The sequence below is a fragment of the Typopeltis vanoorti genome, chromosome 7, assembly GCF_054136105.1.
Source record: "Typopeltis vanoorti isolate ZY-2024b chromosome 7, IOZ_Tvanoo_1.0, whole genome shotgun sequence".
Classification (NCBI taxonomy): domain Eukaryota; kingdom Metazoa; phylum Arthropoda; class Arachnida; order Uropygi; family Thelyphonidae; genus Typopeltis; species Typopeltis vanoorti.
The window spans coordinates 99,432,228-99,569,688 of record NC_143555.1 but is presented as its reverse complement, the minus strand read 5'-3'; the positions used below and the strand labels follow the sequence as shown (position 1 = coordinate 99,569,688).

Below are 137,461 nucleotides of genomic sequence, written 5' to 3'. Positions count from 1 at the left end.
ATATATATATATATATATATATATTAAAAAAGCCAGATATAGCCGATTACAATGAGTGCTTAATTATAATCGTTAATTTATAACAGAAAGCATTTTAGGATTTTTGATAATAATTCCCTTCTTATGAGAGATGGAATGAGGGGAATAAATCAAAAGTTTACTGTTCCAATTCTGGCTGTGTTAGTTAGGTTAGTTGAAATTACAGCTGAAGCAAAGACTCTGTGGCCAACGTATTATGTCTTGAAAACTGCGTGTTTTCAACTCAGTGTGCTGGCTTGCTTTGGTGGGGGGGGATGAAACCGAATTTTTTGGAAGAAAATCCTACCACAATCGTATGACACAGATAGCTCATTCTTATTTGAAAAGTTCGTATAAAAAATCGCTTTATAAGAATCGAAACTAGATAACTGGGAGAAGACTTCCACATAGTCTAAGGAATACAAGCTGACCATGGCTTCCTACCCAGTGTTCAATCCTCACCTTCTCATGGTATTTCAGGCTGTTCTAATGAACGAGCGAGAATTAGTTAGCATTTAGAATTTAATGGGAAATACTGTATGCTGTAGCGACTTAAAAGAAAGCCGCTAATGCATTTTATTCTCCAAAGGGAGTAGGCGAGGCCGATTAGCTTAACTAACACTTTGGAAACTTGGAGGCTAATCTTCACCTCTAACATAATCATAATATAATAGCTTGCCCGACACTATACCAGTAATTTAACTGTCATCCGGGAAAGAGAGTGCAACAGACAACTGCTGCCACCTCGTTCCCCAAAACCTAACTCTGTATATTATTTTCTGGAATAGTGATGTGAATGATTGATTTTCTTGAATTTGGGGATTAAAAAAAATGTTTACAGGGTAAAAAAAATAAAATAAAATAATTTTTTTGCCTGTACCAGATATCGACTAAACTTGGGATCCACTCGAAGAAAGGCTTAGAAAAAGTTCTTCCAGTCGGCGACTAAAATCGAACTTACAGTTCGATCAGGGTTCTTCAACTCAGGCGGCCTAGTACTATCGATACAAACGCCATTTTCGCAGGTTATACTGGCCATCTGAAATACTTTCAAGTAGCAGGTATATAACAATTATAAGATGTTATATTCAGACAACAGTGATCAAGAATTCAACAAGAAAGATCGATAGATTTCTTGAATGTCAGGCAATTTGAAGTAGGGTGCTGTAGACAAATTTTTCAACATAGAAAATTGGACAGTGACACTTATTTGTGCCGACAATTAACATTATATTCTAGTGGATGAAATGTAGAGGGATATTTTGACTGATTAAAGAGGGCAGTTGACATAATGAAAAAAGGAAAATCTAGTTTCTTATTGGAGACCTAAACAACGGAGAAGAAATTAATTTCTAACATTTCAAAACAAACGTTTTGAAGAAGGAAAAAAATGGGGAAAAGAACGAAGTTAATAATAATGACGGGTACCTACTGGATTTATGTTCAGGTCATAGACTGACAATTGCAAATTTATGTGAATTTATAAATAAATTAAAATGCATTCATCCACATAAAAATCCTCCAATGCCTTTTATTCAACAAAAAGAGTAGGAAGAACTTTTTTGTCCTAAATAATTTTCGGAAATTAATAGACAGATGGACAGTAGGCAATGCCTATTAGTCTCACTAATAGTCTGGAAATTGAGAGGCACCTAACTCCACCCTTAGCCCAATCATAATAGCTCACCCAAACTGTGCTCTCAGGTTTTTCTGTCATAAATATACACGTATAACATATATAGTCTTCTCAGTCTCCAGAATAAGGTATGGTTTTTTATACTCAAGACAGTACTAATCGGTACTAGCGTTAACACTATGTAAATCCAAAAACCTACCCTCCATGATTAGAAAAAATCAGAAACAGTGAGGCCTTTTCTTGATTTTTCTGATGGATGAGATGGGATTCTTTTTCTGATATGACCTGTTTCATGCAATAGTTTTAGAGCCTATTTCTATCTCCCTAACAAATATAGTATTAGTGTTAATTTTTAGTAATATTTCCAATTGTTCTCCCATTATCTATTATCCCATGCAATAATTTCTTCATATCCTTATCCGATTGCCTCTTTCCACCAACTTATATATCTCAGTCATCAAATGTTCTTCTTCTGGTAACCAAACTCTTCAGATCATATTCCCTTGATTTGTCTTCATATTCAGCATTTCAGAACAGGAGATAATTATTTATTTGACTCTGCACTCTCTCAAATGTTTCCTTATCGCTCATATAACCAGTTGACCAGATCTATGCGCAGAAATCCAGATGTAGCCTAATTAGTGCCTCATACAGTGGCACATCACTTCCTTATCTTTTTCAGGGTTCTTTGTATTACAGTAGAGTAACCAAGATCCCCAGATCCTCCATTTCCTAGAGCAAAGTTCCTCTAAGTCTTAATATGATACAACTCTTCCCACTTTTTTTGGTGCTTGGATTTATGGTTAGCAACATTGACGTGGCATCCCATTCTTCCTCCCAGAGCTCCAACCTGTTCAAATCGTCTTGCAACAACATGGCGTTAGAAATTCCTAACATTACTCTTCCTAATTTAACATCATCATGAGCTTGTTAAGGGTATATCTTAGTTTAGTTATCCTATTATAAAATGTAACCAAGTTAGCGAAGCAGGATATACTCTGAATAAACCCATATTGCTCTCTCTCGCTCCCTCTCTTGAAAGATGTCCATTCTTATCATTCAGGTTTATTCTCATATATCTCTAACTAGCCTTTCTAACACCTTCACCATTACATCAGTATGCATTCTGGTCTATAGCTGGGTACAACTGACTTGCAGTGGCGCCAATTTTCCTTCTTTCACTCTTCTGGGACTGTACCTGTTGTCAGACTGTTGTTGAACAACCAAGCCAAGGGCGTTGCCAACTCTTTTTTTCACATTCCCTTAAGATACGTTGTGCATCCCATCCAGTTCTACAATTAGTATTAAGGTTACTTAAAATTTTACGCATCTCTGTCCTCCATCCTATTATTATTAAGCAATGCCTCTTACTGAGCTATGTGAAATATGCTAATAAAATACTCACAGAATGCTGAAGATATGTGGAACTCTTTGTTTTTTAGCAATAGCTTAATGCAAGTTTTCACCTACTGCCAAACCTCACCATCCTCCATGCAGGAATGCATACCTTCCCTAGTTGGATAAAATGCCAACTAGGTCTCTAGGCAGATGACATTAATTGCTTCGTTAATCATTGCCACCTTGCTTAATATAACTGAAGCAGCTTTTGCAATACTTAATCTCCAGAGCAAGATTTTTCGTTTCTATCCCTGAACCTCTCTTCTTATGTAATCGTTTCTGTGATACCATTCAAGGTTATATCAAACGGTATGATTTGAACTTGCCTCGACTGGAGGAGGTTCTGTAACTCCCAAAGTTCCCATTCGAGAACACAGTCGTATAGTATTTCCATATACTATCCTTATATGTTTATTACACCTAACTCAATGGTAACAAAATAGGAATACTTAATTTGAAATACTTTATTAGAAATAAAACAAAAAATTATTTAAAGCAAAAATATTACCAAAAATATAACAAAAATGCATACAAAACACTTCTTCTTCCTATTACCTTGCGGTGTCGAGGGTTTTCTGTTCATTTAACCGCAACCGTACACATGGATAAAGGGGTTAGCCCTATGCCTCCCCGGTGAATCCTATGTCTGTAGAAGTGTAGAGTTCTCAAGGCCGGTTTGCCTGCTTGCAAGATGTAAAACCCCAGATAAACTGGGGAGAAAAACCCTGTAGTCCACGTCCAAGACCGGCTAACTTGGCTATGTCTGAGAAAGATCCTAAGCTTCTCACTTCGGCGATGGGAATCTAACCCAGGACACTCCTTCCCAGACATACGGCTGCGAAACGCATAGCCACTCGGCTAACCGAGCGAACAAAACCCATCCATACAATACAAAACACTTCCATATAAACTTCATCAATGTGCACAATCACTTTTAGACATTTAAACCAGACCTGTGAGTTCTAATACAGCTTCAACTGGCAGCCATAACAACTTTCTACTACAACTATACTAAAGATACATAACATGATTCTTATCGCTACGAGTGTGGTATGTTTTCATTCCTCTAATTGGATATTCTGTGTAGCTCAGTGGAAGCGGCATGTGCCTCCACAGCGGTAGGCCAACCGGAGAATGGCGATCTAATCTAGTTGTCGATTAGAGAAACTTTTAGGACATGAAAAAATTACTGAAAGTAGCAAAAGAAAAGAGTGAGAGAGTTAAGGTAGTCAGTCTGTTGCCGCGGTATAACAGAATTGAGATGAGAAGGAGAGCAAGAAGAGCGAATGAGCCAATGCGTAGGTTATGCAGGGGAAAATAATGTGGAATTTGTGGATGTGGAGTGAATTTGAAAGATGAAAGGACTTATAGAAGAAGGATCTTATAGAAGAAGGTTTGCATCTGAATGGATTTAGTGTGTAGAGTCTAGAAAAAAGTATTGTTGAATGAAGTGAAAGTGGATGTGCAAAATAGAGAAATTAGACCTTTTACAGGGATGGGAGTGTTGAGTGGGTGCACAGATACTAGTAAGGCAGCTGAGTATAAAAATGTACATAAAACATCTAAGTTAGTACCACTCATAACAAACCAGAATGGGATAGTTAGCATAAAGTATCTGGTGAGCCTAAGGAGTTTTTGCACTTTATGTACACGAATGTCATGAGCATTAGGAACAAGGAGTTTTTGGCATTGGTTAGCTCATTCATGACCGACAGAAGATGATATAGTTAATAGGATAGAATGTGAAGGATGTAGCGTGTTCTGGGAAGATAGAGAGAAAAGAATGGGGAAGAGTATTATTGATGATAGCCGATGAACTGCAACTAAAGAGAAGTTCAACTGCAAGCTAGTGAAAATAGCACGTTTGAAGCCATCTGGTGTGAGATAGTGGCCAGCAGAACAAAATATAGAGTTCAATGTTTCTATAGACCAGAGGAAGTAAAGGATAATGGGGATAGTATGCATTAGCAGATAAGCTCAATGAGTGGAGGGTGGGTAATTATTATGGGGGACTTGAACTATGGGAGCATAGATTGGAAAGAGGAGAAAACACATGGGAGGAAGGAAATGGAATTTATGCAGTTACTAAGGAATTATTACCTGAGACTGTGATGAAATGCACTAGAGGTTTGAGAGAGATAGATCTAGTAATTATAGACAAATAATTAATTTGTCTATAACCAATATCATCATGTTGCCACCAGCTGGCACGAGTGATCATATGGCCTTGACCTGAGAAGTGGCCTAAATCTGTAAAAGTTTCATTTAAGAGGAGTATGGGTGGAATTACATTGGTGGTAAGTATGACAAGGTCGGAGATTGCTTGGATCAGAGCAATCTCCAACCTTGGAGATTGGAGATTGCTTGGATCAGAGCTGTGGCATGTGAAACTGCAAGGACCGGATGTTGATAGTGCATGGGAAGTGGTAAAGGGGTGTTTGAGGAAAATAATAACTGACTGCATACATAGAGTCAGAATATTAAATCAAGTAGGAGTTAAATAGATGAATATCATCGTTAAGCTGGATCTACAGCTTCAAAGAGAAAAATGATCAGCAGGCACATGAGCAGTACAAAGCACAAGGTAAAAGCAGAATACGAAAGCAAATTTGCAGTGCAGGACAAAGATAATCCCAAAGAGTATTTTCGGTATGTTGCAAATAAAAAGAAGAATGTTCATGGCAGAATGATTTTAATGAATGCCGATGGTAGGGAGATAACTGAATCAGAAGAAATAGTAGTATCACTAAGTGAACACTTTGCAAGAGTATATCATTCAGGTGAAGATATTGCAGTGAGAAAAGAGGCAAATACGTGTATGGAAACTGAGTTAAATGAACTGGAGGTGCATAGCATATTACAGAAATTTGATGTGAATACAGCTATGGAATTGAATGGTATACCAGCTCGAGTTTTACCAAAAGATGCTAGGGAATTGACAGTACCCTTGACTATGTTGTTTAATCTACGTCTTGGCTCTGGGTTAGTCCCAAGGAAGTGAGAAAAGGGGGAAATAGTCCCATTGCATAAAGGAGGCTCCAAAACTGATGTGGCAAATTACCGACCAATCAGCATATCAGGAGTTATTATCGGATACTGGAGAAGTTGGTCAAGAGCAAAATACAGGAATGGAAAGAAATAAATGGGATACTGTATGTGGGACAACATGGTTTTGTTAAAGGTAGATCATGATTCAGTAACTTGCTCACGTTTTATAATACAGTGACAGCTGTGCTAGATAAAGGTAACAGGTTTACAGTGATACTGCTGGACTTCGCAAAAGCTTTTGACAGGATACTGCATGGAATTCTAGTCAATAAATTGCTGTACATGGAGATGGATGTATATAAAGTTTATGAAGTAGATAAGAGAATGTTTGATGGAGAGATAGAAGAGAGTAGTTTATTCATGAGTAGAGTTACTTAGAAGTCTTGTAACTAGCTGCGTGCTACAGGGCTCTGTTCTTGGGCCGCTAATGTTTGATTTGTCATTAACGATATATGAAAGAATCGAGAGGAGCTATTCAATTGTTTCCCGATGATGCAAAATTGGATAGAGCAATAGTTAATACAGATTATGTTAAAATATTGCAGGATGATTTGGATGACTGGCAGTCGGGTATAAAAGAAAGGATATTAGTTTAATGTGGCAACGTGTAAGGCTATGCATGTTGGAGTGAAAAGATTACCAGCTGTGTACCAATTTGATGGAACTATACTCAAGGAAGTGGCTAAAGCAGCTCATCGGATTACTTGGTTACTGCAAAATACCCTGACGAGCAGAGACAATAAGGTTATTATTTTTATAGAGGCTGTTTATAGAGCATTGGTAAGAGCCTATTTGAACTACTGCCTGAAGATCTGGTCACGTGGGTTTGAGTCAAACTCATGCCATAAATATATGTGTGACACGATTTTAAGCGGTGGGTCCGCTATAAGATCGATCTGTAGAAATAGAAACTAAGAAAGTGGGATCTTGTGAAATTTTCATTTTTTGTATTAAAATAAATTAAAAAATGAACGAAATAAGCATAATATTAGAGTGTTTTTGGAGTGGAAAGTGAACATTCCATGTACACATGAATTAGTCAGCTGAGAAATGGAAAGTGGGATTTATGGATGGCTGAAAAGCTCACCCAGTTGTAGCTTAGAGGACAAATACAAACGCATACCCTGAATCTGATACAAGAAACAAGTGTGATGTAACAACTTTATTTCGTAATTTAATTTTTAAAAGAATTAAATCTTTTTTAATGAAATTTGATTTATCAAATATTGCTTGTTTACTGATTTTCTTAACACTTATCATAATGTCGATAAGTGTTTTTCCATCATTTATCCAGTTTTAGTGCATGAGTCTTATATCGACAATCTTGTTGGTCGAGTGAATAAGGTATCTCTCTCTTCAATGTGCAAGTTTTGGGTTATAATCATACAGTGACTTTACATAGTACAATTGCCGATTTGGAAAGAGCTGCTTTCGAATCCCGTCTTAGATGCGATATAGCTTTATGAAAGACTTCAATTGAAGGTGTTAGCCATTCTCGTGCAGAGATGGTATTATTTTCCTCCTGGGATTTGTTTCATTTTATTCTACAAAACAGGAAAACCTGTCAGAAAAAACACAGCTAATAGACATAATACACTAGCTTTATAGCTTTACTCGAAATATTTTTATAATTATTTCCTCCCACTATTCTTCGTAATTTCAACCATTTTGCCTTAAGTAAATGCTTGAAACCGTTAGGAAGTATATATATTTTTCTTTTCTTTTTGGTAGTGGAGGCGACCACCCTGATTACCGGAAGTCGTCTGTGAGTTGAAAAAGGTCTGTTTCCTTAGAGCAATGTTTCCAGATTATCTAATTCTTGGCTAATCCTGGGTACTTTTATAACAGGTTTAGAGATTCTCGTGAGTAGCACAGTCATTTAAAATATATCATTCTTTGTAAAATCTATATAATAAAATTTTATGTTTTGTTTGCTAGTTTAAGACCTGATGAAACCTGACCATTTCATGTGTCTATGGCAATAACTATGTTACATCGCCATAGTGAAATAGATTGAACATGTTTTTTTTTTTTTTAATGATAACATGATCTACTTCAAGTCTAATGTCCCAGCCACAAATATGTATTTAGTGCATTCAAAATGCTGACATTCTCTAAGAACAACTAATGGAAATAGAAAGTGAGAATATGAACGGTGTGTGTGATATTTCAATTCTCTGTATAAAAAAAACTAACAAAATGAACGAAAACATCACGAGTTATTGTTGACAAAAAGTTTTTTCATAGGTAACAATTATTATTATTATTATTATTATTATTATTATTATTATTATTATTATTATTATTATTACTGCCGACTCCAGGGAGTCCTTAGACTCATCGAGGGAGGCCCTAGACATCATGTCCACACAACTATTCGACATTCTCACAGTATCTATCCTACCTAGCCTTGAACTCACTCATTGTCATAGCACCCACAATAGACTCTGGCAACTTATTCCACTCATTTACCACTCTAAAAGTAAAGAACCCAGCTCTAACACCCTTGCTAACCACACTCTTGCCCAGCTTACATAGATGTCCCCTAGTTCTCCCACCACCAGTCTTGATCTCAAAAATATCCCTGAATTAATTCTATAGAAACCCTTTAGCAATTTGAATGTCGCAATCATATCTCCCCTTTTCCGCCTATCAACCAATTTCTGCAACCCACAAATCTTCAACTTGTTCTCATAAGGTTCATTCCATAGACCTGCTACCATCTTGGTCACTCGCCTCTGGATCCCATCCACCTCCTCCCCACCTAGGTGACCAAATCTGGGCACAGTAGTCGAAATGAGGTCTTATCAATGCTCAGTACAGAGGAACAATAACTTGCTTGTCTCTGCTCGTCAAAGTATTTTTCAACAACCAAGTGAGTTGATGAGTTGATTTAGCCACTTTTGCAATGTGCCCCTTAAACTTCATCTCCCTATCCATCAATACTCCCAAGTCCCTGGCCTTATCAACCTCATGGAATACAGTTCCACCAATGTGGTATACTGCTGCTAATCTTTTCACCCCAAAATGCATAACCTTACATTTTGTCACATTAAATTGACATTCATTCTCCTTAGCCCAGAACTCCAATCTATCCAAATCATCCTGCAAGATTTTGACATCTTCTGCATTCACTATTGCCCTACCCGACTTTGCATCATCAGCGAACAAATGAACAGTTCCACTTAGATCCTTCCCTATATCGTTAATGAACAAATTAAACAGCAGTGGTCCAAGAACAGAACCCTGCGGCACACCACTAATCACAGGCCGTCTTTTGGACTCTACTCCTGAATAAACTACTTCCTGATATCTCTCTATCAACCACCCACCTATCCATCTCACCAACCCTATATCCATTCCCATATGTTGCAGTTTACAGATTAGAATTCCATGTGGTATCCTGTCAAATGCCTTAGCCAGATCCAGCAGTATCATTGTAAACCCATTACCCTTGTCCAGTTCAGCCGTCGCTGTGTTATAAAACTTGAGCAAGTTACTGAGGCATGATCTACCCTTCACAAAGCCATGCTGTCCCCCGTACAGTATCTCATTTTCATCAATGTTAAGCTTAAGTTTATGTTTTTCCTATTGAATGAATAGCATGAAATTCTCAAATGAAATTCTTTTCTAGAACGACCGATTACATCCTGAGTTACTGTACCAGACATAACTTCATTTCTTACTTTCAGATTTTCCTATTTTTACTCCTAAAATATTCAATTCTTCCATTATTAAGCTAGCTTTCTAATAAACATTTCCCATTTGAAAAGGTACGATAATTTCCAATTGTCTCTGGAGTTATCTATTCTCCGAAGAGCCTCCTTTCACACTTTTTTCTGATGCTATCTATTCATCTTCATACTTAATTCAAATCTGTATGCTACCAAATTTTCAAAACCATTCAGTTTTCCAAATGGTAGCTGGTCATTTGAAGCCAGTAGTTATATCGTCATAAAAATACGTAAACCGGATGTAGAATACACGCATTTGAGTATGTTATATACACCTAATCTTTGAAGTAACAATAAATAGCAACAACAGCGACATCTAATCCAAAATTCCTAAGTCAGTTAAAATATTCTGTAGATTTCAGAAATCTACCTACATTTATTTTGCACATTCGGAAATTCAAACATCCACAAGTTCCTTGGTTGTAAAGCAAACTCTCAATCAGAAAACATCCTACAAAATGCTATAATTCTATATATATATATATATATATATATACTTTTTTTATGGACAATTATTAAAGCTTAAATGCTACATACAGTTATGTTTTGAAATGAAAAATTCCAACGCGTTTGAAGTCTTCAGGAGACGTTAGTTAGCAATCACATTTTAATAATAATCACATGTGCACGCTGTTCTTGACTCCAACGGACATTTAGAAATAAGAAATGGCTACATGCTTAGAACAATATATGAAATAATAAAACTTTCTCTATACTATGTTCACTTTATTTAACCGAGTAGTAGAATACAAGCTTCAGTTTCATGCGTCACACTTTTTTTTCTTCTTTGATGAAAAAAAAAAAAAAACTGAACGCAACATAGGAGTAACAAAATAGTAACCAGCCACCAGGTGACAAAATAAAGAAAAGAATGAAATATTCTTACCTGAAAATTGAATTGGCATTGCTGCTCATGACAGCTTGATATTCCCGTTTGGCACAAAGCTAAAGTAAAATATTATCTGCAGTAAAAGTTTCCATGAGAAAGAAATCGTAATTGAGAATGATACAGTTTTCATTCAGATGGAAATGACCGCATTAATCTACACGAATGCAATATTTTCAAGTCTTCTCTCATTAAAAAATATTTCATGTCATCACACTTTATTTTGAATCTGCTTTTTTGAATTTGAATCTATTAGTATTCCAAACTATTCACCAGCTGAGATTTTTTAACTACTCTTTCCTTTGGACTGAATGCTTATATCATCATCATCATCATTATTATTATTATTACCACATGTTTATCTTCATCATTCAAGAGAACCAAGGTCCCAGGTGAATGCTTTATATGTTCTACTTCATCAAACTAAGTTTTCCTGCTAAGTTTATCACTATTTCTCTCTGACTTTGTACATATCCTGATATGTGTGAAAAACTCCTTAAAATAATCAGATTACTGTTCATTCAATTTATTTTTAAAAGATCTGCCTAGTTATTCCCTGTTTTGCTCTCTTTTATATCTAGAACGCATTTCCGACCATCTTAGTGCTATAAATATCCTCAATGTTTATGAAAGAGAGCAGGATGTCCCTGTGATAAGACAATGAAAAAAATATATATATCAGAGGGAAGGGGATTCATCAGTTTTCTTCTACCATATCAAAATAATCCCAACGAATTTTGTTTCAATACTCACCGATAAAAAAATAAAAAAATTAAAAAAATTATAAAAAAAAGTGAAAATAGCATTTAATATCAAACAGAAGAGTTCTTCACGTAAGTGAATAATTCCCCGATATTAACTCGATTTATAATTTCTTACGAACCTGCCATAAATGTCTTTATATGGTTATGAACTCAAGACAGTTCTATTTTTTTTTTTTTTACTTTAAAGGTGTTCCAACTATTGCCTTGTCCCCTTTCTCAATCTTTATCCCGGGAGTCTTCTTGAAACTTTTTGTCCCGCATCGCCACCAAAACTCCTAATCCAAGATATGCGTAAATGGAAACCCTAAGCAGAAGTTCCTTAAGTACATAGTACAATTACTTAAATTCCGTTTCAGAAGTATGATGCAAGAATGAATTAGAGAGCTTTATTATTATTATTATTATTATTATTATTATTATTATTATTATTATTATTATTATCTATGTACGAAGATGGCTTACGGAGAAAGACAAAACATTTAAACAAACTGAAATATTTAATATTCAAAAAATGAGATCTGAAATCACATCATTCGAAGCTTAAAAAAAGTACTAAATTCCCAAAAATGACACAGGAGACGCTGCATATATATAAATGCATTTTTTTATATATTTTAAATGCTACAGGAAATTGCACATTTCTTGCCTGATGTTGAATACGAGTCAGTGTCAATAAAAATTTAAAAATCATAGCAGAAGTAGATTTTTTGGTTACTTTGCTTTCTTCAGTGAACAAGGGATGATAGCTGAATGTACTAATTCCACATGAATGGTTATTTACTATAAATATAATGAAAGTAGACTACATGCGTGGTCTGCTTTCATTATTATACTTAGCTGACCATTGGCGATCATGAGTTTATACGAGTCGAATTAGAATTATGAAGCATTTAAGGCAATGGGTTCCAGTGTATTGTCTGTTTACTACGTGTGTTCTCACGGCCGGTTTGCCTGTTTCGGGGAGATGAAAAAAAAACTCATAGTTTTCGGAAGAAAAAAAAATGTAGTCTTAGTGTGAGATCTGTTAGCTTCTCGGTGGAAAAGCCCCTCTAAAGATTCCTCGTAGACTAGACGGGAATTCGAATATCCCGTCTGGTTCACGAGAAAATCGACTGAAAAAATGTCATGATATCCTAGAGATTGCGCAACGGGGATACTATGTGATATCAACACATCACATTCATTTACTGTATCTTTCATTGCATTCAAATTAATATTTTACAAGGGTAATGCCACGGCTTCAAATGAGTTCCCCGGAAATCTGCAACACAAATCGCAATTTACATTTGATTACTTCTCAATAACGCCAGCTGCAACTTCGAAATACGTAAACAGCGAATGACCTAACAGGTTCTACTCTACCTACATCAGGCAAAGGAGTTTGTGCTGCAGTAGCGTCATCTAGCGGTTAAGTACCAAAATCGTTTAACCACACCTCACATAAGGACGCAAGAATTCTATAATCATATTCTTGATATGTGATAAAGGTCGTCTTCCCGATTAATTTGAATTATAATCGATAATCTCATCAACGAAAAAAAAAACTGTAATAAAGTTAATAATAAAGCTGTCGACATTCTGTCAGGTGTGTCTCATGTAGATTTACCTGTTAATAGTACAACTTTTTTAATTTGGTAATTATAATTACATTTACACAGTCTCGGACGTAACAAATGTGGGTCTCCAATTGAGATTTGTTGAGTCTCTTAATTGAAGATAATTTTGTATCGGAAATATGTGCTATTTGGCTCAATTGGTCCAATCAGCTCGGCCCTACATTTATACTAATGGACGAAATATAAAGCATGAAATTCCATAATCTGACCCCTCCCACACACAAGTATACGTACATTGATTGATACATTACACACTGTTTCGTAACTCCGTATATTGAAATCGGTCTAATGAAAATCATCAGCTGCCGTGTACAACGCTTATTTGGATTTTTGGGTTATTAGTTAAAAATTGCGAACTTATTTGACGACACCCTGCACTACTCCAATGCCCTTCAATATCACAGACGCCTTCTAATACATCTACTTTTTTGCAATAATCATTAACAAATTGCAGGGCAAAACGTTGAACTTTGTATAGATCTTTATCTTCTTCAGATGTGTTTCCACTCATGAATAATTTATAGATAGGTATAATTTGATGTTGCAATATCAAGTTCGGAATAAAAGTTGTAGCCGACAGTGAATTGTGCTGGTACGGCTGTGCTGCTTGATACCATTGCAACAGACTTAGAGTTTTGAAAGTGGTTATAAATCAAAGTATAAATTAACTTTTATTCATGAAATGCATTCGAATATTAAACTGGAAGAAAAGTATAAATAGGAGGGGAGGAGAAGAGAATAAAAGTCTATTAATATGTCGATGACCCATACGAATTCGGATTTTTCGGTATTAAAAGGTTTGCGAAACTGCCATAATGTAATATATGATTTTAAGACAATACATTTAAACGGATGTGACGTAGTGCTCAGTGAAATGTACAAGTAAAGTCATGATTTAAAGTATACAAGTCAAGGAAATAAGTAAATGACATCGTTAAGACCGAAATAGGGAACCAGAGATGGATCACTAGCCTTTCTATCTTCATGTCATAATGGTTATGGGTTATCTTTGGAGAAAGAAATACCAGGTTGAAGGGATATAATTGAAGGAAGGAAACTCCTGAATTGCGGCTCAGGTAACCAACATCGGTATGCTAATATGGAGGTGAAACTTGTATGAAACTTGCCAGTATGATGGATATTTTGAATAAAAAAAATAATAAGGTATGATTTTATTATTTAATGATTTAAATAATAAGAGTTTTGAAAATGTATTACTCTTAAATGCATAGTTTTGTTCATGTATTTGTACTGATGTATTTAGGCTTTTGATTTTTTTTTTATTGGATCAGAGCATTTGCTTTTATATAATAACCGAAGTTATTCTATGATGAGTATCTTTATTTCCCATTCCATTCCAAATACTCGACTCTTATCCAAGTCTTGATTTTCCAACAAATGGACCAAAGCATTCCAAGCTAAAAATGCAGCAAACACTCAATAGCTCAAGCTTCAAACTTCAGCTGCTCAACTGACAATCGATCCTTTTGTTCCCTGGACAATGGACAAAACTTTTACTGTACTATGTTTCCACTTCTCACTCATCTTGATGGAACAATGACATTTTCTAAAAATAAAACAGACCTCTTGGCTTCAGTCTTTTCCTCTCACTATCGTTTAGCCTTGATACTAATAAGCCCCCTCTGGCCCCGATGGTATCTCTTCAGTTGTACTAAGAGCTAGTGCTCCAGAATCTTGTATCGCCTTTTAAAAGCTGTTCTACTCATTGTTCAAAGCCTTTATCTACTTGTGCCTAAAAGTCAGCCATCAAACTATTGTTCCATTGCCAAAAACTAAATAATCTCAAAATGAATGAAGAAGGTAGTCGACAACCAGTTTCTTTACTACCTATATCATTAGTGATGACTAATTAATCGATGGGTCTATCGCTTAATTAGTGACTGCAATACGGATTCTAAAGGCCATGGAAATTTGAAGTATCCTCCCATGTAGTCGCTCTTGATATTTTCAAGACATTTAATCGAGTCTGGCAAAAAAAAAAAATTTTTTAATTATTTGGGAATTAATTATATATATATATATATATATATATAGAATATCAGGAAAAACATTTAAAGGACCAACTCGAAGCCGTCCCAAATTCGAAGTATTTAGCAACATTACAGTTATCCTATATCTCTTATGTATAATAAGATGAGTATGGCGTAATGTTTCCATAACAACAGGCAGGTACAGCTTTGGTAGTTTGTACATCTTCACAAAACAACAACAACAAAAAAAAACAAAAAAACAGTAAATGCGTGATCCTCGTAGCCGATGTTCGCAACTATTTCCAACTGTTCCACCTTCCTGTCTCACTTAAGCCAGAAATAAGCGAAATGTGCTTTTAACTAGAAAGAGTGCTGAAATAGGGCTGGTGACAATAGAAACTGAAAACATACTGAATTCCTCTAATATTTCTATGCTTTTCAATTAAAAATGAAGTAATGAAGTGTTGATATAGTAATATGATCTTTCTTTTATTAGTCCTGAATATATCTAACAATCATATTGTCGGATGGTGATAAATAGAGTTTAAATAATCTATACGTTTACTGGTGTCTATTCGCATTTAATTTCGATATTTGCATAGCATTTATCGAAATCTAAAGAACACAATGTTTTGCATTATTCAGTTGTGCCAAAGCGGATTTCTATTCATATAGTTAGACATGCTTCGCAAGAGTAACGCCACTTAGCCTTGTTGCTGTCTGTACACGTCAACATCACTTTTCCTGAATATATTTTGATATGATCAGTGGTGGCTCGTGGCTTGAAATCGTGGGGTTGCTGCAACTTTCGAAATATACACACACACACTGTAAGTACAGTGTATACATGTTTGAATAAAATATTAAAATTATGGTAAAAATTTTAAAAAAATGTTAAACATGAAAAAGTATTGTTTATTATCGATAAAATTATACAGTTTAGTATAATTCAAGATTACTTAAAAATAAAATACATTCTTCTTGTTTTGTTTCGAGCGAAAAGGTCAATAACTTTTTCCTTGATGTTTGTGTGACTGTTGAAGAATTTGTAGTTCACTTACAGAACTTATTTCTTGAGGTTGCATTTCTGAGGTCATAATTGTCAATAGCCCCAATAATGTGATAAAATAAAAACTATAACAAATGTTATGTCTTTAATTGTAATGTCTAAATATTTAAAGAGACGGAGTAAGCACGATAAGCACTATGAACACTCTACTGGCGCAAACTGCATATAAACAACAGTGGAACTGCCCGACGGACAGTGCCGCATTACGCTAATAGCTCGCATCTCACTATGACATGCATATGCTTGCGCGCGTAGCAATATGACACTGTGGTAAACACAGTGCTGCTAGCGTCCTTCGCCTTTCTAAGTGCTACAAGATGGATTTTTATTATTTTTTATACAAAATAAGAGAATTGTATAGGATTGTTGATGATAAAATTAAATATTACAAGAAAATATAAATAAATTAATAAATATATTTATATATCGAGAAAAATTAGGGGTGCTGCAGTTCCGTAGTGCCTATGCACGAGCCGCTCCTGGATATGATATATATTGAAAATTCTGAAAAATAAAAATCATAATTTAGTTAGTTTGTTTTTTTAACAATTTAGAAAAACTGACCCAATCAAATTATACAATTTCACTTTACGCGTACACCATATTTATGAAACACACCTGTGGGATGCAGATCAAAAAATGTTCATACCGCATTGTCCGTCGCGCGGGTTACCAAGGGACGCGTTCGGGTTTTAGGCAGAGGGACCCGCTCGAAAAATAAGTTACAGTCTCCCTTAGACACCACTCCTCAGCACTCTGCTAGAAGAAACTTCATCAATGGGCCCGCTACCCGTTTGGGGAGGTGTTTAGGGGCAGCGCAAAGAAATGGTTCTGCAAAAGGACGGAAATGGCATCGACAACGGTACCAGACTATGGTTTTAGGTAACTGGAACATCTCTCTGACAGGGAAGGAGTTGGAACTGGTTGAGGAAGCCAAGCGCTACCGGCTAGACTTAGTCGGGCTTTCTTCAACCAAGAGGATAGGCTCTGGAACTGTCGACCTGGATAAGGGGTGGAAGCTCTACTACTCTGGTGTGAGCCCGACAATGTCTGCTCAGGCGGGTGTGGGGATACTCACAAGCCCCCAGCTGTCAGACTGTGTTGCTGAGTGGATCCCATTTGGGGGACGGGTATCTGTATTAAGACTTCAGATGAAAAACCATAATTTGGCTGTGGTGCAAGCCTATGCACCTAATCTGAAGTCAGAATACTCTGCCTTCCTAGAGGAAATGGATGCTGCTTTTGACAGGGTGGCAGACATGGAATCAGTCCTGCTAATGGGCGACTTCAATGCACATGTTGGAACAGATGACCAGACATGGAGGGGTGTGGTTGGGAGGAACGGTGCCTCTGACCTTAACGCGAATAGGTTGAAATTATTGGACTTCTGCTGTACTAATAGCTTGCCCATAATGAATACCTTCTTCCAGCACCGAGAGGTCCATGAGTATACCTGGTACAGGAATACACTAGAACAAAGGTCTCTGATTGACTTCTTTATAGTCTCAGCAGACCTATTTTCCTCGGTGTTGGACGTTCGTGTGAAAAGAGGGGCAGAATTGTCAACTGACCACCACCTTGTTCTGTGCACCCTATGGCTTCAGAAACCAGATGCTACCATCAACGCTGGTAGGCCTAAGCAGCTATACCGCGTGAAATGGGAGACATTGGAAAATGAGGCTGTGAGGAAGAATTTTGCAGATGACATTTCCTCCAGGTTCAAAGAGATTCCCAAGCATACTGCAGATGTTGAGGAGGAATGGAAGCTGTTCAGAACAGCTGTCACTGCCTCTGCACTCTCATGGTGTGGCAGAAAGCGGCTCGGCGTGGCAACGGGCAGTGAGAAAAGGACATGTTGGTGGAACCAAGAAGTCCAAAAAACTGTCCTGGCAAAAAAGGAGTCCTACCTTACATGGCTTAGAGTCAGGTCACCTGAGATGCGTTTGCAGTATGCTGAGGCACGAAAAGCTGCTGCTAAAGCAGTAAAGACAGCAAAGCAGAAGGCTTGGGAATCCTTTGGAGAAAGATTAGATTCATCCTATGCAAATGCAAACAAAGTATTCTGGCAGACCATCCGCCGCCTTCGAGGGAGGAAATCGTGCACAGCAAGGGTAATTAAGGCCTCTGATGGAGCACTTTTAACAACCGAGAAGGATATCCTCCACAGATGGAGGAAATACTTTGAGAGCCTTCTTAACCCGGGTGGTTCAGCCGCTATGGACATTCCAGAGGTGCAGATCGGGGCAATGACTAGTCTCACAGCAGAAGAGGTCCATTTAGCAATAAAATCGCTAAAATCGGGCAAGGCTGCTGGCGATGATGAAATTCGGCCCGAAATGCTAAAAGCCTTAAATCGAGACGGCGTTCTCTGGCTGACTCGAGTGTGTCAGGCTGCTTGGATATCTGGGCGAGCACCAAAGCAATGGTAGACAGGCATAATAATACCAGTCTTTAAGAAGGGAGACCAGAAGGATTGCAGTAACTATCGTGGTATCTCTCTGCTCAGCCTGCCTGGGAAAGTGTATGCAGAGTGCTTGGAAAGATGGTGCAAGAGCATAGTTGAGTCAAAGTTCCAGGAAGAACAATGTGGCTTTCGTCCTGGTAGAAGCACAACTAACCAAATCTTCACTTTAAGGCAAGTCTTTGAGAAATCTTTGGAATATGCCAAGAATGTCTACACATGTTTAGTGGACTTGGAGAAGGCATATGATCGGGTTCCTAGGGATATGCTTTGGCAAGTAGTACAGGAGTATGGAGTGGATGGTCAACTATTAGCTGCCATCAAGTCCCTGTATGAATGCCCAGAGTTTTGTGTCGGGGTAAATAGCACAAAGTCTGAACCTTTCACAGTCTCCGTTGGCCTCCACAAAGGATGTGTTCTGTCACCCCTCCTTTTCATAATATTTATGGACTGGATTTATAGGCACAGCCGAGGCAGTGAGTGTGTCAGAATTGGAAAATGTAGCATTGGACACCTGCTTTTTGCAGATGACCTAGTTCTGCTTAGCTCTTCCACAGATGACCTCCAGCGGACCCTGGATAGGTTTGTAGCTGTTTGTGCAGATGCCAGAATGAAGATCAGTGTGGCCAAAACTGAAACATTTGTGGTCTCAAGACAACCATCCCAGTGCACTCTAAATGTAAGTGGAGTCCCAATGAGACAGGTGGAGAAGTTTAAATATGGACCCAAGGTCCATATTCTCGAATGATGGAAAATGGGATGTAGAGCTAGATACTCGAATTGGCTTAGCAAGCTCAATATTGCGGGAGCTTGGCCGTTCAGTAGTATTGAAGTGGGAGTTAAGCCAGAAGGCAAAGCTGGCTGTCTTCAATACAGTCTATGTCCCCATCCTCACTTATGGTCATGAGAGTTGGGTAATGACCGAAAGAATGCGGACACGAATCCAAGCGGCTGAAATGAGGTTCCTTCGAGGGTTGCGGGACTGACAAAACTCGACAGAGTCAGAAGCTCTGCAATTCGGGAAACCCTCAAATATTCAACCGCTGCTTCTCCGTGTTGAGAGATCACAGTTACGTTGGTATGGGCACCTGGTCAGAATGCAACAAGAGAGGCTCCCTCAGCAGGCCCTCTTTGCCAAGCCAGAGGGTGGGAGGCCACGTGGAAGGCCAAGGACTCGCTGGATAGATTATACCCAAAACCTTGGGTGGATACGTTTGGGAATCCCACCAGAACACCTGAACTTGGTGGCAGAGGATCGTGACCATTGGAAGTTCCTCTTGCAGCTTTTGCCCCCACAAATTAGGAAGACTGGGCCTTGAAGATGTGTGTATGTATGTATGTACCTGTAGGATGTGACTTCTTTTCCATTATTTTGATATATTTGTGGAGAAATAGAAGTAGTGAATTAGGATTTTAGCAATACTTTGAATGAAGTAAATTTTACTGTTATATAAAGAAAATATAATAATATCGAAAAAAAAAGGAAAATAAATAGAGTACGCCATTCTGTTACAGTACTAATAATGTATGTATTACGCGTTGCACGCCAACATCGCATTGCATCAGCTGCACAGTGAACACCTACACAACAGATAACGTCAGGCTTAACCGTCTTTATCTGTCATGCGCAAAGAAGTTGAAATCAGTGGTCATGCGCCAGAGCACATAGTTACTGAATTATCTTGTAATTGAAATAAACATTTCTATTATTATTAATTTTCTTGTTATTCATGTACCTATTTTCATTTTTTTTCTTTTCAAAATAACTGCTATGAAATCATATCGAAGGTGCAATTTTCTATTCTTGCCTCATGCTCAAAAAGAGCTCGTTACATCGGTTTGCGATGCATTGCTGTATTCAGTGAATTCCACATTCTGAACCTAGTGGTTTTTGTCATTCATTGGAGGCATAACCTTGCTGAAATTGATATACAGTAAAACCCCGTTTTTACGTTCCCGCAAATTACGTTTTCCTGCCATTTACGTCATTTTCTGTTGGTCCCGTCTTAAGACCTATTCTCACGATGTATTATTTTCCTGCCATTAACAACTTGACGTGGACGTTATTTCCCGTGATTTGCGTTTTTTTTTCTCGGTGGCAATACCGATTTTCTAATCGATTTCAGCGGAAATCTGCACATTTCTGTTCTCAGGTGGCGTTGCTTTCAGCTGTAGTTACGTTTCCGCCAGCACGGTGACTTGCGCGCATGCAGCAGTACTGTAGTGATGAGCGATACCGTGATTTTTCAATCACAGTACGAATTGATATTGCAGAATTTCTGCTACGTAATTTAGCGTGTGAAAGTTGCTTTGCGGTGGTGGATTATCCATGTTAGTAACATGGAGAAAAAAGACAGAAAATGTATTTCGGTAGAAGAAAAGATGGCAATTCTCCGACGTGTAAATTGACATGCCAGAACACATGTGCATTTAGCATAAGATCTTGGACTCTCCGTGTCCACTTTGAAAACGATAGTAAAAAACAGGGCAAGCATTGAACTCAATGCAAAGCAATCTGGCGCTAAGTCAAAAAAAAAAAAAACGAAAAGCAAAAACAATCAGCAATTAAAGATTTTTTTAAATAGATAAATGTAAGTACATTGTAAATTCATTTATTTTCAGTTATTAAATTTTGTAATCTAGTATGTAGACTCACATAATAGCAGTAAGTCATCTTTTAGCCTTTTTTTAATGTTTTTTTTACATTTCCTGCTATTTACACTTTCCTGCTATTTTCACTTTTTTTTCATCAGTCCCCTGAAAAGTGTAAAAAAGAGGTTTTACTGTATTTTGTTCACTGACAATGTACGGTTAATTCACGGTGGTTTCGACAAACTTAAGAGAATTCTTCTGCGAACACATATACAGCCAAAGAGAAGGAGTATTGCCCACCTTTCACTAGATCTGATACTTAGCAAATGAATGAGAAATTTTCTGATACCATCATGGATCACCTCGTTTTTTTTCATCCCGTACTGAGTTATCAAGTCTCTGGACGGAGGTCAGTTCGCCAAATTTCGGTCTAGAAATTCTATGCTTGGATTACATGACATAAATATGATGAATTCATTCATGCAAATGCCGAACATCTGAATTTCAGAGAATCTTCGATGTTGTCCGACAGGCTAATGATACCAGAGATCCTCATATGAGCACATTTTTTAGAGTCGAACAAGTTCAAGCTGATGCTAGCAGATGTTTTGAACATTTATTAAGCTAAAATGTACAATGTAATTTCCATCCCCCAAAAGTGGAGTCAATTTACATATCAAATACCCGTAAATCTCGGATAGGATCAACGTTTATGTGACAACACTGACTAAAAATAGCTCTGGAAAATTTTAAGTATTGACATGAAGTCACCAGGTGCATTCTTGTATTGGGTGTTTCTAGTTATTATAGTAGGTTAGTAAGAAATCATAAGATTTTCTTACCTTTAAAAGAAACTACAGCAGTAGACCAACCACTAGTGACAAGATCAAGATAAGATAAGGAATCGTGACGTGATTGGTTGTTGAGATGATGACGTCATGATTTTGGAATGTTTGGTATTTTTCTGGGGACCATCTGTGTGCATGACGTCCCGTTGTTTGTTTTGTTCGCGTATGGAAATATGGGTGATGATTAGAGATAAGATTCGTGTCGTGATTGGTGGGACATTTCTGACAAGATCAAGATCAAGATAAGATAAGGAATCGTGTCGTGGGTGTGTGTTGTTTTCAGATGTAGATAAGTGACGTAATTTGTTATTTGTAAATAAGTGACGTTATTGTTTTGAATGTCAAGGGGAGATATATTAGTGGATAAGAATTCGTGTCGTGATTGGTGGGATACGCTGAACCAAATAGGGGTTGGGTGAAAGGGGAAGCGATGTCAGTGTCCTGGATGTGTGTTGTTATGAGTTGTAGATAAGTAAATGGTTTGTGTATGGTATTATGGGTGATGGATAGTGATAAGATAAAGTTTGGAATTTCGCTGGGGCCCTCATCTGTGAGGGTAATCATGTGGTGTTTTTGGTTCGCTTAAAGCATTGTGTGTGATGTTTGAGATAACGAATCGAAATGATTATCAATATCGTACTTTTTTTGTGAAAATCTCTCAGCTTCTCACAAGTAATAGAAAAAACTGGTGACCGGATAAGAGATAGATAAGAGAGATATCTTTAAGATAAGACTTAATGAGAAATCTACAGTGTTGGAAAATAAATTCACATATATTTTATTTATTTATTAATTTTGCTCAGTTATTCTATTAGAATATATAGTTAAACTGAATTTTAAAAGTAAAATAGAAAAAATAACCAATCAATTTGAAAAAAAAAAAATAATTTCACTTGTCAGAATTCCAGCACTCTGAGTTCGAAACCGGAAATAACACTCACCCTAAACAAAACGGCGCATAGACTTTCCCACCAAGCTTGGTAAAACATTGCATGAGTAATGGGAAAGAATTAATACAGAGAACCAATTGGATAGTAATCTAAATTAAGTAGTCAACTAGCCTTTCTGATTATTTACAGAAATATCTTTCAACTCCTATGTTTTGTGTGTTTTCGTGCTATGAATATATGTTAGCCCCAGTAACCTATAATGAAAAAGTCAACTGCATTTTCAGACTTGTGTTTGTATTCTGTGCTGTGAATATATGTTAAATATCAACAATTTGGAATATTCAGAAAACCTAGATAGTACCAACATGTTCCCATTCCGGAAAGAAATGTAAGTTATTTTTTTTAACTTAAACATAATAATTGATAATTGTAATTTCGATAATCACTGCTCGTATGTTTTGGTAAGCATAATTCTAATACTGAATTTTTTTTTCATAAGAATAATCATTAGGGCACATATTAGAGTATCAACATGGATACATTAGCGACTTTTCATGTCTAATGTGTGTGTGTGTTTGTGTGTTTGAGGGATACCAGCATATAATTAAATTATTCAGAAAAGACTAAACCCTGCCATCATCACGAATCTACTCTGAGAATTCCCACCCTTTAACAGGAAAGAAATATCCCAAAATGTAATGGAAAATTAGTACATCCATCTATAGATAACCAAAGACAAAACATGATGACAATGAAGGATGTGTGTGTCACCCTGGGAAAATTCCAATATATCTTATCTCAAACACACCCGCCCACAATTCCATAGGCAAACCAAACACACCATATGATGTCCCTGACAGATGAGGGCCCCAGCGAAATTCCAAACATTTCCAAACTTTATCTTATCACTATCCATCACCCATAATACCATACGCAAACCATTTACTTAACTACAACTCATAACAGCACACATCCAGGATACTGACATCGCTTCCCCTTTCACCCTACCCCTATTTGGTTCATCGTATCCCACCAATCACGACACGAATGCTTATCCACTAATATATCTCCCTTTTCCATTCAAAACAATAACATCACTTATTTATGACTAACAATTACATCACTTATTTACAACTAACAAATTACGTCACTTATATTCATCTGATAACAACACATCCACGTCAGGATTCCTTATCTTATCTTGATCTTGATCTTGTCAGAAGTGTCCCACCGATCACGACACGAATTCTTATCTACTAATATATCTCCCTTTTCCATTGAAAACAATAACCTCACTTATTTACAAATAACAAATGAGGTCACTTATCTACATTTGAAAACAACACGATTCCATATCTTATTTTGAGCTTGTTCGAAGTGTCCCACCAATCACGACACGAATCTTATCTCTAATCATCACCCGTATTTTCATATGCGAACAAAACAAACAACGTGACGTCACACACACAGATGGTCCCCAGAAAAATACCAAACATTCCAAAATCATGACGTCAAACACACAATGACGTCATCATCTCAACAACCAATCACGTCACGATTCCTTATCTTATCTTGATCATGTCGCTAGTTGCAGGTCTACTACTAACGACTACTGTTATGCATATTTTTTTGAATTTTTGAATTCAAATCTTGAATACGATTTTTGAATTTTTATAAAAAAAATTAAGACTTCTAATTCTGGATGATAATTTTAAGTATAGTTTGATCTTTTTACTACGTGCTAAACGTGTGTATGTGTCTTAGCTACTCACACACACACAGACACACATAAAATAAACAAATAAATAAATAAAAATACTGAAATAAGATGTTATCCCATATAAGATAGTAGTTTCAATTAGTGTCAATTTCCTGGAAGCTGATATGAATCGAGTTGGAATAGTTGACAAAGAAAGAATGGTTTCTTCTTACGGCACCTCTTAATTTGATCAGAGATTTTATGGACCTTCTTCTGATGGGCTGGGAATAGTGGGGAGAGAAACGTGACGAGAGAAGTAAGTAGAATCATAACAAAAACGCTTCTGTTTGGAAAACAAGTAATCAAATTACATAAAAACAAAGACGATTTTCAGAGTTGATTATCGGTAGTGCTTTATACACAGCAAACGTACTGTTATTTTATGTCAAGTAAATCATACAGTGGAAAAAAAACAATGATGTAGAGTGATGCCGTCTAAATCAGCGAGCATTTTTTATCGCTTTACTGATAAAGAACGTGATAAAACTGAGCTAGAATATGATTTGAAATGAATTGTGTGTGTGTGTGTGTGTGTGTGTGTGTGTGTGTGTGTGTGTGTGTGTGTGTGTGTGTGTGTGTGTGTGTGTGTGTGTGTGTGTGTGTGTGTGTGTGTGTGTGTGTGTGTGTGTGTGTGTGTTCGAAATACTTCACACGTAAAGAAAATAGTTCTATTCACAACTCTGTTCATTTCTTATCTTCGCTTTGGCACCTTCCGTAGTAATCGGAAGAACGATGGGAGACTGCATGCTTGAAGATAAGGAAGCTAATTTCATTCGGGGAAAAAAAAAAAATAGCAAGATTTTTACTTTATTTTTGTTTTACTTATTTGACTTTATTATAAGGGGTAAACCGAGTATGAAAACGGAATCGAATACAGTGTGGCTAAAAGAATGTGAAACAGTCTTTTATAGTTGTTATGATGCTTCTGCACTCAATATTTACTACAGAGAGAATGCATGCTATAATATAATGGCTAACACATACTATTTTAATCAATGCCCAAACGGATTTGTGAGTTTAGCCATATACTCACAAATGATATGGCTAAACTCACAAATCCGAGGAAGCTTTATAAAGATTTTCAACTGAAAGCGAATTAAAAGGGTAAAAGAGAGAGAGAGAGAGAGAGAGAGAGAGAGAGAGAGAGAGCGCACACAAAGTAAAAGAAGAATTTGCTTTACTTGATCCGATTTTACTCTTACTGGTGTTTTATTACTTATTTCTCTTATTCTTGGTATAGTTAATTTCTTTGTATGAAATGGGTGGCAATATTCTAGGAACTTGAAAGGTGCCTGCGTATGTATTCACTCCCCCACGCCCCTTTACTGTAACAGTAACGTGATTCACGTTTATTCAACTTGACTCATAAACTTCGTCATAACATCGTTCTTACATGATTTCACAGACTGCTGACCTACAAATGTCAATCTCAGATGTTCGTGCGGTAAAGGCAGGATCGATATCGCTCATTTTAAGCGAACCACCACAATTCCAACCGATTCGTAGTCTCGACTCAGTGCATGCAACATTTTTATTTTTAAAAATTAAGTTTAATCATATATTTATCAATTTACCAATGGCTTACGTTTATTGCAATGAAATTTAAATGGTAAGTTAACAAAAAATGTAATCAAATATAAAAAATCGATTAAAAAAGTAAATAACGTAAGCAAATTGAGGGAACAGTCATGGGCAGTCCGATCTCATCAGCTTTGTCGACTGTTTTATGAAATATATAGAAAGGCAACTCTCTAGTACCATTTCCCCTGAAACTTGTACCTGGATTTGCTTCGCAAATGATATCTTCGTAGTTTGTTCTCACTCGGAGATAAAACTACTATAATTTCTGGGTAAAATAAACTCTGTGCACTCCTATATCAAGTTCCTATGCACTATCTTTTTTTTTCTTTCTGAAATTGTCCTTTTTTTTTACCATCACCCTCCCACGATGAAGTACTACCTCTCTCCTTGCATAGTATTTATGGAAGCTTGTTCCTATTAACTTTATTATTCGAATTTCTGTAATCTGATAAGTCGAACCTTGCTTATTATATTATCGATACTACAGTTCTTCAGAATTTAATCATGATTCTGCATTCAAATAGACTGAAATTTGATCTGATCGTTGGTACTTGTGACTCTCGACGACACCTTCGTAGAATCAACAGGTCTGATTACCCTATCTTTTTGGGAAGTAATCACAATTCATTGTTCATAGTATTTTAATGAATTGTGTACCGGTGTTTGGAATTACAAAGTGCTGCGATTGTTTTCTTTGAACTCTTGGTATGTTCTCCTCTTTACTCAGCTGTGACCGAGACAAGTGTAAGTAAACTCATGCTACGTGACTCAAGTCAGTTTTGAGTGTTGACAAACGATCTTACTTTCTCTCTGTGATTTCCTTGCAACAAGGAAGAAATATATAGCATTTCATAAAAATTCTATAATTTTTTGCACGTGTTAACCGTTATTTAATTCATAGCAATGCCTACTACACGTGTTTTCTTAAAATGGCTGATCTCATACAAATGAAACCATAAAAATTCTGTAGAATAAAACTGAAATACATCAGAAAGACCGAATACAAATCTTATAACGATTTATCTTTGGAAAGTCTCATGTTTCATCATTTACGTTTTGTTCATCAATAGATAGTTTTGTTTATTTATATAGGGTAACAAAAATGGTGGAAACCCTCCTTCCAAGTAAGAAATGTTACTTGCATTAATTCATGTTTTTCGATAGCAGTGTTATCACTTTTAATCTACATATGCTGAAAGTAATACAATGAGCTCTTGTTTACACAAGCGGAACCTGGTACAAACACGTGACTGCACTACCGGAAATGTAGATCAGGAAGACAGAGTCAAGTGTCCAGTCAACCACAGAAGCGAGAGTTATCGTTGGCAGACTGCCAAGAAGAGTCAATTCATGTTGAAGGGGAGAAAGGAATAAAACGATGTACGAATTGGTCACCAACACGCGAAATCACGTGCTCCATACGTAAAATTTTCCAACTGCTATACAAGCAAAATAATTACCACTTTAAAAACTACCATGATTATAAAAGAGAAGTTGATTTTCCGAATAAACACTCATCCCACAATACGGATTGATTACCCTATTATCGGAATGGATTCTCCTTCTTTTGACATGCGCACAAGTGTCGAAGGGTCTCGTATCTGTGGGCGTACTACAGAGGTTATTATCACTATCCTCTTAATATTATCGTATCATTTTAGTAAGCATATTCCGAATTAAGAAAAACTAACACTTCAATGCAAAATAAATAAATAAATAAAACATTTCCCCATCTGTAATTCTCATTTAATGAGAAACTAAATACATTTTTAATGAGAAACTAAACCAGACAACTATCGTATTTTTGCTGTAAAACCAGACTTCCTTCAATCAATTTTCTTGTATATATTATTGATTTACATGTAGTATAGTGTAATATAGTGAAGAACTCAGAAATCAGTCAGGAAGTTTTTAAACTTTTTTTTATTTTAAATTTGTACATTGTGCAATCTTAAACTTTTGTACATCTTTTAACGAGGAGCATACAATAGGTAAACTTCGATGGATATATCGCACTCACCAAGAATATTCTCCTAAATTCTTTTGTTCCTTTGATTAGAAATTTATCAATTAAATATTCCAAGTGGTCTCTATGTATCAGAGCATGATTAATATAATTCAACAGAGAAAACTTATGTACTTAATTTAATTTTGTTGCTTATTCATAATTAATTCTTCGCATAATCTTTACAACCATTTTTGGATAAAATTCCTAGGGGGAAAAATGCAGTAATTATGACAGTAAATATAGTATATCCATTGGTGACTTTTGGACAAAGTAATGTTGTTTACTTTCTGTGCAAAACTCAATGGTATATCACACAGCCGCCAAAATGGGATACAAACAACAGGAATATGAAGAGAAAGTAGGACTTTCATGATTTCTACTTTTGATTAGAGAATATGACACAATCATTCAATTGCAGGTCGCTGTTAGATGAGGAATGACCTATGTATTCCGATAGTCGATATCTTTACATAACCAGCCTGATTGTCATAAATAAATATTTGTTCAAGAAATTAGACTAGTCTTAATGCACTTCGGCTCTCTTCTTATTAGCATTACTGTTTAATGATAAAACTTTTCTTTTTGAACTTTGTTCAACTTATGAGGAATTTCCTAGTCTTTCAAACTGTGTAATTCGAAAACAGATCTTGGTACAACTTACAATATCATTCATATTTTGTACTGAAATGGACTCTGCAGTTGCAAAGAGCAATCTACTCTTGTATTCATCACTGTTGGAAATTAAATAGGATGTGCGTACCAGACAATAGATAGAAATGAATGAGTTTAATCATTCCCAATTTGTTATCTGAACTCAATACACAAGATATCAATGAAGCATTTCGGAGTTTCAGTTATTAATTATGTCTTATGTATTCACACCATATATATATATATATATATATATATATATATATATATATATATATATATATATATATATAATGGCCTGGAGTTGTTGCTCCCAGTATAGTTTCGGGACAGTCGTTGTAGATACACACCAACGCATGAATTAATTCTGGATAGTGCAATATGTCATACACTGAGACATGGCTTGAGGGATATTATGTAGTAAAGCTTCACTGGCGTCCACAGATACGATTTCGACTCAAAAACGAGCTATGGAACTAACTGGAACATTGTTGGCCAAACTAATGCATTCAACAATGTCACAGACTTCTAGTCATGATGACAGAAAAAAAAGCATTCGAAAGGTCCAAATTAGTTTCATTTTATCATGAACTAGTGTCTAAAATGGTGGAGTGTGATCAAAGTCAAAGAAGAGTCCATACATATTTGTTTTAAACTTCGGCAGAAGATTTCTTAAGCTTCGTTATAATTTATTCCAACCTGCTTTGACTACCATTTAAAATTCTGGAGACGCGAAATAAAAATATTCAATGCTTCATTACAGTAGTGACTGGAGATCAACTTCAATCTACAATCACTGCCTCTTTTTATGTACACTGTCCAGAATGAAATCCATTGAAGTTAAAATAGGACCACGTGCCGAAGACGAAATTTATCGCCAATCACAAAGCTGAGTAGTGGACCAGTCATTCACACACCAATATGAATTAAAGTTGAAAATAAAATTTTCAAATAAGCCTTTGGAATTAAGATCTAAAGCAACCAAGGAAATAAGGATCTTTATAAGGATTTTTCAACTGAAGGTGAGTTAACGTCTTTTTCATATAGAGACAGCAGGATATTTTCCTCCGTAAACTCGTTTTTTTTGTTTCGTTTTTTTCATGCTGCAAAACAAGCAAACGGGACAAAAGAACGTATGTAGTTAACAGACATAATACACTAGCCTTAACTGTTCCAGCAACTCCAAATAGCTATGAGGATTATGGATGTTAAATGTGTATTTTCCGGCCAATGTGTCTTTTTCTGCTTTAATTAGCAGGCTACATGAACTAGTTATAAACTAGTGACATCATTATAAACTGATAAGAACAGCTAAATCCTCGAACCGTGCCAGAAAACGAAAATGGACCAATTTAAATAAAATAAAACACCTTCAATTATTAATAACTGAAACTCCGACTTTGTTACCAACGATGAATTTTTACACAACTATGTAGTGGCTGAAATCGTAAAAATCTGTCGAAATCAATGCAAAACACCTCTTACTTATTTAACCAATCGTTACAGTCAATTAACATAAAACAACCTTCGGATCCTGTAACTCTTCACGCATCAATGGTTCAGGAGTGTTGGCTGGTGTGGAGGCTTCGTGGAAACCGTGTACAAACAAAACGCAGCTTTCCCTATTCGCTCTATTGAACAGCGAAAATGATGAATTATTTGCAAACGATGGTATTACGAAGGCTCGTTTAAGTGAAGGTAATGTCTGGTACCAGCTATGTCCTAACACAAATGTCACCAAACGACGCCAAACTGTTGAAGAACGCACAGCGCCGAGCCGACGTGAAAACTCTGTTGTCAATCGATGCGCGTGATGTCACATAGTGAAAGTTCTCGTTTGGTTTTCCGGACAGTTGTTACGAGTGGAATTAAAGCGAGGTTTACGCCACCAGTTGGTTAGAGTGGAATTTCCGGCACTGTTCCTTCTCGGGTTTTGAGTTTTTCCATTAACTGTAAGGAACATGGGGTTGTTACGCCTTTGTTCTTTCACCTGAATTACCTGCAAAATGAAAGAATACATATGTTAAATTTTATTTATTTATATTTAATTTGGGTGCTGCAAAGCTCTAAATTTACTAAGTGTTTTTTTTTTTCAATTTTAATGTGCATTTCCTCTTCCCCCCCCCCCCAAAAAAAAGAGGGTCAGGTCTATTATATATTATACCGTGGACGGCTTAAAGTTTTTTTCAAGCCACTTCACACTAGAAAAGTAAAGTTCAAAAAAATAGCCTATCCAACCGGCTAATCAGGCCATATGACTCGCAAAAAATAACTGGTCATTAAGAAGAAACAACGTGTATTAAATATATATTTAATGTTTCAATTTTTTGGGATCTGAAAATTTATATTTAATAGATTTATTTTGCCTGCTATATAAGTCTATATCAAGTGATCCCTGATCCCACAGAGAACACATATATCAAGTAATCCCTGATTCCACAGAGAACATATGTAGGTCCTTAAGTCCTTAAAAGGACTGGCTTAAAGGGGCGAAGCAAGAATGCTTTCATATTCCCCGTTATCTGTAGAGGACAGTGTAAGGATAAGGTGTTATTCAGCTATATAAAGCTCTGATCATGGCAGGAAGGTAACAGCAATAGCCGAGCCTCAGTTAGAACTTCATTGGCTACTAACTATTATAATAACGGAATTAACTCACTTAAATTATTCTTTATTCGTAGAATTTTCACCTGAGTATCACAGGCATCATCAGTACAGGTACAAGGCTAATTAAACAATAACTGTCATATTCACAAAGCGCCACCTAAGTAGCTAAGGTTAAATTTCCTAAATTTATTTAATTATTATTATTTTTTATTTTTTTTTATTTTTTTTTAAATTATTTAAATTTAATTATTTAGTTATTTAATTATTAAATAATAAATATTTAATTATAATAATTAAAAAAAAAGTTTATATATGTGTGTGTGTGTGTGTGTACAATTATATGTTACGAAAGATTTGCTGCTTTATAAAGTACTATCTCCCACAAGGGGGGGAAAGACGTAGACCATCGGATCTGTTTAGGTTAGGGAGTGAAGTAATATTTCACATGTTTCTTTGTATAGCCGTTCCATTAGGAACCGACTTTTGTCTTGTTCCACTTAACTCTATGTCTGGTGTTGATGGCATGTTCTGCAATTCCAGACTGTTCGGGTTCAAGGTACTGGATGTACGGCTGGTGTTCTTCTAACCGGACCTCAGCAGATCATCCTGTTTGTCCGAAATATGACAATCCACACGAACGGGGAATCTGGTAGACACCTGGATAGCTGAGATGTGGGAACTTGTCCTTTGGAGACATTAGGAATGTGGATATTTTTCTGATGGGTCGAAAAGTCATACAGATATTTATTGGTTTTAGCACCTTTCTAGACCTCTTGATTCTTCGCCAACCAGATGGTTATCTATAATTCACAGGCTATAGGAAAGAGACTCATACAGGCCAGTACATCCACGCTGAATCGCATCAGCATCCAAGCCAAAAGGCAGGTACTATAAAAACACTAGTTCATAGAGCCAACTCCTTTTGTTCTTCAGAAGAACTTTTACAAAAAGAATTGATGATGATGAACAGCCTATTTTTCTACCCACTGTAGGGTGAAAACCTCTCCCATTGCAGGAGGTTTTGGGTCTACTACTCCCATGGTGACCCAGTCCATATTGGGAGAGTATATCTATACTTGGGTGAAGGAACGTATGAAGGTGGAAGACAATGACAAACATCCATGCCTATGAGGGATTCGAACCAGCAGCCTATTGGCTGGAGAGCGGATACGCTAACCACTCGGCCAACAAGGCCGGCATACATAAAGAATTACAGTATATTAATTCCTCCTTCATATCCAATGGCTATAAGAAGTCCTTCATAAAAAGAGCTTTAAGTAGTCGTGCTCCAGCATCCTCTTCAAGTACAGAAGGACCTACACGTATACCTATCCCCTATGTACATGGGGTTAGTGAACGCATAGCTAAGGTGCTAAAACCACTAAATATCTGTGTGGCTTTTCGACATATCAGAAAAATCTCCACATTCCTAATGTCTCCAAAAGGCAAGCTCCCACATCTCAGCTATCCAGGTATCTACCAGATTCCCTGCTCACGTGGATTATCATATTTCGGACAAACAGTAAGATCTGCTGAGGTCCGGTTAGAAGAACATCAGTCGTACATCCAGTACCTTGAACCCGAACAGCCTGGAATTGCAGAACATGCCATCAGCACCAGACATAGACTTAAGTGGAACAAGACAAAAGTAATTCACAAAAGTCGGTTCCTAATGGAACGGCTATACAAAGAAACATGTGAAACATTACTTCACTCCCCTAACCTAAACAGATCAGATGGTCTAAGTCTTTCCCTCTTGTGGGAGATAGTACTTTATAAAGCCGCAAATCTTTCCTAACATATAATTGTTAGGTTAGGTTATTTTTTTTTAATTGTTTTTTTTTTGTTGGTTTTTCCTGAAATGAGTCTATTATTGTTTGGCAGAAGTGGAATAATTGATGTGTTGTCGAATGACGGGTTCTATAGGCAGTTTGGTAGTAGTTGATTTTCTTATTTTTTGTCAGCCAGTGCATAAGCCTGGAGTGTATGATTCTTTCAGTAATTTTACAAAGTATGCTAGTTAATGTAATAGGTCTATAATTTGGACTTTCTGCAGCATTTCTGTCAGGTTTCAAGATGAGTACAATAACTGATTTTTTCCATTCTTGGAAGTTTGCCTGTCCAGAAGTTGTTCTTTGGCATTTTTGCCAGCCAAGGTGTTTGACTATATGACCAAAGATAAGATCATTACCAGGAGGTTTATTAGGTGCAGTTTTCTCGATTGATGAATTTAGTTCACTTAGTGTAAATTTTTCGGAGAAGATGTCATTAGTTTGGTATGTTCTTGCTTGTTTTAGTATTTTACTTGTGAGTTTATTGAGGGTTTTGTCCTTCTGTTATACTGAAGTTTGAAGTTGTTTGAATAGGTTTTTGCCAGTGTGTTTGCAATTTCTTGATCTGTAATAGCTTGTTTCCCAGCATTTATGATGAAGTTTGTTTTCTGTCGGTTCTCTTTTTTGATATTGTTGTCTAAGATTCTAATAATGTTCCAGTGTTGGCTGTCTTTTCTTGGATCCAGGTTACTGCAAAGCTCCGCCCATTTCTCTTGTTTGCACTTCCAAGTTTCCTGCTCTATTTTGTGTATGTCCATTAATTTCTTTCTGTGTTCATCAGTTTTATTAATTCTGAATTGTTCATTGATAGTGTCTCTTTCTGTAATCATTGAATCAATACTGTGATATTTCCAGTATGGTATCGGGTATTTTTTGGCTTGCCTCTTGGTATTGTTGCTTTGGCAGCTTTACTGATGTGTGAAGTAAGGATTTGTAATTTCCTGTCGAGGTTTCCAGAGACAGATTCATCTTTACAGAGGCTCTCTAAGGTTGGAGTAAACCTTGTCCAGTAGGCTTTTCTGAAGTTCCATGTCCTTTTGATTTGCTGTTCATGATTAATCTTGAAGTTTAGTGTTGTTATTATGGGTCTGTGGTCACTGATGGCATTTCCCAATTGTGCACTTGATGCAATGCTATAATTAATAGCTGTGATGTCAATAGCAGATTCAGTTCCCGTAGTTTTAGAGAGATAGGTGCTCTGTCCATTGTTAATTGTTGTGAGTTTCAAATCTGTAAAGAGGTCTTCCAATTGTTGACCTTTATGGTCTAAATTGGGGTAGCCCCAGTTGGGCTTTTTGCATTTAGGTCACCAAGTATAATGGTTGCATCAGTTGGAGATTCGCTTAGCTTTTCAATGATGTCTGTATCAATATTTGTATTATCAGAATGGTAGACGTTTGTGATTGAAATAGAATGGTTTGGTAGATGTATTTCAACAGCTTGGGCTTCCGTCGAACTATTATTATATAAATATTGATTTAGGGTGATTTCTTTGAATTTGATTTCTGGGGTCTTCAAAAGGATAGCAAGCCCACAATCTGCTCTTTCCTTCCTAAGAACTGTGTATCCTTTGATGCTGAAGTTCAGATTTTTGTTTAGTTTTGTTTCTTGTAGACAAGCTATATGGATATTGTTTTTGTAATGCATGTATTTAAGTTCATCCATTTTTCTCTGAGTACTGTTGATATTGAGTTGCAAAATGTTAATATGAGTCCTCGTAGCATATTTATCATCAGGAGCCCGGACTGCAGCCCCAAACGCGTCGGCTGCCCCGGACGCAGTAGCATTGGTTGATAACTTTTTATGACTCTTCCTTAGAAAATGGATGCCGTTGCCACGTTAGTCACCTTGAAATCGGACCATAGGAAATTTGGTCAAGAGCTTCAAGGGTCCAGGGGGTCCGCGAGGAGGTGTGGTAGGACTTCTCCCCCCCTTTTTATTTTCATTAAAAGCGTCGATAAAACAAATGAAATTCTTATTGTCTTCGACTTTTGATGGGATGAGGTTATATCTTGAACAGAAATTGTTGATGGTATGATTTATAGATCACACAAAAGCAGTGGCTACGTGTTTTTATTTTAATTTAATTTTTATACCAGAAAATTCCCTCTACAGAGCAGTGCAATGTGGAAATTAGAAATGAATCTATCTGCAAGTATTTCTGTGTACATGGCATTAGCATAAATAATGCTTCAACAACATTCGTTACATTTCTATGATGACGTATTTGTTTTATCGTTAGCATTTGTTTAGTAACATAATGAAGCAGTTATTATTAATTGCCTTAATAATAGGGTTGTTGGAAGAAAGACTATATTATTGTTTGATTATTTTCGCTTCGCATAACTGAACTTTGCAAATTACTGAATAATTATTTTTTATGACTTCCGCCAATATCTTAAAAGATCTTACTACAGCAATCCCTCGATTAGTGCGGCTAATGGGTTCCTTAAAACAGGCGCATTAATCGAAAACGCACTAATCGAATATAGTACCCTATGGGATAATATATAATTCGTTCCTCAGATTTCATTTTTGACCCTTATTTTTTTTTATAAAAGAATTATGGTATGTCTCGGGGCCTAGTTAAAGGAAAGCCGTGCAGCTGAAAGACGATAAAACATTCAGAATATAAATTTATTATTCTGCTCTTCTTAACAAAGAATTGAACTAACATAGTTTGGCGGCATTTTGTTTCTTTTTTTTCATACAACTGATGGTATGGCCCTATTGCCTCTTCTGCAAATTTTACTGGTTCTCTCTTCACCAGGATCAGTCTTTAAGCATTGCTATGCTTAAAAACTTCGATTGTACGAAAACTATTTTCAAATTGTTTCTGTGAAACCTCTGGGCTTGTCAGTGATTAAATTTTCTTCATATTCTTCGGGATCTTCCCGCTGTGCATCTAAATTTAGCAGATCGGAAAGCCTCTAAAATCATTTGTACAATGTGGAAGAATGTGCTTCCAAACGGCTCGCATATTGCTAGCAGTAATTTTATTCGACTTTGCGACTTTATAACCAGGCTGAGATTTCTTTGATTTGGCTAGAAAAGTTTTGGAAGGCATTCACTTCCAAAAAAAAAAAAAAAAAAAAGACCGGTTTCATCGACATTAAATATTTGTTGATCACAATAGTCCCCTTCTTACACAATTTTCTTCAAAACTCTGGATATCTCTCTTTTTAGGCTATTTCTCTTTTTGAAACGCTCAAATCACCAGCACTAACGTGGAATTCCTCTTCTTTTCCATCATTGATAGCCCTTTCTTTCCCGGTTACAAAGAGACTTTTGATTTAATAAGGCCAGTGTTTAGCGGGATCCGTTTTTGGTTACAATCTTCGATATCCATGTAAAAAGAAATCTCTCTAATTCAATCATTACAATACTTTGATTTCGAGTGCATGCATGATGAACTTGAAGCAGCCTTACCCTTTCTCTATGTATTCAGCAGTTGATTCATCCATTTTTGTGTTCTTGTCCTATCTTTGCTCTGGACTCGCCTTGTTCATTTTTTATTATTTCAAGTTTTTCTTCCGATCAGATTACTTTTCGAATCATTTCACACCTCTATTTTTTGCTCACTAATTCTTTTACTCCTGATTAAAGGTTAGGAAAATAATTTAAAATAAAAAAGTAAAGAAAACAATTGCACGAGATATGATCAGCAAAATGCTATGTAAAGCACACGACATTAATTTTGGCGGTAAATTTGGAACATAGTGTACATAGAAATAGTGTAGTATGCCATTAAAAAATAACTTTGTAAAATGTTTCAAATCGGTAACTAATTTATTTCAGCGAGTGATTTTTTAAAATAGTTAGCCATAAAAAGTGTATAGATCGAAAATTTTTAAAATCGGTAACATTTATTTTTAAGAAGTATATAGGCGCACTAATCGAATTTGGGTATCAAAAAAAAAAAAAAAATGACGCACTAATCGAAAACGCACTAATCGGGGGCGCATTAATCGAGGAATTGCTGTACTAGAAATTAAGTGGATGATGAAGGAGAAATGTTATCATCAACCAGTTTAGGTATCGATACTGAACTTCTTCTTGGGAGTTTATTCATTTATTTATTTACCTCAACTCAGAAAGGCATCCTTTAAGTAGAAGATTTTAAACCCATTCTTATTTGAGTTTTTAGAATATGCTGAGAATTCTTTCATTCATACTATTTTTCTTGACACTGTTCGTCCCTATCTTATAAACATAGGTTTCTTAGAGGATTTCTGACAAACTACATCTACTTTTAAAAGAAATACCAACTTTCTCCTTTCTCTTTTTTTATCTATCCATTTCCTTTCTATCTGGCCATTCAACCCATACTGTGCATATAGGTTTTTAACCTTTCATGGGCGAGGTTGCAATATATAAACAATGTAAAAAAAAAAAAAAAAAGAAGCTTGGTACAATGTTTTTCACTTTTATGAGATGCAGCCAAGCATGTTGTAATAAAAAGTTTGGTTACTAACCTCATGTAGCAAGCAAACAAACATCTTATTATATTATCTCATTGATTTTGGAATACAGCTTGTTTTATCTTCGTTGAACTTTAATAGAGTTGACAAAACAGCACAAAGAAACAAATTAAACACAGGCTTACTGGCTACGATATTACGATGCATCATTGGGGATACAATATCAGAATTGTAAATGACGCAAGCGGAAGATAGACTGTAAGCATGTAAGTCCTAAGAGTGGCATTCTCCCTCTGTGGCCCCAAGGTAAGCGGCGTTTGCTGTTGGGCAGGGGATTTAAGAATTACTGTTATACAAACCTTGGTAAAGTTTATGCAACAATATTTATTAAGACTTAGTTTTTTTGTTTTTTTTTTAATCCACTGCTCGTTCAAAAAAAGAGGTCTGTCATGTTTGCCTTTGCTTTTGTGTAGCATAGCAATCTTTTCTATTTGATACTGTGCAAGGTTCAAGCCATGATCAGCTAGAACTAACTGACTGTAATTGTGGCGGAGGATATATTTCTTGTATTTTTCAAGACGGATGTTATCAGTTCTTCTATTCGACCATAATAGGATAAGTTGCAAGAACAAGAAATCTTGTATAGATCTGGAAGTGAGGGGGTTCATTTTTAGCAGAGTGGATGAGGGCCGTTAACTTTAGAGTTGAAATCAATACAGAGATTACAAATCCTTTTTTCAGATGTGCCCGGATATAGAAAATAGTAATGATATTACGGTAATCTCTATTTTAACAGATATGTGAGGTGCATGGAGGAAAAAAGTAAGCTGTCAGTTTTATTGGTTTTGTAGCCATTGGATAGGAAGGTGCGACGAATAAAGATGAATTCAGATGAAAGCGGACTGGTTGGGACAGAGGTTGGTGGCTCTGTTAATTAGGGTGCAGCACCATTCTATATGACCAACTTCCAAATTCAAATGATTACATAGGTTTTTATGATCTAAGAAGAGGGGGGGGGGATCAAAATGTGAAATATTCTGTTTTGTAGGATGACTAACGTGCATTTACTTTATTATATAGAATTTGCAACAGCATTCTTTGGCAAGGTAAAACAGATAGGGACAAATTAATATATAGCAAATCTTATTATTTAAATTATTGTGGAGGAATCCATTTGCAGCACATCCCTACAAACATCTTGCTTCATCATATCGAAAAATACTCAATGGGAATAAGTAACTGAGTAGTCAATCCTTCAAGTCAATATCATGTTCTTGTAAATATTTCTAGATGGCACAATCCCTACGGAGTGTCGTTATTCTTATGGAAGTATCCATCACATGCAAGGTAACTGGTCAGCACTAATGGACATACTTACTTGAGTAAGCAAAGAAGTTCGAGTATGCAGCACCATTCTGTCATTGTATTGCTGTATCAAGGACATAACGAATGCGAGGAATCCGTATGATCAACCGACACTGTTCTGCATTGTTCTGACGAGAATGACGGATCAATGTCTTCGCGCTGTTGTCACTACTATGTGCTTCATGGTGTTATCATATTGTATCTTCATTATAGACTGAAGACACCGTTCATCAGTCTACATAAAATAACAGGAAGTAGAATTCGGCACTCTGTGCGATGTTTCTTCTGTCCACAAATGTCCAACGCTATTCCTTCGCTCACCTTGGTCGTAGCTGCTTATTTTTGTTGGATAGCTGCAGTGTCCTCAATGGTCACTGCTGTAATGTCCTGGCGGTTAGCCTAGTGGCTTTGCGCTTCGCAACCATACGCCTGGGGAAGGAGTTCTGGGTTCGATTCCCGTCGCCGACGTGAGGAGCTTAAGGATCTTCCTCAGCCATAGCCAAGTTAGCCGGTCTTGGGCGTGGACAGCAGGTTTTTTTCCCCAGTTTATCTGGGGTTTTTCATCTCGCGAGCAGGCAAATCGGCCCCGTGAACACACACGGATCTACAGCCATTAATACTCAACTCCCCATGAGGGGGCTCAACTCGCCCCAATAGGGACGGGGGAGAAAAGGGAGGAATCTCCATATGAATAAATAAATAAAACTGCTGGAATAGCCCATTTGGAACAGTGACACATGATGCTCTAGAATACACTTCCGGTTTATACTATGCCAACCGTAGCACATCCGTCGTCTGCCTGTAACATCGATCCGAACTTTCCAGAGTTTAACAAAGACACTACAGGACGTGGCCATCTTAAAAAGAAGGCCACAGTTTCCTAGGAACTCTTACTAGCCCGTCTGACAGCCACTCTCATTCTATTCCATTCAAAACCATGCAGATCACGACTTTTCCTGTTATCACATATTCTTCAACGCAGATACAAATGCCGTTCCCTGAGGAAATATAATTTTTGTTGAAGAAGAAGAAGAAGAAGGAACTTAATCCAGTTAATTGTGCGTATTCTCTGGATGGTTTGATGGGGGGAGGGGGGGAGCTGTTTTTTTTTTATATTTTTTTTTATACATTTTTTAGTGTCCACGATGAGGTTTGCATCCAGGTCTTTCTAACTACATAACATCATTGTTATCGACTGCGCTATTCAGGCTCTTGTTGAGTATATATAATCTAATATACATGTAAGGCAATATCGTGTTCCATATTTATTACTATAACTGTGTCTGAGCATTAACTGCGTAGTGGTCAAGCAACGCAAGTAGCACTTTAAAATTAAAATTTTTTTAATGTATTTAATTATTATTCATTATTTAATATGGCTTGTGATTCAATAAAGATTCTCAACCCCTGTTCAGAAATAATGATAATACTGAGAAAAAATTTTTCTATTATTTTTATCAGTTATCGATTTAATCACATTTTAATTTAATTAATTTTTTTTATCCTAATGGATATATATAAAGGAGCAATTACTCACATTTTAATGTATACTTCTGTCAAGAAATATACGATAAAATCTTATATTCTTAAATAAATTGAGATGCTGAATATTTATAATTTAGATTAATTCCTACATATCGGGGGTGGGGGGGAACATTCCTCAAAGAGCAGTGGTTGGATTCCCGATCGTATTTTCATAGACAGCTGATGATTTCAGTCGAACTCAAGAATCTCTTGTCAAGAAAAAAAAAATCCCTTCGTGTCGACGAAAACGTCTCCCTGTGATATTTAGGAGCAATTTTTTTTTTTTTTTTTACTCCCAAATATCACAGATTTAAACGAATTTCGAGTTAATGCAGATTCATGTGAATAGAAAGGTATTCTAAACTTGCAGATGTAACTTGTTTTTAGTGAAGACGAATAAAGGATAAAAATATTTGTCTAACACAAAAAATAGGATTTGCAAAGGATCGATATAAAGGTAATCGGATTACGTTATTTTTTTCAAGTACATTTCATACAAGACTACGAAAACCAAAGAAATTATAAAATAGCTGAAAATAAATAAAAAAAATCTAATAGGACGCGAGTAACATTTTTTAAAGACAGTTTCAACTATGAAGATGGAAGAGGAGAACTTTTCTCATCTGCATGAGATTAACACTGATGATAGCTGTGAACTAGCTACTAATCTCACCAAACCATCCTAAACAATAAATAATATAATAATTGCTTCAATTTTATTTTTAAATGGTGTATTTTGTTTAATTACGTAATTATTTAATAAATGAAACTTTTAAATAAAAATTTTAATAATAAAAAGTCGACAATAAAGAATAAAATACGATGATAGCTGTTAACTAGCTACTAATAGTCCTTATAAGGACTGGCTTAAAGGGGTGAAGCAAGAATGCTTTTCATCCTCCGCATTATCTGTAGAGGACAGTGTAGGTATAAGGTGTTATTGAGCTATTAAGGTTCTGATCATGGCAAGAGGGTAACAGCAATAGCCGAGCCTCAGTTAGAACTTCATTGGCTACAGCATTGCCATCCATTACCCACCAAGGGTATATATCTCACCCAACTAATCTCACTAATCTCATCCAATAATAAATAATTGCCTGAATTTTATTTTAAATGGTGTATCTGTTTAATTATGTAATTATTTAATAAATGAAACTTTTAAATAAAAATTTTAATAATAAAAAAGTAATTGAAGATTAAATAGTTTTGTATAGAAAATCTTAGAAAATATTTAAATATTCATTTCCGTTGATAATATTACTACTATCGTAAAATAATTTTGAGTCACGTGATTTCTAAGTGCCAATCATCGAAATGCCATCGTGCATGTCATATTGGACACATTTCATTTTATTTTTATTTTTAAATTTAAAAAGTAACTTATCAAGTCGTAGAGTAATAATGTTCAAATATTTATGAATTTATTTTTATTTTTATTATAAAAAAAGCATTTTTTCAATTAATGCGTAATTTTTACGTAACGTTTTTTAGAAGTAGCAGAAGATTTATTAGAATAAAACTTTTGTTTCTAATTGAAGATTTTTTTTTTTTTTTTGGTAAAGATATACAACAATGATATCATGTATTCATTTTGTTCGTGTTTATGCTCATAAAAGTCAACTTATTCAAGAGTCGATGTTCACAAGCAAAATATTTAAAAAAAAAAAAAAAAACTGTGAAAAGTTTTTTCTTTTATCTGTTAAAGAGAAACTATATAACATGCTACAACAGTATCTACTTCTTGTGACCTAGTTTTCTTAGATCATCGCTTGCTGATAAGAAATAAAAAAATAAATAATAAATAAAATAAAATAAATGATACATTTAAAGTTCTTACTTGACGAAGAAAGTCTTGAAATGCTGTTCGAACATTATCAGCTTCTCTTGCTGCTGAACATTCATGGAATGTGCACCGTGGATATATAAGTCCAACACAATGACCTTCTTTTGTGTTTACCGCCCTTGAAAATTAATATAAAATATTTGTTAAATGTGCTATTTAAATATTATTTCAATTGTCATTTGTTTTTCTTCACACAAACATCAGTATTCCAAATTAATCATTTCATGTCAGATTTCACAGAGGAAATTTGCGTGTTTTTTTTTTTTTTTGTATACTAAAGTAGAATTTATTATCATAGAATAAGCAACGGAAATAATTACTGAGTTCAGAAACATAACAGCTAAAAAATGAGCTACACCGATTATATTTTATATTACAATAAAAGATAAGAAATGATATATTACATTAAAATATAGCAATAGTCAACATAAATATAATGATCTCATCTCAGAGCAAGAAGAATGATGAAAGCTCGAATTTCGAATTAGGCTTACAATGCATGTGTTACAAATACGCTAGTTACAGACCCGATGTCTACAACTAGCGCATTTGTAACACATGCATTGTAAGCTTAAATTTCAAGACTTTTATTCAATTTTTATTTTTTTTTCAAGACTTTTCTGAAATAAAATAGCCATCGTTATTAACGTAAACTCACTTTAGAAGAATAATTTCTGTAAGAATAATAGCAATTTCAATAACAGCAAGCAATAAAAGGAAAATAAATAAATTATAATGGATGCTACTATGAGTTTTTTTAGCGAGTTTACACAACTGCGAAAAGAGAGAAATGAATTTTAAAAAAATGCTAAATACTAATAAAGCAATTTTTTAAAAAGATATAAATTCGCTTGAAATGTTTCTATGCAATAAAAAAAATAGTAGGAGCTCTTTCGAAGTTAATTCGTGATGATATCTCAATGTTTATATCGAAATTAGTCCTCGACTGACGACCACTCGTAAGTCGAATACGTCGACAGGAAATTAATAACAAAAAATAACCTGTTAATTTAATTATAAGCAAATCTTGATTAAAAGCATTTTAAAATTAACATGATGTTAATTTTCACATGTGACATACGGACCGGAAATTTTGTCCGTTAAATCAAGGGTTTACTGTATAGTCAAATCTACAGTATTAGTCTGTTATAACATATATTTTCTCATTCCAGACCCACTCTATTATACTGGATTTCCTAATAATGGATTTCTAAGTAATTTCATATTAATCAAAACGTGAGCAGTTAGCAAACAATAATTGGACAGATAACTTACTTGAAAAGAGATAAGTAACCCATTCTGATTATTTTCTTTGTCAGAATAATTTTACCAGCAAATAGAAGGGATTATAGCAAATTCTCTATCCTACGCTGACTAATTATTTCATGAGGCGTTTTGAATAAAGTGTCCTCCATAATATTAATTATGGAGACATAATTGTATACATATGCGGACTACATATATAGTTGTATACATATGTCGATAAAATCATTCTCAATCTTTCTGGGGGGGGGGGGAAGTCGCTATACCAAAGCTCAGTCTCACCATTCTTATTCTTGTCAAAAATCTGGCACTATTAGAACCCGAATTCATGGAATTTGGTCTTTGTGCTTCAAAAATTACAACATACATAATCTGCCTTCTTGTGTAATGGTTTCAGCGAATCCTTCATCAATAAAACCATAAAGAACTAGGCATCCTCATCCTCTTCTATTCCAACCCTCGTATAGTCATCATTTATATGTGAATTTATTGCAAATATACTTAGGCTTCTTTGTATGCAAGTAACCTTTACCAAGATTTTCTCATTTCTTAGTTCTGACTAAGGAACAAACTTCCCCAGTTAGCTTTTTATCGTCGTCTAGAGAAACATCGAAAATACATCAAATGGAGAAAAAAAAAAAATATATATATATATATATATTAAAGAGTGACACAAGGGCAAAATCCTTACGGGGGGGGGGGGAAACGGACAAAGAGAGCTGTGAGGCATTGTGACAACCTGCAAAACTTGATAGATCTGATGGATTACGTTTTACACTTTGTAGACAGGATATTAGTATTATCTGAACCTTTATTACTTTTCCGAACCCATGAGCCATATAAGGAAGGCACACATATATAAGTTAAAGTTGTAATATTCATTGACATTTAAATCAGTGTATCAAAGTAGTAACTAAATTTCTTTTCTTTTTCTTTTTTAAACACGTGTTAGAATTAATCTTGGACTCAAAGTTACTAGCACAAACCAACTATCGGGGCAGTAAACAAATACCGAGGTCGCTCAATCGGTATCTACGATTTCTTTCTAGTTGACAAGCTTGGATTACAGGGGAAGATACGAGAGAAGGGCTTCTTAACTTATTATATCTCATTATCAAACTAACAGCATTTTTATCAAACCCCTCTTGGAATGCAGAGTTTCATGACATTTGTTATACTGTACAGTACCAAATATCTTCTCTCTCTCTTTTTTTTTCTCTCTTTTAAACAGTATGAATAAATTAAATTTATTCAGTTGACAAAAGAATAAGCTTTGCTTATTCCGAAATATTTAATTTCTTAATGGTAAAGGTTTTCCATTAGGATGCAACTAGTGAAAGTAACGTTCCTGCCTATTTTCATACCAAATTTGTTACAGCAGTTATTCAATTTAATCAAGATCCGGTGGACTTTATAACATCATCTGCGTAAAAAAGAGGTGAGTTTAATATTCAATTTTTTCTATCAGTGAGATAATCTGATTTCACATCAAACTTGGACTTTTTCTGAGCTTAAGTTCTTTGTAAGCCCGAGTAACCCCTTCCGATGTTATTGGTCTACCTTGAAGTGCACATCAGTGTTCAGGGGTACTTATGTTCCAGGCGTTAAAGTCGCCTGTCATCGGAATAGGCTCTCGAATAATGATTAAAAAATTGCTGCAGGATATCTCCCGTGGTCTTGAAAGTTTCACCGTTAACTTGGATTTGCTGAATTGTTTTATCGTCATATGCCCTACCTGTTGTAAATCGCGGCCGAGAGTGTTTCCGCATAACGGAGAAACAACTTAGCGGGGAAATCGAGCTCGGTGACTTTTTTTCGTTGATATGCCTCTAACTCGATTTCCAAGTCTTTAATTAGAGAATCACTGGGAATACCGTTTCTCTGGTTCGTACGGTACCACCCTAATTCTCTGTACAGATCTCTCTTTGTTTTCCTTTGTGTGTAAGTCCTTTCTCTTGAGCAATTCCAAAAGAACTGCCTTACCTCGTTTTTAAATGTGGCCCATGCGTCCCAGTCCTGGTGAGTGTTCTTCCATTTGTCGCATAACAGTCCTCTTCCCTTGGAAACTTCCTCCAAACTTCCCGTTATTCATTTTCTGGAAGTTTGGAGGAAGTTTCCGAGGTCGCTGACACATCCAAGGATGTGTCAGCGACCTCAGATACTTCGATAGTTAACACAACCATTTTATGGTCTGTTATTGAACTGCCAACCGCTATATGCCTTGCTGTAACAACGTGGCTCTAATTGCTGGAAATGTAAACGTGGTCGAGTCTCTTTGAGACTCCTTGCGACCATGTGGTACCGACTGTGCCTGGATTATGGTCCCTTTAGATGTCAATGAGGTTGACATTACCACAGCACTGTTGCAGTTCCCTAGAGCCACCGGTACCAGCATTGTTGTTATTGCCTACCTTGTCATATCGTGCGTCTGCTATACAGTTCCAGTCTTCCCCCGCTATGATATACTGAACCCTGTAAAAATAGGGTGCCAGAGACAAGAACCTACATCGCTGTGGGTATTATTAGGGCACAGATAGTGAGGAAACGGATGGTTCTACCCCCAACCCTCCAGTTTATAGAGACTAGAAGCCCTGCATCTTTTATGCATTGAAAAATCCACCTAGAATCGGCTGACGAACAAGGATTCCCACACCCTTCGCCAGGGCTCTTCAGAACACCAGAAGCCTTGCAAAGGAAAGTTCTGGTAAAGTTTTCAATGTCCCAGAACTGATAAAAATGCGTCTCCTGCAGAAATAGTACATGAACCTGATGAAGTAAAAATAGTCTCCAAACAGCGCTTTGTGCGAAGATAGATCGCAAACCGTTGATATTCAGAGTGGTTACGCGAAAATGGGAATTGTTAGTCATGTTTAAAAAAAAAAAATATTAGTATGGTAACCCCCCCCCCTTTACTATTTCAATTAATGTCTCATGTAAGTGGGTTATGTCCTCATCCCTGTTTATGTGCGGGGGACGTCTTCAAACACTTCTAATCTCTCAGATCGCCCAAACAATGAGCGGCCTGAACGATCATTTAACTCAACGGTGGTCCTGCTCAGTGAGGCTCACCCTATTACTAAGCAGAACCGCTCATATTCCAGGGAAAAGCAACCTCGTTAAATGCTACCCCAACGGACCCAAAATTCCCGGGTACTTAACAGCACTCTCAAGACACTATCAGCCCACATGTTTGAAGCTGAGATAGAGAGAGAGAGAGTTCTTAAATGAGTCTGATAAGACCGTATATCGGTTTCGGAGAGAGTGGACCATTCCACATTGACAGGGATCGACCGAACCTTCCTTGTTGCAAATAAAATACTGTTCCGCCGAATGCACCAGATGTTTCACGGAAGGAGCGAATTATGTTGCGCCCCCCCCCCCCCCCCATTGATTGTGCTCGGAACTGAAGGGGTGTTTCTTTCTTTTTTCTGGATTAGAGGAGATGGACGGATTTTGTAAATGATCACACTTTTCTTCTGCAGACAATGTAACTCTGGTGTGTGTGTGGGGGGGGGGGGGGGAGACAGCTCTTCCTAGTAGGTAGATTGTTTCGGCTGGTTGTCGTTTTGATATATATTTGATATGATTTTATATTTTCTTCTCTGTCGTTTAGTTGTTACTTCCATTTCCTCTATCCCCCCCCCCCACATACACACTTGGGCAGATGATGTTGATAATGTTGCCGGTTCTTCAACTGCTGTGTCAATTTTTGTGGAGGAAGTCTCCGATTCTATTTTACGGGTTTGGTTTTTCCAAGTGACTTTGTAAATTCTGTCCATTTCACCTCCTCAGCATCAGCTGTCTTTGTTGATAGCAATGGATATACAGGAACCGTGTTTGTGTGCTCTGACCTGTCCGCGCTATCTGAATTAGCCGATGGGGGGGAGTTGAAAGTACTTCGATAGTCCCCCACACACACACACACCCACACCAGCCTTTCTGCCGCTGTTCGATACGGACACGTGTTGATCTTGTGGTCTTGTTGCTGACATTTTCTGCAAGGGATATTACAGCGCTCTATAGTGTGTTCAGATTCGTTGCAGTTACGACATTTGGCTCATGCATTCCGCTCCCAGATGATCATAGGAGCCACACCTAAAGCACTGCCTCCTGACACCCGAGTAACTAACCATAACTCTTGCAAAGCCAATTAGTACGAACTTGTGAACAGAGCTCTTCATTTCCATAGTAAAACTAATCTCTTCAGATTTCCACTCAGGTTTATCGTTGTCAGTACCTTTCTTGATATCTTGAACAGTTTCCCGTTTCGAAAAAGATCTTATGAATGACATCGTCGCTGTTCTCAATATGTATTCTAAAAGAAATCTATATTTTAATTGTTCTCAGCAGGCTTCCAATCATGAATGGTGTTATTTTGTTCCCTGCGCATTTAAACCATGCAGTAACTTGTTTTTCGTTTCTACATTCTAGATCCTACTGCCTCACATAAAGCTTGGCATACTACTCTTTTTTCTAGCTTAGGGTCTATTTCAAAGCCTAATATTCTTACCCTATGCAAGAGCGAAGCCATAACTAATTTTAAACTGTTATAAGAAAGAAAAAAAAAAGGGGGGGGGGGGGAGGAAGAAACCACTAGAGTGTATCCCGTAGGACTACCAGTAAAAAATCTTGTATATCCCAAAGTCTACTAGCAAAAGTTAAAAAAAAAATAGCGTACATGAGAAACTAGTACGACCTTATCTCACGAGAAACGTTCTTACCTATGCCATACTGTATTGTAGAAAATGTAACGGAGTCGATATAGAGATATTGATAACATATTACTAATATTAGTCAAATTCACGAAATTAATAAAAATACACGCAGAGATATTCCGATTATAGAGCATTTATATTTGTACCCAACATGAAATATTTATAAACATCTAATGAGTAATATCAAAAATCCAAAATTTTTTTTTTTTTTTTTTTTTTTTTTTGCTAGATGGGTGAAGCAAGAATGCTTTTCATATTCCCCGTTATCTGTAGACGACAATGTATGGATAGGGTAATATAGAGCAATAAGCTCTGATTATGGTAGGAGGGTAACAGCAATAGCCGAGCCTCAGTTAAAACTTCATTCGCTACATCGTTGCATCCCTTACCCTCCCTGGGTACCCATTTTAGCTGCCTCGTACGACATGCATGGGCTACAGTGGGGCCAGTATGTAAGTAAAGCCCTTTCTAAAAATTAAGACAATCCCCGGACCACTCCTCACGAGTGGTCGAAAGTTCGTCCAACTCAGCGTTGCTTCCACTCAGTGAGGGACCCTCCCCCACCACTGAGCAGAACCGCTCATATTTCAGGGAAAAGCATCCACCGACAAGCCCCCCTCCCCCTAACGGGCCATGCCACGCCTCCCCAGAGACTCAAAATACTCTCTCAAGGCAAACCCCTCGAAATCTAAGCCCCCCCCCCTCACCGGGAGAAAAATTCCGGAAGAAACCTAAGAGAGTGAAACTCTTGAAACTCTGCGTCCCATTTTAGTCGCCTCTTATGACATGCATGAGTTACAGTGACGATTTTTAACTAAAACCCTTTCCAAAAATTAAGACGATCCCCCGGACCACTCCCTACGAGTGGTCGAAAGATCCTCCAACGCTCAGTTGGACAGCCCCCCCCACCCCCCATCACCACCACTGAGCAGAACCGCTCATATTCCAGCGAAAAGCATCCACCAACAAGGTTGCTCCCGGGCCACGACGGAGAACACCCTTCCCCAAAGACTGAAAATGCTCTCTCGGAACAACCCCCCCCCCCCTTCACCGGGAGCAAAATTCCGGAAGAAGCCTAAGAGAGCGAAACTCGAAACTCTGCGTTCATTTTAGTCGCCTCCTATGACATGCATGGGCTACAGTGACGCCATTCTTAGCCCGGTCACCACACGAGGAATCCAAAATTTCAACTAAATTCAAAATATATATTTCTAGTTGAAGTGGGTTAAAACATGGTGTGATATATAAATGCATTTTTTTTATATTTTTCTGAAGAAATAACTAAACTCATCCAATGATTAAACTGAGAGTCAACTATGAAAAAGTGTACTTAACACAAGTAAATAATTATATTGCATAATTATTTGCATAATTGTGCAATACTTGAATTGAGTATCTCACTGCCATGTCCATTCATTCCAAAAGAATCTACAAAACGGATATCACACATATAACATGACGTCACCACTTTACGTCACTGACTTTTTTTTTAGGCTGTTTCAAGTTGACATATGTGCATTTCGTTGCACGGTGCTTGAAGCAGTAGTTTAAAATTTCCTTACCATCAGGAAAATAAAATGAAATAAAATACGTGCATAGATACAGGAGAGAGGAATTGGCAATAGCTGTTTCGTTCCCAGATGTTAATTTAATGGCCAATATAAAGTCATAAATGTCACTCATTCATATTTTTCAATGTTACGTAGTTGTCATGGGATCTGCTAGCTTTTAAGTAGGGTGTTACAGGAAATATATATTCTAGGTCACTAAGAGGAAGTTCCAGCAATTCATCCGGGACGTTGGCAAAGTTCCAATAATAACTTTGTTTTTACCCTAATACGCACCACTTCCGGTATTTTCCTTCTTGCGATACTCATATAACACACACGGGTTCTTTTTACGTGAAAGCAGACACAATCTCGGTTGAAGTACTGTTTTTTTTTTTTAGTTTTTTTATCTCCCGCAATGCTTAATCATTATCACTAAATAGTAACCGCTCAGCTAGAAACACTTAGATGTGTTATCTGAAAATTAAAGTAATCTTGGATTAACAGGGTTACCATATGGTTTCAAAATATGATTGCACAGACATATATTAAATTCAACAAAAATTTTATAAGTCCGTTTCATGCGAAGCAAATAAATAAATGAAAAACGAAAAAGAAATGTTTGTAAATTGTATTTTATGTATGTGGCAACATACATAAAAATCAGTGGGATTTGTGCAAAAATGATAAAATTTGTGTAGCGTAGTGTTTTAAGTCCTAATACAAAATTAAGCATACATTTAAATGTTAATATAAAAACGAAGATGCCACACTAAATAATTGCAGGCTTTTAAAATAACATGGAATTCACAGGCCAGAGAATGTACAAAGTACAAAATACCATCCAATCATTTGATTGATTTCTGCGGAATGAATAAGATCGAGTATATTTCCAAATAAATAAATAAATAAAAATAATTTAATAAATAATAAATTGGAACTAAAAAAATAAAATTTTTTGAAATAAAAAAATTTAATAATACAAATATATTTTCAGTAATGTTTATATTAATAGAATTAATCAATGGTTTCATGATACTTGGAAAATCCACCATACCCTTGGATGGTAATGGATGGCAATGCTGTAGCCAATGAAGTTCTAACTGAGGCTCGGCTATTGCTGTTACCCTCCTGCCATGATTAGAGCTTTAATAGCTCAATAACACCTTATCCCTACACTGTCCTCTATAGATAACGGGGAAGATGAAAAGCATTCTTGCTTCGCCCCTTTAAGCCAGTCCTTATAAGGACTTCATGATACTAAGATAGGGTGAGAAGACGAATTAGACCGTAAAGATTACAAGAAGAAAGATTGAAATTGAAACTGCCTCTCCAGCTGTGCTAATAGCAAACGGATATTGTTGTGGTGAAGCATCAAAGATCACTCGACACAAAGTAGAAGATAATTTTTTGTCAGACTGCAACCAACGTGCGCAGCCTACCTAAGTGCCTTTTCCCCTTCCCGTAATCAGATTGAGAAGTGACGTAATCAGTTGCAGGACTTCGTTGTTTACTGAAATTCGGTATCTTCCTAGTGAAATGTTAGGGATAAAAGTTCGCTAGTATTTAGGAAAACGTGCAGTTGATGACACGAGTAAAACGCAAAAGAAGAAGAAAAGTGATAACCCACTATCAGTTTTTTCCTAAATTGGACAATTTTACAAATACAGCACTTCCTTCTTTTCACTTTTTTTTTAATTCTCCTTTTAAATTTTGCAAACTATAATGCATTTATTTAAATAATCATTAATAATTATACGTTATATTTAATTTTATATAAAAAATTTTATTAAACTGTGATTTTTTTTTATTATATAATGATAATTTAAAAATTCTAATGCACCAGATATTAAATTATAAATGTTTTGAATAAATTATTATGAACAGATTATATATGAAATTTAGGTGGAATCAATCGACCGTGAGATGCGGTGATTGATTCATTCAATCCAATACCCTTGGAGGGTAATGGATGGCAATGCTGTAGCCAATGAAGTTCTAACTGAGGCTCGGCTATTGCTCTTACCCTCCTGCCATGATCAGAGCTTTAATAGCTCAATAACACCTTATTCCTACAATGTCCTCTACAGATAACGGGGAAGATGAAAAGCATTCTGCTTCGCCCCTTTAAGCCAGTCCTTATAAGGACTTTATGAAATTTAGAGGGAGAGATGCGATGATTAATATCCTTGGAGGGTAATGGTTGGCAATGCTGTACCAATGAAGTTTAACTGCGGTTCGGCTGTTGCTGTTACCCTGATGAGTTTCGAGAGTTCGCTCTCTTAAGGTTTTTGCCTTAAGGGAGCAATTTGAGTCTCCGGGGTAGGTGTTCTCCGGCACGGCCCGCTGAGGGGTTCTTGTCGGTGAATTATTTTCTTCGGAATGAGCAGTTCTGCTCGGTGGTCGGTTTCACTGAGTGGAGCCAACGCGGAGATTTGGACGGTCTTTCGCCCACTATGGAGTGGCCTAGAGATCGTCTGATTTTTTGAGATTTTACCCCTTTACTTAAACAGAGGGTAATGGATGGCAATGCTGTAGCCAATGAAGTCCTAACTGAGGCTCGGCTATTGCTGTTACCCTCCTGCCATGATCAGAGCTTTAATAGCTCAATAACACCATATCCCTACACTGTCCTGTACAGATAACGGGGAAGATGAAAAGCATTCTTGCTTCGCCCCTTCAAGCCAGTCCTTATAAGGACTACATGAAATTTAGGATTAGGAGAAGGGAAGAATATAAAGTCCTTTTTAGGACTCCCAGGGTAACGAATAGCAATGCTGTTCGTTTTAGCCTCAGTTTTAACTGAGGCTCCGCTATTGCTGTTACCAGGTGATGACTAGAGCTTTTAGCTCAATAACACCCCATCCACACAGATTCTCTTCATTCAGATGACGGGATAAAGAGTCAATGACTCAGTCCATCTCCCAGTTCTTTTAAGAACTTTAAGATATATGAAATTTCATAATGAATCCATCGAGTGTGACTCTGAGGAATAGGACCGGCATGATGGTTGTTGTTGTTGCGAAGAATGTTTTTGATTTCAGTGGCGATTAGTGAGTTTTAGATTTTGTGAATCTTCTTTGATAGCGGAGTACAAGGTAAGACTTTGACTTTTGATGCAATTTTCCGGCCCTTGCCTGTTCTCTTCGCCATTATAAATAAATATTTCTCGGGTAAAAGAAGAGTTGCTAAAATTGAATATGTATTGATTAATCCCTCTTCTTAATTTGTGTGAATTGTCCCAGTTCTTAAAACTAACATCTGAATCCATCAAGACGCTTTTGAACCCGAAGGGCCATGCTTTTCATTCTAAAATAATGGAGAGAAGCAGCATGTAAATTCTCACCATCTCTTTGATAACTCGAAAGTTTGATAACTAGTTTGATAAACACGAAGTGTCGTGTTTTGGTTTTACTGGTCGAAGCAATGACTGAACCTTGATGAATGTCATGTTTTTGTCCTAATACGAAATTTTCTGTGCTTTGCGATAAAAAAAAAAAAACCTTGTTAGGTTTTGTCATATTCTTTTGATCGTGCTTTTATTGTAATCATTATTAAGTGAAGTCTGCTCCCCTCTCTCTCTCTCTCTCTCTCCCTCCAAGCAGCAAGATACAGAGTGTTCGGTTCAGTGTAGTAGTTTAACTGCGCAGTGACTTTCTGAAGTGTTGCTGCGTAGTTGTACCTTTTACCTGGGATTAATTTTTGATCTTTAAACTTCTGAAAGTTGATCATTTGAGTTGTTCATGACTTGTCCAACGGTAGAGAATGTTGTGGTTTACGTTTCAGACGCTCTTCTGATTGCAGAATTTGAATTTTATTTTATTTCATTCACAATCTCTGTTTAATATTTCTTATTCAATCTAAACAGATTAGTTTTTCTGAAGCGATGCAGAAAAAAAAAATATTCGATTACACTCAACACATTGACCTTTGGATTTACGATAATCAAGCGAACATCTCATTAACCAAAACTCCATTAGTTTATTTATTCTTATGGCAAAAGGAATACAGAACAGTTACAGGTCAATGTCCAGTCTGAAAAGCCAATCCAAGGCCTCATTTGTCACCTTGTGGATGTCCTGTAGTCCAACACCGTGAAATTGACGCCTTGGGCAGTCGTTCACAATATGAGTAATCGTCTGAGCCACGGGAGAACAATCACAATAAGGATGGTATAACAGCCCCCATTTATGTAGTAGGTAGCCACATCTGCCCTGTTAATTCTGATACTGTTGATTGATGACCAAATCTTCCTAGGAAGAGCAAAACCAGGCTGCAGAGCACAGGGATCTTCTACCAGGAAGTCGCTTGTTGGGAGATTGTTGGACCAGTATCCTCTCCACATTCACAGGTGTTGATGGCAGGGCAGCTGAAAAGAGTTCGTCCAATGACCAGAAAGGCTTTCTAGATTTTAGGCGAAGACTAGGTGGATTTATGAGAGTCTGGTGCAGGGACAGGAGTGGGTTGCTCATTGCTTTATTAAATTCTTTAATCGAGGCTTGTCTTCTCCGTATGTTAGGTGAAGCAATGTTAGATAGGACAGGCAGCCAAGAGAGAGAGGAGTGCTTCTGACTGTCCCACTAATCCTGCACATGATAGAGTTTAGCTGGGTGTCTATAATGTTAGTGTGTGCACTCCATTAGTTAGGCTTGGACAAGCAGTATCAATGAATTGTGGAGTAACAACAACAACAACAAAAGGAATTAGTCAAATTGAATAAAAAAAGGAATTAGTTAGCGAACGTCGGTATTAACTGATAGTAGTTAATAACAAGAAAATCACCGTAAGGATAACCACACAATCTTCAAGAAGAGAGATCTCCATATCAAGACTGAGAATGTGAAAAACCTGTACTCTGTTCGGCATTTATCGAAATGGGAAAAAATATTACAATAATTTGATAATAGGATATTCTCTCCATTCATTAAGATCCACTCACTACTTTGATCGGTAACACACTGTAACACGATACATTTACGTACCAAAGTACACAGAATCTAGCGCGGTTAATGTTCGCCACTTCTAACCGAAATCCATTGAGTTGTAAGTAAGATATCACAGCTCTGTCACGTGTATTAACATCAGGAGATACAAAGCGTGATTCCACCTGTCATAGTATTTTATAGAATGAGAATCAACAATTACATACACTTGCTATGACTGCAGTGAGAGAAGTATCTTCACAGATATTCAATCAATTGACCATTAATACAGCATCCCTCCAAGCTTTAATTTCTCAAATATATCATAAATAAACATATTTAGGTTTCCCTGCTAACAACATTTATGTTTTCTGGGTGTGTTTAAAGTAAAATTGAATCCTGCACGGTAAAAGTAACTATTTAGGAGATAAATCTCTATAAATGTGTTTACTATTAAATTTGATATTTTTATAAAGTTTATAAGAAATGAAATATACAGTTTATATAGACGTAGACATCTGTGCCAAATGTCATCATCCAAGCATTGATGAAATTTTACACGTGCAGTTCTAATACTGTGTATGTCATTGGGAGTAATGGCGTCTTCTTTCTGTTTACAAGTAATGTTTTGTTTTTAACTTTACAGCAAATATCTACTGCATAGCCATGACTTTTCTGAAAGAAACTGTTAAGTGAATGACCTTCGAAGACTGGTGGTTTAGGGGCTACAAAAGCGTCTTCTCTCTCTCTCTTTGTGTGTCCTTCAGTTTTTATTATCGATGGTTGAAAACAAACTATGACATCATTTCCGGTTTTCAGCTTGAGTGTGCAAGAAGGTAAGAATTTCGCCTAGAGCGTACATTACTTATAGGTGTCAATTACAGGAATTTTTGTCTCTGTAGAAATCGGTATTATGCGGTTTCAGGATCTCAGTAAAAAAAAAAAAAAAAGATGCGCGAGAATCAATTTTCTCTTTTTTTTTTTTTTTTTTTTTTTAAATTCCAGTGCTTTAGGAAAGGAATAAATTACAGTTTAAAAAAATAATAATTTTAACTGTATTTTCGAATACGTAAATTATTGCCTTTTTCAAGTTAACTTGAAAAGGCAGTCACGAGATATTATGAAAAAAAAAAAAAACGTGCATTCTTCCGGGATGAGTCTTCAGACTCCAATGAGACTTGGAAGTATTACGAATATTAATTCTTCTTTTATAAAGTTTAGCATTTTCAGTATCGATAAAAAAAAAATGGATCGATAAACTATCAAGCAAATGAATTAGTTTGTATTTTTTATGTACATCTTATCAAATCTCTTATTTTGAAATTTTAAATATAGAAATTAATTGATTAGCTTAAAATCTAATCATGTTTGGTAACCTATGGTATACATTTTTCAGGAGAAAATAAAAAAAAAATTAACCAACAAATAAGAACGTAGTAAAATCAGTAAAACCATATTCGAAATTTTTGATAAACAGAGATCAGGTTTGATGTAAGGTAGTTCCTTTATTTTTTTTATACTGACTACAAAATTGTTGCATCAGCAGAGGACATTTCTTTTCATTGCCAAGAATTGAAAGATTATTAATCTTCATCTGCTGCATGGAAGGAAGATCAGATTTGCGTTTTGTTTTCTTTTCACCATCTTCGATGTGTTCTGACATGTTTAGTTGAAAAATATGTCAGAGTTGGTGCATTTTTCCAAAATAATGTAATGACCACGGTGAAGGTCAGATGATAGCACCTGACCTTGACCTCTTCTGCAAACGAGTTCTGTTTATATGGTGTTTTTTTTCTTTCAGTCCTGTAGTAAACATACATTTTACAGCAGCGTACAAACACCATTACAGTAATTAAGTGCATAGCCATGGCGAGTGCCCGTGGAAATAGAGAAGACTACGTGGTGGTGGGGGGGGGGGAACTAGCTAAGAATAACTTGTGAATACGACTACAAACACAAAAGACCCCAGTCAATCCTACTCCCAGCTGAACGCAGCTAATCCCACAAAGGGAGGGCATAAAGCTCACACCCCCCCATCCAAGTTTCTGGCATAGATAAAGGGAAAACTAAAAGCATCTTTGCTTCACCCGTCTAGCCAGTAATGTTGTTGTGATTTTAGTGTGTACCTAGTATACTGATAACTCTTTTGCGTTCGATTTCTGAATAAAATTTGCATGAAAGGTTGATGTATAAATGGCGCTAGGAGGTCCGTAGAAAAGAGACAGAGATATCACTGGTATACGAAATGAAGCTTAATATCTCTCTCTCTCTCCCCCCACACACAGCCATCAAATACTAAATTTCAATGCCTAGAATTGTTCGTTTAATTATTTCATTTATTGATTAAAGTGTAGAAGTCGACTAATAAATCGATATTGATCAGAGAGATTGGGTGATGTGAAAACAAAAAATGTGGATGCATTGTGAATGATTATCAATGATTTATTGTAAACATAAATAATAGTGTTCTCAGTATGTATTTATATCACAAAATCCTGAATGTTTCAACAACCGTCAAAGATAAAATTTAATTCGGTGAGCCACATTTTAATGCTTGTATGGAATAAAAACCAGTTTTTTCTATATTTGCTAAAGTAATTATTTGATTTGTGTTAGATACCTAAGATTTACATCTTTAGGCACACACACACACACACACACTCTCTCTCTCTCTCTCTCTCTTATTCCAACCATTTACTTCTTAATGATCAACGAATGTTTTCCCAAGTGGTTCCCATTCCAATTTATTTCATCCATCTATTTTATTTTCAATATTTGTCTTGCTATTTTCGATTTAATAGTATTCATTATGTTGTTCATTCTCTTTCTATCTCTCGCCCTCTTTTTTTTTTGTTTTGTTTTTTTAATCTTATTTGTTACATTCTGATTTCTTTGCTATCTCCCGGTATTTGCTCTAAAATTTATCATTGGGACAATCCCATTCATGAAAATGTTTTCGCTATAAAGTAATCGGTAGTTTTTTTTGTTTTTTTTAACACGCTTCTTAATTTATCATCAAATTCTTTATTCTTTTTATTTTCTTTTTGTAAATATTCTTGATTCTATTTTTCATTTTCTTTTCTTGTACCATTTCTAGATTATATTTTCCTAATATCGTTTTCATTTACACATATCTTAAACATTAGTTTTTCCGTTGTTTCAATACTGATTGCTAAATCTGCATTTAAAAAACACTTCTTCGCTCAATTCATTCAAATATTTTCTCTAGTTATTTAGGTTTAGTGCAATTAAAATTATATTATCTGCATATCTTAAATTATTTGAATATTCTTTTTTTTAATACTCTGTTATACCTATATAAATATTAAAAATTTTACCTGATGTTTAGAAGTGTTCAAGTGTTTTTATAACAAATTTGGTAATTTGTTATAAAACGCGAATATACTAAAAGACCCGATTAATTGTTCAGGGTAGGCCAGTGAAATGTTGTAATGGCCAGACCTGAATTCCGAGACAAAGATTTCGTCACCATTCCTGGAATTCTCCTTGACACGGTCAAGTTCCTTTTTTTTTTCCCCCTTCTTGTTCTTACGAAAAAGCAGGTGTAGCGTTCTTCTATCGAAAAACGTTCCGTCTGACCTTCACTTTCAAACTGTCTTTCGTCATCCCATTCTTATAATTGCTTACAAAAACGATGGTAATCGATATCGTTGTTATTAATAAAATCATTTAGATATTTTTTCCTACATTCATTATCTGAGGAACCAGATTCATACAAATTGCCAAATAATAATAACCTTTAATTCTTTCAAAATGAAAAAAAAAAAAAAAAAAAATTCAGATATCTACATTGAACTTCCTTTCGTACAATTACTTCACAAATAAATATAACTGGAATTTAAAATCTTAGAACGATATGACGTTATCACCATTCGACCAAAAACTAAAATAAGTAAATAAAATGAAGTGCCAAAGAAAACCAAATTAAAACGTTCCAAAAAAAAAAAAAAAACTTTTAAATTCATTTTCCCCACATAAAAATGCTTATTTACATGTTTCGGTAAGTTTTCCGGACTACATGAGTTAGTGATACACATATTGCCTCTCCCAGCTAACCCTATTTCACTGGCTATGTGTGTGCCCGGAGCCTCGACTAAGGGTATGATGCAAGCCAAACTTCCAACTAGAGAAGGTGCGCTAAAGCTATGAAACTCGTGTATTCTTGTCTGTTACCATCAGTTGAGTCTACTGTTTCTAACTTAGCTCTTTTTTTCATGCAGTTCAGGTGAGACCGCTCAAGGACATGTTAGGGACAGAGAACCTCCCCAATTAGGGTAGAAAATTATGGCGATTCAGTAGGGTAGCCGCTAGATAGTACACAAGACCGATCTTGATGTTAACACACCAGGAAACTTCACAATCAACTAGCAAATAATCCTACAGTTACTAAATCTGCCACATCATGTCTGAAGGGAGCCAAATGCAGGTGATAGCTGACGAAGCTACGCAGTGACAAGGAGAAGAGGTCGTGTGGAGGGTATTCGTGAGTCTTTCGTCATCAGCTGGCATACTCTTAATTGGTACCTATCACAAGCGACAAAAAGTATAACAAAAAATTAGAGGATCCCAGAGGATAAAATATATTCCGAAAAAAAAATGCATAAAAATAAAAATCATCATAAAATATTCTACATCCACCTCACCACATTCATGGCCTTAACACAAATCATAACATTGTACATCACCAGAAGTTTAAACTCGACCTATGCTTCCTAACAGAATCTCAACAGAAAGTCAACCGCCATGTCTGGGTGGTACTTGTGCATTCCTGACATGCCAGACATTGTCTAACCTTGAACATCTACATTTTGATCTTGTCTGGCCTCACTGTATTTTCCAGCAATCAGACCAACCTGTCTGAAGCTTCCAAGGTCATCTTCCTTAGGGACTTCAATATCCACAATCAAGCTGGCTTGAATTGTAGATATTGAAGAAATTGTGATCATTTGTTGGCAATGATCTAACACAAATTCTTCATATATCCAGAATATATGAAGAGCATTATCAAGGAGAAGTATGAATAGGATTATCCATAATACTGGATAATCCTCTACATACTCCTAATACCGTTGACTTCTTCTTAATCAATTCTTCTTAGAAACATGCTGTACACGTCAACTATTCTCTGGATAATCAGCCCTCAGCCCGCTCTCGGTCTCATATCCTTTGACAATACAGTGGTACTAAATGGGAGATGACTTCCTTAGGTCTGCTCTTCCTTCCCATTGCATGCGCTGGATCCAAATACTAGATCTGAATGAAGAAATGGAACACTTATTTTTGGAATGAAGGTTTTTTTTTCTTCCGTTTATTTAAAAACGGAATTTAATGCTGAAGCACCATTATCCACTCCTTTATCTCCAACAAGTGCATGCATTCCAAAGCAGTCGAAACAGAAATTTCATCATCGTGGAAACAGAAAGTAAACATTTATACTTGACACTCAACCTCTAGTGCAGCTCGTGCCTTCTACCATTCTCTTTTATCCAGATGATGCCATTATGAAGTTACTTCTTTTTTTTTCTCCCCTCCGACTCCTGCTGAGGTGGCCAAAGGAAATCACTTTCCATTATACCAAGATTAGTTTGATTCATGACTCCGCTAGTCTTTCGGCAGAAAAACATAAAAGAATCTTGAATAGCTTGATTATCAACAGGTCTTTGATTTGATACCACAATTTTGGAGTATCCTTCAAATTGTACTCAAAACGTGTGCTCCAGAATGAGCATTCATCTTGTATCGTCCTTGCAATCGTACATACTCATCCAACACTTATAGAACGGAAACCAGCATATATATTCAACCATTTTCCAATAAAAGGATAGAAAATAGTCAGTCATCGAATTGCCCTAATTTAAGAAAAGAATGGAAACGGTCATTAACAATCAACTTTATTATACACGGAAGCCATTAATTAAATATATCGAATCTCTCATAGGAAGGTATCGCTAAACCATTCTGAGAACACAAACCATAGAAAGGTTTTTGAAGAAACTTGTGGGATCGTTGTTAATATTCCCCAGGGTATATGATTGAGTCTGGAACAGAATCCAACTTATTAGATTTCATTCTATGATATGCCTTCGACCCTTTAATAATTCGCTAGTTCCCTCTCTGGTCGTTTACAACACATGATGGATGACTTCTGCCTTCTTCCTATTTTCCAATGTCTCCACACTCACTTCTATACCTAAAACCTAACGTTACTGACCTCAAATCCTATTTGCGGTTTTGCTGATGACAACATGCACCATTTGTGTTGGTCATTTGACAAGGCTTATAGTGCTGAAATATTCCATGCTTCAAGATCTATGTGGATTTTAAAGAGTGATCTCCAGTGTTCAAGGTGATTAGTCTTGAACATCGATCTCCTGGTCATTTTTAAGCAGAGTGATAACTTTAACGGTATCAAACCACAAGTTCTGATCTCTTTCTGAAAGGTGTTCTATTTTCATTTAAAAAAAAAAAAAAGACTGAACCAAGTTTATTCCTTTCTTTCCATCTGTCCTTGCTCCTCTGAAACAGAACAGCCTTCCCCACCTCTTCAATAAATTCTTAATTTAACGCATTGAATCATCTACGACTCTACAATCTAAATAATCTACCTGACGACTTTCCATTTAGACATTTAGATAACGGATAATGGTACTGATTCCAAGGATGAAGCTAATGTTTTTATATCCCCCGTAATCTGATAGGGATACAGTGAGGGAAAAATTTATGAACTGTTTGCTCGCCCTGAAGGGGCATGGAGATTATGCATCATTATAGGAAATTAATATGGCTTTTGGTCTTTTGTGTTTAAATAGATCCATTTCGTCATAATTTACAGCTTGCTGAAACAGTTTATTGGGGTGAGTAGATCTTTAGGAAGAACTTTGTTGCTAGAGATTGTAGGAAAGAGGAGATATAAGGGATATTTGTGCCTCGATGAAGTTGATTGTCTCTGACAAACCATGGAGCGTTTAGAATCATTCTTGAACATTTGTTTTGCACACGTTGCAGTTTGAAAATATTAGTGTTGTAGGTATGGCTCCAGGCTGGAGAGGCGTAAGTGATTATGGGACGAATTATTAGCTGGTATAAAAGCATAAAAGCAAATTGATTCTGATGTTTAGCTTGCTGTTCCTGTTCTGCCAAGGAATTTTGGTAATAAACAGGATAGACGTTTATATAGTTCTTATAAGAACTGGGCGATAACTGAGTCTTTGACTCTTTATCCCGTCATCTGAATGAAGAAAATCTGTGTGGAAGGGGTGTTATTGAGCTAAAAAGCCCTAGTCATGGCTGGGTAAAGGCAATAGCTGAGCCTCAGTTAAAACTTCATTGGCTACAGCATTGCCATTTGTTACCCTGGAAGTCCTAGAAAGGACTTTTAATTCTACACCAGGATACACGTTTAGATGGATGGCAATGCTGTAGCTAATGAAGTTCTAACTGAGGCTCGGATATTGCTGTTACCCTCCTGCCATGATCAGAGCTTTAATTGCTCAATAACACCTTATCCCTACACTGTCCTCTACAGATAACGGGGAATATGAAAAGCATTCTTGCTTCGCCCCTTTAAGCCAGTCCTTATAAGGACGTTTAGACTGACAATTGACAATTGACATTTATGTCTTTAGGGGTGAAGCAAGATGCTTTTCATATTCCCCGCTATCTGTTGTGGTTGCAGTGAAGGTAAAATTTATGAGCAGAATGCTCGCCCTGATTGGGCATGGAGATTATGCATCACTAAAGGAGGCCAATATAGCTATAGCTAGATAACCTGATAACCTGATAACCTGATATGGCTTGATGGATTACAGTCCCTTGGACTTCTATCCCTTAATCGGTATGGAATAGTCTTGTATTAAGTGTTAGCGAGCACCTGGCTCACCCTATTTAGGGTTGTACGGAGGTACCAGAATCGATAAGCAAAGCAGCTTTCGGGCGCTTATGTTTCCACCTATCGTGTTCGTCATAATTAGATGACTCTTGAATGAGTTGATTTGGATGAACAGCTGCTTTGGCAAAATAAGCAGCAGCACTGTTATGGAGGAAAGTGGAAATATCTGGAATATCGGCATCTCGATGTAAGAGAGTATTTCTTACAAACCACGGAGCGTTGAAGATCATACGGAGGCACTTGTTTTGTATAACTTGTAGCTTTTGGATGTTAGTGGCGGAAGTGTGACTCCAGGCTAGCTAGAGATTCTGTTGTGTAATATTAATTAAAAAAAAATACATAAAAATTAATGGTGTACTTTAAATCCTAAATAAATTTTGAATTTACTAAAAAGAAGGAAAAAAGTCTTTTGTTTTTCCCCGAGTATATTATATTTTATAAGAAATTCTATTCATGATTTTGTGCAAATTTTGTAATAAGCTTTTGAAATAAGCGCCTAGTTGATAATCTTACTCAATAGAAATATTTTTCCAGATATCAATTGACATTTCATATCGCTTTTTTAGAAGGTCATACACACCCAGCATTTTATCATTTCTGACATATAAATGATAGTATTCAGAACTCCTCTCCCGATCTTTTCTTCTTTTATCCTTGCATATCTGCACCATGAGTATATTGGAATGTTTTGTGTTTAGCGATATTTGGTTTACTGCCGTCGCTGACACGGTCGTTTTCCTTGGGTTCTATAATTGGTTTTGTTATAACCCATGAACTATAGATCATGAATTTGCAGTTCTGTCTGCCCACCAGCAGCGTTTGCTTTATTATTCTTGTTAAGTCTTACCAAAAGTTTAATTACTTTTCTTTTATGGTGTAACCAAACATGTAAGACGACAATACTTGTAACGAATAAATCAAATGAGTTGGCGAAATGCCAATAATCTTATATAGCTCATTAGAATACTCATTACACAGGTGTTTTAAATGCTTTTTTAGATTGCGAATACTATCACTGAAGCAATCGAGCACTTAAAATATCAGAGGAAAAATTAACTCAATCAGTTCTGTTTACAAGCTCTCTTTACATATTAACAATATGTAAAGAGGGCGCTACAATTTGTGGTTATAAGCAGTGGAATCTTCTGATAACATTTGTTGATTTCTGTTTCAAAAACGAACGTGAGCCTTTTGTTGTGAGAAAATTATTGCCAACATAATTGATTTCGATTAATTATCTAAAAGATCATACCATAATAAAAGATGTAGTAAAACTCCAAGGAAGTATCAACGCACTGGAAAAATGGTTCACTAACTGGAGGATTCAAGTAAATCCCCTCAAAAGCTCAGCCATGTTATTCTCTAGAACAGGGTTTCTCAAACTGTGTTCCACGGAACACTAATGTTCCGTAGAAGGTGAATAGGTGTTTCGCGAGAAGTTCTGAAGTTTGTCATTTTAGTTTTCTAAGCATTTTTCCTGAATAAATATTTTAGTAAAAATATTCTGAGGAGAATAATATTCGTGAATATGTCGAAAAGCTAAGACCCAGAACGCCGCCTAATAACATCTGTGTATCGTTAATTTTCACACACCGAAACCTTTCAACATTTGGGAAAGGAAATACCGCTGTTTATGACGGGGTTATAAAAATTGCCTGCACGCGGATTATAACAATGGGTGGCATATCCTCTGTTCTCAAAAATGAAGGAAATGACTTCTGTGTAGCAAATGTCAGTAACCAAGCGCCATATTTTTAAACATGGAAATATTCACGGATTATCGTTAATTTTCAACACATCGAAATCTTTCAACAATCGGGAAAGAGAATACCGCCGTTTATGACCGATCATAAAAATTGCCTACAAGCCGATTACAACAATGGGCGGCGTGTTCTCAAAACTGAACGAAATAACATCTGTGTTGCAAATGTTATTGACCAATCAGCGAGAAAGTATAAAGAGAATTTTTTCACTGAAATTGAAGATCAAGGTAGTCTGCATCCGATTCTCAAATCTATTACTACTGAATACTTTCTTCGCAAGTTCGTATTGCAGTGTGCAAGTACTTGTTCTGAAACCGGAGTGCCGCGATTTTTTTAAAAGTAATAGGAATACAAATTTACATTCTAATATGAATAAGAGACAAGGCACTTTGTTTAATTTTGGTATTAAGAAATCTCTTATTGAAGGTGTTTGTGATGAAACAGATAGTGAGTCATCCACCTCAAGCCTACAAAGCGATCTCCAGGATGTACAAAAGGTGGGGAAAACTACTAGCACACAGGAGAAAAAGTCTGCATTCACTCATAAGTACTTATAATAATATTATAAATATATTTGGTGATCAAAATAGGACATGCCAATGAAAATCAGCACAAATTAATTTGATGATGGCTTATTGAAAGTTAATTAAATCAATTAAATTAAAATCTAATTGATGTTAAATTAATTATTAATTATTAATTAATTATCAATTAATAATAAAATCAGCTAAATTACCAATTAATTATTAATTATTAATTAATTATCAATTAATAATAAAATCAGCTAAATTACCGATTAATTATTAATTAATTATCAATTAATAAAATCAGCTAAATTACCAATTAATTATTAATTAATAGATTACAAAATAACCAAGGTGTTCCGTGAAAATTTCAGGATTTGTGAAGTGCTCCGGCATAGAAAAAGTTTGAGAAACTCTGCTCTAGAACAGTGTTTCTCAAACTTCAGATATCCGCGGACCCCTTCTTAAATTTTCATTATTACTAAGTATCCCCTAATTAATTAATTAAAACGAATAAATTAATTAAAATTAATTTAAAATATTAAAAAATTAAATATCTATTTTATTTGAATTTATATGTTCATGTAAACAAAAAATATGATTTATTTTTAATAGAACAAACTTTATAAAGATACTATAAAGTGTTACTTACTTGAAATAATTTACCATCAATGAGAGGAGTGAAATTGCTTATGGTGAGATAAAATTTCAGCAAAATTTGGCTCTATAGTTGTTAATTTCAATCTCAGATGCAGTTCGACATCTATAATGCGATTTCTCTTCTTCGTCTTAATATCTACAAGGGCCGAAAATCCAACTTCACACAGATATGAACTTGGAAATAGAAACATGAACATTAGAGCTTTATCTGTTAATTCAGGAAATTCATTCTGTATTTGTAGCCAAAATGATGATAACGTATTTTCGCTGTATTTAGTTTTTAGGAAACCATCGGAAGCTAGTTCTAAAAGTTGTTCTTCTTCTATTGACGATAGACCCTTTGGCATAAATTTGTTTTTATTGAAAGGGTATCTTATCCACTCAATATTGATGTCCAATTCAGGGAAATATTTTTCTAGATTCATCTATAAGCTTTTTAAATGCTGCATGATAGTAATTTTCACATCATCATCAATTTGTTCATTTGAACTTGCGATCAATTCATGAAGCGAAGGAAACGCTTCAAATTCTCCATTACCAACCTGCTTTTGCAATAACTTCGTTTTTGCCAATGTGGCGTTCACTTTATCTTGGACATGAAATATAGAAATTTCCTTACCTTGTAAAGATAAATTAAGACTATTTAATACAGTAAATATATCTGCCAGGTATGCTAATTGACTGAGCCATTTTCAATTATGTAAATGTTTTTTCAATTTAAACTTTCCATCAAGAAAAACTTATAGTTCATTCCGAAGTTCAAATAAACGAGTAAGGACTTTTCCACGAGAAAGCCAACGAACATCGGTATGGAAAAGAAGTTGTGTATAGTTGCTTCCCATTTCTTTGCAAAAGTTGAGAGAAAAGGCTGGCGTTTAGAGGACGGCCTTTAATATAATTTATGATTTTTACAACTTCATCAGAACTTTCTTTTCTTAAGTCTATAGACATCATATGTGTAGCCAAAGCCTCCCTGTGCATGCAGCAGTGTGTTGACTTTGCATTTGGTGCAACAGCTTGAATCCTTGAAACAAACCCTTTTTTAGATCCGACCATGGATTTCGCTCCGTCCGTGCTTATTCCAACACAACTTTTCCAATCAAGCTTGTTTTGATGCATAAAGGTATTTATACTGTCGAATATTTCTTCTCCTGTTATATGTTCTGGCAAGGGTGCAATATAAAAGGTCGTCATGAATTTTTTGATTTTTTTCGTACTTAACGAACACTAGAAGATTTGCAAAATTTGTAATGTCGGTGGATTCATCTACCTGCAACGCATAATAACGACTCTTACGTATATTGGATAACAATGTTTGTTTTATATTTTCAGCCATTTCAGTGATTCTTCGATGAACGGTACTATTTGAAAGGCAAATCCGATCAAAAGATCATTTTGCATTATCTCCGATCATAATTTCCGCTATTATTTTTGCTGCAGGCTTGACCAAAGTTTCACCAATTTTCCGCTGCACCACTATTTGCTATTATAGTTCGCCCACCATTTCTAGATCCCTTCTTGGCTTGGTGCCAAGAATAGTCGATTCATGCTGAAGGGGAGAAAGAAATGACGGATGTACGAATTGGTCGCCAACATGCGAAATCACGTGCTTTGTCTGTCGCTGTACTAGTACTAGCTTGATTTTTGTTGTTCTCTTTTTGCATTATTTTTTATTATTAATTTGTATGATGGATCCAGTACACTCAACAAGTTCTATTGTGACACGTTTCAGTAGCTCTTGAAAAAGAATATTGAATAATGTGCTGACATTCTGCGAAAAAGAATCGTCAGAAGGCCGTCTTCTTGTTCCCCTTTCTCAAGTCATAAAACGTGCAAGTGCAATTGCGGGCGTATCGGGGTCGACTGTTAAAAGAATTCGTAGGGAATCAAAAGGTGAAGGTTAGCAAAAATTTAAATCTCCTAAAAAAAACCGCCAGAGAAACAAAAACTATCGAAACCGTAGCTTTGAATGATTTTGATGTAGATTTTATAAGAAGAGCTATTCACGAATTTTACGTGGTCGAGAAAAGAATGCCAACTGTTCCGAAATTGATTTCTGTGCTTAAAGAAAAAATTAATTTTCCTTGGAAAAGAGAAACTTTAAGGAAAATACTTCATGAAATCGGATTTTGTTTTAAAAAGTCCCAGAATAAAAGGAAACTTATCATGGAGCGAAGTGACATTGTTTTATGTAGAACGCAGTATTTGCACGTATTAACACTCTACGTACATTTTTCGAACTGTTATACAAGCAAAATAGTTACAGTTTAAAAACAGCGATGTTCGTAAAAGAAAAGCTAAATTTTCCGACCTGTAATAATAAACAAACTCAGTTTGTTTATTATTACATCCCAGAAGACAGACGGATTACCCTATTATCGGAATGGATTCTCCTTTTTCTGACATGCGCAGAAGTGTCGATGGACCTCAAATCGGTGGGCGAACTATAATAGCGACACACGATATGAAGCTTCTAAAGCCTTCATGTTTTCACCTCCTGACACGATCGACATCACTTTTTGAGATTCTTTTAAATTTTTTAGTTTATTTTGAAAAAATTCGACAGGTTTGTCCTTGCATTCATTATGTTTCGATTCAAAATGGCGATTTAAATTACATGGTTTCATGCTTTAATTTTTTTAAAGTTTCACCGCAAATTACACATAACGGAATAGGTTCCTCTTTATTTCCCGTCCATGAAAATCCACATTTCGAGTAATTTATTATTATTATTATTATTATTTGACACCTCCAGGGAGTCCAAAGACTCATCGAGGGAGAATGTAACGACAGCATCGAACAATTGGTCCCCTTCCAACTACTAACCGCGCTCAAACTTACTTAACTGAGCCATTAGTAGCAGAGGCTCTACCAATCGACCAACCTTTGCCGGCAAATCGTACTTACGAAGTTTTCTCATCTTCTTCCTAGTTGGTTCTTTAGAGATGTCAGGCGACACACACTTATCAATTTCACTTGATCCAGATACAATATCAACATTTTCTTGTTGCTGACAGCTACTTGTATCTACTATGTTCCTCTCTTTTGAGCATTTTAAAAATCCGTCTTTAACCAGTGATCCATACTTAAGAATTTGAAAGCTAAAAAATTACCGTATTTAACGAACAGTCCTTCAACAAATGGCTAGTGAAAGCAGAACTTGAAACAGACAGAAATGGTAGGCCAATAGAGATAAAGCAGCTATGAAGACGTTCATATGATTGGTGCAGTATTAACAAAAGATCGCGCTACTAATTGACAAAGGCAAGCCGACAGTTCAGTTGAAATACTAATTCTCTTCAACCGAATTCCTTATATAATATCTGAAACACATTCACTATATATTTCTTAGTTTTAACATGTTCACTCAAACAAAACCATATGTTGCCGGTGCACCATATGGTTTTGATTGTATACTATACAGCATTTTATGTGGGAGGGGTTATTCGATTCATTAGTTAGTGCCATTTTCTCTAATTGCACTGTTTGTTGAGAAACATATTACACAGCCTGCAGATGTCTCTGTACCTTATTCAGTGATACATTAGGAACGTTTTGCGATCTCAAACTTAAATTTTATTCCATGCGTTAATGATGCATAGCCGAAAATTGCCACGGACCCCCTGAAGACCTTTCGCGGACTCCCGGGGGTTCGCGAAAAGTCTTCAGGGGGTCCGTGAGAAACTTTGAACTTTGAGAAGCACTTTGAGAAACACTGCTCTATAAAAAAGGTCTGCATTAAAGAAGATATCTTGCTCTCTGGTCAAAAGATCCCATGACAATCAGAGACCAAATATCTCTTGGGGTACTACTGGATAAGAAACTCCTTTTTAACAAGCACATCAATCTGATTCGCTCCAAGACATCCAAAGTAATAGCTCAACTCTACCCAAAGGTCAACCGCAAGAGTAAACTGAATTTACAAAATAAATTACTACTTTACCTGATGGTTATACGTCCAGTTATTACCTACGCCTCATCAAGGATGATTCTAGATTCCCCATGGTTCATCAGAAATTCACAGATTCATCGAGAAACCGGCATTCCATACATCTTCTCCCTTCTTCGTGATCTCTCAGAAAAATTCTTCATCAAGTTCGCATTCAAACCCGCTGATCGTACAAGCTGTCAATTACAACGAAGGCTATTCTACTCCCAGCTGATCATAACTAATGCAAATGCCCCAGAGGGCGAGCTTAAAGCTCAAAAACTCACTTTCCCAAATAACTTCCTTTACAGACAAAGGGGAATATGAAAAACATTTTTGCTTCACCCATCATGACAGTATCGTTATGTTATACAGCAAAGTTATGCAATCATATTGCGATAATCAGATCGTAATATGTTAGTAAGGTTGACTTATATACTTAATTATATAGTTAGTTAATCATATGTAATTATATATAAAATTAATCACATCTCATCTACCTTTTACCCTCTTTTACCTTGTGGTGTCGAGGGTTTATTAATAATCGGACCTCAAACCGTTCACAGGATGAATGGTCAGCCCTACGCCCCGGTGTATCCATGGCCTGTAGTGTTGAGTTCTCAAGGCCGGTTTGCCTGCTTTGCGGGATGAAAAACCCCCAGGATAATCTGCGGAATAAGCCCTACTGTCTACGCCCAAGACTGGCTAACTTGGCTATGGCTGAGGAAGATCCTTCAACTGCTCACGTCTCCGACGAGAATCGAACCCAAGACACTCCTTCCCCAGGCATATGGTTGCGAAGCGCACAGCCACTAGGCTAACCGCGAAGACATAAAATCAGTGGCGAATTCTCCATGCTTGCTGCGCAAGCTCATTAATTGAGAAAGAAGTAATATTTATTTGTTAATCAATGCATGCATTTATAAGCATTCCATTTAGGCTTTTATTTTTGTAGACAGAAGACGTCTTAAGCTTGCGTGGCAATAATTGAGCTTTGCGTTGTGTATCGAAGACCGATGTTTGCTCGTCTAGTCAAAACTACCTTGGCTTGCTCGGTTCTAGGAGCTTCCAGGTCCTCGCTGCGGCACTGTGATTTCATGCGCGCGCATAACCATTTCCGCTCCCTTCACGTCGTCTTAATAAGGCCATACGCAATCAAAGTAGGTCTAGCCAGTGAGCTTCAGCCAGCCTTTACAAGTGGGCGTGTTGCTGGGGAAAATTAAGTTACAACCAACTTTTTATGACGATGTTATTGATCAGTTTATAAAGAAGAACCGTAGGGTAGAATTTGTATTCAAATTCTACCCTACGGTATCATTTGTAAAATAAATGTTGTATTTGTATGATTAAATGTACATAAATTTCTAAATATATAGTTTTCAATGGTCAGTAATTCATTATTCCGCTAATCTTCAATCATACCTCTCACTCCCTGAATGATAACAAGAGCAAGCGTGGATTTCAAGACCAGCATTCGCCCCTGCATAAAATTAATTGTATGTAAAAATATGTAGGATCGATCTATATTATATTACAACGGCTTATAATATGATATAGGATTGATCTATATTATATTATAAGAAGTTGTGTAGAAGATTATGTATAATTACAAAACAAATATGTATATCGAATGCAATAATAATTATATAAGAAATTTTAATGTTAATGCATTTTAAAAGTACAGGGCGTGTGCGAAAATAATTCTTTTTTTTTTTAATTTTTTTTTTTTTTAACAGAACTGACTTGTGCTAATGAAAAATAGAATCATTTTTGATTGCTTTGTGAATTCAATGTAATCTGTTGTGGAAATTAATAACGCAGATGTTCTTTACTTATTAGAATTATGCATTAGGATTTCATAAATATTTTGTTCAATATGTTGTGTTTCTATTGTAAAATATCTTCTGAGCTTCTATCCCTGATGAGCATGAAAGCAATACCTGACGGAGACTGCTTGGCCTTGACCTTGAGTTATTTTAAAATTATCTTATCCTATGAATGGATGGGTGTACTTAAAACAGGTCACTGTAGACGCTAAGTGTCTGTCTTTTGGGAGAGAGAAAATATGTATACACGTTTTTCTCTATTCAATTAAATCATTGTAAATTACTCTCTTTTTAAATCACAATTTTGTGCTTTCCCCTATGCCTTTTTAAGCATCTGGGGTAATGGTTTCCATCTGTGCACTTCACCATTGCGTACGTCACTTGCTTCACTGGAGCAGTGAAAAATGTATTTTGGTCTTCATATTTATTATCCAATTACAAAAGTTTAAAGATGTTCCAATTTTTCTGTCTTAAATATTAAGGTTTTTATCCTAAATCAGTTCATCCATTCTAGAAATGTGTCGTGTAGCAAACAAATAAAACTTTACATCAATTCGTTGTTTATTTATTTATTTATTTATTTATTTATTTTTTGGCTAGATGGGTGAAGCAAGAATGCTTTTCATATTCCCCTTTATCTGTAGAAGAACATGTATGGATGGGGTCAGTGGCGGCCGGTGAAAATTTTAAGTGTGGGTGCTGCATATTCAAAAAAAAAAAAAAAGCACTTTTTTTCTTAATCAGTAACGAATTTATTAATAAATAAATTTAGATATTAAAAATTGCTTTATTAAAAATATTTCATCCTCACCTCGAACAGACACTAATAATAAAAGTTTCGTATCAATAACAATCACAAGCGCAAACGAATATCGGCATTAGATCGCAGTGCATTTGTTTCGTGGAACGATAATTGAAAAAATATTATTCTTTTCATATTTTCAACAGTGACACTCGACATAATTCAGCCTTGTATCTATAAGAAATAAATAATTATATGTTATTTTAACAAAATAAAATAAGATTTGCAAAAAATTGTTCACTACGAACACGCACCAATAATAAACGTTTCATATCTCACAGAAATAACGCGCGGAAGCATATGATACACTTCCCCAAACGGCAGTGTCGGAATGACGTAACGTGCAATGACAAGTGCAAACGAATATCGGCGTTAGACTGCAGTGCATTTGTTTCGTAATCTAAAGCATTAATCGAACAATTCCAATTATTAACTATTCTATCAATCAAAACATAAGCTGTAACCTTTAACATGTTGTATTGCATTTATATAATGTTGTAAGCATTGTTAATATTTAGAAACACATACAAAATTTAATTTTTTCCTTGGGGATGCTGCAGTGTCGCAGTGCTTATGTACGAGCCGCCACTGGATGGGGTGTTATTGAACTGTAAGCTCTAGTCTTGACAGGGTAACAGCAACATCCCATCCTCAGTTAAAACTTCATTGGCTACAGCATTGCCATCCATTACCCTCCCCCTGGTCTATCAACCGGTCCCAAACAGCCTTTCGTTTAAGTCGTTAAAAGGACTGGCTTAAAGGGGCGAAGTAAGAATGCTTTTCATCTTCCCTGTTATCTGTTGAGGACAGTGTAGGGATAGGGTGTTATTGAGCTATTAAAGCTCTGATCATGGCAGGGGTAACAGCAATAGCCGACGAGCCTCGGTTAGAACTGTATAGCCTACAGCATTGCTATCCATTACCCTTCAAGGGTATTAATCACAGCATCTTACGGTCCCGCCTTTCGTTTAACTAGTAACAACTAGTAACATTACTGGCTTAACGGGTGAAGCAAAAGCTTTTCGTATTCCCGGCTATCTTAATAGAGACTGTGAGTAGAAAGAGTTTATGAGCTATATTGCTCGCCCTGAGTGGGCTAGGAGATTAATCCTCAGTGAGGGAGTTGAGGATGGCTTTAGGTCTTTTGTGCTTAGAATAGTCCATTGCATCATATTCAGCGGCCAGTTGGATCAGTCTGTTAGGATGCACAGTTGCTTTTGAAAAGAATTTGGTTGCTATAGTCTGCATGAAGGTGTAGATATAGGGGACCTCCGTGTCACGGTGCAGTTGGACAGTTCGGATGAACCATGGAGCGCCCAGGATCATTCTAAGACACTTGTTCTGAATGCGTTGTAATTTAATGATATTTGAGTTTGAAGTATGGCTCCAGGCCGGTGAGGCATAGGTGAGTATTGGACGAACCATCATTTTCTATATGAGAAGTTTGATTCTGGCTCAGTTTACTGTTTCTGTTTATTAGCGGATAGAGCTTGGCTATGGTTTTTGATGTGTTTGCACAGAGAGTCTTGATATGGGAGTTGAAAGTCAGTTTACTGTCCATTACTACACCGAGATACTTGATCTCTGTTTTCACTGAATTTTTGTGTTAAAGAGGAGAATATCTTCTTTGGGAAGCACTGATCTTCTAGAGAATAAGACGGCTACGCTCTTCTGAGGATTCACCTGGAGTCGCCATTTGGCAAAATATTGTTCTATTTGCAGTAGGTTTTCTTGCAGTTTCTTGATGGCTAAGTGAGGCTTTAATGATCTGGCCAATATTGCTGTGTCATCAGCGTAAAGAGCTTTAATTGAAGATAATGGGTTGTGTGGTATATCATGCAGGTATAAGGAGAATAGGATTGGTGCTAGTAAGGACCCTTGTGGAACTCCAGCCAAGATGTGTTTCTGTGAGGACACTACTCCACTTAATCTCACTTGCATGCGCCTTTCGCAGAGGTACGTCTTGATGAGTTGAATGATTCCGATTGGAACACCGGATGATATGAGCTTGTATAGCAAGCTAATGCCAAACCTTGTCAAATGCACTGGCTAAGTCTAGGAAATCAGCCCCAGTGCATTGACGCCAGTTAAAACCTGTAATGATATGTTCCACCAATCTGTGTATTTGTTGTGTGGTACTATGCAACTGTCTGAAGCCAAACTGCTCCTCAGGCAGAATGTTTAACCAGAGTACAGAATCTTGAAGCCTAGTAAGAATTACCTTCTCAGCAATTTTTCCGAGATTAGAGATGAGACTGATTGGCCTGTAATTCTGTGGCAAAGTGGGATCCTTTCCAGGTTTATGAATTGGAACAATGTACGCCAATTTCCAGTAGGAAGGGAAATACTTGTAGTGAAGTATGGAGTTGATTATGTTTGCCAAATGAACAATAGCTTTGCGAGGTAGAAGTTTTATAACTTTGTTGGAGATACCAGGATATCGGGTCCAGGAGCCTTTTTATTTTTGAATTTCTGAATAATAGCATATATTTCAACAGGTGAGGTGGGTGTAATTTGAGTAGAATGTGTGGGAGCAGACTTGAGCGAATATCTGACATTACAGTGTATCTTGTAGATATGACTAATGTCAAGGTGATCGTATGCGGGTTTGCATTGATTTTCAAGGTGATTAGCTATTGTCTCAGCTTTATCAACATCAGTGTGGATGAGACCTGAATCTGTTTGCAAAGGGGGAAGAGGTTTATTTTTGTTCTTGATCTTTCGGATAAGATTCCATACAGAGTGGCTGTCAGTGGAGATGGAGGTCAGTTTTCTTCCCAGAGTTGAGTTCTATGAGCTGCGAGTGCATCTCTCACTGTAGAGTTTAACCTATTTAAGATCCGTTTATCTTGTGGCGCCCTAGCGTTATGGTATCTTTTTCTAGCCCTATTTTTTTCCCTAATCAGATTCATATTATCTTCAGGCAGGTGGTTGGATTTGTGGGTGGTTGCAGGGGTAGTAACTGCTGCACAGGCTGCTGTAATCTGTTCTGTTAGATTTTTGACAGCTATGTCAATTTCCTCTTTTGATTTAATGATGGGAACAGGACCAATATATTTTGGAAGCACCTTGGAGAGCCTTTCCCAAGGAATAAATGAGTGAGGGGGTGGGGATAATTTTTCAAGATTTCCTAATTTTAACCGTATTGGATTATGGTCTGATGATAAATCATTGATTGTCATTAAATTGTATTGGAGTCTGATGTGCTGCAGTATGGCTATGTCCAATACATCAGCCCTGCCATAGGTGTTGTGATGGGTGGGATCAGCAGGGCCTATTACGTGAAGGTTGTTGAAATCAGCATAATCCTGTAGTATCTGTCCATATTTGTTAGTGGAGTGGCTATTCCAGGTAGAATGCTTGGCATTTAAATCACCTGCCACAATGGTAGGCTCTCCAGTATCAAATATGGCGTTCAAATCAGAAGGTAGTAATGATTTTTGAGGTGGATGGTATGCTGCAAAAATTTTTAATTTGCCTACTGAGCTCGTGAGAACCTCGATGCCAGTGACCTCGAGATTGGAGGTAGAAGGAATGTTTATGGAGTGATGAGAGATAAAATTCTTGATGAAAATTGCCGTGCCTCCAACTCTGTGGGTTGATCTGTCAGTTCTATACGACTGATATCCATAAATTTTGGGATTGTCTGCCGGTCTTAGATGCGTTTCATTTATTAATAGAACATCTGGCCGATGTCTGTAGGCAAAATTTTGGAGTTCTAGGATCTTATTTCTTAAGCCGTTTGCATTCCAAGCTATTATCTCTAGGGCTTCTGGTTTTAATTTTTTACCGTTCATTAGTGAGCGCTGAAATGATGACTTGAGTGTCTTTTAGAAATCTGTTAGTAGAACTTTGTGAAGGATTAGATCTGCTGAAATCTAATAGCATATTTGCCAGGGACGCGGTAATGATAGCTGTCAAATTTGGGCGTAATGGAGACTGTTCTAGAGATGTCTGTTTAGGGCGGGTTACATCCGCATATGTCCTGGACTGCCAATTTAGAGTCGTTTTTGGAGGGACCTCAGTTTTCAGCAGATGGGCTTCTGAGTCTTTATTTCGAACTTTAGGAGGCTGTGAAGTAGCCGCAGATGTAGGTGAACTGATGGAAGGAGAGAATGTTCCCTCTTCAGATTTCCTGTTACGTGGATTGTACAAACATCCTCTGTAGTTGGATGTGTGAGGACCGCCACAATTGGCACATTTGGCCGGGGTAGATTTTGGTTTAAAACAGGTGTTCGTTGGGTGACCAACCCCACACTTCAAACATTTAAATTCGGCCCTACACATTTTCTGGGCATGCCCAAACTTTTGACATTTATGGCATTGCCCAGTAGAAGCTCTCTTCCTTAACGGTTCTACCGAGATTTTCAATCCACAGATGGTTTCAAGTCATATATGTGTTTATAGGTTTGACTGATCTCGATCAGCACTAATGGCATTGGAGTCTTGTCCCTCCTGGTCATCCTGCTGACCTTGATTGGTGGTAAATCACTCGAGTGCAGGTCTGTAATGATTTCGTCGGTGGAGACATCCTCAGGTACACCTCTAATCACTACCTTGAGATTTTTTTCCGAACCGAGTGAAAGAGTATGGTACTGAATTCCTCTGGAATTTAGTTCTGTTTGTTAACCTACGATAGTCTGTGACAGTTTTAGGGGTGAATTTTGAGACCATCTGTGATATTCTTTGCGTTGTTATATGAAATCTTTAAGTTGTTCATTATGTTTCTTTAGTGTCATCCATCTCTTCTTCTCACGCAGAATAATCGGGGGGATCTTTTCCCTTGCGGAGGTAGGTGAGTCTGGGGCAGAGCCATCTTCTTCCATGACATCTATAATTGGTGATTCGGAGGTCGCAGTTTTGCGCTTTTTGCTTGCGCGAACCTCCTGAAAATCAGTGTGGTCAGTACGGGAATGATCTTCAGCCGTTGTTGTTTTTTCAGTAGCGTTGTCTTGGAGTAGTTCAAGAAGTTGAGAGTCGTCCGTATCAACTTCTTGAATTTCATGAACTACTACCTCACCTGGCCATTTTGTGTGTAGCAGATTTCCAATATGCTTAAAAATAGCCAGGAGCTGTTTGAAGGTGAGTTCCTCGTACGGTAGATCTGTGGTTGGACCCACGTTTTGTTCTGGAGAACAGGACATGCTTTCCATTTCCACCGTATTGTGATAATAGATAATTTCTAAAACAATAACTGATGCAATGAAACAATGGCGATGCTGATGGCAGTAAGCCTAGCGTATCGCCGTTGTTTCGAAAAAAGGTTAACTTACCTACTGAATTAGTTTTTATGAGCCTATTTAAGAACCAAACCGGTTGACTATACCAGTAGGACTATTCACTGCCAGTAAAAATATTTGTTGAGTTCATTAAATCACATTTTATTTCACTCCCCTCCCGAAAGGGGCCCTCTCGGCCCCTTTCGGGAGGGGAGTGAAATGGCGTTTTGCCTAGTGCTCATACACATGATTCGCGATTCTGATATTTGATATAAAATGTGATTCCTTCATTCGTGGTTTTATTTAACATTTGATTATGCGTTCTAAAAAGGTGTGTGATTTCATTTCTGTTTTATTTTCAGAAAATTTCTTTTAATTACATAAAAACTTTACTGTTAACTTTTACTTTATTATTGTTTTCATTATTTATATATAATTTATTACTTTTTTTTCAAAGAATTATTAGCATACAAATCAACAACGAATGAAATTCTCTAAGAATTTGGCCAATTTATAGCATCATTGTAGATGATACCTTCAAGTTTGGACTGTCTCTCAAAACGGTTACTGGAATGCACCAAAGGGTTGATTTGAAATTAATATGTTTGCTTGAAAAAAAAAAAAAAAATATATATATATATATTTATAAAATGTCAGCATACATTGTGTACATCATAAAATGCCAAACCAAGAACAAAAGCGTTTAAAAATACTCAATTTTTTACTGAGTTGCACAATAAATAAAAGAATGTATAGTCTTTTTGCCAAGTTTCGTGAGTGAGAGCACTTACCTCAAGTGAAGAAGGTCTTCTTTGTTGCCAATTAGAGCTGCCGGAAGCTTTCTTCCGACACCGTAAGTTTCATGTAGCATCCTCAGAATCTCTCGTGCTTTCAAGTAGCTACGTCTATCGGTGATGGAATATACGACTACAAATCCATCCGCACCTTCCAGAACACCCCTCGCTTTCAGCAAATGGAACGATTCCTGAAAAGTATCAACAAAACCTGAATTATTTCCAAAGCATATTTTGAGAGAGTTAAAAAGGCATATTTTAACTAAGTGTGTGTGTGTGTGTGTGTGTGTGTGTATGTGTCCGCAGAAAACTTTTCGGGGGGGAGGGCAAAGCTTGGAGACAAATAATTACATTAATAAAATTTTATTTGATTTTTTAATTTTTTTATAAGTAGATCCCAGAGGAGTACCCCGTTTCCCCCCCCCCCCCCCTTCTGGGGACGCCCATGTGTGTATGTGTGCGTGCACTTGCTTCAGAGGCCTTTTTTCTATCTACTTCCTGACATTTCACAAGCTTGATATGTCATTTTTAAAATAAGCTATTAAAAATATCTCAAGAAATTCACTTGTTCCAAAATTTTACTTATATTTAAATTATTATTAAAGAAAATTCTGTAGCCTGTGATGTAGCTAGGGGGGGGGTAGGCACGGTCCGCCCTGGGCGACACTTTGAACCTTACCCTATAAGTCGTTTTGACTTTTTATAGTAGTTTTGGTGTGTACTGAGAAGGGCGGCAAATTCACGAACCGCCACGGTGGCAAAAGCTCTCCCAACGCCACTAACTGTAACACCTTTTCACTTCCCAAAAGGAGTAAACGAATAATACTCTTTTTAGTCCTAACTTGTTTTGAAATCGGCAGGCAGCTGAGCTCCACCTTCTTATTATCACTGAGACGAGTGCATTTCTACGATACTAGATAAGAGGCGACGTTTACAAATTCTAACTGCTATTACTCGGGTGTTCTACAGTCGATTTGTTGAGATGCGGAATTAAAAAAATCAACCTCGTCTGTTCCAAAGATCGACGAAATCTGGAATGAAAAAAAAAAAAAAAAACAGAAAAAAGGACCTAGCTTACTTTTGTTGAGCAAACCCAGCATCATCATGGAAATTACCATGCAGTTATGCAGGCCTTTATTTATTTACTTATTTATTTTTGGCAGTTCTGACGGCAGAAAAAAAAAAGGATAGGTTTTGCTGGTCATAAGATTTTTGCAATATTTATATTTTATTGAAATTATGTCCTGTAAAAATAATATAAGTTTCATGTCTAAATTTTAAGGATTAAAAAGTTTAGCATTTTATATCCTCGGATTATAGTTACCGTTTATCTAAACTGACCATCTAAAACGAATAAAATATATAACCGAATACCAAAATGATATGCATGTCTTTCTTTTACAGATTTTGTACTATTGTGCAAGATGAATATTATTATTATTACAACAATTTGATTCAATTAATCATAGAAAAAATAAACTCAATGACAATTCAAGAAGTGGTTATCTAGTTATCCCAGGATAGACGAAAATATTAACTTTACAACTACGCCTCAACTGCATTTGCTGTCAAAGATCATTAATTTTGAAGCCATCTAAAGAGATTTCATATTTTAAAATGCAAGTCTCTACAAAGCTGTTAGCAGGTGTGCTCTTACCCAAGTCTTAATTACTAAATTCTTAGAATTCTCTTAGTAAACAAAGTAGTTAGGAGATTGACGAAATGTTCCACATGATGCTATAACGAATTGTGAAAGCTTATTGATGATAGGTAAACACGAACATATAAAAGTTTATTAAACACACGTGTCTTTATTATTATTTTTTTTTTTTTTTAGGCGTGAGTTTATTCAAAATGAAATCCTTTTGGAATATGTCGCAGAATAAATTGCAAAGTATTTTTGTCATATTTATGATTTTGCATCATTATCTGTCCCTAGTCATTAATATTCGTGCAATTATCTCACCTTGCCTGATGTGTCTGTTACAGCTACTGGTACAAGTTTCCCATCAATCCACACGCTTCTTTCGTAACATGTAGTGCCACTTTGGGCGTATTCAGGTAAATATTTCCACGTTAAATATCGAACTATCAAGGCTATAAAGGAAAACAGAAAATTGACATTTTTACTTTGCTATTTTGATTCTATAAATGAGACTTAATACGAAATTAATTGAATAAAATATCGCAATAATTGAACGTTAAAATAATATTAAATATAATTTGGTCTAATTAATTTGTAGTTGAACCAATCTTTATTGGTTACATTAGAACCTGTTAATATCATATGCCATTTTGCGGTTGTTTATGATTTCTTTCATATAGATATAGAGAATTCTTATATAAAAACTAATAATAATAAATTCAAAATAAATATATGGCAATAAATCATGATTTATAACCAGATAAACAAGAATTTCTTATGAAATACATTAACACCTTTTCTAAGTATCTAAATATTCCTATTAATTACAAATTGTTTCACGAACATTAGCTACTTTAATTTTTTTTTCTTCTATTTTTACAAGGACAGTATTAGTAAATAACACCTGTGTATGTGCATTATTCAAGTTTCCTGTTGCCTCCGGGTTTCAATGACTAGTGACCAGAACGTTAACTTTCATAATTTTAATGAGTAGCTAACATTATGACGTAATCACATTGTTCAAAACACAAAGTAAGCTTACTCACAATAAGTAACACGGAATAAAAATGCCTAAGCATGAGAAAATTACAGGAACTACTTGTAATAATACAACCTTTGCCCGACTCGTTCCTACGACAGTTCTCAAAACATAATTAAAGCTTTCATATCTTTTCCAGATATTGCAAGTCTTAAGTGGTGGCCTTGTTAATTCTCAAACTTTTGGCATTAACTCTCCATATTAATTAAGAAAAAAATTAAATTGAATATAAAAGAAAAATCTTTTTTCAGTTGTAAACTAAAAATTAAACTTAAGTTATTTTATAATTTTTTTTTCATTTGTAAATTAAAATCACAATGCATCATATTCAATTTATTCTTGTTTACGTAGCATTAAATAAATATCTTGAATCATTCTGTAGTTCTCCGTAGGCATTAATAAAAAAAAAAGTCTTATTTTCCCCAACTAATTTATACAAACGACATAAAATGCGATTTATCAATTAAAAACAAAATTAGACAACTTTTGATATGACGCATGTTCAAAGAAGGGCATAAAACTGAATTTACATCTTTAGCTTTGGTTAAGAATTAGATAACCCTAAAACCTTACTAGATCTGGAAACCAATCACAGTTTTTCTGCCACTTCAGATCTCGATATAAACACGATATTTATTTCACACTGGTAAATTAGATTCGTCTGTAAGTTCAAGACATTCGCAAGCGTCCATGCCACAGTTGTACTCGGATTCACAACCTGTTGGTTGGAAAGCGGAGTTGCTACCCTATTAGCCAACTAGACCAGTAAAATCTTACCCAGAAATAACTACTTTTTTTCCCTATTAAAGTGGATGTTGGTAATTTACAGCCGCCTTAAACTGCATATTCAAAAACGGCAAAATAGAATTAGAATGCCCATCAACAACTTTCACATGTGAATGAGCCTTCAAGTGTAAATCTACTCCATAGTTTTAAAAGTATTTAGATTTAATACATAATTTTTGTTGATATTATTTTACAGATTTTGAAACGAATAAGAAAGATTTCTAACAGTTTGTATCGACTAGATTTAACGATTTGTTAGCCGGTTGGCAGCTACTGATTCTGCGTATGACGTCATAGTTTCTATAACATCGAAAAACTGTTTACTTCGTCTGCCACCACGACGAAGTATTGCCTAATTAAAAAAACAGGTAAAGAAGAAAATCAACCAGAATAAATAACTTAAAGGAACTTGGTAACATACACGCGCGTACACGCACACACACACACACACACACACACACACACGGAAATCTCTTCGCAAGATGAGATGCCCGAATTCTCAAAGCACTGATTATAATCGTGTTTTTTATGTGTGTGTTTTTAAATTCATAAGTGCACTTCATGTTGCCATGGGAACGAAAGTATATAAAAATAGAATGCTTAATATAAAATAAACGAAATTGTGTTTTCTTTGCTGGAATAGAGGAGGGGGAGGGGGAGATCAACACTTTGTGAGTGTAAACCAACAATCGACTGTAAAGCGAACTGAACATGTTGAGGTAATTAAGGCGATATTACCAAAACTAATGTTAATGTGATATTTTACATTTTATTTATAAGATGTAGACACGTTTTCATTTTTCTAATTTGAAAGTAAGAAAAACTAGATGTTGTACAAAGATTCGCTTGCAATATTTTTTAAATAACGCACACCTAATTGTAATAAGATGTCTAACTTGAACAAAAGTGAACTTTATTTCCTTGTTTAAAGAACATCATTGAGGTAAACAGGTGAGGTAACTTAGAGATGGTGATGACGGCATAAGTTGCTTTGAGTCAAGAGACAAGAGGACGAAACGCGGCAAAAGAAATTAGCTTCCAGAAATAACTTCACCTTGGGGAACTCACTCCCACGTGAATATGGGCCCGGTATTGCAACACTCACAGGAGGGCACTACTACAATGTATTCGATCCCAGAACCGACTGCTGCCATGGCAACCACTTTGGTCTGTCTTTGTTTGTTTGTTGCAAGAAAACCGAGTACTTTGTAAATTGAGAAATCTCTGAAACGGAGGAGGATATTATGAGTGAGAAATGTAAAGTTATTTTATTTATTTACGATTATTATTTTTGAGGATTATGCATGCACAGTTTAAATTATATAACTGATGTTTCTCTAACAGTTTTTAAGATCTCATTAAATCTATATGCATGTTTTCTTTTTTTTTTTCTTCCACTGATTTCTTTTATTTTTATGTTTATCATTATTTATCTTTTACCTTTTTTGTCCATTCATTTTGCGGATATACTTGGTGATTTGTTCATGTAATGACACATATTAATACAGTTAAAGCATAAAGAAATTTTTTCATATTTTTTTTTATTAAATTCTAGATTCCTTAATGTGCAAGAAGATGTAGCAGGATAAGGGGATACGATGATTGTCCATTCCCAAAGAAATTAAACCAAAAAATCTCACGCACTTTCAACTAAATAAACCATTTTTCAAGTATCGTTTTTTCGGGGGATAGAAATGCATAAAAATGCAAATATATTTGGATAACTACAGTACAATAAACCCGTTTGCGATACTCTTAGCTATTTCATTTGGAGAGAGTTTTATGGCCAACCCTTGATAACAGCGACTTGTTCCCTAAGGGTTAATTCCTTCCTTTCGTCACATCATAAAAATAAAATGTTTAAAATGTACATTCAGTGTTCTTGATTCAAAAAGTGCAACTAGTAGTAGTAGTAGGTTACACGCAGCTGCTTTGCAACACACACACACACACACACACACACACACAAGAACAGATTCTTATATTGGGCGGTACGTACTATAAAACATAAATACACAAATCAAGCTTATTATGTTGAATTTACAGTATTTATATCCGTGTGTGTGTGTGTGTGTGTGTGTGTGTGAAACATTATTATTATTACATAACACTGCCAAGGAGTACAAGGACTCGCTGGAGAGCCGAACTCCACAACTTAAATCTTCTATCCACACAGAACGTGACAATCCACCATCTACAGACAGCGGCACATACCTCCCACAAATAGTATATTCTCTGTAAATTGCGTATGTTCTCTGGCCGTTTTGTCTGTATACTTGATTTAAAAAACGGCGTTTCCTGAGGGGGAGGCTCTTGTGCTTCCGCACGGGGTCGGTTAACTGATCTTCAGTGGAAAATTCTCGTATATAAAGATTACTTCTTGGCACGACGAGAATCGAACCCAAGATCTTTTTCAACTGAAGATCGCAATTTCTTGTTGTTGTTCTAATTGTGCTACGGAAGCGCTGATCGTCTTCACGAACCAGCAAAGCGAATTTTTTTTCCATTCAAATTTCTGAAAAAAAAAAATACTAAAAAAATTCACTTTTTGGTAATAATAATAATAATAACGAAATCCAGAGCTTGTTTTGGTCCAAACAGAGATAAGCCTTCTTGGTCGCGGATCGTTTTTCTATTGAATCCCCGCCATCTCGAAATCATGAGAACCACTCAAAAACTAATGCACCTTAATAGCAATCATTATCATTCCCATACACCGTTTTAAGATCCTTAAATGTTTAAACTTTTATCGCTGTTCGTCCATTTTCGAAATTTTGACATGGGACTAACACTGTATCACTCAAACAGTTTCTACGTGAGATCACAGCATGTTCGTTGAAAATAGCACACTCTAGCCGTTAAAATGATGCACTATTTTATTCAATTCTATTTATAGCATTCTCCTAAAAAAAATCTGTTTATTATTTAACGGACATTGTACAATTACTTTTTAAGCAGATAAGCTTTATGTAATTAAATCTTACTGTCTGTAGTAGATCGCGTGTATTCTGTATTCAGTTTTTCTGAGCCGAGGCATTAAAAACTGGTATTTCTTCTTCATGAAGAAAAAAAAATGTATCTCGTCTGCACTAAAAAATCGACCAATTCTGGAATATTAAAAAAAAATCCGATATTTTGGAATTGGAACCAAATCTATAAGTTCTTTTTATAATCTAGAATCACAAAACTTATAGCATATTTACACTGATACTATTAATAAGTTAAAAGCAGTTTATTTATTTTTCGTATGATGATACAACGGCCTTGAGGCCCTTTTTACACGGAAATACGTCACATTCTCAATTCCCCCCCCCCCTAATTTTATCTGGGCTCGGGACCGGCATAGCTGACGAATCAGGCCTATGGCTGAGACTTAAGTATTTCCGACTGCAATCCGTGTGTGTTTACGGGGCCGGTTTGCCTGTTCTGGGGGGCGAAAAAACCCGAGTTTCCGGGTAGAAAAAAAAAAAAAAATCCTAGCTCCGTAAGAGACCGGCTAACTCACCTTTCGTCGAAAGAAACCAGATAAAAATTCCTCAGGCTATCGAACCCAGGTCTTTCCAATTAAAGGGCTTCGTCTATACCGACTGAGCTACTGGGGCAGTTAAAAGCAGTTTATGAAGTGATAAAATCAGTTTAAATATAAAAGTATTTAAAAATCGAAAGTCGTTGCTTAGATCGTTGCTACGTGTAATGAATCAATTACTTAAAGTCCGTCTAAAATTAGGCAAAATCGCTATTCTAAGGATCAAGACGTGGATGCAATTTCTTATTAAGTATAATCTATTTTACTGTTCTACCTGTTTTTAGTTTGTCTATTGCTAGTTGATTGATGCTATTACGACTCACTTTTTTTTTAAAAAAAGTCATCACGCTTACCAAGAGTTGTAAATTCACATTGGGTCTGCGCCTGAGAACTTTTGAAGTCATTTTCAGAAAAATTGAAAATAATTCCAACATGGTGGTTAAGCTATGATCTACGTCAATTATGAATTTGTTTTATTGCTGGACTTTCTATTTTGTAGACGGAGAAAAGTAGAAACGAATTTTCTGGAGGAAACCCTTCCACCCTATGAGACCAAATAACTTATCTTCAATTACAATTTTCTCCTAAAAGTTTATTGCATTCTAGATAGGATTGAGTCTGGGGTCTTTCCTATCGAATAGCACCTGTTAGGTTCTTCCGACTGCGTTATGGAGACATTTTTTTTTTAGAAAAATTTACATTGAACTATTAAAATTCCACGAATACAAAATGCACTTTGCTTCCACCTGAGTTGATACCATCGTGATGAAGCAAACCGTGACAGCGGCTGTGTGGTGGCAATAGATAAGTGTCGGATGTGTAAAACAAGCGTTTGAAGGAGTGCACACGATAAGATAGTTTTCTGGGTTTTTTTACTGATAAATTTATCTTAAGCAAGCACGTTTATCTTAATAAATATATGTGCGTGTGGAGGTAGACCGGTACTTTCTGATTATACGATAAAAAAAATTAAAAAAAATAATATTAATTTATTGTGGAGCTTCATCCAATATCGCGAAACAGTTTTTAAAAACTGATGCCGCTAACTTCAAATTCTGCAATGAAGAAATTAATCTCTTTCGAAGATTTCTAAGATTATCTGAAAACGTATGTGAGTGGCACTATGTGTATACACTATCCTCCCAAACGTCAGGGTATACTTGCATATATATGTCAGTTAAAAAGCCTTAACAATGGTCCTTCCCAGCCAGAATTTGAACCAGAGCACAAAATTTCCAGTGCTAGCCACGCGACAAGTGGTTTTACATGGTAACAATGAGATCCAATTGATCTGGACTCTTCCATGAAGACAACACCCAGGCTTCATAAGGCTAGTGTTGTTCAAGCATGGTTTGAAGAACATATCCAAGCTTCGTATGCTCCCTGGACGCCTAATGCTCTAATTCTAATGAATATTTGTTCGTTCGATGCCAGTGTCTCACTCACTCGCTGACCTCCGTGACGTTATTTTGTCTAGTTGGTCTAAAATACCACAGGACACCTTCCGTAGTGGATTCAATGTCAAGACGGGTGCAAGCGATTCTGTTGGTTCTACTTTGGCCAAGATAATTTCTGGCGAAATCATCCACTCTGTATAGAACCTCATCCTCGCCTCATTCGACGCTCCACCTCCGCGCAATCCAAGATCGAGAGGTGTCAATGCTCTCACTCCCACATTTCCTCTACTGGTTGCTGCCATCTATGCATATGATTGGTGCAGTATTAACAAAAGATCACGCGACTCAACGACAAAGGCAAGCCGACGATTGTTGAGTTGAAATGCCGATTCGCTTCAACTGAATTCGAAAATATCTGAAACTACCATAACATCATCCATTAACTATTTCTTCAAGTTTTAAACTTTTTTTCGTGTGCGAGGTATATGCGAAACTTTTTAATTGCTTTTTTCATAAAGTAAAATCAGGGTTGCGAGATATACCCGAGGGCGAGTTATATTCGAGTAAATACGGTATGTAGTAATTATTATACATAAGCGATCATTTTGACATTATGTCATTGGTGTGTGTGTGGGGGGGGGAGAAGAGCCTAGAAAAAGTAACATCTAATAATATTAAGGAAAAAGTTTGAATACGTTGGTTTATAGATCCTTGTTGCTTTAACCTGCTCAAACTAGGTAGTGATAAACTAGATTAATAATAATAATAATAATAATAATAATAATAATAATAATAATAATAATAATAATAATAATAATAATAATAACAGAGTGGTATAAACGTAGATCGTAAACGGAAGACATCTTATATAAATTAGTGTAAAGAAAATGCCTGAGGCGATTGCTATGTTTACATTAGATTCACGTCAGAGCAAAGTGTAAGAAACTATTAAAGATAAGTGTAAAATTTGCTGTGGTCATATACGGCTACAAAAATTGCAGTAGTGTACACATTTTTTGATTTACGAAATTTGCAGCCATGTTATTGAAAACTGAATATTTTTAAAACTTTTGTTTCTTGCAAAAAAAATGGTCGAGTTTAAATTAGTTACATTAATAATTCAAAATTTTAATATTCTCTTTAAAAATTAACCGTTATGTGTGTACTCTTATCACACTAAAAATGGCAAAATTTCTTAGAAATATTTCATGAAAGTAATAGCTTACGCCCTTCGCAAGAGGGAGGTTTCAGTGGTATATTGGAAACCGGAAATCGTTCGTCCCAACTGAATAACAGCGGAAGTAGTGTAGCAGTAGAAATGAAATTGCTGGTCACAGACGAGAAACTAATGTTTTAAGAGAAGGGTTTCACAGTGCAGATGACTCATTAACACCTGCATCCGCTAGGTATAAATATGTCGTATAGTTTGGATTTGTAGTGGTTTAACGCCATCTGGTGCTCGTCAAGCGACTTAAAGTAGCAAGAGACATATATATTTTGAAAGTGTGTACAGAATACAGTATAGTTTTTTTTAATTTATTTTTGTAAACAGAAAAAATAATAAATTAATCTACTGTGAAAAAATAACTATGTATTTTTATGAGCTATAAACATAGTATTTTAAAATATTATTCATTTCGACATTTTTGAGCGCTACAAATATTCCAGTTTATCAAAAAATAGTTCTTGGTATTTGTCTACCAATTAGACAAATACCAATTACGGTGGTGGCCAAAGGGCCCTGCCCCACCCACACACACACAAAGAAAAAGGAAAAAAAGACTAGAAAAATTTCCAAAAATCTTTTCCTAATTAAAATTTATTTTTTTTATTTATGTTGTGTCGTGTCTTCTATTTCTATACTACTTATGAATTAGCGGTCACATAAGGTGGGAATACCCTATAGCTCTCGGGAATCATGACCATTGTGAACGCAAGACGAACGAAGTAGTGCTCGGGCGATACTTTGTTTGTCCGAGCCGGGCCAAAGGTCACGGGTATTGGCGATCACCGCAGATGCTTAGTCATAGGTCGTATGCAATGCGTGGTGTGTATTCTCAAATCGTCTACCCAACTCGTCCCCCCCCAAGATTAAATCTTGAGTACTCGGTCTCCTCCAAGATTAAATCCTGAGTGCGCCACTACCCGAACGTATAGTTTAAGTAAAGAAGAATGACGCACTTATCACGAACCTGAAGTGAATGAGAAGCTAAATAATCTCTTAATAACACTGCTTGTAAGAAAGGGATTGTAGTTAAATATTGCTCGATTTCTCTCGTACAATATAAACCTTCCGCGGTCTTCACTATGCGTTTCCTTCATTCTTCTATTAAGGTTTGACCACCTTTAAGATTCCATAAAGGATTTCGAGTTTATTTGGATTTTATATTTAAAATTTCAAAAAGTAATAATATAATTTATTTAATAATATAAAAAATAAAGATAAAATAAATTTTTCCTACAAATTTTTTAAGAAAAAAAATTTTGGATAAGAATATATTCATACACCATTTAATTTTTTATATGTAAAAGCTTAAAATGACTATTCGAGAAACACACAGCTAATATGATTAGCTATGAATTGTTTTTATGCTTAATGCTTAATTATTTATGTGTGATTTTAATTGCATACATATATATATATTTTTTTTATTTATATAAGTATATCAGACTTTAAATATTTTTATTTATAAGTATATCAGACTTTAAACATTATATTTATATGTAATATATTTCATATATAAGACATAATTTTTTACATTTTCCATCCATCCGCCCACAAAAAGTTCTAAAGTTACAAAACTCTATAGGTCAAATATGTTCCCTAGAGTTTTTTTTTTTTTTCAAGCCACTTCAGGCCTCCAAGGTGGTGGTAGTTGATTTTTAGGTACAGTTACTTGATTTTGTTTAGTGACATTTATATTATATTTTATATATAAGTATTTTATTTGAACTTCGTATATTGTATAAGTTTGTATTTGTGTTTGATTTTTAACAAACGGAAATATTGTTTGGTTAAATTGATGTGAGTATTTTATTTATTTATTTTATTTTATTTATTTGATTATTTTTTGTTTTCCACCTAGGAATCTCGCTGGTCTCACACAGAGGTGGTGAGATTTTTCCTCTCGTAAACTCTGATTTTTCATCTTGCAAATTAAGCAAACTAAACTATAAACAAGCACGATTAACAGAAATAATTAAAACTGGCTGTATTGCTTTAGTTACTTCGACAATAATTCACATCAAACCACACAAAACTATATATTGTATGCATTTATATTTTATTCTTAGCGGCATATTTTATATATACAGTAATGTGTAATAACATAAAATAGTTGATTCCTAGATATAATTATATATTCTTTGACTTATATGTAATAATATAAAATAGTTGATCTTTAGCTAAATGTAGTTATTATTTGTTCTTTAACCACATATAATTCAATTGTATAATTATGTATTTTCTAAATAAATAGTGCGAAGCAAAGACAACGCAATTATGTGAACTGCGTCGTCTGCATTTTGTATGGGCGTGTCAAAAAACCACGTATGAGTTTGAATATGTTTATTCATAAATCAAATACATTATTAATGACGTCAGTGTTGAAATTATAGACAATATTTTTTTCGTAGAAAGTCGTCTAGTAATTAATTTGAAGTTTGGTATTTTAAATAAATGTAAACATTACTAAGCCAATTTTAACCACTGAATAACGATATGTACTGTTTTTTTTTTTTTTTTCCCCATAACCACGAGAGTAAACGGATGTTTTTCATACACGAACTATAGTGATTTTATTTATATCTCTCTAAGCATAAAGCAATAGTTGTCTGTCTCAAGTGGTTTTGTGTGATGTGTGAATTTGGGTCAAGGTTTTTCATGGCTCACACAATGACTTGATAAATATTGGCTTTAATAAAGACAAAAAACGAAGAAACATGTCATGAATTTCTGGAAGTAGAGTACGCTCTAGGACTTCCTGACGTCATATAACACGTATAGCCATATAATATAAGAGTTATGTGTATTCTGAACAAAGAAATGTATGATTAAGTTCACACATTTGAGTTTTTTTTTCTTCTTCGTATGCTTCATATTGTTCTTCGAATTCTCTAACAAAGACAGCAACCCTTCGCAAAGGCGGATTGATACTTTGATAATTGATACTATGAATCATTTTACACTGTTCTAGGTGAAACTTTAAACGAAGTGAATATTTTAAACATTTTAACGACTACGAATGATTTAGCACATTTAAACTATGTCTGAAGAGGCGATTGTGACTGGAGTAGATAAGGTTTAGTTGCTTTATGTAAAGTTATGGGCTGTTGATTTTGAAAATAAATAAATTTTCCTGTCTTTTTCCGTAAACAAGTTAGTTTGGTGTGAAACTTGGTTTAAAGCATGGCTACCTAAAATGTCGTGGAATCTATTTTGGTCCAGCGTTGACAGAGAACGTAGTCTATTTCAAATGATTAAGAAACACGTCAACAACGCGTCACCATATATCCAACCATGGTTGCCACTCGGCAGTGACTTAATTTTAGAAAGCTGGAGGACACGATAGATGAGAATGTTGTAACCTCGACAGAATATACAAAAAAAAAAAAAAAAAAAAAAGCGCTTTGGAAGTGCTGTTAGTTGAAAATGTTACCTACTATTTGGATGTGCAATGACCTAAAGCGCCCTCTAATGTGATTTTTGTTGATTGACAAAATTGGCAAAGAAGCCAGACTCTGTTTTGTACATATGAAACCTAGACAATTTTTTTTTTTTTTGAGCGTAAGTAATACAAAAAACGTTACCCGAATCGCAAAGCGAAATTTTTGTCCAACTTTAGTGACCAAATAGTTGACAGAATATTTCGAGCTCTGTATACTCTCTCCAAACCAGGTTTTCTATACTTTGATTCTTGTAGGGAGATAAGGAAAAGTTCAGACAGAAAGTTCTTTTAATACAGATTAAAAATATTTTTAAACACAGATTAAAAAGAAACAAATTTTGAATTTAAGATTAAAGACATGTCACTTTAAAATATTTTAAAATAATTTAAAAACCACTACCAAATAGCAGTTTATGAGGGTGGGTTGTTCAATTCGGAAAACATAAAAGTCTTCTCCCCCCCCCCCCCCCCCAAAAAGTTGCAAATCACTTAAGTATGATTCCTTATTACAGCGATCAATGAAGGAAGCTTTGATGTGCTGGTTAATGCAGAATAAAAAACAAAATTGTTCTACTCTAACTATTGCAGATCAAATATGATGGATCCGCTACTTTTATTCGACAGATCCGTTCAACCTAACACTAACTTACAAATTTGAAGAATTAAATCTAACAAAAGAAATCGAACTCTTTGAAAAACAGAGAGAGTTTCAGTAGAGCAGTCAGTAAAGACGAGGCTTTTTTTTTTGGTTGGAAAGGTCTTGGTTCGAATCCTGTCTAGGACGTGATGAACCTTTATTAGAGCTTTTCAATTAAAAATGAGTTCCGATCTCCCGTTCCCAGGAACACACACACACACACGTCTCCTGGTATAAATAGTACCCTTAGAGGGATGCGTTCAGAGCCGTCTGTATTTAATTGCCTAAAACTTCTTGGACTGACGATAATTGGATGAATGGATGTCCCTCATGTCGATAAAGGTCCCCTGAGAAATTCAGTCTAATCAGACTATTTTGCAGTAATATATATATATATATTACTGCAAAATAGCCAAAACAGAGAACAAACGCAATTAACATGTATAATATGTTGATTTTACAGCTTGAGCTGATATTACACTAGCTCTGTAATCAAACAAACCCAATTTCGAACATATTTGTAATTAGGTGATATCTTATAACATAAAAATTTACACCCAAAACTTACAAAATGTTAAAGCGATGCAATAACAATGAAAAAATTAAAGGACAACCCAAGTGAAATAAAAAATGGCAAATCAACAGGAGAAGATGGGATAAACTCAGAACTGTATACATGATGGAAACAATTTCATGAGATATTATTAAAATTTGTAAATAAAATATATACAAATGGACAAATACCAATAGAATGGAATACAAGTATAGTAATACTTATATTTAAAAAGGGGGATAAAACAAAACCTGCTAATTACAGCGGTATCAGTTTATTGAATACATGCTACAAAATATACAGCAGAATACTTAATGAAAAACTAAAAATATACAGTGAAAAAATATTATTAGAATGTCAAAATGGATTTAGAAAGGGACGCTCTACAATGGATGCAGCTTTCTGTTTAAAACTACTCATAGAAAAAAGAAGAGAATTTAATTTGGAAACTCATCTTTTGTTTATAGATTATGAAAAATATTTGACAAAGTAAAGAGATATATATACTGTTTGATATATTACAAATTAGAACTATATAAATATGCAGGAACAAGATTCAAAGAAAGACTCTTATTATTCTTAAATAAAATTTACTCAACTGGTATCCCCCCCCCCAGTAGAATGGAAAAAAGCAATTGTGATTCCTATCTTTAAGAAAGGTAATAGAGATGACCCTAAAAACTATAGAGGTATCAGTATACTAAATTCCTGTTACAAAATATATAGCAGAATCTTAAATAACAAACTAATGAAATATTCCGAAAACTTTATTCTAGAAGTACAGAATGGATTTGGAAAAGGACGATCATGTATAGACCCGGCCTTTTGCCTAAAATTAATAATAGAGAAAAGAAGAGAATATAATTTAGAAACACATATTGCATTTATTGACTTTGAAAAAGCATTTGACGAAGTTGAAAGAAACATATTATTTAACATATTTAAAGAAAGACAAATACCAAATAATATCCTAAAAGCTATCACAAGTATAAATGAAAATAATCAAATACAAATAAGATTAAATCACGAGCTATCATATACGAGAGAGATAAACCAAGGGGCCCGACAGGGATATTCCCTCTCAGCAACTCTTTTTAATATCTACTTAAATGAAATAATAATAAAATGGAGTAAAAATTTACATCAAGGAATTGAACTTTCTCCTTCAGTTAACTTAAACCCTCTCCTCTTTGCCAACGACCAAATAATAATTACAAATTCTGAAGATAACTTACAGAAAGCTATTTTAGATCTAAATGAGATATCCAAAGATTATGGTATGATAATATCAACAGAAAAATCAAAAACTATGGCCTTTAAAGGACAAGATCCAGCAAGAACTAAAATAGTAATAGATAACAAGATCTTAGAAGAGGTGAATTCATTTAACTACCTAGGATGTATGATCACATATGAAAATGAAAAAGATATAAACATAAAAATTGCAATATATTTAAAAATAACAGGTGTAATTAATTCTATATTTACACCAAACCTAGTTCAAAAACAAATCAGGCTAAAAGTATACAATACATTAGCCCTACCAGTCTTAATGTATGGAAGCGAAATCTGGACAATAAAACAAAAAGACAAACAAAGATTAACAACAGCAGAAATGAAGTTTATGAGAAAAAAAAACTGCAAAGCATACCTTATTTTATCACAAAAGAAACGAAGATATTATGAAAGAATTAAACCAAGAACCAGTAATGGAAAAAATTAAAAAATATAAACATAAATGGATGGAACACGTTCAAAGAATGAAAACAGAAAGATTACCAAAACAAGTCTTAAAGTACAAGCCATTAGGAAAAAGAAAACCAGGACGTCCTCTTAAACGATTCAACGATGACTTCTAATGCCGGAACAAGCCATGCTAGGCCTAAATCCTTGATATGCATGATGATGATGATGATGATGATATATTACAAAGAATAAATATACCTAATATTTTACTACATGCAATATTGAATATATATAAAGATAATGAAATAAAAAAAAATGTCTGAAAAACAATCTATAAACCAAGGAGTAAGATAGGGATGCAAATGCCCTCTGTCTCCAACACTTCTCAATATTTATATTAATGAAATATTAATACACTGGAACACCTTAAACAATCTTAAAACATGAGAACTGCAAAATATATATTAGTAGACAAAAAAAAAATGGACAGAACATGTAAACCGAATGATCAACACCCGATATCCTAAACAATTAATAAAATATAAACCAACTGGGAAAAGAATGCGGGTAGATCTCAAAAGAGGATATTAGATGGATAATGAAAACGGAACAGACCAATATGGTCTGTTCAGTAATTAAGGTTATGATGATCATAACCTTAATTCGTAATTAAGGTTATGATGATGTTATTTCTTACATTTTTATGACCCTCCCCCAAAGGAGAATTTCAGTCCAATCGGACAAAAATGAAAAGAGCAGATTGTAGGCATTTTTTCCCGTAAATACTTCTAAAAGCTGCGCAAAAATCCATTTCAGAACATTATTATTATTCTTATTATTTTGCACTGCTTAAAGCTATAGGAGAATTTCATTACAATCGGAAGATAATGAGGGAGAAACAAGTAAAATAGCACAGATATCTAAGAAGTAATTTCCCGTACAAAAGAGGCTACTGGTTATTGAGAATATTGGTTCCTTCTGAAATTCGAGAAAGTACCAAAACAACAACGATGCAACTCGTAAAAAATAATGTCGGAATCCACCTGCTTTCCTAAGGGTCTGACTTATTATTTTACATATGAGCTGCTTTTTTTAAGATAAATATAAATGTTACCAGAATATATATATTCTGGTAACAATATATGTATTGAACTATAGGAAAACCTCGCTTAACACGAATTCGATATGTGCGACAATCAGTTAGCGCGATTGAAACGATACTATTTCCCGCTTTAAGCGATAAATAGCGTTAACTGATAAATCGGTTAATGCGATTTTTTCACTTTATGCGAAATTTTACGTTATGCTAAATTTTTGTCGACAATCTGCAGCGAGCGGTGACACTTGTCAATGACAAGTATTACGCACTACCTGTACTTAGTACAGGCAGTGCTGTGGACGGTGGCTGGTGACAGGTGGCAGTTGACTCAAAGTCATCATCGCAAGCGCACGTGCAAATTCTGTTCTCTTGCTCAATCGCTTTTCCTTCATTTTGCTTTAATTTAGATACCTCTAAGGCTTTATTATACTCAACCACTTATATGGAAAAGAGAAAGACTGATAAAGAAAGCAGCAGTAATAAAAAGAGAAGAAAAGTAATGAAGTTAGAGGAAAAGCTGGAAGTCAATAAGAGACCTGGGATACAGCGAGTCTACAGTTCGGACTATATTAAATAAGAGCAAAGCATACAAAGAACAAGGGAAAAGTTGCTACTGCTTCTTTAAGCATGCAGATCACCGGAAATAGAAGCCATTTAATGATCGAGATGGAGCGTCTTCTATCACTCTGGATTGAGGATTATAAGTAAAAAAGAATACCTCTTAGTACAAGGAATATTCAGGCAAAAGCTCTCTTTGAAAGAGACCAAATTTCAAGAGGAATTTGAAAGCTTTACTGCGAGTTTAGGAAGGTTTGACCGTTTTAAAAATCGAACTGGACTGCATAACGTAAAAATATTCAACTTTCCTAGCTAAAACTGAAGCATCTCAACAAGATATAAAGTATCTAAAGATCGTCTTACGCTTTTATTAGAAGTCAATGCAAAAGGCAACTTTAAACTCAAACCTATGTTGGTTTATCGTGCGCGGAATCCAAGATCTAACATTATTGAAGAAATCAGCACAATTGGAAAAGAACTTGAATTTAATGAAGATGTGAGAAACTTTCTCCATTCTCATCCAGAACAGTTAAGCGATAATGATCTCCTTTAAACTTGAAGAAATTAAGAAATTGATTTTAATTAAGTTTGATGATTTTATCCTGTAATACAGCTTATACTGTATTTTTTTTCTCTTTCAAATTTGCGCAAACTGATGGATGAATTATGATTATTGCTATTGTTTATTGCATTCGTTTAATGCGATTTCGCTTAGCGCGCATTAATTGATATATTAATTAATCGCGTTAAGCGAGGTTTTCCTGTATTGAGCATTAACCTTTCGTAGATTTCATGTCATGATATTTTCTTTATTATTTAATAAAAGTTTACAACTATTGTTAAATAACTAAGCACGCCTCTGTTTTTGTTTTATTATTATTATTTTATTTTTTATCCTTCAGGCATTTCCCCGTTAAACTTCGGTTGGCTTTGGTTGGAAATACCTGGTATGGAATCCTAACTAGGACACGAAGAACCTTTATTAGAGTGTAAGGTTTTTTTATTAGAAACTCAGAATTTTTCGTTCGTCAAAACAAGCAAACCCTCCCGGTGAACACGCATAATCCACAGACATAGAATGCTACTGAATAAGAAAGGCAACGGAAAATCACTTGGTTCTCTAATAATTCCCTAGTAAAGTAGCATGGCTATCCCCCCTCCCCCAAGTATTTATGGCTGTAGATTCGTGTGTGTTCACGGGGCCGGTTTGCCTGCTTGCGGGATGAATAACGCCAGATAAACTAGCGGAAAAAACTCGGCTGTTCATACTCAAGACCGGCTAACTTGGCTATGGCTGAGGAAGATCCTCAAATTCCTCACGTCTTCGACGGGAATCGAACCTGGGACACTCCTTCCAAGTCATATGGTTGCGAAGCACGCAGCCATTAGGCTAACCTCGCGGAGCGGACATGTCTTAAACTGAGCGATGGAGATGACTTTCATCGCCCGATGTGAGACCACCATGTCCTGCAAAATAATGAAAACGTAAAAAAAATCCCTAAGCCTACCGGTATACTAATATAGTACATGTTTATGACCATTCGTATATATGAGTCACGTATAAAAATCATACAAAACCAGAAGACTTCAAAGATTTATCCTACTTGCACGAACTAAGTAGTATTGCATACAAATTAAGAATTCCATTCAGGAAAACTAAAAGTAGAAAAGCGTTTCAGAATAAATATCCCATTACCAACTAATTTGGTAATTGAAAACCAACCCTCCTAAACCAAGTAACGTATTTTTCATACTTCGGATGTGATTTAAGATGTAACATTTGATATTGATACACCCTTTCCAAACAATCATGGTACTATAACACGAACAGAAAAAGGGGGGAAAGTTAAACCTAATTGAAAAACGAAATAAACTACAAATAAAGGCAATAAATGATAAAATAAAAGAACATAAAGATAAATGGAGAAAACATGGAAAATATAAATCTGAACCACAAAAGCAAAAGGCTAAAGGAAAAGGTAAAGGAAAGGCTAAACCACAAAAGAAGAAATTTGTTTCATTTTCTTTTTAATTTTCGATTTAGGAACCATACTCCAAGCGATGTGACTCGTAAAATATATAATTTTACTTGCAATCTGAACCAAAAACATGTTAATTTCCAAAAGGCACTCCCCCCCCCCCTCTCTTTGTACGCGCAAACATACTGCGTGGAAGATGTAGTTTTCAAATAATAGCAAAATATTTTCAGATTCTTTCAGAATCTGAAAGCGAATGTGCAATGTATTCTATTATTTTTTGTTATCTAAGATTCTTCTAACTGAACGCTGCCAATAGGTGATGCATAAATAATTTCCTATCGATTTTTAGAGGAAAAATATCACTTGAGATTTAGAGGAAGAGAGCTTTAGGCAATGACAAACGTAGTCACATAAAAATAAGCTCACAAAAGCTCGCTTACGCTTCCGTGCACATAACTGTGATGATACACAGACAAGTCTATGAAGTATGACGTTTTTCTTATTAAATCTCTAGAGGCAAACTGAAAGGAGTTGTTAGTTTTATCGGCAGAGCAAACTGTGCATCGTTTATCATTCGAGTCTGCTTTAAACATTAAACTATAAGTGGCAGTTATTTTTTTCAGTAAATCTAAAGACTCGATACTACAAAAATATTTTTGTAGTTTTAGAATTTATCTTGATGGACTTATGGTTTCAGTCAGGATTTCTCCATGACTGCAGGTCGTAAAGAGTCCAGCTATTCTTGTCTTGGGCTTTTCTTCTCCATTTTCTTCCAACTTTCTTAATCATTAGGTCTTCCCACCTTCAGGCTGGTCTTCCAGGTTTTCTTTTGGTATCTCTCGGATACCAGTTTGTAACTCTGATTGTCCATCTGTTGTCTCTCATTCTGGCGAGATGTCCTGCCCATCTTCTTTTGCTGTTGTAGATTGTTTTTATTATATCTGTAAATCCAGACTTCTTCCTGATTTCTGTGTGTCTTACGTGGTCTATTTTGTTTATATTGCATATTCTTCTTTATATTGCACGTTGAGTTGTTATGAAGCGTTGTTCTTCTTTTAAAGTTGTGTTCCATGTTTCACTGGCATAAGTTAATGCTGGTAAGATGTGAATAATGAAAAGATCTATGGGTGTGAGATTCTAGAGTGATTGTATGATCTTTACAGTATTTGTTTTGCATCCATTTTGTTTTGTCAAGGTGTATTTCCAATCCAATTTTTTGGCAGTTTTGGCTTATGTTATTCAGCATTGATTCTAGGAGTTTGGGTGAGTGAGATATTAATACCACATCATCCCATTAAGGAACACTCATTAGACAATAATAGGATATTTAATATCCTATTAATTTTATAAATTATAGTCCTTATAAGGACTGGCTTAAAGGGGCGAAGCAAGAATGCTTTTCATCTTCCCCGTTATCTGTAGAGGACAGTGTAGGGATAAGGTGTTATTGATTGAGCAAATAAAGCTCTGATCATGGCAGGAGGGTAACAGCAATAGCCGAGCCTCAGTTAGAACTTCATTGGCTACAGCATTGCCATCCATTACCCTCCAAGGGTATTGGATTGAATGAATCAATCACCGCATCTCACGGTCGATTGTTCATTCTAAAAATCTTCATATTTTATAAATTTAATAAATATTAAATTTATTTATTTAAATTATAAAAAACATAGAAAGGTGTTAAAAATTAATTAAATTTAACAAATGGAAATATATTATATTAATCAAATGTTTATATTTACTCTATTTACAAATTTACATTTACAATAGTTTATTATTAAAACAATATATTTATAATTGTATAAATGGTTCGACCATGTACGTGAATATTTACACATATAATTCTTCATGTGATAATAGTATTGCCATCTATCGGTCATTTATAAAAGCGTTCAAATGGATATAATTATATCAAAGTTTTTTAATTTATGAGATAGTTTTAAACAGCAACAGAATATTAAATATAAAAAAAAATTAAATATACAGTATTTTCTTTATGCTATTAACTATAGGAATAGTTATCAAAAGACATTTCATATATAAGAGAACAGAACAATGGGAACAGTCCCGCGATGAGTCTTCGGAGTCCTTGGAGGTGTCACGAATAATAATAATAATAATTTAGTGCTATATGTATAACTCTCCATAACTGTTAACAAATTTCTTTGTATTTCCAATAGATACTTTTTTATTTTTGTCAAAATTTTCCTATACATATAGTTACTTAATACTTACTCTTCTCAAATTTTCACTAGCAGACTTTTTTCTTTATATTTATTTTAAAGCCATATATTACACACCCATTAGAAATTATAATAATAATCTTATATATTAAGACATACCTGTTTATTAGGTAAGCCGGATTGGGGGTTGATTCAATCCAATACTCTTGGAGGGTAATGGATGGCAATGCTGTAGCCAGTGAAGTTCTAACTGAGGCTCGGCTATTGCTGTTACCCTCCTGCCATGATCAGAGCTTTAATAGCTCAATAACACCTTATCCCTACACTGTCCTCTACAGTTAACGGGGAATATGAAAAGCATTCTTGCTTCGCCCCTTTCAGCCAGTCCTTATAAGGACTATTAGGTAAGGCGGTTTTGGGAATCAATCGACCGTGAGATGCGGTGATTGATTTTCAATCCAATACCCTTGGAGGGTAATGGATAGCAATGCTGTAGCCAATGAAGTTCTAACTGAGGCTCGGCTATTGCTGTTACCCTCCTGCCATGATCAGAGCTTTAATTAATTAAAATTAGGTAAGGCGTCCTGGGTCGAGGAGATTGATACCCTTGGAGGGTAATGGATAGCAATGCTGTAGCTATACACTCCCCAACTCTATTCAATATTTACACGCACGATATTAATCAGCTACCACTCAAAGGTAAGATATTCCAATACGCAGACGATACAGCAATAATATCCATCCATAATAACGCAAGCATAGCCCAAACAAATATGCAACATAATATAAATCTGATCATAGACTGGCTCACGAAAAACTCCATACACCTAAACTCAGAAAAGACAAAATTAATGATATTCAGAAATCCACTGACTCGACCAGTTGATAACAAATACATAACCATCCAACATCCACTTTCCAACATAAAAAACACACAGAACAGCAAAACCACTACAATCACTCAGGTTGAAACAATACGATACCTTGGAATTTCCTTCGATGCAGATATGAACTGGAATAGCCACATAAACCATCTACACAACAAACTCCGAACAATAAGTGGCAAACTCTACAGGTTAAAAGACATAGTTCCCATACGCCTAAAAACACTAATATACAAAGCACTATGCCAAAATATACTAAGATACACTATAACAACGTATGCTTTCTATGCACCCTACAAATTAAATAGATTAATGTCGCTACAGTACAAAATGACAAAACTTTGATCTTTTGGGAACAGAGAAAATCACGACCTTATAAACATTGCAATGGCAGAACACAAAATACTGACAGCAAAACATTTATGTCACTATGCAGCCTTGCTAAAACATTATTTCGATGCCAACTACAGGACAGTTAGAAATACATACCGTATAACAAGACCTCAGACTACTAATTATATCACATATAAATACAATAATCACTACGGAAAGGCCACGCGAAACTTCTACATCCCAGACATGATAAACAAATTACCTTTTGAATACAGAAACCTTACAAACTACAATAGCCTGAAAAAAAAGAGCTCTAAGGATATACTATGAACAAGAAACACGCACTCCCAAAATACCATACAAACTTAATGAAACACAATATATTCGTTCAGGCTTCCAGTTCAGCGACGCATCAATACATTCCAAGTTATTGTGTGTGTGTGTGTGTGTGTGTGTGTGTGTGTGTGTGTGTGTGTGTGTGTGTGTGTGTGTGTGTGTGTGTGTGTGTGTGTGTGTGTGTGTGTGTGTGTGTGTGTGTGTGTGTGTGTGTGTGTGTGTGTGTGTGTGTGTGTGTGTGTGTGTGCCCGCGCGCGAATTTCTCAATCATAGATTTCGTAGCTTCCCAACACAGCAAAAAAAAAAAAAAACACCAATACATAATAACCAACTGGTGTCATCCTCAGATAAGCTTACATATAAGCTTCGAGGATGAAAGCAAAGAAATTAGTTCTCATCCAAGATGTATCATATGGAACCAAATGCATGTAATGTACGTATCACATGAAAACCAATGTATGTAATGTAAATATCACATGTAAATTACTATTACTATGTGACACCTCCATGGAGTTCAAAAACTCAACGAGGGAGAGTGTGCCAACAGCATCGAACGATTGATCCCCTTCCAACTACTAACCGCTATTATCCTTATTAACTAACTCTTTCGTTTCCGATCGATGATGCAGCAATAGAATCAACGTAATAGATCCCAAATTTATGAAAAAATATTTTACGTAGGTCATTATAACTTGTGAACGTTTTCCGCTCGAATCTGCGGATCAGAGTATTTTCATAGTTCGCTCCGAAGTATGGAGACTAAACCATGGGACGATATCATGCAGCACAGCAAAATCTCCTCGTGATAGAAGATTACATGATAACATGACTCGTAGCATGCATTGCGTATTGTCGTAATTCCTTTCCTGTAATATTTAGGGACTGGCCATTTAGGATTCACTATATGCTCATTCAAGATTAGGATTTAACTGGGACGTCATATGATTCCAGTTTAACTTCTATCATTTACTCTTCAACTCATAATAGTGTTTTACGTTATTTCAGGAGCAAACATTCCGATGCTATCTTCCACCGGACAGACAGCACATTGATGGAGAATATCGGTTCAAACATGATGATGTAGCTAAGATCAAACCACACCATAGTGCAAGCAACAAACGGCCATGGGGCCCACCTTAATAAGATGTAGGACCTCCTTTCGCTGCGATAACTGCAACAATCTTACGGGCATAATTTTCTCAAGAATAAGATAGCGATCAATGGACATTTTTTGTGCAGATTCGTGTTCCAGTCGATGCCCGAAACTCCGCATTCAACGTGTCGGCCGATGAATGGCGGTTTTTACATATTAACCTTCGCATCTCCCTACGATCACGTTAGGTGAGTGTGGTGGGTTGTCCACTGATGGTAGCACTTTGCAATTGACTCCGTGCGCTTCCATCTCAGTATGGCGTCACTGATTGCTGACCTGGGCTGGTCCAATTTGTCAGTTATTTGCCGAACAGACACGCCTGCAACATGACATCTTATCACAACGCATCTTTGAAACTCCGTCAGTTCCCTTCTCAAAGTCATTTCGCCCGGACACAGTTGCACTGATTCGAGAGCATCACATTCATCCAATTTTTACCAGTTACAAACACGTGACCTCGTTACATGACTCGATATACCATGACTATGAGAGTGTCCGTTGACTTCTTTCCAAGCAGTGCATATAACACAAACGTTACAGATGTGTGGACGACTGTTATGGACGATTTCGCAGACAGCACCTCTACTTATCTGCCCTTGGTTAGCCATTTAACCGCAGTCAATCTTCTGTTGGTTAGCGTATCCGCTCTCCAGCCAAAAGGCTGCGGGTTCGAATCCCGCCATGTCCATGGCGGGATTCGAACCCGCACGTTTGTGATTGTCGGTGAAAATACGAGTTAGTGGTGGTGGTGGTGGGCGGTAGATGGCGTTGGTGTAGATAATGGTGGTAGTTGCAGTTCGTTGTAGTTGATGGATTGAGTGGCGAAGGCAATGGGTTGCAGAGTAGGCCCTCCTTCAATGAGTCTTTGGACTCACTGGACGTGTCATATAATAATAATAATAATAAATGTTGAAAGTTCTTCCTCTTGGTTATACGATAAATTAGAAATGCGAATAAATTATATTGTTGGTTTACTCCTTTATGAAGTTTGCACGTGATGTAGCATCTTCATAAATGGGCTATTTTATATAGAGGCTAGTGCATTACTTCAACCTGAGTTATATCTTCTGGGTCTAGCTCCCACTGACGAGATCTCAATAAAAGTCGAAACCGGTCTAAATAGTGTCTTCCTTCCCATAATGCATAGCATTATGGGAAGTGTGTCGCTTTGCATTATGGGATACTAAGGCAAATGAGGTAAAGTTATTAGCTTCTGTATACAAGTGGCCCATCTAAAGTGACATCACGCACAAACTTTGTTTGCTTTTACTTCGACAAAATATAAAATAAGAATATAATTTATTCTTATCTTTAATTTATAGTATAAATAATTAAAAACATTTTCAATTTCTAACTCATATCCAAAGTATTTTAATAATAAACTATGACACCTTAAAATTATTTGTATATAAAAATATGACTTCTGCAATTCTTCAGCATTACTTTAATTGTCAATTGACCGTGAGATGCGGTGATTGATTCATTCAATCCAATACCCTTGGAGGGTAATGGATGGCAATGCTGTAGCTAATGAAGTTCTAACTGAGGCTCGGCTATTGCTGTTACCCTCCTGCCATGATCAGAGCTTTAATTTAATAGCTCATTAACACCTTATCCATACACTGTCCTCTACAGATAACGGGGAATATGAAAAGCATTCTTGCTTCGCCCCTTTAAGCCAGTCCTTATATATATATATAAGGACTATAAGGACATTACTTTAATTGTCAATTGACCGTGAGATGCGGTGATTGATTCATTCAATCCAATACTCTTGGAGGGTAATGGATGGCAATGCTGTAGCCAATGAAGTTCTAACTGAGGCTCGGCTATTGCTGTTACCCTCCTGCCATGATCAGAGCTTTAATTTAATAAAATTTAATAATTTAATAGCTCAATAACACCTTATCCCTACACTGTCCTCTACAGATAACGGGGAATATGAAAAGCATTCTTGCTTCGCCCCTTTAAGCCAGTCCTTATAAGGACTATAATATAATAATATAATATAATATAATTACTTTAACTGTTGTAGGTTATTATAACTGTTGTAGGCTATGGATAAGATAATGTTGTATGACTTCAGCATTATATATATATATATATTTTAACTGTTGTAGGTTATGGATGACGTTGTGAAAAGATGGCGGCTCGTGTTAGTGTTTCGTGTCGTGTATTATTGATGATGAATTGTGAATTTGATTGATGTTTTTAGCGATTTATATATACAGGGTGTTCGGGATAAATTTGACATATTTATAATTAATTATATTTTTCCGTAAGTTACATGTATTAACACACACTTCTCTTCATTTAAAAGTTTGGACCCTTCTTCATTCATATACAAGATGTCAGAAAGGATGGATAGCTGGAACCCACCTGAATCATGGAAGAGAATAACTTGTATCATGATGATTCGTGCCCGCCATCAAAATAAGGATATTACGACTGCTGCCCAATGCTCCCTGAATACAGTAAAAACAATCAGGCATGAACTAGAGACTTGCAATGGTGACTACGAGGATGTAGCAAGAAGAAAGATCCCTAGCAGACGATCTGATTGCGTTCGTACAGCAGAATTCCTCGCAAATCTGCAGGAACAGGTGTTGAAGAACCCTGGCATTGGAATTCGGGCTTTGTTCGTGGAGTTGCTAACTGTAGTCAAGCCCTGGATAACAAGGGTAGCCAATGGTAGGCCGTATGTATGGCAGCAGGATTCGGCCCCTTGCCACACCTCTGGGAAAAGTCAAAAATGGTTGTCTGAAAATTTCTACGACTTCACCAGTCCAAATGTTTGACCTCCAAACTCCCCAGACCTTAACCCCATGGATTATTTTGTATGGGGCGCAGTTGAAAAAGACACCAATCGCACTTCCAGTAATACAAAAGCCCAGTTAATGGATAAAATGAAAACAGTTTTTGCGGCCCTTCCCAGGGAGACTGTAGCATCAGCTTGTTCGAGGTTCCGAAGCAGAATTGAAGCTGTGATCGATGCTAATGGTGGTTATTTTGAGTAAATCTTGTTGATAGTATTGTAATTAACTCTGCCTGTAATGTTTTTTTTGTCAATTCATTAAATTTAATAGATACAAAGAAGATTTTCTTTTTCCTTACGAAACTGTCAAATTTATCCCGAACACCCTGTATATATATTTATGCTTATTCATTAGTAATAGTAGTTAATTGCTTGCTACCATAAACAGTCACTTTATTTTCCATAGTGCTTTATCCAGGTAAGTCATTTGTAATTACAAGGACGATTCGCTAGACCTACAGCCGCTGGTATCCTTTGTTTGTTTCTTATAGTGACATTTTATTGCTGGTAGACACCTAAGAGTGTCTACGGGATTTGCTAGTGGACCCTCAAAAGTCCACAGGATTATCTTTACCTGCTCGGGACACATGAGAAATCTCTACTCTTTCTCCATCTGTGTCGTAACACATTTTAAATTATTGAAATGGCAAAACTTCTGAATGAGACTAAATTCGAGGAAGTATACATGGAATTCCTCAGACTAGGAAATCTGCAGAGTGATAATTGGCCGGGAAAAATGAAATTGTATGACGCGTTTCCCTCCGAATGTGTCTCAGACGTTGTCGCTGAAGATCATTTAGAATCAGTGCCTTCTACTCCTTCAGACTTTGTAGAAGTGCGCGCACGCAAAAAGCGAAGAACAACAGAAGAACCGCACAATCACAATACTGAAATCGAACAGGATTCTCAGGGTTCGAAAGCCGCTATTTCTCCCAAAGAAAAGGTGCCTCCGATCATCCTTAGAGAGCAGCATAAGTGGGCAACTTTAAGATCCACAATGTCCAATCTGCATATTCGTTTCATTAAGGCCAAAAACATGGATGAAGACATAAAGATCCAGCCAGCAACAGTGACAGACTATAGAATGTACACCAAAAAACTGGACGACAGAGGCATATCTTTGGTCAACCAGCATCCACCATTTGCACTCAGCTCCGAAAAAAACTTAAAAGTAGTCCTTCGTGGTGTCTGTGAAGACATTGAGACAGCAGAAATAGCTGCTGACCTAAATTCTCAGGATCTGCCTCCAGTCAAGGTCAGCAGAATGTACAAAGCAGACAAGACTCCCATGTCATTAGTCCTTGTTGAGATTCATAAAATATACAAGGATATCTACAACTTAAAAACAGTCTGTGGTCACACCGGAACCACTCCGTAAAAGATCATCTTCTGGGCAGTGCCACAGGTGCCAGAAGTTTGACCATGCCCAGAATCTATGCAGAGCGGAATATAGATGTTTGAAATGTGGAGACAGCCACCCAACCAATACCTGCACAAAGCCGAGGACTACCTCGGCCAAATGTGCCAACTGCAGTGGCCCTCATCTTGCGAACTACAAAGGATGTACTCAGCACCCAAAGAACAGACGGATGGAGGCAATCAATCAGCCTTCCTCCTACAGTACAAGAACACCAGAGGCCCAGACATCAAAACCAGAGACTCAGCGACCACAGTCGGAGACCTCCAATAATAGAGACACCCAAAAGCAAACAAGAAGTTATGCCGATGTGACCCGTACAATTAGACCAATTCCAGAACAAAATCAACCAACAGCACCTAAAAACCTAACAGCTGTTATTACGGCCTCACTAGCAAACCCTACTGCAACCTCCACTAAAAGATTTCTTCGTGAAACGCAGGTCATCCTTACAGCTCTCATAAATGAATAGTAACAAACTCATTCCAGCATCTCTTCAGATAGTTGCTTGGAACGTAAATGGCCTCAAAAACAAAATCTGGAACTCCGAGATTTCACATATAGGTACAAACCAGATGTTATTTTAATCAGTGAAACTCATTTAAGACCCCCAGACAATCCTGCAATAAGGGGCTATCACCTATACAGAAATGACAGACTACTGTACAGAGGCGGCGGCACTGCCATCTTCATTAAAAACTACATTAAGCACCACTCTGTGAGCAGAGCGGAGCTTAATGTAGAACCACTAACAGAGTGGTTCTACATTAAAAGTTATTCTACACTAATTACATTAAAAGTGGTTCTACACTAAAGGTTAGAACCACTAACCTTGAGATCACAGGCGTGGAAGTAGTCACCAGCTCCACTGGCAAACTTAAAATCTACTCAGCTTACAACCCTCCCCAAAAATCTCTACTTCACTCTGATCTAAATGCCATCTTATGCATCAGAGAGCCCACCATTATTGCCGGGGATCTGAATTCCAAGCATCCTGCGTGGAATTGTACAACCACAAACAAGAATGGTTGCATCCTTTACAATTACTTAGGATCAAGCAACGCTGTTGTGGCAGGCCGCACCGAACCAACTCATCTCAGTACGTTCGGCACTTCTGACATCCTGGATATAGCTATCCTGCAGGATATTAAACTTACAGTACAGCATCATATCTATGGATGAATTATCATCCGATCACAATCCAATTCTACTACAGTTGTGAAATCAAGAATACCTGTGTCCTCCTACATTTCATGGGAAAGACTGTCAGCAGCACTCAAGGATTATATTGGACCTGTTCCTCACATACGCACAAAAGAAGTAGAAACTGCAGTTACAAATCCCACACAACAAATTAATTATGCTATAAAGGTAGCTTCCTCCTACAAATCTGCCAGCAAGCCAGATCGTTTGCCTGAAGACATCATAAACTTGATCAGAGACAAAAACAGAGCTAGGAAAACATTCCGTAACACGTGTGCACCACAAGATAAAATATATCTAAACAGATTAAATGGGGCAGTAAGAGATGCACTCATAGAGACCAAGTATGGAATGAAAAGTTATCCTCCATTTCACCTACTGATCACTCCTTCTGGGGACTACTGAAAAATATCAAAAACAAAGAGAGATCACTTCCCCCAATATTCTCTGACCAGGGGCTTGCTCACACAGATGTAGACAAAGCAGAAGTTATAGCATACAACTTAGAGGAGCAATGCAGGCCTTCGTATGAAAACCTTGACTTTGACCACATATATAAGATTCACAGCAAGGTCAGACACTCACTCAAACTTCCTATCACCAGCACTATCTATATTGCACCAATGCCACCTGCTGAGATATATGACATTATTAAAAAATTAAAGAACAAGAAAGCTCCTGGGCCAGACGGCATTACTAATCGGATGATTAAACTTCTGCCCCGAAAAGCAGTAGTGCACCTGACCAGTATAATAAATGCAATTTTAAGATTTCACTATTTTCCTTCCGCTTGGAAACTGGCTGACGTAATTCCTATACATAAGCCAGGCAAAGACCCACACCTACCGCAAAATTATCGTCCAATCAGTCTTATCTCAAATCTGGGTAAGGTTGCAGAGAAGGTCATCCTCTCACGACTCCAAACCTCAATAAATGACCTAAACATCCTCCCTAAAGAACAGTTTGGTTTTAGGCAACACCATAGTACTACCCAGCAAATCCACAAAATTGTCGAATACATCACCACCAGCTACAACTGGCGCCAGTGCACAGGCGCTGTTTTCCTAGACCTATGCAAAGCATTTGACAAAATCTGGCATTTTGGACTCCTGCATAAACATATCTCAGCCGGTATTTCACAAAAATGTTTCATCTAATCCACTCATATCTTCAGAATAGATCAATGCAAGTTAAAATCAACGGTTCTACATCGTCCCAGCGCCATATCTTTGCTGGAGTGCCGCAGGGATCTCACTGGCTCGATTGCTGTTTTCCATATACATGTCAGACATCCCGCACAATCCGATGACTTCCTTTTTGGCCCTGTATGCGGACGATAACGGCAATACTAACCAGATCTCTCAGACCCCATTTCATTACCAGAAAGCTTCAAGAAAACCTTCTGAAGCTGGGGGGTTCGTTCTCTAAGTGGAGATTGGAAGTCAACCCCTAGAAAAGCTCAGCCGTTCATTTCTCAAAAAGGCCAATGTCTCCTGTAGGAGATGTGTTACTGTTCAATACTACAATTCCCTGGCAGACAGAAACAAATTAACTGGGTGTAACTCTCGACAAAAAACAAGCTTTCAACCAACACATCAAGTCTGCGTGCGCAAAGGTATCTAAAGCCATATCTAAGATCTATCCGCTAATTAAAAGAAATAGCAAGCCCAGCAACAGAATCAAATTGCAACTATACCAGATGACGATTCGTCCTATAATCACCTATGCCTCTCCGGCCTGGAGAGGCATAGGTGATTATAATAATGCTAACATCATCAAAATACAGCGAGTGCTGAACAAGTGCTTGAGAATGATTCTGAACGCCCCGTAGTATGTTAGAAACAATTAACTCCACAGAGACACAAATATTACCTATATTTTCTCTTTTCTACAATCCTTAGCATCCAAATTTTTCCTAAAGACGTCTACACATCCCAACGATTTGGTTCAGCAAGCTGCAGCATACGAGGCAACGGACATATTCAAACATAGAAGACCAAAAGCTATGTTAGCCTCCTTTAGTGATGCATAATCTCCATGCCCATTCAGGGCGAGCAATCTGCTGATAAATTTTACCTTCACTGTAACCACAACAGATAGCGGGGAATATGAAAAGCATTTTGCTTCATCCCTAAAGACATAAATGTCAATTGTCAATTGTTGTAGGTTATTTTTACTTGAATGAACCATCGTTTAGGTTAATCAAAAGAAGATAATGTGATATGATTTAATTTAATAATTTAATATGAAATTAGAAAAAATTGGGAACAAGTAGTGATGAGTTTAGTAGTGATCCTTAGGATCATTGAATGAGATTCAGTCTGATCACACAGTTTTTGGAGCGTATCTCGGAAATTAAACACACCTCAATAAAGGTCGAAACCAGTTTGAGTAGTGGTCCTTCCCATAATCCATAACATTATACATGTCTGTAAGGATATGTGCGTTGCATTATGAGATACCAAGGCAATTGATGTGAAGTCATTAGCCTTTATATGAGAGTTGCCCAGTCGTGAAGTTACTTCACGCGCTTTGTTTGCTTACACTTGGATAAAGGACTAAATCAAGAAGATAATTTCTTGGCATGTTTAATGTCTAGAATAAGTGCGTGAGCTTTTCGAAGTTCTTATCAGTCATTGAGATATGGATGGACATTCTGATTTCTTCGTAAGTGACGCTTTTCGGTCATTTTTGTATATGCTAATTCACTCAGAGGTAAAATACTGTTACCATTTCATTTTTGTGACTGCGCACACATTCAGCATGGAAAACAATCAAAAATTTAAAGTAATATATTGTAGATACATCCTAATAAGAAGTGTGATAACAATGTGATGCGTTTCCAATATATAATACTCTATCGATTTTTTTTTCTTGTAATCCGCTAAAGGAATTTTTTTTTTTATTAATTATAAACGAATTTAGATTCTCATGTTAGATCTTTTATAAACAAAATTATACTCAAATAACTGGCTTACCTGTTTTTCCCACTTCCTCTGCTCCCATTATAACTATGTTGTATGTATCCGATCTAGGGGCCCGGGCACTGGAAACTCCTAATTTTAAAAACTCTAACCTTCCTCTGCTTGATCTCTTCGTTTCCATTTATTGTTGGATTAACAGATTTTATCCCTCCGGGCTTTCTTCAGATGTGAATATTTGTCAATTCTCACCAGCAAATCAGAAATCTGAAGAAATCAGAAATTTGGTTCTTAACCCCATCTGGTGGTGGGAAATATCTAATAAAAGGTTAAAAAAAATTGTACACATTTTTATCACAAGCTGACAGTTACATTTGTTTTATGATAATAGTCAGAGGAGGAAGGGAATGTGAAGTCAATTGATGTAGATTTCTTTCTCTTACTGAGGAAGAGGATCTTCATCGGTTGGCTAGTGATTTGGCTTAAAATAGTAAATGAATCATTTATTTTATTTATTTATTTTTTTTAGTTACGCAAACAAACAAAACATATCCCTTTGAAGGTGTTTGTTTTCGGTTTACTCGTATTACGTTTCGAAATGAAATACGATAAACCTTCTCAAACTGAGCATGTGCAATATATTCACTCATGCGCTGTTTATTCAAATTGCCATTCAAACATTTCATTTCTTTTAGATTTTTCCCATTAATAACGGTGCCATTTTTATTCGGGTTTACTGAATTTACTCAGAGTGTTGTAGCTCTCTAGTAATTTTGTAAATTAATTTTACTATTCTAATGACTATAGCATTTAATCGATGCAGTTATCAAACTGCTGTTGAAAAATGAAATGGAAAAGAATGAATTATAAAAAAGGAAATTAAATTACCGATTAAATTACAGTTCCTTAGATGAGACATTAAAAGGTTGATATATCTGTATATAAATGTTATTATTATTAATACTATTTTTATTTTTAAGCATTCATTCATTTGTTGTTTGCTCTCCCATTTAATCATATGACACACCATTAATTATCCTAAATCGATTATATTCATAAGCGGATATACCTAAATGTAGTGAACGATGCAGGTGAAATGGGAATCAATCGACCGTGATATGCGGTCGATTGGTTCATTAATGTCCTTGGGGGTGATGGATAGCAACGCAAAGCTGTACCAATGAAGTTTAACTGAGGTTCGGCTGTTGCTGCTACCCCTTTGGGCGAGGAGTTTTTGAGTCCGCTCTCTTAAGGTTTTTACCTTAAGGGAGCACTTTGAGTCTCCGGGGAAGGTGTTCTCCGGCACGGCCCGCTGAGGGGCTTTGTCGGTGAATTATTTTCCTCGGAATTTGAGCGGTTCTGCTCGGTAATCGAGTTTCACTGAGTAGAACCAACGCTGAGATTTGGACGGTCTTTCGCCCACGAATGAGTGGCCTAGAGATCGTCCATATTTTTGAGATAGAACCTTTACTTACATAGTCGATTGATTCATTCAATCCAATACCCTTGAAGGGTAATGGATGGCAATGCTGTAGCCAATGAAGTTCTAACTGAGGCTAGGCTATTGCTGTTACTCTCTTGCCATGATTAGAGCTTTAATAGCTCAATAACACCTTATCCCTACACTGTCCTCTACAGATAACGGGGAAGATGAAAAGCATTCTTGCTTCGCCCCTTTAAGCCAGTCCTTATAAGGACTATGAAATATCTCTTGGAAAATGCTCTTTCCGGTGAATGGGTAATAATTCAACTAAGTTGGGAAAGATGTGCAGACAGATACGCTGTCTATAGAAGCATGCCTAATTAAACAAATCGTGTTATTATTATTATTATTTCGTGACACCTCCAAGGAGTCCAAAGGCTCATCGAGGAAGGGCACCTACTCAACAACTTTCCGTCTCCACCACCATTTTTCTGTGTGCGGGATGAAAAAACCCAAGTTTCCGGGAGAAAAATCCTGCTATCTTCGTATGAGATCGGAGGTATCAGGCTTTTTTCCTCCTGAAACTCGTGAGAAAAGTGTTGAGCTATTCAAAGTGAGTTAACTCTGTGACCTATTGGTTTTAGGATGTTACAACATGGGACTCTGTAAACCATTCAACTCCGAGACAAACAAATGAATGACTTTGCATTCATTTCTAAGCCAAGTCAAAAATGGTCAATGAGTAAGAAAAGTCACCAACTTTCAAATCTTAAATGTCAGCTGTGCTTTGAAAGTAATAAATGGTCAATAAATAAATAAAAATGACGAGCTCACGTAATGAACTTTATTTTCCTTCCATGCAAAAACACTAAGTAATATTCTCTTAATTATATTTTAAAATATTTTCAAACTTCTCTCAAGTTTTTTTTTTTTTTTTTTTTTTTTTTTTTTTTTGCCAAAAGCATCAAGCACTCATGGCATTTAGAAATGATCATATCCTCATTCGATAATACTGAAATTTTCGCTATTTCCTCATAAGAAACGTATCTCTCCGGTACAACTCATTTTCCTCACAATAACCGCCATGTAGTGTGCTTTTTCTGTATTAAATCGCACGACATGCTTATATTGAGGGCCGTCAGAAGCGGACATGCGATGCATGCGGGCGCCGATACGAAGGGGGCGCCGCCGCCGGGGTACGGTTCATAAGTTCATTTTTAAGAAACAAAATTTTTATCATAAAAACAAAAAATTCTTAGAATGATCAATATTAAAATAAATAAGGCCAGATACACCGAATAAAAATTTAAAAAAATTGTATATTGCCGCCTCTTTGATCAGCCGGCTGTTTACAATTTTGCAGCGAGAGCTGGCTAAACTTGCCTGCAGAATGTTGTGTCTCCTGCAGTCTATCTAAAGTGAAACGGTGAACGGTTTTTATGCGCAGAAACGAATTTTCGTACAAAACATTTGTTGCTAGTTTGCCAGTCATATGTATGCATCTCAGTAGGCTACTGACAGCATTGCAATGTGGACTATTATTTCGTCTCTGTGTCGTGTTGTGTAATAATTTCTTGTGGGTATAAAATAGAAATGGAATCAAAAATTTTAAAAAAAGTTATCCGGTGCAGAAAATTCGTTCGCCTTGCGTTCACAGTGACTGGGATTCCCGAGAGCTATAGGGTAATCCCATCTTATGTGGCCGCTAATTCATAAGTAGTATAGAAATAGAAGACACAACATAAAAAAAAAAGAAGAATTTTAATTAGGAAAATATTTTTGGAAAATTTTGTAGTGTTTTTCACCATGATATGCGTTATCCAAGAATATCCAGTTTAGAATATCTGAAAAACCATGCTGAACAACCATACTAAGTTATCGAAGAGATAGTAGGATTGTTTTACATCCCAGAAATTCATATTTTTCAGAGAAAACAGGAAAAATAGCAGGCTGGCTATTAACATACGTAATACACTGGCAAAAATACTTTTTTTTTTTTTTGGAAACACCTGGAGATCATATGCACTCCAGGAGGCAAATTTATGAATTATTTTGAACAGAAGGTGTTAGCCGGTATCATAGAAAAACAGCCAAACTCTCATTCGAAGCAAAGATCGATAACTACAATCTTTGCTTCGAATTGCCTTCGCCGATAGTTTTTCGGCGTTTGAAACTCATAGATCGTAGTTATCGATCTTGAGTTTCACTTACTGGCTATATAATAATATAGGATTCTTATCCATTTAATATCTATTCAATTGCCAGAAAACTAGCCTTTTGGCTTTTGGTTTTAATTACGAAATAAAACGTTGTCTGTGTTGTCGTTTATTGTTTTGTGTTTCCGAAAGTTTTCAGTGAATGAATTATCGATTGTTTTAGTAACTTCCTGCACACAGGAAGTTCTGCTTGTTGGTACAAGCCTTCTCATATTATGGCAATTATTTTGCCACTGATTACACACCCCGAGATATCTTACGTTTTGAGAAACCAGTCAGGTGTGCTGTTTTGAAAATCGTGGCTCCAGCCTGAGAAAACACCTCACAATAAGCCCTTTATCGAACTCGGAAAGATCGTTTGTTTTTTTTTCCCCCATTGGGATCAACATTATTGACGATGACCGACCAGCAGCATTCTTCAAAAATTTGCCTAGGACACGTGGTGACTCACAAGTATTTTCCATATACGCTATGTGTAGTGAAGAAGGAACGAATGAACCTGTTGGTATGCGCTTAAATAATTGGTGGGCCAAATTAGCTCTATTTTAAACCAAAAAAAAAAAAAAAAAACAGGAATGGAGTGTGATATTATCAGCAATTTATGAATAGAATTTGATGTTAGTGACAGAAGGTCATTTATGTATACAGGAGGATGACAATGGTCGTAAGTACAAAACATTGGAATTTCTTGGCAATGCCAGAGACGAAATTGGCAATCGTGTTGCAAGGAATAGATAATAAAACAGTGGCTTAGTATGAGACGCCTTTGTGCAGACCCCATCATATGCTCTGGAAATTACAAACGCAGTCGTTCTAGTTTCTCTAGACATTTCGGTGACTTGAGTCTACAGGTGGATAATGTTGCCTAGGAGATCTTTTGTAGATTCGGAATGGTAAAATGTAAAATATTCTGGTCACTGATTAACTGGGTTGGTTTGCAGGTGAATCAGTTGGCTGTGATGTCATATCCTCGGGTAGCACGATGTAACACACGTTTAAATAAAAATCATCATAAAGGTGTATTTTTAACGTCCTTGAGAGCATTCGAACCAATCAAAGAACATCGTTGATACTAACTTCTGAGCTACAAAGGCTCTCTGGAAGAAGAAAAAGAAGAAAGATGGCACTTGGAAATTTTTTACCAGTACTATGTGTACAATACTTTATTATATAAGTGCAACTGGAAAACGAAACCGACACACTTGGATTTCTAAGTACACTAGACTGAATTTTACCCAAATCGCTGCTTTAACAACCTGAAATGTTTACAGTAAAAGCAAATAAATAAATAAATAAAATTAAAAATTAAAAAAAAATCTTAAAATACCATGACACAGTCCTACATACGCAGATCCCCGTTCAACGTTATTCTAACATTACATTTTAAAATTATACAATTTATTTAATCATCATCATCAACTTTCTGACATGTACCCTCATGGAGGGGAGGGTGCAGGATAATTATGATAGTACTACATGAAAAACTTACATCATTACTAACTTTCTATCTACAATTTTCCTCCAAATCAATCTGTTACTTATCAAGACTCCAACATTATCAGATCCTATATTTCTGTCTTCTAAGGCACTTTGTACCGTATCAATCCACCTATATCTTGGTCTTCCTCTGGGTCGTTTTTCCTGCCAACCTGGCAGAGAACACTTGTTTTGCTAATCTTTCCTCTCCCATTCTATTTCAGTGACCATATCACCTGAGATTAGCTTTAGCAACACATTTCTGAATGAACAATAACAACTTCTTTCCTAATATCCTCATTTTTAATACGATATTGCCATTGATGCCATCTGTTCACGCCTATAATCTTTCTCAGGACTCTCATATCTGCGGTCTCTAGTCTTTGGTCAAGTGTTTTACTTCTGACCCAGCTCTCAGATCCGTAAGTTAAAATTGGTATGAATACTGCTTTGTATACAGCTAATTTAGTGTTTTGGCTAATTTCTCTCTTATTCCATATGAATTTATTCAATTGACTATTTACATATTTAATTTACCAACTTCACTAAAAATCGTGCCTAAGTAGCTGAAATGTTTTACTTGTTCTATAGGTTCTTGTAACGGGTTTGTTTAGAAGTATAACATCATCTGCAAAAAGCAAAGAACTGAGATTAACATCTCCAATTTTGATATCAGGTTTAATACCACTTTCTTTCATAATGCGATCCATATAGATAATAATGAATATCAGAGAGGATAATGTACATCCTTGTCTCACACCGGATTTAACATTAAACCATTTTCCTGTACTTCCTTCAATTCTAACTGCCAACTTACAACTCAAATACAGACTAAGTATTGCTTGATATAATGCTCCATTGACACCATACAACTGTAGCGTTTTGAATAGCTTTTCTCTCGGCACCTTGTCACATGTCTTTTCCAGATCTACAAAACTTAAATAGAGATCGTTGTTATATTCGTCCCTCTGTCCAGGCCTTCAGAACTATGCAGTGCAGCCACTGTAAGACTTTCATAAATCCATACTTGAGCATTTCTGGTCGAATATCATCTACTCCAGCTGCCTTTCCACATTTCAGGCCTTTGATGGCTTTTTATACTTCAAGTATGGATATGTATTCCTGACTGTATGCCTGTTGAGTATTGGTTACCACTGTGTTGACACTGATTGCTTCATGTAGCAATTTTTTGAAGTAATTACTCCATACTTCAAGGATATCTTTTTCTCCTGTTTTCATGTCATCTTTATCATCTAATTCCTTTTACAGCACTCTTTCCTCCATTTCTGAGCTTCTTCAACAACCTCCAGAATATCTTGCCACCCATCTTGATATTCATTTTCTATGTTCTTACCGAAGTCTTCCCATGCCCTTTGTTTAGCTAGTTTTACATAGTGTTTAGCTTTCTTACATTTGTCTCTGTATTCTCTAAGAGCACAAGCTGACTTATCTACTAGGAACTTTTGATATGCTTTCTTCTTTTCCTTCACTGCCTTTTTAACTTCTTGTGTCCACCATGGAGTTCTGATTTTGCTATTCTTGCAGACAACCTCACCACATGCCTCTATGACTGAATCAATCAGTGTTTTCTTCAGGATTTGCCACTGACTCTGCAAGGTTTGGTTCCTGTTCTCAAACTCTTTCATTTTTTCTTCAATAATCTTTGTGTATGTTAGTTTACAGTTCACATCTGAGAGCTGCTCAACTTTTATTCGCTTTAAAACTTTCTTACATGTTATTCTTTTCAATATGAAATTCAATTTTATCCTGCTCAAGACTAAATAGTGATCACTTCCAATTTCAAATCCTCTGTACACTCTGGTGTCCTGCACCAGGGAGAAAACATCACTATCAACAATAACATAGTCAATGAGACTTTTCTTATTCCTTGCCTCTTCTCTCCATGTGAATTTGTGCACCTTTTTATGTTGAAACATGGTGTTAGCAATAACCAGTCCATGTCCTGAACAGAAATCCAACAGGTATTTGCCGTTATTAATAGCTTTGCTCTTTTCCCCAAATTTATTTAATTGGAAACTATATCCTCCTGCCATCTATGACATATTGGATTCACTAAGATAATTATTCTGCCAGTATCTCCAGAATAGTGTTTTCTTTATTTGTTATTATTTTTTTAAAATTTTATTTCAATGTATTATTTTAACAGAAAAGTTTGTTGGTTGAAACTAGCGCTTTTTTTTTCTGTAAAGCAATAAGTGCGCGAATACGGAAAAGTTAAAAATTAAAACTATACCGCATCCTTATGTTATGTGTCACTGTTAATAGAGGTGTTGGTACTCCGTATCGTTCCAAAAATAGTACTGGTTGACACCACATATTCCTGTGTTTTGAGTAATTTAAATATAACACAGAAGATCGCATAAGCAAACTTAGGACTGCTTGCCATAGGTTTTTTTAACTATTCAATATTAGATATCTTACCATAAATTGTCAACGGTTTGTTATATTCTAATTATTTTCATTGGAAAAATAAACCATTTAGATTGTCCGCAAAGTAATGAGACCTATGCAGTTGCGCATTCAACTCACACACGAACAGATGGATCTTTATTTATTCAACTCCATGTAGAGGCATAAGATATCTAACTTATTATATACTTCCCGTGTGTTATCATGTGTATATTCAGTTGCTACATTTGGAACAAAACAGGCATGGAATCGCGTGCCAAATACTTTTTTTACTCTAGAAAAAAAAAGCAAAAAAAAAAAAATCCATTATAATATACATTGTGACGTACTGTTATTGTTGCCATCTAGATACTCAATTATTCATATCCATTCCTCTGCTGTAATATGACGTTTTCTCGCGTGAATCTTTGATAACTTGCCAGCTATCTACTAAACCCATTTTTCTCAACTTGAATATCTCTTCTCGCATGTGTATCATAAAATAACTTTTTTAGCTCATTCGTGCGTTAAAAACGATTTCACACTCTCCACCACGAGCCTACATTTCATTCTTCGATTGTGAGTTTAGCTAGAATGCTACTACTCTATATATAGCAACAAACGTGGAAAAAATAAGCTACGAATTTCCGCTGAAACAAATTTGCAGTGGGTTTATTTTTTTAGACAAAAATGTAAATGTAATCCCATCAGTGAAACATTAATTGAATGAATGATAATCACGTGATATATTCTGAGGTAGATATTAGTAGAATAAATGCAATGATTACAGCTGATGTAGCTATTATCTCTCTCTAAAAAAAAATAATAATAATATATGATGAGAAGTTTTTAGCAAAAAAAACTTGGAAAAAAAATCAGAGCTGGATTTATAAACAATATACTCCACAAATAACACTATAAAAAGTACAAAAGATTTTAAATTACAACACTATGAGCAGCTCCATCATACCTGTGAATGATGTTTCGTCACACAGGAGTGTGGGTTTCTTGCAAGTCAGACAAGTATCCTCAGAATGACTGAAGCATCTCGTTGCACACAACACTTCATTCTATGTGACGTTCGCTTGCCTTGGAAAATACATAAAAAAAAAAAAAAAGGCAGGAGAGGGAGAAGCGTGCTTTAACTTAGCAACAGTCATGTGATGCAAAGAAGGAGAACGCAACCTCCTAACAGTGATACCTATGAAGAGCAAGATTGATCTGGGTGTATTGTTTCGTTTTGACGGATAAAGATAGGTTTAACTAAGAATATTCTTCATTTTCTTGATGCGTTACTGGATGACAAGTGTGCAGTGGGTACACAAATAATTTTTTTTCGAGTGTACGGGATGTAAACACACTAGATTTAAAGAACCATGAGAGATTACGGTAAATACAAATTAGTTGGTTTGTCATTACGATTTGTACACAAGAATGGCAGTGGGGCAGAAGGTAGATAAACGATTCTGCATTCCACTGCCTTATGTTTAGGGTTTAACACCCTATTTGTTCCCAGAATGGAAGTTTGAATCTGTTCGCAACCAAGTAACATGCACAGAGAAAACGTTGAATTATAAGCAACAGAACTGTTTATAAAGCATATAAATAAATTGAAAAATCTTTAAGTTTGTTTATTTTAATATTTTTTTTCTTTTGTGGGATGACTTTTACTTAAGGATGTAAAATTCCTTAAAAGTTAAAAATCAAATAAACTAGTGGTGAAAATTGATTCTGTGGATTAATAAAAAATTCAATGTGACATACGCGTTAATGTTATTTTATGAATACTTCTAAAATTCCTCGAATATTTTGCGAAAAGTGAAATTTGACATTCATATCGAAGATGTACAGAAACTCATTAGCAATCGCAAGAACGCTGGCACCCAAAACTAGTGAAGTTGCACAACATCATCGGATTTATTATTATTGTTGTTATCGTTCCCTGTTGCTGAAGGCCCTTGCACATACTTTCAACCTAACATTAAAAATTTAAATTCTGCAGTCGTTCTCTACAGCTTCCGTAGCTCAGTCGGTATAGACGAAGTCCTTTTTCAGAAAAGACCTGAGTTCGATTCCCGTCAGTGACGTAAGGAACCTTTACCTGGTCTCTTTCGACTAAAGGTGAGTTAGCCGGTCTCATACGGAGGTAGAGGATTTTTCACCCAGAAACTCGTGTTTTTCATCCCCCAGAACAAGCAAACTGACCTCGTGCACATACTTCTACAATCATAAAAATTGTATCCCCCCCCCCACCCTCAAAGCCAGACTCTGCGACAAGCCTGTTGGGGTTTCCCACAGTCGTTAATCATATCGCACACTGCATCAAGTGGGATAAAAGCGCTAGAAAGAAGAAAATTTGTTCTCTCTTATTCAGTATCTGTTTATTGTAGAGCCTGGATCTGTCAACTGGAGCAAACTTCTGCTATCTTTCTTATATATGCACCGAATAGCTAATAAACTTCAATCAAATCTTCTTTTAGATACAGTCAGTCAGAATGCAACTAACCAACCGATTATCATAACTATCATGATATAAAATGCTCAATTGGACTTCTCTGCCTTTTTCTTCCCATTCATTAAACGTTTGGTGAGTGAGTGAAGCTGTAATCCAATATTGACCTGACTAAAAACTTGTGTCATTACTTTTTTCAACACTACCACAAGATTTTTTTCTAAGTTGGTACAGCTGTCATGAGCATCGATGTGAAATTAAAGTCATTGTATCAAGTAGTTTTTTTTTTTTTTTACAGCTGTCGGAAGCCAAAGTGTTAGCTATATCTCTTGAAATTAATAAAATTGAGTATCGTGCCAAAAGAAACTCATTCGAAGTTCATAAAAGTTTATGGGCACTCTTCTCCTTCGTTTTCGACAATTAAGAAATGGGCTGCTGAGTTTAAACACGGCGTACCAGCCTTGAAGATGCTCCAAGTGAAGTACGTCCAAAAAAAAAAAAAGTGTAACAACACCAGAAATCATTGATCAGTGCACGATATGATATAGGATGACTGGCGAGTCAAAGTACGTGAAATTGCGGAGACTATAGGCATTTCAAAGGAACGTGTAGTATACATTTTGCATGAAGAATTGCAAATGAAAAAGCTTTGCGCAAGATGGGTGCCGCGCAGATCAAAAAGCACTGGCATGAAAATCGCTGAACAGTGCTTGGAGCGTTTTAACAAATAAAACTGATTTTGTGCGTATTTATTATTATGGATGAGACTTGGATTCCCAAACATCCAAACAGCAGTCAAAACAGTGGACAGAAGCCGGTTGTTCAGCGCCAAGACAAAGTCATGGCATCGGTATTTTGGGGTGCTAAAGGCATTTTGTTTATTAATTATCTTGAAAAGGGTAAAACGATAACCGGGCAATATTATTCCGATCTTGTAACCAGACTAGACGAAAACATTCGTGAGAAAAGACATGATTTGCAGAATAAAAACATCATCTTTCATGGGGACAATGCACCTGCCCACAAATGTGTTTTGGCAATGGGAAAATTAAAGGATCTGCACTATGAATTATTACAACATCCACCCTATTCCCCAGATTTGACTCCTGACTTCTGTCTCTTCCCAAAACTAAAAATCTTCCTCGCTGGAGACTTTTGTTTATCATCCCCCATCGACACTCTTTCCACACTCTTTTCTTGTAACGTACTTCTTTAAGCACTTTATTCCTCTAGCCGACTGGAAATTTATTATGAAATTGTGTCCTAGAGATAAACTTAATTCTTTTAACATACTATGAAAGTTGGCTTTTTTCTTTTTTTTCTTTTTTTTTGAAATTCCAACTTATAATTTTTTATCATTATCGTAATTCCCCTTTCAAGGTCAAATGATAGTTGTCACAAAAGGGTTTCATTAATATCATCAGTCGTCACTACTTTCTTTCATCTTATTATCAAATTCAAGTTGTTCATCCTTTCTAGTAGGTTTCCAAATGTGATACTTTAAATAACTATCATGAAGTTGCTCCAAATATTTATTACTAGTTGCATTATCTACTTTTTCATTCTCCTAGATATCTACAATTTACTTTTCCTTATCTGTTTAAAAACAGGTTCGTAATCTCTACTTCCTCCACTTACGATAACAAAAATTCACTTTTGTTATCGTAAATGAAACAAAAATGTTTTTATTTTTTTTATTTTTGAAACATAGGAAACAAAATATTCACGATATTTTTGTTTCACAGACCTTAACTTAAATTTTAAAATTAAAACTTACAATTTTAATTTTAAAATAAAATGATGAAATTTCATTGACACTGACTAAACAGTGAATAAAAATTCGCTGTCTTGCAATAAGCGATTAAACCAATACAATATTTAAATGAGATTTATTTGCTTAATTGCCTTCAGTCTGTTTATAATGGCTTATTGAAGAAGTTGCGAAAAGGATTTGAACTAAAAAAAAAAAAAATTACTCCTAATTTTACCCTCATGTAATATTTTTTTTTTCGAACAATATTTCTTCAAAGGGTGAGACACTTGTGAATCCATAAAATAAGGCTCTTAAACTTCCAGCTTCTCTTTAAGCCTTGGTATTCCAATGAGGATGACAAGGTGGTCCAAGCAAAAAAAAAAAAAAAAAAACATACTGACATTTCTAAAGAATTTGATACAGTATGACGTGGATGCTTATTCACTGAATTATTATGTTATGCCAGCCTTAGTTTTTCCTTTCCGACCATAGGTGACTTTGTAGCCATTGCCCACAAGGTGTTCCCTGGTGAGATTTTTACAAGGTAGTTCGCCATTGCTTTCCTCAACCTCCCAATTTTATCTAGACTCGGGACCGGCATATGGCTGGGACGTATTCATGACTGTAATCCATATGTGTTCACGGGACCGGTTCGCCTCTTCTGGGGGACGAAATAAACCCTAGTTTCTTGTAAAAAGAAATACCCTACCTCCGTATGAGCCCGTCTAACTCACATTTCGTCGAAAGAAACCAGATGAAAGTTCCTCACGTCTCTGACAGGAATCGAACCCAGGTCTTTCCGGCCAAAAGGATTCGTCTATGCCGACTGAGCTACGAAGGTTCTATGCCGGCCTTCATCTTTTGCAAAACGGAATGACAAGATTTCCCCGTGGTCGCTTACTGCACATCATAACTGACCTCTCTTTTCTGAGATTTCCACCAATCCAGGAGTACTCTGACTAATGCTCTTCCTCTATACATCAATGACATTCTTTCCCTAACCTCAAATCCTACCTATTATTTTGCTAAAGATAGTTCGCGCCACTCTTTCTCTTCATTCGACAAAACTTGCAATGCGTGAACATTCCTGGATTTCAAGATCTTCCATAACTGACTCTTAAATACTGATTTCGTTGCTTTCTTCAATAGTAGTAGAAGAAAAACCTTGTCGACTTGAATGCCGCAAAAAACATGTCCTGTCGTATTTCAAGCAAGGAAGATATCACTTCATCTTTCCTTATATTTGATAATTCAGACCTCCAGACAAGATTAGCTTTCTGTTATTGAGTTGACTTATACCTGTAGCCTTCCCGAATACGAACTTATCATATACATGTACATAAGTCTCCTCAGTCTCCAAACATTGTTTCATTTTATTAGAAAAAGAATAAATTAGAAAATAGAATCAAAATTCTCTTTCTAATTTATGCCTTTTCGATAGATATGAAGTCTCCATAGCTCAGTGACGACAATACATTTTGGACGGAGAAACTCAACTTCGGATTTCCGCCGAGGACAAGAATTTTCTTGGTGAAGGCTTTTCAGCAAACGGTAAGTTAGCTGATTTCATACGAAGGTGACGAAAACCTTTTTCGCATAGAAATTCTGGGATTTTCTACCATAAAATAGAGGAATCGGTCAAAAATCATATACAAAATAATATACAAAAATTGTTTTCTATAATAAAGTGCATAATAAAGTCGCCTTCGCGATGAGTCCTTGAAGTATGTGTAATAATAATAATAATGGCAGTTTATTACTTACGTGCTACTCAATCTTAAAAGCTATAAAAACATGTTTCTGACTTTTCTCTCGCTCACAAAAAAAAAAAAAAAAAAAATCTCTCTCCCTCTGTCTGTCAAGGAACTCACTCTAAACTGTGTTATCGCACAGATCTGTATCTGCTTAATGACTTTTCTCGGCGATTTTCTGAGGGCTACTCTACTGAACCAGCATCAGCCATTCTTTCACATGATTGTGAAAGTTGGTAAGCTTTCGTACAGCTAGTAAAATATGAGAAGCATGTGGTGAAATACCATTCCCGGTCCAATGAATCTGTTGCAAATCAATTGAATTTGTTTCTTGTAACCTTTCTCTTTAATTTGCTGTCAGTATGAATAGATGAACCCGGTGAGACATTGAAGACTTGAGAAAACATCAGAAATAAAAGTATGGAAGACAGTGATCACAATAACATTCGAATAGAATGATTTAAAAATAGTTTATGAATATAATTTCAAAAACGTATAGAATAATTTGCATACAGTATTTCGTTTGCAACGATTCTTTTACTAATATTTGATTATTGGGTAAAAAAAAAACTGTGATAGGCGTTTTACCGAGGACAACGGGGAATTTTTCCGGTAAATGTTGCTTATAAATAATACGCGAAAGATTACAGATGATAAATGAAGAATGTTCGTTATGTGATTAAAAAATAAAATAAAACTCGTGGGAGCAGATGAATTCAAAATATTTGTTAAGAGTAAAAAGTTCAGCCTTCAAAGCTAGCCGTGACCTTTTCACACTTTAGTAGTGAGCAGAAATTTTGGTAACCTTCTTAGCGGTTAATGTTTCTCGCCGTTTTTCTAAAAGCGAAATAATAGAAGTAGAAATAGAAATGTAAATGACCGATTGTTACAAAAATTATAATCTTGTTATGTTTAAATATGAAGGGTGTATACGAGTCTCTTCGTGTTATTCACATTTTTTTTATATTACATAAGATTAAAGTTAAGTTTGTACGTTTTTTAAAAGTAAATATTTGAGAAATATAAATGAAAACTTTCTGTTCTCCCAATTTTTTCGACAGAGTATAAAAATACTGTGTTTAAGAAGGAAGATAGTGACTTCATTAATGTGTAACTACTTATCCGTGATTGTCTGATCAAAGAGTGATCCCGTAAGAATTATAATAAATTCAAACTTTGCGAATATAAACTTGAAAAATATTAATAAAGAAATAGTAATTTTATATAAATAAAATAAGTTAAACTTGAAATGGTTTTACTGGTGTTTTGAGTGATATTTAATGATCTTATAAATTATAACTAATTAAAATCATTAATGTTTTAAATTATCTTAAATAGTATGAAAGTATTTTCACATAAAAATATAAAAATATTATAAATATATTATATTATACTTTATATATTTTTATACTTTATATTTTATATATATATTTTATACTTTATACGCTTCAGCGAGCGAGCTAGGGAAACCTAATTTAAGCACGTTCAAATTAAAGGCGACAAATCAAAGGCGAACATATCGGCTTCTGGGCAGAGCTTGTGTCCTTTGTATTGCAAATCAATTCCGATGCCGAAGGTATCGGAGTTGGCTATTCTCGTAATCTCTCAAGTAAATTTCTAAAACTTTTAAACTTTTTGTATGTATATTTTTATTTCTACATCCAGCTATAAAATATGACGAGCCATAATATCTTTAATTTTAACATGTTCTAAAAAACAAGGTTTTCAAAGTCGTTGTATTAAAACTTTTTTTTTCATTGAGTTGATCTATGTACTATAGTTATCATACGATAACATTATGCATATTGTTTCTACTTGCAATTTTCCACTATTCCATTTGATCAAGTACATAAACCATATGTCAGCTATTTTACAACATTTATATGATATTTTTGTCATATAAAAACATTTATGTGATATGATACTTTTATTCATATTTTATATGATTCCTCCTGCCCGAGAAAGGTTTAAATTTGTAGCGCATCAGTTAGGTGGGTGGAGAATTGTATTATTATTATTATTATTATTATTATTTTTTATTTTTTTATTTTTTTTATTTTATTATTATTTTTTTTTGTATAGTTTATATATTTTATATAGAACGGAAATTCTGCTCTGAAGACCAAACATGGAACTTTTTTCAAGCTACTTCAGACCTCCAATAAGCGGTACGGTGGTCTCATCCTTGGCGATGAAATTCATCTCCCACCTAAAGATAACCACAAACATGAACGACGAGATTCGAACTCGCAGAATTCGAATTTGAATTCTGTTTGGAGATTTAGTCAATCTTTCACGCGATCAAGTAAGTTGTTATTACTGAAACTCAGAGAAATCTACTTAACCTATACTATTCCACACAGTAATGAGTTAGGCTTAGGAACACGAGATGGTGGTAGTTGGCTTCCGTACTGTCGTCATCAGTAAGTCTACAAATCATCGGTAGGGATGAACTCAACAATCAACCTAAGAAGGGCAAAGACTTCTGCTAGGTTTTCAGAAAGTTAGGAATAAAAAATCGGGTAGTCCTAACTTTTTGGAGAAGGATGGAAGAGAACTTATTTATATCTTAAAGAAATAAAAAATTATGCCTTCCTCCTAGCATAAAGATATATGCTCGGAGAAAGGTACAAAATTATTTGTAATGTTATAATATTTATAATTATTATATAAATAAATTTTATATAATGTTCCAGAACACAAGATAAGACAATTACAAACGTCCATGCCTGTAGCGGGATTCGAACCCGCGACCTCTTGGTTCTAAATCAGGGATCGCCAATTCACAGATGAAAGGTGGCAAGAAGTACTTTCGTTATTTTTATGTTTCGTTATAAAGAAAATCAGTTTTTTTTCAAAATATAATGATATCATAAAATTAATATTTCATTCTGTTAAAATTCTTTACAAACGTTATTAAGTCAAATGTCGCTCTATCTCATCAACATATCACATCACATCATAAGGCTGCCATATGGTAATCACATAAAACGGAGTTTTAAAAAATTTTTTCTAAGAGAAAAATATATATCTACTATATTATACTAGTTTAAAAATAATGTTTTATAAATATTGCTTCAAAATTTCTAAAACTAAAGAATATTTTAAAAATTATTAAGAATAATTTTAATACACCTATTATAAATTCGAATAATATTTTATATGTAAAATTTGGAGAATAATAATTTTAGTAAATTTTAATAAATAATTATTTATTTATTAAAAATAATGATTTTAATAAATAATTATATTTATTAAAATCATTATTTTTCTTGAGTTTCCTTTAAGATTACTTGTGAAGGTGCGTTTTATTCAGTGGTAATAAAGATTTGTCGGAAGTAATTTCTTGAGTAATTTCAACGAGGCATTTAATAGATTAATAGCAAATGCTTTATTATTATATTATACAATATTTGTTTATTTCTGAAACGTTATCTATCCGTTGATAATTTTGATCATAAGGATTTAATAGCATAGTACTTTTATAATCACGTGTTCTGTAAGCTAACAGATGATTATAGTTCCATGGGAGAGTGTGCACCGAAATATTTCTCACAGAGTAATGACTAGGAAATGAACACTGCTACCATATGGTAATCACATGGCTGTTCTGTTATTCAACATCTGGCTCTTATTGCTTACAAATACTCTTTCACGTGGTGACAGACAATCCCCTTTTCTAAAGCATTTTGTAAACTTTGGTAGTCTACATCAGCACACAATTTATCCGTTAATACGATAACAAAAACAGTTTTACTTCAAATATTCTAAAGTAGTTTTTTAAAAAGTGAAGTGACGCGATACAACTTCCGGTAATTTACCAAACGATTATACAGTAATATATCTACTGCAATGTACAATCCTTCATCCCAGTATTTGATGTTTAAAAGAGTGTGTAATTACACTTCTGTTTAAAGAATGTTTTCTGAATTCAGACATAGCAGTTTTCTCTGTACAATTTTTGTCTTTGAAAAGCAATATCAAGTTTAGCATAAGTTGGAGACGAGATTAACTGAAGAGTAGATTGCATTTTTGGCTACATTGCCATTCATCAGCCCTGAAATTAATACTCATTGATAACGAAAGACAACTGATGTTGTTGTTTTTTTTCGTGATATTTTCTTTTTTATCTCTCGCTCTCTCCCTTACTAATCTCCCGTATTTATTTTGGCTCAGCAGTTCTAGAAATTGGACTTTTTTTTTTAAAGTGAGACAGTATTAGCTTTATGCTACTCCTGATATTATTATTATTATTATTATTATTATTATTATTATTATTATTATTATTATTATTATTATTATTATTATTATTATTATTTTGGCACCTCCAAGTACTCATCGCGGGTGAGCAGTCTACATCACACAATCGTTGTCTGTCTACACTACTTAATACATCATCTACACATTACGCCACCTACCGCCCATTAATAGTATTTTTGTCTCTTGATTACGTGTGTTCTCTGGCCTGTATTTATTATCAATGCGAAAATTTTATATTGTGCAATAAAAAATAGATGAATTTATTACAGTGAAAGTATTACAATGACGTACAATTCAGTTTAACGTATGATTTTTATACAAAATTTTTCATCAATTTTTTCCTAGAAGATGTTAAAGTATTTTAAAATTTTTGTTTTAATTTTTTACTACATCAAGAAATGTGGTGGTGGTACAAGGCACATATGCTTGCTGTATTTACACTTGATAGAACTGCAAGTAAATTCGCTGTTTTGTTATTATTATTTATTTATTTATTTATTTGCGTTTTACATTTCATTGTATTTAAGATATATCAACAAAAATTTATTTCAGTTGAAGTTCAAGTTTATATTTTTAGATCAAAATACCGTATTTTCTTTTAAAATATTGACTACAAATCCATTAATGAATTTTTCTTTAATTTTTCATTAATTTTTCTTTTCCCCAGATTTTAGGACGTCTGACTTATAAAGAATTTTTCTATAAATTTGCTTGATTCGAGACTCAAAATAGTACTTCTCTCCCACTTCCTAACTTACCTTTTGAAAAAATGTTTAAAAAAAATACTAACTGTGGGATAAGGGAGGGATAGCCATATGCACATTATTTTCTTAGCCATCTCTTTATTATGTACTTAAAGTATTTGTTCGAGTGCTACGCTAAACAAAAGTAAATGTTTAGCTAGAAGGTGATGGAGGAATAAAACTACAAAATATCTCGATAAGTAATAAATTTTGGAAACAAATCATGATCTTTAAATTTAGTGGACGTGGGGGAAAGCAGCTGGTTTTCGATTACCTATATATCGATTTATTGTTATAATAAACGTATGTATAACAGTACATAGGTTCCCGAAAGAGATAGTCAAGTTATGCACCTTTAAAAATGAACTCAACTAAGACAACATCTTCTTCTTCTTCTTCTTCTTCCTTTCCAGGCTTATAGGCCAGGTGGCCTGTTCAGGACTCAGTTCCATCTTTTTAAGGGTCTTCCTCTTCATCGAGTACCTTTTAGGTGGTAATTTAGAATAATAACACAAATTAGAGTAACAAAATAATAACATATTTATAAACATAAATTTGCAGTTAATATTACTGACAACTATATTACCAAATCAACCAAGGAAAACTAACGAAATAATAAAATAATTATAAGCACAACGACATTTATTAAAGTAAATTGAAGATAACTTTACTAACAACTATATTAACTCACATAATATGAAATAATTGCAAAAATAAAAATAATAAAAGCTATGAAAAACCAAACACACAATGAACCAACAAAAATGTACATTAACATTGATATAACCAATTCCATTGAAAATTACTACAATAACTACAATAACCAACATCCGGGCCTAAGTTCCTCGCTAATTAAACTAACCATTTAAAGTCATTAAGTTCGATATTTTACTATTTCTGAAATCCAAAAAACGCCTAAGAAATTCGCGATAACCAACTTGGCATTTTTTAACAGTAAGTAAAAATCAACATATTACCATTCCTGACATAATTAAAAGAAATACCTTGCTATTCATATTCCATACAATATAAAATGTGACATTTTTAAACGATTTTTTTATACTAAAAGTTGTAATTGTTCTGTCTATAACGTGCAAAATTTGTTTTTATTGTAATATCTTTCTTTCATTTTCATATATTCTTATCCATAATTAAAAATGGTAATTAAAATATTTATTTGTTATATTATTCATATATAAATAATAGAAAAAATAATATAAAAAACGAACCCACATGTAGTTTTTTTTTTTTTTTGTAATTTTTCTATTGTATTTTTCATGAATTATAAAATACTTGCATACTTATTTTGTTTTATTTCAGTTGTGGCCAATCTATTTTAATCTAATTGTGGCTAACAACTAGAATACTTTGTGTAACTTTACTTTCGTATCTCCGATCAAATTATCGAATAAAAATCAACTGTGAAAGAAAACTGTACTATGTTTTAGCCTTTCAATTACTCCTTACAATTTATTCATATTACTGCAAGACGCAAGACGTTGCTGACTATAAGGGTGAATCAAAATACTTTTATAATCCCTGCTATCTGATAAGGTTGCTGTGTAAGGAAACGTTTATGAGCTAAGTGCTCTGCCTGACTGGGTGCGATTTAAAGATCTTCATTTGGAAGTAGGATGGCCTTGGGCCTCCTATATTTTGAGAAGTCTGTTTCATCATAATTGGCTGCTTGTTGCACTAATTCATTTGGATGTGAAGAGGATGCTGAGAAGAACTTTACTGGTGAAGACTGCAGGAAAGAGTAGATGTAGGGGATATTTGTATCCCGGTGGAGTTGGACATTTCTGATATACCATGGTGCGTTTAAGATCATGCGGAGACATTTGTTTTGCACTCTCTGTAGTTTGAGGATATTTGTACTTGAGGTGTGGCTCCAGGCTGGGGATGCATACGTAATAATGGGTCGAATCATCAACTGATAAAGAAGCAGTTTTATTTTTGTAACCAGTTTGCTATTCCTATTGATAAGAGGGTAAAGCTGTGCAATGATTTTTGATGATTTTGTACATGAGGCTTTTATATGTGGACTGAAGGTTAGTTTTCTGTCCAGCAGTACACCGAGATATTTGGCTTCTGCTTTCCAGGAAATCTTGATATTAAATAGGAAGATGTCATCTTTGGGAGATATTGAGTTTTTAGTGAAGAGCATGGCAACACTCTTCTGAGGGTTTAATTGCATCTCCATTCAGAAAACCAGTGCTATAATCTCTGCAGGTTTTCTTGCGGTTTCTTGGTGACAAGGTGCGGTTTAATAGATCTGGCTAGTATAGCTGTGTCGTCTACCTATAGGACAATGATAGATGACATTGGATTGTGCGGAATGTCCCCCTTGTAAATCGTGAAAAGTATCGGTGCCAGTAGGGACCCGTGAGGCACTCCTGCCAAGATTCGTCGTTGGGGTAGATAATATATTTTAGTTTGACTTCCATTCGTTTGCCACTAAGAAATGACTTTATAATTTGACACTAGATCTAATGGAATGCCAGCTAAAATCAACTTGTATAGTAGTCCAAATTGCCATAATTTGTCGAATGCCTTTTCTAAGTCAAGAAAGACTTCTCCGGTGTATTGGTGCCAATTGTAACTTGTGGTAATGAATTCGATTGGTCTATGAATTTGTTGGGTGGTACTGTGAAACTGGCGAAAACCAAACTGTTCTAAAGGAAGGATGTTTAATTTTTTTACTGAAAGTTGAATTCTTGAAAGGATAACTTTTTATGCTATTTTGTCCAAATTAGATATCAGGATGATAACTTTGAGACTGCTGAGGATCCTTGCCAGGCTTGAATATAGGAACTACGTCTACCAACTTTCATGCAGAGGGAAAGTACTTAAACCTGAACATAGCATTTATTATTGTTGTAAGATGTACGATGGGCTTTCGGGGTAGCAGTTTAATAACTTTGTTGGATATGCTTTCAGGCCCTGGAGCTTTTTTATTCTTTAAGTTCTTTACAATGTCATAAATTTCAGCTGGAGAAGTAGATGTGAGTTGGCTAGTACAGGTATCAGGCCGTTTTAACGTGTCTAACGTGGCGGTGGACTTTGTAAATATGATTGAATAGATTATCGTATGAAGGGCTACACTGTTTTTCTAAATTTTTAGCGATAGTTTCGGCTTTTTCTGCATCTGTGTAAACAATGTTCAGGTCAGATTTGAGAGGAGGAAGAGATGTTTTTGTTTTTAATGTTTCTCAGAAACCTCGAGAAGGTTTGATCACCAGGCTATATGGAGGCTAATTTATCTTCCCATAGTTTGTTTCTGTGGGCTTTAAGTGCATCTCTCACTGCACTGTTCATTTTGTTGAGATATTTTTTGTCTTGGGGTGCTCTAGTATCTTTTTCTTGCTTTATTTTTTTCCTGATTAAGTTCATTATGTCATCTGGTAGTCGTTTAGGCTTAAAAGTAATTGAATTTGAGGTGATAGATGCTATGGCTGTGTTAATTTGATCAGTAAGTTTATTGACTGCAGAATCAATTTCTTCCTTGGAATTAATATAAGGGACGGGATCAATGTAGTTTGGAAGCATTTTGGATAACTTTTCCCAGGGAATGAAGGTGTGAGGCGAAGGGGGAAGCCCCTCTGATAACCCAGTTGGAACAGAATAGGATTGTGGTCTGATGATAATTCATTCAATGATTCCAGGGTGTACTGCAGGTTGACATTCTGAAAGACAGCTATATCCAAGAAGTCGGATGAGCCAGTCGTACTGTGGTGAGTTGGCACTGAGGGGCCAGCCACAGCTGCGCAATTTGAGCTTGTGTACTTAAAGAGGGTGCGGGCATTCCTATTTATAGACCTACTGCTCCAGGCGTGATGTTTTGCGTTTAAATCTCCGGCGATAATAACCGGTAGTTTAACGTCGATGATAGCATCCAGATCTGCGGTCAGCAATGTTTTTGATGGTGGGTTATAAGCAGCATAGATTTTTATGTTTCCGAGAGAGTTTGTGATGACATTGATACCTGTGACTTCGAGATTAATGGTTGTAGGAATGGCTACAGCATGATGGTTGATGTGATTTTTGATGAGGATGGCTGTTCCACCACCTCTATAATCCAGCCTATCCTTCCTGTAAAATTGATATCCTTTGAATTTAGGATTTTCAGCAGGTCTCAGGTGAGTTTCATTAATTAATAATATATCCGGATTATATCTGTCATTGAATTCCTGCACTTCTAGTATTTTATTTTTAAGGCTGTTGGCATTCCATGCAATAATCATTAGAGAATCTGGGGTGAATATTTCCCTATGCATTGGAAAGTGCAGATAAAATGGACTGTGTTTGCTGCAAGAAACTTTTTGTAGTGCTTAGTGATGCATTTACGTTACTGAAATCCTGTAACATATTTACAAGAGAAGAGGTGATGATGGCTGTTATATATTGGAATGTGGATTTGGCATATTCTGGTCATGGACTGCTTTTTGGGGGCGGGCCACATCAGCATATGTTCTTGTTTGGTGTTGAAGATTTATTTTCTTGGGGAGCTCAATTGATGGTGGATGAACACCTGTCATCTTGTTCAAACTAATAGGAGCCTGATGAACTTGAGCTTCTGGGGCTCTCGTTTCTGATAATGAGGTAGATTAACTGATTAATTCGGTTTGCCTGTTTTTTGGGTGGCAAATGCACTCCCTGTAATTTGTAGGGTGGGGCCAGCACAATTAGCTGGGGTGGTTTTTGGCTTGGAGCAGGTATGTGTGGGGTTGGTGTCACCACATTTTAAACATCTGTATTGAGCTTTGCACAACTTCTAGGCATTGCCAAATCTATGGCACTGCCCAGAAGTGGTCCTCTTCCTAAGTGGCTCCGGTGAGACCTTAAGTCCACAGATTGTCTTCAAGTTGTAAATATTTTTATAGATATTGTGTATTTTCACCAATACCAGAGGCATAGGGGTCTTGTTTGATCTGTACATTCTGCTGACCTTTATGGGAAGCAGATCTTGCATGTTGAGGTCAGCAGCTATTTCAATGTCTTCTGATATTCGTCGGAGTACCACTTTAAAATTTTTCTCCGAGGTAAGTGTGAACGTATGGTATTGTATACCTCTTACATCCAACTCCTTGGTTAAATTTCTATAGTCAGTCACTGTAGCGGGCTGAATTTTGATGCCCTCCTCTGTGTTCTTGGCAGTGGAGTAATTTATCTGCAGGTTGGCCATGGTGGTTCTTAAGGCTGCTCATCTCTGCTTTTTCCTAAGAATGACTGGAGGCACCTTTTCATTGGCAGAGGCAGAGGAATCTGTGTTGGGGGCATCTTCATCCATGCCATTTTCGTTTGCTGACTCCGAGGCGAGAGTTTTGCGTTTTTTACGCACGTGCTTCTCTCCTTGATCTGAATGAGTAGAGTCCGAGATTACTAGATTTAATTTTTCCTCCATTTTAGGAGCGTCTTCATTTTAATCGTCATCAGTCTCGGGTAAAGAGTAAAAATTTAGGAAGACGGGACATTCAAGCTCGAACTTCTTAAGGAGTTTCTTTATGAAGCTGAATGTCAGCTCTCTATATAGAGAGTCTATAATGATGTCAGGATCTATCGTGTTTGATGGCCATTTGAGCTTAAACTTCATTTGAAGTTTATTTACAAGAACAAGCGCTGGCTCTTCATCCAGAGAATCTGTGAGGGCGTCCAAATCTAACACATTCATCATTAACGATTTGCATATAAACGCAAGTAAATCCTGCAAATATATGGAAAGAAACAGATGTGCTAACAATGGCGATTCTAGCGGCTGTTAGGCCTAACGAATCGCCCTCGTTGCAATTACAGTCCAATTACTCGTGCTGCTGTCTTCTTAAATACAGTATAATCCGCAATTTAACAACTTTACTCTCACGTCTCTGCTAGTTAATGTAGCAGCTACACTACAAAACCAGAGTTTCTCATATTTGATTAACACGTTCTACCGAGAAGAAAATCCACAACCGTCATACACCCCCGCTGACTGTCGCATTCCAGACATCGAGAAAATTCATATTACTGCCTTATCCTTATAAGGACTGGCTTAAAGGGGCGAAGCAAGAATGCTTTTCATCTTCCCCGTTATCTGTAGAGGACAATATAGGGATAAGGTGTTATTGATCTATTAAAGCTCTGATCATGGCAGGAGGGTAACAGCAATATCCGAGCCTCAGTTAGAACTTCATTGGCTGCAGCATTGCCATCCATTACCCTCCAAGGGTATTGGATTGAATGAATCAATCACCGACTATGTAAGTAAAGGTGAAATCTCAAAAAATCGGGCGATCTCTAGGCCACTCCATAGTGAGCGAAAGACCGTCCTTATCTCAGCGTTGGTTCCACTCAGTGACGGGCTCCCCGACCACTGAGCAGAATCGCTCAAATTCCGAGGAAAATAATTCACCGACAAAGCCCCTCAGCGGGCCGTGCCGGAGAACACCTTCCCCGGAGACTCAAAGTGCTTCCTTAAGGCAAAAAGCTTAAGAGAGCGAACTCAAAAACTCATCACCCAACGGGGTAACAGCAACAGCCGAACCTCAAAAAACTTCAAACAACATTGCATTGCCATTCATTACCTCCAAGGGTATAAAATCAATCACCGCATCTCACGGTCGATTCGATTCATTCTAACCGCACCTCATATCATATTACTGTCCTTAGTCCTTATAAGGACTGGCTTAAAGGGGCGAAGCAAGAATGCTTTTCATCTTCCCCGTTATCTGTATCGGACAGTGTAGGGATAAGGTGTTATTGAGCTATTAAAGCTCTGATCATGGCAGGAGGGTAACAGCAGTAGCCGAGCCTCAGTTAGAACTTCATTGTCTACAGCATTGCCATTCATTACCCTCCAAGGGTATTGGATTGAATGAATCAATCCTTCACATCCCATATTACTGTTCTAATAGTTCTAATAATAACTGGGCGATGGACTGAGTCCTTGACTCTTTATCCCGTCATCTGAATGAATACAATCTGTGTGGATTGGGTGGTATTGAGCTAAAAGCTCTAGTCATGGCTGGGTAACGGCAATAGCCGAGCCTCAGTTAAAGCTTCATTGGCTACAGCATTGCCATTTGTTACCCTGGAAGTCCTAAAAATGACTAATTTTTACATACCCATATTATTACTGTCATTCACATAAGAATTATTAAGGAAATCATATTATATATTATTAAAGGTGGACGAATATTATTCTTTAAATTAAGTTTAATTTTAGTTTAATACTGTTAGTCACAATTTTTTAATGATAATAAAAAAGAATTCAGATTTTTTTTATAATTAATTTTTGGTATATTTTAAATATGCCTGGAATCTGTTCTAGTACACATGAGCATTGTGATAATTTGAGAACCCAATGTTAACATATCCAGCGACCGTGAAGGATAGGTGGGAAAGAACAAGGTCGTATTCGATATTTAGTCTCAAGGACGCATACTTGTATAGCAAACAGAGCAATAAAGATTCAGAATGAGATTTTTGAAACTGTTTTGTGTAATTCACTATTTGATGTTAAGAAAAATGCACAATTTTCAAGAAAATAGTATGCATTTTATTAAAATAAAGGATAATAAGTACTAATTATTATTATTTTATAGCCGACAAAGCAAACACAATTTTTGATTTCTGAAACGTTTTCGAAAATAGCATATAAGAATGTGACATTTGGCAACTTTCTACTTGAATATATCTTTATTGGTATTGCAAAAGTTTCAAGATGCAACCCAGGTTTACAAATAATAAATTATTCGCAGTTATGTTTACA

The 137,461-nt window shown here is 35.8% G+C and overlaps 1 protein-coding gene across 2 annotated transcripts; it reads right to left on the bottom strand.

Annotated features, from left to right (window-relative positions):
- Positions 1–28,196: 28,196 nt before the first annotated feature.
- On the bottom strand, positions 28,197–119,864 carry LOC150104899 (ras-related and estrogen-regulated growth inhibitor-like protein). Of its 2 annotated transcripts, none has more exons than XM_090396044.1 (6): positions 119,726–119,864; positions 111,289–111,549; positions 80,381–80,511; positions 78,412–78,605; positions 42,537–42,660; positions 28,197–30,949 (listed from the first exon to the last, which is right to left on the bottom strand). In XM_090396044.1, exons 2-6 carry the CDS (start codon positions 111,413–111,415, stop codon positions 30,767–30,769), a joined length of 759 nt encoding a protein of 252 aa, XP_090252170.1. In that variant the 5' UTR covers positions 111,416–111,549; positions 119,726–119,864; the 3' UTR covers positions 28,197–30,766. The 2 variants fall into 2 exon arrangements, with proteins under 2 accessions (XP_090252170.1, XP_090252171.1); XM_090396045.1 differs by having other exon boundaries at positions 111,289–111,498; positions 119,726–119,815.
- Positions 119,865–137,461: the final 17,597 nt, after the last annotated feature.

What these genes read in the sequence shown, in the direction of transcription:
- LOC150104899 (XM_090396044.1), bottom strand. Translation starts at nt 111,415, where the DNA reads ATGGAAACGAAGAGATCAAGCAGAGGAAGGTTAGAGTTTTTAAAATTA. An exon ending in GAAGACCTTCTTCACTTGAG is followed by an intron (nt 42,661 to 78,411) that starts GTAAGTGCTCTC and finishes TTAATTTTCAAG; the next exon opens with GGCGGTAAACACAAAAGAAG. An exon ending in TTCAAGACTTTCTTCGTCAA is followed by an intron (nt 30,950 to 42,536) that starts GTAAGAACTTTA and finishes TTCATTTTGCAG; the next exon opens with GTAATTCAGGTGAAAGAACA.